The sequence below is a fragment of the Coregonus lavaretus genome (genome assembly GCF_964263955.1).
Source record: "Coregonus lavaretus genome assembly, chromosome: 15".
NCBI classification, from domain to species: domain Eukaryota; kingdom Metazoa; phylum Chordata; class Actinopteri; order Salmoniformes; family Salmonidae; genus Coregonus; species Coregonus lavaretus.
Window position 1 is genome coordinate 41,174,225 of NC_140002.1, and position 137,652 is coordinate 41,311,876.

The 137,652-nt window shown below is 42.7% G+C and overlaps 10 protein-coding genes across 12 annotated transcripts in view; 6 read left to right on the forward strand and 4 right to left on the reverse strand.

The window, feature by feature from the left end:
• Positions 1 to 1,349, forward strand: part of LOC311142271 (peroxiredoxin-4-like) — a 9,404-nt gene extending 8,055 nt beyond the window's left edge. Inside the window, exons 5-7 of the mRNA XM_084177893.1 lie at positions 249 to 379; positions 531 to 565; positions 1,243 to 1,349. Of these exons, the coding sequence (XP_084034019.1) occupies positions 249 to 379; positions 531 to 565; positions 1,243 to 1,293 (217 nt within the window). The 3' untranslated portion in view covers positions 1,294 to 1,349. The remainder of the gene's footprint in view (positions 1 to 248; positions 380 to 530; positions 566 to 1,242) is intronic.
• Positions 1,350 to 12,397: 11,048 nt separating this feature from the next.
• LOC311142388 (diamine acetyltransferase 1-like) lies at positions 12,398 to 14,594 on the forward strand. Its single transcript, XM_084178037.1, has 6 exons — positions 12,398 to 12,670; positions 12,832 to 12,883; positions 12,981 to 13,064; positions 13,450 to 13,551; positions 14,119 to 14,159; positions 14,312 to 14,594. The coding sequence occupies exons 1-6, from the start codon at positions 12,605 to 12,607 to the stop codon at positions 14,483 to 14,485; spliced, it is 519 nt and encodes a 172-aa protein (XP_084034163.1). The 5' UTR covers positions 12,398 to 12,604; the 3' UTR covers positions 14,486 to 14,594.
• A 4,730-nt stretch (positions 14,595 to 19,324) lies between these two features.
• On the forward strand, positions 19,325 to 21,661 carry LOC311142758 (diamine acetyltransferase 1-like). Its single transcript, XM_084178429.1, has 6 exons — positions 19,325 to 19,726; positions 19,863 to 19,914; positions 20,012 to 20,095; positions 20,518 to 20,619; positions 21,186 to 21,226; positions 21,380 to 21,661. Exons 1-6 carry the CDS (start codon positions 19,661 to 19,663, stop codon positions 21,551 to 21,553), a joined length of 519 nt encoding a protein of 172 aa, XP_084034555.1. The 5' UTR covers positions 19,325 to 19,660; the 3' UTR covers positions 21,554 to 21,661.
• A 386-nt stretch (positions 21,662 to 22,047) lies between these two features.
• apooa (apolipoprotein O, a) lies at positions 22,048 to 44,332 on the reverse strand. Of its 2 annotated transcripts, XM_084178427.1 has the most exons (10): positions 44,181 to 44,332; positions 42,423 to 42,524; positions 42,195 to 42,314; positions 41,463 to 41,495; positions 23,673 to 23,727; positions 23,449 to 23,544; positions 23,073 to 23,164; positions 22,803 to 22,883; positions 22,576 to 22,661; positions 22,048 to 22,299 (listed from the first exon to the last, which is right to left on the reverse strand). In XM_084178427.1, exons 1-9 carry the CDS (start codon positions 44,187 to 44,189, stop codon positions 22,611 to 22,613), a joined length of 639 nt encoding a protein of 212 aa, XP_084034553.1. In that variant the 5' UTR covers positions 44,190 to 44,332; the 3' UTR covers positions 22,048 to 22,299; positions 22,576 to 22,610. The 2 variants fall into 2 exon arrangements, with proteins under 2 accessions (XP_084034553.1, XP_084034554.1); XM_084178428.1 differs by lacking the exon at positions 41,463 to 41,495 and having other exon boundaries at positions 44,181 to 44,258.
• A 76-nt stretch (positions 44,333 to 44,408) lies between these two features.
• On the forward strand, positions 44,409 to 61,401 carry cUnhxorf58 (chromosome Un CXorf58 homolog). Its single transcript, XM_084177804.1, has 8 exons — positions 44,409 to 44,653; positions 44,780 to 44,888; positions 45,119 to 45,213; positions 45,405 to 45,510; positions 58,988 to 59,119; positions 59,277 to 59,500; positions 59,944 to 60,103; positions 61,042 to 61,401. The coding sequence occupies exons 1-8, from the start codon at positions 44,643 to 44,645 to the stop codon at positions 61,279 to 61,281; spliced, it is 1,077 nt and encodes a 358-aa protein (XP_084033930.1). The 5' UTR covers positions 44,409 to 44,642; the 3' UTR covers positions 61,282 to 61,401.
• Positions 61,402 to 63,367: 1,966 nt separating this feature from the next.
• On the forward strand, positions 63,368 to 76,554 carry LOC311143062 (zinc finger Y-chromosomal protein 1-like). Of its 2 annotated transcripts, XM_084178873.1 has the most exons (8): positions 63,368 to 63,456; positions 64,889 to 64,985; positions 68,394 to 68,729; positions 68,875 to 69,024; positions 69,133 to 69,210; positions 69,292 to 69,426; positions 71,258 to 71,404; positions 73,568 to 76,554. In XM_084178873.1, the coding sequence occupies exons 2-8, from the start codon at positions 64,919 to 64,921 to the stop codon at positions 74,833 to 74,835; spliced, it is 2,181 nt and encodes a 726-aa protein (XP_084034999.1). In that variant the 5' UTR covers positions 63,368 to 63,456; positions 64,889 to 64,918; the 3' UTR covers positions 74,836 to 76,554. The 2 variants fall into 2 exon arrangements, with proteins under 2 accessions (XP_084034999.1, XP_084035000.1); XM_084178874.1 differs by lacking the exons at positions 63,368 to 63,456; positions 64,889 to 64,985 and adding an exon at positions 66,249 to 66,389.
• On the reverse strand, positions 76,299 to 80,253 carry LOC311143063 (lipocalin-like). Its single transcript, XM_084178875.1, has 6 exons — positions 80,048 to 80,253; positions 78,953 to 79,092; positions 78,809 to 78,888; positions 78,610 to 78,717; positions 78,349 to 78,450; positions 76,299 to 78,233 (listed from the first exon to the last, which is right to left on the reverse strand). The coding sequence occupies exons 1-6, from the start codon at positions 80,141 to 80,143 to the stop codon at positions 78,214 to 78,216; spliced, it is 546 nt and encodes a 181-aa protein (XP_084035001.1). The 5' UTR covers positions 80,144 to 80,253; the 3' UTR covers positions 76,299 to 78,213.
• Positions 80,254 to 94,569: 14,316 nt separating this feature from the next.
• LOC311142687 (lipocalin-like) lies at positions 94,570 to 96,376 on the reverse strand. The gene is made up of 6 exons (XM_084178339.1): positions 96,223 to 96,376; positions 95,753 to 95,892; positions 95,614 to 95,693; positions 95,415 to 95,522; positions 95,158 to 95,259; positions 94,570 to 95,070 (listed from the first exon to the last, which is right to left on the reverse strand). Exons 1-6 carry the CDS (start codon positions 96,316 to 96,318, stop codon positions 95,051 to 95,053), a joined length of 546 nt encoding a protein of 181 aa, XP_084034465.1. The 5' UTR covers positions 96,319 to 96,376; the 3' UTR covers positions 94,570 to 95,050.
• Positions 96,377 to 105,984: 9,608 nt separating this feature from the next.
• Positions 105,985 to 117,263, forward strand: LOC311143002 (thiosulfate:glutathione sulfurtransferase-like). The gene is made up of 5 exons (XM_084178794.1): positions 105,985 to 106,066; positions 106,440 to 106,618; positions 116,359 to 116,481; positions 116,707 to 116,869; positions 116,990 to 117,263. The coding sequence occupies exons 2-5, from the start codon at positions 106,459 to 106,461 to the stop codon at positions 117,042 to 117,044; spliced, it is 501 nt and encodes a 166-aa protein (XP_084034920.1). The 5' UTR covers positions 105,985 to 106,066; positions 106,440 to 106,458; the 3' UTR covers positions 117,045 to 117,263.
• A 2,277-nt stretch (positions 117,264 to 119,540) lies between these two features.
• LOC311143003 (palmitoyltransferase ZDHHC23-A-like) lies at positions 119,541 to 125,602 on the reverse strand. Its single transcript, XM_084178795.1, has 5 exons — positions 124,954 to 125,602; positions 122,469 to 122,630; positions 121,678 to 122,349; positions 121,004 to 121,171; positions 119,541 to 120,503 (listed from the first exon to the last, which is right to left on the reverse strand). Exons 2-5 carry the CDS (start codon positions 122,585 to 122,587, stop codon positions 120,230 to 120,232), a joined length of 1,233 nt encoding a protein of 410 aa, XP_084034921.1. The 5' UTR covers positions 122,588 to 122,630; positions 124,954 to 125,602; the 3' UTR covers positions 119,541 to 120,229.
• Between the last annotated feature and the right edge of the window lie 12,050 nt (positions 125,603 to 137,652).

Consider the following 137,652-nt stretch of genomic DNA (forward strand, 5'->3'; position numbering starts at 1 on the left):
GTATACACTTGCTCACGGGGGTAGAAGCTACTTCAAAAGAAGAGTACTACTATGTTAAATTGGTTTGATACAGCTGCTACAGCCAGCGCATTCATCTTCTTAACCTTCAACATTATCCTCTTTTGTTAATTGTTTCATTTTTTTAAATGGTTCAACAAAATACCTGTAAACTGTTAAGTTCATGAAGTTTAAAGTCATGCTGTTTGAAACTGAAGCAAACTTCTCATTGTTGTCACCTTCTCCCTCAGGGGCCTGTTCATCATCGATGACAAGGGCGTCCTGAGGCAGATCACCATGAATGACCTCCCCGTGGGGCGCTCTGTAGACGAGACCCTGAGGCTGGTCCAAGCCTTCCAGTATACCGACAAACACGGCGAAGGTACAGTTCACTCCTCAGCCTCCAAATTCAGTCTCACCACATAACATTCTCAGATAATATAGCTAGACACTTAATTATCTGTGGTTGCTATGGATGGTATTTTTTATTTTTTTTACAGTTTGTGTGAATTAAATCATTTTTCTTTTTGCAGTATGCCCAGCAGGATGGAAGCCAGGCAGTGACACAGTGAGTTTCATACTGTGTGTGGTTAAAGGGGGCAATCAGCAGTGGTGCAATATTTGGACTCATAAATTGATGATGTATCCATTGATTCTTGAAGAATAACTTATACATGCCTCATGAGCTTAGTTCAACTGTCGTACCCCATCAGAACCCAAAATATAAGCTTGTTTTATTCCAATGTTTGTAAACAAACACTATACAGCCTCAACATGGTTAAAACTATAATTTTGATATCATGGACGGTCAGTCCTTGCATCCATAGCTCTGTCCATGAATTTGAGTGGTTACATTTCTCCAGGCGCATCCCTCAGCTTTTTACCGAAACAGGGTCGGGGAGTACGCTTTGTTATTGTTTCAACTGCTGACTGCCGCTTTAAGTGAGTGCATGCATGAGATTATATTTATAATCTCCACCGGGCACAGCCAGAAGAGGACTGTCCTCCCCTCAGAGCCTGGTTCCTCTCTAGGTTTCTTCCTAGGTTCCTGCCTTTCTAGGGAGTTTTTCCTAGCCACCGTGCTTCTACATCTGCATTGCTTGCTGTTTGGGGTTTTAGGCTGGGTTTCTGTATAGCACTTTGTGACAACTGCTGATGTAAAAAGGGCTTTATAAATACATTTGATTTGATATTATTTTCTTATACAATTGCTTGTGCACTAATTCAATGTATTACTCTTCACAGATAATCCCAGACCCAGCGGGCAAACTCAAGTACTTTGACAAGCTGAACTGACCCGCCCCTGTAATAAACACTTTGGTTAAAGCTCAGAATAAAAACAGTTTTGATAATCTGCTGTCTGTTTGTTTTAGCAATGTAGAGGCATATTTGACAAATCTAATTCAATCTTATCTAGCGATCTGAGTAAACTGGTGACCTTTTGAGATGAGAAACAGGCCAGGAATTATGACAACCATATAATTAATACCTCTTGGAAATTGCAGTCACACTCTCCTAAATGGGAGACACTACATGGTGCTTTAAATAAAATGCCTTTAATTGCTTTGAACGTCCCAAATTTGCTCCACTCCAGTGGACTGGACACACCAGAACAGAGAAGTCTATAAACATGTCGCTTGGGTCATTGATACATTACGGCCATTCCTGTGGAGGGGTCCTGCAACAAATAGTCTGGAATATGATGGACATGCACTGAAGGAAAGGACTAGGGTGGACCGTAAGATAGGTTCAGGACTGTTGCTGCCACCATGGCGCATCAGTCAGAATGCAATGGGAGGAGACAGAGAATCCAGGTTTAGGGGTATTTATTATACACAGTTGAACAACAGAGGCATATGGGGGGAGGGTTTGGATGGAGGTGAATATGGAGGATAGGAGTTGGGCTTGTAAGGTTTCTAGGTTGAATAGGAAGGATGTGGCCATGGAGATAGGATTGGCTGTGGATAACAAGGATGAGGTGGTCTGGAAGGGAGATGCAAAAGGAAAACATTAGGAACACAACATAAAAGGTGCAGACATGACAAAGTACAGTGCCTTCAAAAAGTGTTCACACCCCTTGACCTTTTCCACATTTTTGTTACAGCTTGAATTTAAAATAGATTAAATAGAGATTTTTTTTGTTATCATTGGCCTACACACAATACCCCATAATGTCAAAGTGGAACTACAGTGGGGAAAAAAAGTATTTAGTCAGCCACCAATTGTGCAAGTTCTCCCACTTAAAAAGATGAGAGAGGCCTGTAATTTTCATCATAGGTACACGTCAACTATGACAGACAAAATGAGAAAAAAATATCCAGAAAATCACATTGTAGGATTTTTAATAAATGTATTTGCAAATTATGGTGGAAAATAAGTATTTGGTCACCTACAAACAAGCAAGATTTCTGGCTCTCACAGACCTGTAACTGCTTCTTTAAGAGGCTCCTCTGTCCTCCACTCGTTACCTGTATTAATGGCACCTGTTTGAACTTGTTATCAGTATAAAAGACACCTGTCCACAACCTCAAACAGTCACACTCCAAACTCCACTATGGCCAAGACCAAAGAGCTGTCAAAGGACACCAGAAACAAAATTGTAGACCTGCACCAGGCTGGGAAGACTGAATCTGCAATAGGTAAGCAGCTTGGTTTGAAGAAATCAACTGTGGGAGCAATTATTAGGAAATGGAAGACATACAAGACCACTGATAATCTCCCTCGATCTGGGGCTCCACGCAAGATCTCACCCCGTGGGGTCAAAATGATCACAAGAACGGTGAGCAAAAATCCCAGAACCACACGGGGGGACCTAGTGAATGACCTGCAGAGAGCTGGGACCAAAGTAACAAAGCCTACCATCAGTAACACACTACGCCGCCAGGGACTCAAATCCTGCAGTGCCAGACGTGTCGCCCTGCTTAAGCCAGTACATGTCCAGGCCCGTCTGAAGTTTGCTAGAGTGCATTTGGATGATCCAGAAGAGGATTGGGAGAATGTCATATGGCCAGATGAAACCAAAATAGAACTTTTTGGTAAAAACTCAACTCGTCGTGTTTGGAGGACAAAGAATGCTGAGTTGCATCCAAAGAACACCATACCTACTGTGAAGCATGGGGGTGGAAACATCATGCTTTGGGGCTGTTTTTCTGCAAAGGGACCAGGACGACTGATCCGTGTAAAGGAAAGAATGAATGGGGCCATGTATCGTGAGATTTTGAGTGAAAACCTCCTTCCATCAGCAAGGGCATTGAAGATGAAACGTGGCTGGGTCTTTCAGCATGACAATGATCCCAAACACACCGCCCGGGCAACGAAAGAGTGGCTTCGTAAGAAGCATTTCAAGGTCCTGGAGTGGCCTAGCCAGTCTCCAGATCTCAACCCCATAGAAAATCTTTGGAGGGAGTTGAAAGTCCGTGTTGCCCAGCGACAGCCCCAAAACATCACTGCTCTAGAGGATATCTGCATGGAGGAATGGGCCAAAATACCAGCAACAGTGTGTGATAACCTTGTGAAGACTTACAGAAAACGTTTGACCTGTGTCATTGCCAACAAAGGGTATATAACAAAGTATTGAGAAACTTTTGTTATTGACCAAATACTTATTTTCCACCATAATTTGCAAATAAATTCATAAAAAATCCTACAATGTGATTTTCTGGATTTTTTTTCCTCATTTTGTCTGTCATAGTTGACGTGTACCTATGATGAAAATTACAGGCCTCTCTCATCTTTTTAAGGGGGAGAACTTGCACAATTGGTGGCTGACTAAATACTTTTTTTCCCCACTGTATGTTTTTCTAAATTTGCTTAACAAGTCACATAAGTTATGGACTTACTGTGCAATAAGTGTTTAACATGACTTAATGATTTCCTTATCCCTGTACCCCGCACATACAATTATCTGTAAGGTCCCTCAGTGAATTTCAAACACAGATTCAACCACAAAGACCAGGAAGGTTTTCCAATCCCTCACAAAGGGCACCTATTGGTAGATGGGTAAAAATAAAAACAGACATTGAATATCCCTTTGAGCATGGTGAAGTTATTAATTATACTTTGGATGGTGTATCAATACACCCAGTCACTACAAAGATACAGGCGTCCTTCCTAACTCCGTTGCCGGAGAGGAAGGAAACCGCTCAGGGATTTCACCATGAGGCCAATGGTGACTTTAAAACAGTTAGAGTTGAATGGCTGTGATAGAAAACTGAGGATGGATCAACAACATTGTAGTTACAATACTAACCTAATTGACAGAGTGAAAAGAAGAAAGCCTGTACAGAATAAAAAATATTCCAAAACATGCATGCTGTTTGCAGCAAAATAATACTGCAAAAAATGTGGCAAAGCAATTAACTTTTAGTCCTGAATGCAAAGTGTTATGTTTGGGGCAAATCCAATACAACACTTTACAATTACTGAGTACCACTCTTCATATTGTCAACCATAGTGGTGGCTGCACCATGTTATGGGTATGCTTGTGATCATTAAGGACTGGGGAGTTTTCAGCATAAAAAAAGAAACGGAATGGAGCTAAGCTCAGGCAAAATCAGGCAAAATCCTGGAGGAAAACCTGGTTCAGTCTGCTTTCCACCAGACACTGGGGGATGAATTCACCTTTCAGCAGGACAATAACCTAAAACACAAGGCCAACTCTACACTGGAGTTGCTTACCAAGAAGACAGTGAATGTTCCTGAGAGGCCGAATTACAGTTTTGACTTAAATCTACTTGAAAATCTATGCCAAGATCTGAAAATAGTTCTAGCAATGATCAACAACCAATTTGACAGAGCTTGAACAATTATGAAAATAATAATGGGCAAATGTTGCACAATCCAGGTGTCAAATCAAAATGTATTTGTCACATACACGTGTTTAGAAGATGGTATTGCGGGTGTAGCGAAATGCTTGTGCTTCTAGCTCCGACAGTGCAATAATATCTAACAAGTAATATCTAACAATTTCACAACATATACCCAATACATACAAATCTAGTAAGGAATGGAATTTAAGAATATATACATATATGGACAAGCAATGACAGAGCGGCATGGACTAAGATACAGTAGAATATTATAGAATAGAATACAGTATATACATATGAGATGAGTAGTGCAAGATATGTAAACATTATTAAAGTTCCATTTCTTAAAGTGGCCAGTGATTTCAATAGGCAGCAGCAGCCTCTAATGTGCTAGTGATGGCTATTTAACGGTCTGATGGCCTTGAGATAGAAGCTGTTTTTCATTCTCTCGGTCCCAGCTTTGATGCACCTGTACTGACCTCGCCTTCTGGATGATAGTGGGGTGAACAGGCAGTGGCTCGTGTGGTTGATGTCCTTGATGATCTTTTTGGCCTTCCTGTGACATCGGGTGCTGTAGGTGTCTTGGAGGGCGGGTAGCTTGCACCCGGTAATGCGTTCGGCAGACCGCACCACCCTCTGGAGAGCCCTGCGGTTGCAGGCGATGCAGTTGCCGTACCAGGCAGTGATACAGCCCGACAGGATGCTCTCAATTGTGCATCTGTAAAAGTTTGTGAGGGTTTTAGGTAAATAAAATAATAATAATATGCCATTTAGCAGACGCTTTTATCCAAAGCGACTTACAGTCATGTGTGCATACATTTTTACGTATGATAGATCATTCAGAGTGGTAGACAGGCCTTTCTCTCTCTGAAAACATTCAATTTAATTTCAACAACAATGTAAAACATTTCCATTTCAATAAAGTTAATTGAATTATACTGAACACAAATAAAATGCAACATGCAACAATTTCAAAGATTTTACTGAGTTACAGTTCATATAAGGAAATCAGTCAATGAATTCATTAGGCCCGAATCTATGGATATCACATAGATTACATACACGTCGATCCAGAGCATCCCAAACATGCTCAATGTCTGGTGAGTATGCAAGCCATGTAAGAACTGGGCCATTTTCAGCTTCCGGGAAGTGTGTTCTGATCCTTGCGACATGGGGCCGTGCATTATCATGCTGAAACATGAGGTGATGGCGGCGGATGAATGGCACGACAATTGGCCTCAGGATCTCGTCACGGTATCTCTGTGCATTGAAATTGCCATTGATAAAATGCAATTGTGTTCGTTGTCCGTAGCTTATGCCTGCCCATACCATAACCCCACCACCACCATGGGGCACTCTGTTCACAACGTTGACATCAGAAAACTGCTCGCCCACACATTTACATTTACATTTTAGTCATTTAGCAGACGCTCTTATCCAGAGCGACTTACAGGAGCAATTAGGGTTAAGTGCCTTGCTTAAGGGCACATCGACAGATTTTTCACCTAGTCAGCTTGGGGATTAGAACCAGCGACCTTTCGGTTACTGGCACAACGCTCTTACCCACTAAGCTACCTGCCCACACAACGCCATACACGTGGTCTTAGGTTGTGAGGCCGGTTGGACGTACTGCCAAATTCTCTAAAACGATGGAGGCGGCTTATGGTAGACAAATTAATATTAAATTATCTGGCAACAGCTCTGGTGGACATTCCTGCAGTCGTCAGTAGGTGCCAAGCTCTTAGAGACTTACCCAGAAAGACTCACAGCTATAGTCAGGGTGTGACTCAGGTGTGAATACTAATGTACACTGAACAAAAATATACACGCAACATGTAAAGTGCTGGTCGAAATAAAAGATCCCAGAAATATTCCATACACACAAAAAGCTAATTTCTCTCAAATGTGCACAAATTTGTTAACATCCCTGTTAGTGAGCATTTTATCATTTGTCAGGATAATCCATCCACCTGACAGGTGTGGCATATCAAGAAGCTGATTAAACAGCATGATCATTACACAGGTGCACCTTGTGCTGGGGGCAATAAAAGGCCACTCTAAAATGTGCAGTTTTGTCACACAACACAATGCCACAGATGTCTCAAGTTTTGAGGGAGCGTGCAATTGGCATGCTGACTGCAGGAATGTCCACCAGAGCTGTTGTCAGAGAATTGAATGTTCATTTCCCTATCATAAACTGCCTCCAACATCATTTTAGAGAATTTGGCAGTACATGCAACCGGCCTCACAACCGAAGACCACGTGTAACCACGTCAGACCAGGCGTTTTTCCTATTTTGTTGCATTACAACCTGTAATTTAAATGGATTTTTATTTGGATTTCATGTAATGGACATACACAAAATAGTCCAAATTGGTGAAGTGAAATGAAGAAAATTCAAAAAATGAAATAACAGAAAAGTGGTGCGTGCATATATATTCACCCCCTTTGCTCTGAAGCCCCTAAATAAGATCTGGTGCAACCAATTACCTTCAGAAGTCACATAATTAGTGAAATAAAATCCACCTTTGTGCAATCTAAGTGTCACATGATCTGTCACATGATCTCAGTATATATACACCTGTTTTGAAAGCCCAGAGTCTGCAACACCACTAAGCAAGGGGTACCACCAAGCAAGCGGCACCATGAAGACCAAGGAGCTCTCCAAACAGGTCAGGAACAAAGTTGTGGAGAAGTACAGATCAGGGTTAGATTATAAAAAAATATCTGAAACTTTGAACATCCCACGGAGCACCATTAAATCCATTATTTAAAAATGGAAAGAATATGGCACCACGACAAACCTGCCAAGAGAGGGCCGCCCACCAAAACTCATGGACCAGGCAATGAGGGCATTAATCAGAGAGGCAACAAAGACACCAAAGATAACTCTGAAGGAGCTGCAAAGCTCCACAGCGGAGATTGGAGTATCTGTCCATGGGACCACTTTAAGCCGTACACTCCACAGAGCTGGGCTTTACGGAAGAGTGGTCAGAAAAAAGCCATTGCTTAAAGAAAAAAATAAGCAAACACGTTTGGTGTTCGCCAAAAGGCATGTAGGAGACTCCCCAAACATATGGAAGAAGGTACTCTGGTCAGATGAGACTAAAATTGAACTTTTTGGCCATCAAGGAAAAAGCTATGTCTGGCGCAAACCCAACACCTCTCATCAACCCGAGAACACCATCCCCAAAGTGAAGCATGGTGGTGGCAGCATCATGCTGTGGGGATGTTTTTCATCGGCAGGGACTGGGATACTGGTCAGAATTGAAGGAATGATGGATGGCGCTAAATACAGGTAAATTCTGGAGGGAAACCTGTTTCAGTCTTCCAGAGATTTGAGACTAGGACGGTGGTTCACCTTCCAGCAGGACAATGACCCTAAGCATATGGCTAAAGCAACACTTGAGTGGTTTAAGGGGAAACATTTAAATGTCTTGGAATGGCCTAGTCAAAGCCCAGACCTCAATCCAATTGAGAATCTGTGGTATATCTTAAAGATTGCTGTACACCAGCGGAACCCATCCAACTTGAAGGAGCTGGAGCAGTTTTGCCTTGAAGAATGGGCAAAAATCCCAGTGGCTAGATGTGCCAAGCTTATAGAGACATACCCCAAGAGACTTTCAGCTGTAATTGCTGCAAAAGGTGGCTCTACAAAGTATTGACTTTGGGGGAGGGGGGGTGAATAGTTATGCACGCTCAAGTTTTCTGTTGTTTTGTCTAATTTCTTGTTTGTTTCACAAAAAATATTTTGCATCTTCAAAGTGGTAGGCATGTTGTTTAAATCAAATTATACAAACTAAATCTATTTTAATTCCAGGTTGTAAGGCAACAAAATAGGAAGAATGCCAAGGGGGGTGAATACTTTCGCAAGCCACTGTATACCCTCGCAGGCCCACCCATTGGCTGCGCCCCTGCCCAGTCATGTGAAATCCATAGATTAGGGCCTAGTGAATTTATTTCAATTGACTGATTTCCTTATATGAACTGTAAATCTTTGAAATTGTTGCATGTTGCGTTTATATTTTTGTTCAGTATAAATTACACACACACACACACACACAGAGGTAGGAGGAACGCTAGGGCCACACGTGGAATCACCAAGCATAAACTGAACTGTTAGGTAGGAAGGACCATGCAGCTTCTATAGGGAAACTGGAGTGAGAAAGTCAGCGGAGAGGTGATTAAGGGAGTGGGAACAGGTGTGGAGGGAAGGGGCATGGCCTAGGTCCTAGGGTAATTGGAAGCAATTGGAGTCCTTTGGGGGTGCCATGACCCTTCACAACATCCACACTTAAAATAATTTTTGCAACTTTTTCAATGTAAATGTAACTACAGTACATCTATAATATGTACATCTTGGCGCACACAATAAAACCTTCCCATTTACAAAACATGTAGGTCTGCATGGTCACATGTATTCTGTTGATATTTAATTATAGCACTAGCACTGACCGAAAGAGAAACCAAACAGGAAGAGAGTTCAGTGGCAGTTTGTGGGGTCACAGGTTCATGGATCATCCCTGTTTAAGTGGAGTGAGTGTCTGCCTCCCTGAAGATTGGATAGTACATCTGGGTCACTACTGTGAAGCTTTGCAGAGCAATGCTACAGGCTGAGTCGTCAAAAGATAAATAAATAGTGTCTCTTTTATCAAGTTTAAATCACTTAAGGGCTTTTATAACTGACACTTCCAATAAATCCTGGGATTTAAAATAACTAATTGACCGGCAGTAGAATATTGCTGTCAAGGGCCAATGGGTTTGGACAAGAATGCAGGCCTAATCAACAATAATAGGTGATGTTTTTAGTGAATATGCATATTGGAGATGTTTTTGTTGACATGAAGGAAAAGAAAAGATGAAGGGCCCCCAACCCCAGTGATTTACATTTAAGTGGCCTAAAGCCTACGTATTTACAATGTAGTTACATAGGCAGCAGGTACTGTGTAATTACATTGTAGGTATAGTTATGGTACTTACAACTGTGATGTATTTGTGGTTTGTGCAATTTGGTGCAATTTACATTGCCATTTCATGCATAAGATTTTGTAACAAACCCAAATTATTGTGGCTAAACCTCTCCTCACCCTGTTTCAGATCACCTGGTTGTATCTTGAGTTTATTTGCATTACGTTTAAATTGTGCAAGCCAAAAACAGGTGTAGGCTAGTAGTTATACTATGTAATAATGTGTACACTGTAATTACTCTGTAGGCTACATATGTTATATACAGTGCATTCGGAAAGTATTCAGACCCCTTGACTTTTTCCACATTTTGTGACGTTACAGCCATATTCTAACATGGATTCAATAGTTTTTCCCCCTCATAAATCTACACAAAGCAAAAAACGTTTTTTCTCTCTCAATTTGAGAAAATAAAATTAAAATTAAAAACGGAAATATAACATTTACATAAGTATTCAGACCCTTTACTCAGTACTTTGTTGAAGCTCCTTTGGCAGCGATTACAGCCTAGAGTCTTGGGTATGATGGTACAAGCTTGGCACACCTGTATTACCCCATATGTAACTCTGTGTTGTTGTTTTTATCGCACTGATTTGCTTTATCTTGGCCAGGTCGCAGTTGTAAATGAGAACTTGTTCTCAACTGGCTTACCTGGTTAAATAAAGTTTAAATAAAATAAAAAAATTAATTGGTGGAGTTTCTCTCATTCTTCAGGCCAAAGAGTTCAATCTTGGTTTCATCAGAACAGAGAATCTTGTTTCTCATGGTCTGAGAGTCTTTAGGTGCCTTTTGGCAAACTCCAAGTGGGCTGTCATGTGCCTTTTACTGAGGAGTGGCTTCCGTCTGGCCACTCTACCACAAAGGCCTGATTGGTGGAGTGCTGCAGAGATGGTTGTCCTTCTGGAAGGTTCTCCCATCTCCACAAAGGAACTCTGGAGCTCTGTCAGAGTGACCATCGGGTTCTTGGTCACCTCCTTGACCTAGGCCCTTTTCCCCCGATTGCTCAGTTTGGCCGGGCGGCCAGCTCTAGGAAGAGTCTTGGTGGTTCCAAACTTCTTCCATTTAAGAATGATAGAGGCCACTGTGTTCTTGGGGATCTTCAATACTGCAGACATTTTTTGGTACCCTTCCCCAGATCTGTGCCTTGACACAATTCTGTCTCGGAGCTCTACTGACAATTCCTTCGACCTCATGGCTTGGTTTTTGCTCTGACAACTGTGGGACCTTATATAGATTGGTGTGTGCCTTTCCAAATAATGTCTAATCAATTGAATTTACCACAGGTGGACTTCAACCAAGTTGTAGAAACATCTCAAGGATGATCAATGGAAGCAGGATGCACCTTAGCTCAATTTCAAGTCTCATAGCAAAGGGTCTGAATACTTATGTAAATACGTATTTTATTTTATTTTTTACATTAGCAAACATTTCTAAAAACCTTTTTTTGCTTTGCCATTATGGGGTATTGTGTGTAGATTGATGAGAAAAAAAATCACATAGCCTACCTTTATAACAATACTAGTAAAAGTGTGTGTGTGTGTGTGAGAGAGAGGTAATTTTGTCATTCTGCACTGATTTAATAACTTTTTTTTAAAAAGGAACCATCATACAAATCAAGTAGGTTATCTAGGGCTAGGGCTAGGCAAACAGGACTTCATTAAAGTTACAGATAGTTCAGTGTTTCCCAAGCAGGGGTACTTGGCCTATCCACAGGGGGTACTGTCTCCCGAGTGGCGCAGTGGTCTAAGGCACTGCATCACAGTGCTAGCTGTGCCACTAGAGATCCTGGTTCGAATCCAGGCTCTGTCGTAGCCGGCCGTGACCGGGAGACCAATGGGGCGGCGCACAATTGGCCCAGCGTCGTCTAGGGTAGGGGAGGGAATGGCCGGCAGGGATGTAGCTCAGTTGGTAGAGCATGGCGTTTACAACGCCAGGGTTGTGGGTTCGATTCCCACGGGGGTATGAAAAAATTAAATAATGTAAGTCGCTCTGGATAAGAGCGTCTGCTAAATGATGTAAATGTAAATGTACTTGAGAAGACTCATGAGACCATAGGCTTACTGGTAAAATGTACATGAGGTGGTACTTCAGGGGTACTCCAGGCAGAGCAAAATACTCTTGGTGGTACAATAACCGAAAAAGAATGGGAACCACTGCCCTATTTAAACCTATTTTAGAGACTCTTTAGAATGCATGTACGGATGTAGGCCTACATTCATTGTCATCAAGAGCAGCCTTGTCAAAGTCCGACATAAAGGAAATGATGCTGCATTCAAAACAACTAGGAACAGGGAAATCTCCGACTTCCGAGCGTTCAAAACAACTGGGAACAAAAACAAAAAACTAGCTTCGATTGGGTAAAATCGTTTTGAACGGTCATCCAACTCGGAATCTCTGGCATATTTTTTTAGCTCTGACTTTCCGATCTTTCAGAGTTCCCAGTTGTCTTGAAAGCACTATAAACCCTAACCTTAACCATTTGAAACGTCAACGTCAATAGGGTAGGGACGTCCTAAGGATACCGGAGAGCACAGACCATGAGTCATAGGAAGTAGAGACCCGATGACGTCAACCTTTATTTGTTATGCTATTTTCTCATTTGGTCTTCCCGGATGTGATTGCGACATGTTTACAGAATGCGTATAAAAAGGGGTGAAGCACTTTATAAAGTTATTGCGCTGCCCGCTACCAACGCGAATGTAATTCCGCACGAGCTGGAATCCTAAACTTATTGCAGGGGGGTCAACTCCTAAGAAGCGGATGAAGAAACAGGTTTTGCTTCTATTTACATTCAGAGGACTTGTAAGAAAAGGAAAAAAGAGTAAAAGAAGAAAATGTCAAATTTCTTATTACGGAAAGCCGAGCCCAAGGACGTGTCAGACATATTGCGACTCATAAAGGTAAAAGGATGCATGCATTCAACGATTTATGTTTTTAAAAAATCTCCGTAGCCTAAGTGTTTTTTTAATAATCACAGACAGCCTAAGCATATTTTTCAATATTATTACATTTGACTAACAACAATAATGAATGTTTTTTTTTTTATTCCCTATTATTTCAGGAACTTGCGAAATTTGAAAAAATGGAAGAGCAGGTCATCTTGACCGAGAAAGGTAAGCCTACTTGTATGTGTGTGTTGACTGATTTATTGTAAACATAAAATGTTTCCCCAACAAATCATAAGTTCCTGACCTTACAATTCACTTTCAGAACTACTGGAGGATGGCTTTGGGGATCATCCATTCTACCATTGCGTCGTTGCGGAAGTTCCTGAGGATAAGCAGAGCTCAGACGGTAAACCATGTTGTAATTCTGTTTACAGAATGTCCGTTTGTAAGGAAATTGTGCAAATGTTTGACAATCAAGATTCCAAACATTTATGGGTAGTAAAAAATAAGGGACGCGCTGCGGGTACACAATAGTACGTTTTGGTAGATACAATGTATGGGGTAGTGTTGGTGTGCATAACTCAAAGTGAATCATGATCTGGAGTTTGGAATTTCATCTTCTCAATTCTCGAAGACACTCCTTTTAAATCCTCATAGTGATATCATAACTAGGGCCCGAGTTTTTCCTGACCATGAAAATCTCCTTTATCATCGTTTTGTGTTAGATCCTAGTAGATTTACACAAACACTTACCTGCCGGTTTTGATGTGGCTGTTTTCACTGTGTTTTAGGATACACAGTCATTGGGTTTGCCATGTACTACTTCACCTATGACCCCTGGATAGGGAAGCTGCTCTACTTAGAGGACTTCTATGTGATGAAGGAGTTCAGGGGTAAGTCTAGTCTATTGTGTGGTGTGTTACATAAAAAAATAAATAGGGGTGCTTATATTTGTCTTGTTTCACACATGTACAAGTGTGTGTGTAGTGTGAAATGGAATTGTGTTTTTTGCATATCCCACACCACCTGAGACACACTCGGAAAGGGGGGGGGGGGGGTGTCACAGCCAGGGACCAGCCATTATTGACAGCGATCCTGGAGCAATTAGGGCAGGGTTTCCCAAACTCTGTCCTCGGGACCCCAAGGGGTGCACATTTTGTTTTTTGCCCTAGCACTACACAGCTGATTCAACTAATCATCAACTTTGATCATTTGAATCAGCTGTGTAGTGTTAGGTCAAAATCCAAAACATGCACCCCTTGGGGTCCCGAGGACCAAGTTTGGGAAACGCTGGGTTAGGATTAAGTGCCTTGCTCAAGGGCAGTGTCAGATTTTTCGCCTAGTCGGCTTGGGGATTCGAACTAGACACCTTTCGGTTACTGGCCCAACGCTAGCAACTGAATCACGGTCCATGGATCAGGGCTTAACTACCAATCTAATCTTTGATCCTGTTTTCTCAGGTTCTGGTATTGGGTCAGATATCCTGAAGGTTCTGAGTGAGGTAAGTCTCCTGTACTTTTTTGCAATCAATTTACTGAAAGCACATTTGCTTTTCCAAATCATGGAAAAATCCAGCCTATGGAAAACTCCATCATATAGTCAAGGCTATATGATGACCCTGTCTAACTTTGTCTATTGTCCTCCCTTCCTCAGACGGCAGTTAAGACTCGCTGTAGTAGCATGCACTTCATTGTAGCAGAGTGGAACAAGCCATCCATAGAGTTCTACAAGCGCCGTGGAGCCTCAGACCTGTCCGATGAGGAGGGCTGGCGACTCTATGCGATTGAGAAGAATGACCTGCTGAAGATTTCTGCAAAGAAGCGATAAATTCAGCAAATGACCACTGATTACTAACGGCAATGCCTTCCCCTTTTGTTTGTTGATGTAAATGTTCTTTAAAAATTTTTTATTTCAATAAATAAATACGTAAACAGTTTGTTCAACTTCTTCCTGCAAGACCTGTTATATCTGGGTGGTTTTGAAACTCGGAAGTCAGCAAGTTTCAGTTACTCTTGTCTGATAATGGTTAATGAGTGACCTTCCATAAACAAAAAGGAGAACTATCCTAGTCATGTGACCTTGTACTGGAACATAGAAGAATTTAACATGAATCAGCATGTATAGATAGTTTATGAGAACTAACTTTTTCTTCCGACCATAACGTCTGGCTCAGAAGGAGGCTTTATGGAAGAGTGGTCAGAAAAAAGCCATTGCTTAAAGAAAAAAATAAGCAAACACGTTTGGTGTTCGCCAAAAGGCATGTAGGAGACTCCCCAAACATATGGAAGAAGGTACTCTGGTCAGATGAGACTAAAATTGAACTTTTTGGCCATCAAGGAAAAAGCTATGTCTGGCGCAAACCCAACACCTCTCATCAACCCGAGAACACCATCCCCAAAGTGAAGCATGGTGGTGGCAGCATCATGCTGTGGGGATGTTTTTCATCGGCAGGGACTGGGATACTGGTCAGAATTGAAGGAATGATGGATGGCGCTAAATACAGGTAAATTCTGGAGGGAAACCTGTTTCAGTCTTCCAGAGATTTGAGACTAGGACGGTGGTTCACCTTCCAGCAGGACAATGACCCTAAGCATATGGCTAAAGCAACACTTGAGTGGTTTAAGGGGAAACATTTAAATGTCTTGGAATGGCCTAGTCAAAGCCCAGACCTCAATCCAATTGAGAATCTGTGGTATATCTTAAAGATTGCTGTACACCAGCGGAACCCATCCAACTTGAAGGAGCTGGAGCAGTTTTGCCTTGAAGAATGGGCAAAAATCCCAGTGGCTAGATGTGCCAAGCTTATAGAGACATACCCCAAGAGACTTTCAGCTGTAATTGCTGCAAAAGGTGGCTCTACAAAGTATTGACTTTGGGGGAGGGGGGGTGAATAGTTATGCACGCTCAAGTTTTCTGTTGTTTTGTCTAATTTCTTGTTTGTTTCACAAAAAATATTTTGCATCTTCAAAGTGGTAGGCATGTTGTTTAAATCAAATTATACAAACTAAATCTATTTTAATTCCAGGTTGTAAGGCAACAAAATAGGAAGAATGCCAAGGGGGGTGAATACTTTCGCAAGCCACTGTATGCCCTCGCAGGCCCACCCATTGGCTGCGCCCCTGCCCAGTCATGTGAAATCCATAGATTAGGGCCTAGTGAATTTATTTCAATTGACTGATTTCCTTATATGAACTGTAAATCTTTGAAATTGTTGCATGTTGCGTTTATATTTTTGTTCAGTATAAATTACACACACACACACACACACAGAGGTAGGAGGAACGCTAGGGCCACACGTGGAATCACCAAGCATAAACTGAACTGTTAGGTAGGAAGGACCATGCAGCTTCTATAGGGAAACTGGAGTGAGAAAGTCAGCGGAGAGGTGATTAAGGGAGTGGGAACAGGTGTGGAGGGAAGGGGCATGGCCTAGGTCCTAGGGTAATTGGAAGCAATTGGAGTCCTTTGGGGGTGCCATGACCCTTCACAACATCCACACTTAAAATAATTTTTGCAACTTTTTCAATGTAAATGTAACTACAGTACATCTATAATATGTACATCTTGGCGCACACAATAAAACCTTCCCATTTACAAAACATGTAGGTCTGCATGGTCACATGTATTCTGTTGATATTTAATTATAGCACTAGCACTGACCGAAAGAGAAACCAAACAGGAAGAGAGTTCAGTGGCAGTTTGTGGGGTCACAGGTTCATGGATCATCCCTGTTTAAGTGGAGTGAGTGTCTGCCTCCCTGAAGATTGGATAGTACATCTGGGTCACTACTGTGAAGCTTTGCAGAGCAATGCTACAGGCTGAGTCGTCAAAAGATAAATAAATAGTGTCTCTTTTATCAAGTTTAAATCACTTAAGGGCTTTTATAACTGACACTTCCAATAAATCCTGGGATTTAAAATAACTAATTGACCGGCAGTAGAATATTGCTGTCAAGGGCCAATGGGTTTGGACAAGAATGCAGGCCTAATCAACAATAATAGGTGATGTTTTTAGTGAATATGCATATTGGAGATGTTTTTGTTGACATGAAGGAAAAGAAAAGATGAAGGGCCCCCAACCCCAGTGATTTACATTTAAGTGGCCTAAAGCCTACGTATTTACAATGTAGTTACATAGGCAGCAGGTACTGTGTAATTACATTGTAGGTATAGTTATGGTACTTACAACTGTGATGTATTTGTGGTTTGTGCAATTTGGTGCAATTTACATTGCCATTTCATGCATAAGATTTTGTAACAAACCCAAATTATTGTGGCTAAACCTCTCCTCACCCTGTTTCAGATCACCTGGTTGTATCTTGAGTTTATTTGCATTACGTTTAAATTGTGCAAGCCAAAAACAGGTGTAGGCTAGTAGTTATACTATGTAATAATGTGTACACTGTAATTACTCTGTAGGCTACATATGTTATATACAGTGCATTCGGAAAGTATTCAGACCCCTTGACTTTTTCCACATTTTGTGACGTTACAGCCATATTCTAACATGGATTCAATAGTTTTTCCCCCTCATAAATCTACACAAAGCAAAAAACGTTTTTTCTCTCTCAATTTGAGAAAATAAAATTAAAATTAAAAACGGAAATATAACATTTACATAAGTATTCAGACCCTTTACTCAGTACTTTGTTGAAGCTCCTTTGGCAGCGATTACAGCCTAGAGTCTTGGGCATGATGGTACAAGCTTGGCACACCTGTATTACCCCATATGTAACTCTGTGTTGTTGTTTTTATCGCACTGATTTGCTTTATCTTGGCCAGGTCGCAGTTGTAAATGAGAACTTGTTCTCAACTGGCTTACCTGGTTAAATAAAGTTTAAATAAAATAAAAAAATTAATTGGTGGAGTTTCTCTCATTCTTCAGGCCAAAGAGTTCAATCTTGGTTTCATCAGAACAGAGAATCTTGTTTCTCATGGTCTGAGAGTCTTTAGGTGCCTTTTGGCAAACTCCAAGTGGGCTGTCATGTGCCTTTTACTGAGGAGTGGCTTCCGTCTGGCCACTCTACCACAAAGGCCTGATTGGTGGAGTGCTGCAGAGATGGTTGTCCTTCTGGAAGGTTCTCCCATCTCCACAAAGGAACTCTGGAGCTCTGTCAGAGTGACCATCGGGTTCTTGGTCACCTCCTTGACCTAGGCCCTTTTCCCCCGATTGCTCAGTTTGGCCGGGCGGCCAGCTCTAGGAAGAGTCTTGGTGGTTCCAAACTTCTTCCATTTAAGAATGATAGAGGCCACTGTGTTCTTGGGGATCTTCAATACTGCAGACATTTTTTGGTACCCTTCCCCAGATCTGTGCCTTGACACAATTCTGTCTCGGAGCTCTACTGACAATTCCTTCGACCTCATGGCTTGGTTTTTGCTCTGACAACTGTGGGACCTTATATAGATTGGTGTGTGCCTTTCCAAATAATGTCTAATCAATTGAATTTACCACAGGTGGACTTCAACCAAGTTGTAGAAACATCTCAAGGATGATCAATGGAAGCAGGATGCACCTTAGCTCAATTTCAAGTCTCATAGCAAAGGGTCTGAATACTTATGTAAATACGTATTTTATTTTATTTTTTACATTAGCAAACATTTCTAAAAACCTTTTTTTGCTTTGCCATTATGGGGTATTGTGTGTAGATTGATGAGAAAAAAAATCACATAGCCTACCTTTATAACAATACTAGTAAAAGTGTGTGTGTGTGTGAGAGAGAGGTAATTTTGTCATTCTGCACTGATTTAATAACTTTTTTTTAAAAAGGAACCATCATACAAATCAAGTAGGTTATCTAGGGCTAGGGCTAGGCAAACAGGACTTCATTAAAGTTACAGATAGTTCAGTGTTTCCCAAGCAGGGGTACTTGGCCTATCCACAGGGGGTACTGTCTCCCGAGTGGCGCAGTGGTCTAAGGCACTGCATCACAGTGCTAGCTGTGCCACTAGAGATCCTGGTTCGAATCCAGGCTCTGTCGTAGCCGGCCGTGACCGGGAGACCAATGGGGCGGCGCACAATTGGCCCAGCGTCGTCTAGGGTAGGGGAGGGAATGGCCGGCAGGGATGTAGCTCAGTTGGTAGAGCATGGCGTTTGCAACGCCAGGGTTGTGGGTTCGATTCCCACGGGGGTATGAAAAAATTAAATAATGTAAGTCGCTCTGGATAAGAGCGTCTGCTAAATGATGTAAATGTAAATGTACTTGAGAAGACTCATGAGACCATAGGCTTACTGGTAAAATGTACATGAGGTGGTACTTCAGGGGTACTCCAGGCAGAGCAAAATACTCTTGGTGGTACAATAACCGAAAAAGAATGGGAACCACTGCCCTATTTAAACCTATTTTAGAGACTCTTTAGAATGCATGTACGGATGTAGGCCTACATTCATTGTCATCAAGAGCAGCCTTGTCAAAGTCCGACATAAAGGAAATGATGCTGCATTCAAAACAACTAGGAACAGGGAAATCTCCGACTTCCGAGCGTTCAAAACAACTGGGAACAAAAACAAAAAACTAGCTTCGATTGGGTAAAATCGTTTTGAACGGTCATCCAACTCGGAATCTCTGGCATATTTTTTTAGCTCTGACTTTCCGATCTTTCAGAGTTCCCAGTTGTCTTGAAAGCACTATAAACCCTAACCTTAACCATTTGAAACGTCAACGTCAATAGGGTAGGGACGTCCTAAGGATACCGGAGAGCACAGACCATGAGTCATAGGAAGTAGAGACCCGATGACGTCAACCTTTATTTGTTATGCTATTTTCTCATTTGGTCTTCCCGGATGTGATTGCGACATGTTTACAGAATGCGTATAAAAAGGGGTGAAGCACTTTATAAAGTTATTGCGCTGCCCGCTACCAACGCGAATGTAATTCCGCACGAGCTGGAATCCTAAACTTATTGCAGGGGGGTCAACTCCTAAGAAGCGAATGAAGAAACAGGTTTTGCTTCTATTTACATTCAGAGGACTTGTAAGAAAAGGAAAAAAGAGTAAAAGAAGAAAATGTCAAATTTCTTATTACGGAAAGCCGAGCCCAAGGACGTGTCAGACATATTGCGACTCATAAAGGTAAAAGGATGCATGCATTCAACGATTTAGCCTAAGTGTTTTTTTATGAATCACAGACAGCCTAAGCATATTTTTCAATATTATTACATTTGACTAACAACAATAATGAATTTTTTTTAATTCCCTATTATTTCAGGAACTTGCGAAATTTGAAAAAATGGAAGAGCAGGTCATCTTGACCGAGAAAGGTAAGCCTACTTGTATGTGTGTGTTGACTGATTTATTGTAAACATAAAATGTTTCCCCAACAAATCATAAGTTCCTGACCTTACAATTCACTTTCAGAACTACTGGAGGATGGCTTTGGGGATCATCCATTCTACCATTGCGTCGTTGCGGAAGTTCCTGAGGATAAGCAGAGCTCAGACGGTAAACCATGTTGTAATTCTGTTTACATAATGTCAGTTTGTAAGGAAATTGTGCAAATGTTTGACAATCAAGATTCCAAACATTTATGGGTAGTAAAAAATAAGGGACGCGCTGCGGGTACACAATAGTACGTTTTGGTAGACACAATGTATGGGGTAGTGTTGGTGTGCATAACTCAAAGTGAATCATGATCTGGAGTTTGGAATTTCATCTTCTCAATTCTCGAAGACACTCCTTTTAAATCCTCATAGTGATATCATAACTAGGGCCCGAGTTTTTCCTGACCATGAAAATCTCCTTTATCATCATAACACAAAAAGATCATACTCAATAATCCAAGTGGGGTTTTGTGTCAGATCCTAGTAGATTTACACAAACACTTACCTGCCGGTTTTGATGTGGCTGTTTTCACTGTGTTTTAGGATACACAGTCATTGGGTTTGCCAAGTACTACTTCACCTATGACCCCTGGATAGGGAAGCTGCTCTACTTAGAGGACTTCTATGTGATGAAGGAGTTCAGGGGTAAGTCTAGTCTAATGTGTGGTGTGTTACATAAAAAAATAAATAGGGGTGCTTATATTTGTCTTGTTTCACACATGTACAAGTGTGTGTGTAGTGTGAAATGGAATTGTGTTTTTTGCATATCCCACACCCCCTGAGACACACTCGGAAAGGGGGGGGGGGGGTCACAGCCAGGGACCAGCCATTATTGACAGCGATCCTGGAGCAATTAGGGCAGGGTTTCCCAAACTCGGTCCTCGGGACCCCAAGGGGTGCACATTTTGTTTTTTGCCCAAGCACTACACAGCTGATTCAACTAATCATCAACTTTGATCATTTGAATCAGCTGTGTAGTGTTAGGTCAAAATCCAAAACATGCACCCCTTGGGGTCCCGAGGACCGAGTTTGGGAAACGCTGGGTTAGGATTAAGTGCCTTGCTCAAGGGCAGAGTGTCAGATTTTTCGCCTAGTCGGCTTGGGGATTCGAACTAGACACCTTTCGGTTACTGGCCCAACGCTGGCAACTGAATCACGGTCCATGGATCAGGGCTTAACTACCAATCTAATCTTTGATCCTGTTTTCTCAGGTTCTGGTATTGGGTCAGATATCCTGAAGGTTCTGAGTGAGGTAAGTCTCCTGTACTTTTTTTGCAATCAATTTACTGAAAGCACATTTGCTTTTCCAAATCATGGAAAAATCCAGCCTATGGAAAACTCCATCATATAGTGAAGGCTAGATGATGACCCTGTCTAACTTTGTCTATTGTCCTCCCTTCCTCAGACGGCAGTTAAGACTCGCTGTAGTAGCATGCACTTCATCGTAGCAGAGTGGAACAAGCCATCCATAGAGTTCTACAAGCGCCGTGGAGCCTCAGACCTGTCCGATGAGGAGGGCTGGCGACTCTATGCGATTGAGAAGAATGACCTGCTGAAGATTTCTGCAAAGAAGCGATAAATTCAGCAAATGACCACTGATTACTAACGGCAATGCCTTCCCCTTTTGTTTGTTGATGTCAATGTTCTTAAAAAAAATGTATTTCAATAAATAAATACGTAAACAGTTTGTTCAACTTCTTCCTGCAAGAGCTGTTATATCTGGGTGGTTTTGAAACTCGGAAGTCAGCAAGTTTCAGTTACTCTTGTCTGATAATGGTTAATGAGTGACCTTCCATAAACAAAAAGGAGAACTATCCTAGTCATGTGACCTTGTACTGGAACATAGAATAATTTAACATGAATCAGCATGTATAGATAGTTTATGAGAACTAACTTTTTCTTCCGACCATAACGTCTGGCTCAGAAGGAGAAGTGGGTGCTTGTTTATGGAAGGACCGACTTAACTGTCTTGTCAAACAAGTTTTGCTTCACGTATTTGTCCTCACACGCTTAGGGTGCCTATGTACAATACCTCTACAGTTTTCTGTGGACTTTTATTTTAAAAAGCCATGCTGTCAATTTAGATTTTATTCAAGTCTGCATAAATACATTCAAATCACAAAGCCGACCCTTCAATACAAGTTTAAACCTTAGTGATAGGTTCTGCCCCCTCCTGGGTAAATGCCAGAGAGAAAGGCTAGTGCAAAAGCTGGTCATTGGTCACAAATCGGAGCAAGCCTAACCATGACTTATAGTAGCATACATTGGGAGGAGTTGGGAAGACTGCTAATCTTGTGTTGTCCTGATCCTAGTATCACAACGTATCTGAAAAGAGAGAACTCATCGTTAGCCTTTTATCTGCAAGACTTTGCTAGCATTAGCACCTGATATGTAAAGTACACTGGTTTGTTCTCTGCTCTCACAAAATAACATCTTAAAGTTGGTATAAATGTTAGTATAAAGGATTTACAATGAATTGACAACATTTGTGGCAAGTTATTGGAGTGTTACATAAGCCTGCAGGTTGACCACTAGGGCAATGATTAAAGTGTTGGGTGCTGGCAGACTGTTATTGTGCAGAAAAGTTCCGGTTTGTTGTACCTGCTGCGATCAGGGTTTGGCCTCTGCAGCTCTTCTTATCTGGTTTCTTCTAGTTTATTTTCCTCTGGTTTCTCTTTTTTTACTGGCTGTGGAAGGATCCATGGTAGGATGTGAAAATTCAGACTTGACAACCCAATCCAAATAATCTGTACTGATCTGCACAGTAATTCTGTACCATCTCCATCCTCAGGATCAAACTAGTTTTTGACCTGACAGGATGAGCTCACCTTCCCCTCCACTGACTTGAAAACGTTCTCTACGTTAACGTAGCCCTGCAGGGCGAAATCGTACAACGAGTCTCCTGTGTTCTGTGGGAAGGAGGGGGACCGAAAAATAGGTTTAAGCAAAATAGTATACATTAAGAATCCAACATCACAGGATTAAGAATGACCCTACAACACTGTCTTATGTCTTGGTATGGAACAATATGCATTGTCTCCCACACGTAGGTAAATAAAAAAAAACACAACATATGACATATTGACACGCTCACTCACCTTGGCGATTGATGCGGCTTGCTGGGGGTAGTACATAGAGTAGCCCACAGCCATCAGTCCTGTAGGATAGATCAGCTTTTTCACCCTGGAGCCTAGAAGACAGAAGAGAGTGGACCACATAAACTATTTCTATTCAAGGAGATTAGAAACAAGAAAGGGAAGCCGGAGAGGGCAACAGGAAGCACCAGTAGGTTTGAGATTTGTACCCCGGCCTTGTATGGTCTGGACACTACAGCTCTACCACTCGACCAGCCTCTGGCACAGAGACTTACAGAGTGCTTGCTTACCACAAGAACAAGTGGATAAACCCCAAAACAATAGAGATCAAAAACAGGGTACACTTCATCCAAACCCAAAACTTACACCCACTATTTACCTCTTGCAAGAAAGAGTCCAAGGATACCAGCAAATCCAATGACCCCAGCCCGGGGGTAGAATTCAGCAGGAGGGTTTTGTAGGAATGTGAAAGTTTCTGAAACAACAGAAAGTAACTCTGTTACCAAACTGAAACTGACATTCTATTTGTACAAATGGGTATACATTACAGTGTATGAGTAATGTGTGCACTTTATGTGTATCATGGGGTGTGTGTTCTCTTACCATTTCCTAATTGGATGGCACTTTCAACCTTGGGCTTCACTTTTCCAATGGCACCCTGAATCCCACAGGAGAAGAGGACAGTACAGTGAACACATAACATACATCAGTTCATTATCTGCACATTGAGAGCCATTCAGTAATGGATAAATGCTAATTTTTCATTGTTACAGAACAAGTTGACATTTAATAATATGATAATATGATATTTCACAGTAAATATGCTCTTGCTCAGTAGTCTTCAATTCAAGTTTACTGTGCACTTGTGATGCTTTATATTGTTTGTATTGTGATTGTTATAGTGGTAGTATAACTAGTGGTAGGACTGCTATGCCCTTAGAACCCTCATCCAGTTCTGTTTGCCTACAAAGAGAACTGTCTTTATTTATCCTGCAATAGAGTTAGAATGACCTACAATACAAAGTTTTACTTTGCTGTTTACAATCCATATTTGTAAATTGGGTTTTATTGCCTAAAGCACAAGTCAATCTGTCACCCAGTAGGGAGCTCTAGTTGAAACATCAACCAACAGCACATTGTGTACCATTGACACGTTGTAAAGACATTCTGCACTGCAAAAGAGCAACTACCAATAAAGTTCCAACCACTGCACTGTACTGACAAACATGCGCTGTATGTTAATGAGCTGCTTATCTCCGGACTGAAGGAGCCAATGGGGCAGAGGTCAGGTGGGTGACTTAGAAGCAGTGATCACAGCCACAAACAGAAGCTTCTAGAGCAGAAATGGAACAGCCTGGCCGAGCACAAATGGAGAGGCTGAATGGGTTTTAAAAATGATTTACAGAGTACTTTACCAGTCTCTTAGACATAACAACTAATCAGATTAATCTCAATCCCCCTCTGTGAGTTTACGATGATGTGTGTGTGTGTGTGTGTCATCACGCAACAGACGTCATCAAAGCGCGCAACAGAACAGTGTACTGTCTACACTCGTTTTTTTTGTTTTTATGAAATCGTTTTAATTAAATCGTTTTTAATCATAGGTAAAGTTTGTATTGCTACAGATTCTGCGACGCGGTCACCCTTTACGGCTGGAACCGCAAGTTGTGTCCCAGATTCCTGTTACGCTAGCAGTGCTAGCCCACCGGTGTTTTTATCCATCCCTGGGCACAAATGCGTCAGGTGTGAGATGTTCTCTTTCAAGTATTAGTTTCGGTATTTCACTTATGGGATACGCCCCCAGTGTATTCGTCAGAAGCCTTTATTACACTACGCCTGCCATGATTGGCTGGATGTCGAGATGTGTGCGTCGGGGAAGGATGTCCCTCCTACCCTATAAAAGGTCCGACACAGCGTCTCTGAGTCATTCAAACACCTCTTCTCGCTTTTCATCAGAAAGCTTACCTCGACACGACTGCATTTTCCTGAAATAGCTAAATTGTCCACAGACGTGAGCTTACAATTAGCTCGCCAGGCACTATTCTCGGGATTGTGCGGTGGTGACAATTTTCCTTTCCCTTCACCATAGCTAGAGGAAAATTATTCACTGGGTACAGCTGTGACACGGCTAACTTGTTCACTTTTTTTTTTTTTACTTCGGCAACAAAAGTCTTTACTAGCTACACCAAGCTATCTTTTCTAACCTGACCATTCGGAAACAGTATCTGGGCATCACACCGAGTGCCACCGTCGGAGATAACCCATTAATCGCTAGTTATTGGACTAGCCTACCACGCTAGTTTTTTTTGACAGCTAAAAACATAGCATCCAAGCTATGGCGATGAAAGCATCTGCCACCCCAAACGAGGAGAAGCTCTCGGCACGAATCTGCTCTTGTGGAAACACGATATCGGCCAAGGACACCCACTCGGTGTGCTCCACTTGCCTTGGGCTGCAAAATGCCCAGGAAGCATTAGCCTCCCCCGGCTCCTGTCCACACTGTGCCTTCTTCACTGTGAAGAGCATCCGTCGCAGGCTAGCACGACAAGCAAGCCTGAGTCAACAGGACCCTAACATGGGGGCCGGCGTCCCCTGAGGTGATGGATATCCCCACGGGAGATCGTGGAGCGACGGCTAGCATTAGCTGGGGCAACCAGCTCGACGCCATTGCCCCGCTGTTGGAAGACTCCAGTAACGACCTCGCAACCCCCCTGTCGGGCTTCCTGATTGGAGATGACAACGACTCCACAGGTTTTTCCGACAGTCTCCTTTCGGAATCACCAGATGGAGACGAAGAATCCTTCATCCCCTCAGGCCAGGCCACCAAGCCTCCTGCCGGGGAATCCGAAACCGGACATGCAGGCGGGGCGCAATCCCCACCAGCTCTCGGTGTGGACCTGCAGGACGTGTGCAAACGCGCTGCGAGTAAACTTTTGATTCCCTGGCCCAATTCAGTAGCAGAGACCACCATGTCCCGCTACGAGGGTAAGAGGCTACCCAAAGCCAAATGGGCAGCCAGGCAATTACTGCCAGTCTTCCCAGAATGACTGGAGGAGGTTACCCGTACTTGGAGTACACCTTTCTCCTCCAAGAACCCTGTCCAAGGTGGGTCGGAGTTGGACTGTGTTGACATGATGGGGATTGGGCTTGCCCACATGCCCCCCATCGAACTCCTGGTGGTTTCCCATCTACACCCCAGCCAGAAGTCCTCCATGACCTCGACTGGCCCCACCTTACCAACCAAGTACGAGCGCTTCCAGTCCTCTGCGACAGAGAAGGTCTACAGGTCGGTTGCCACAGCGGTGAGGGCTCTCAGCACTGCCTCCATGCTCTCGGCATACCAAGCTAAGCTACAGGAGGAGCTAGCGGTCACACCAGAGCCGGGTCTATGGGATGAGATCTGTATTGCTCATGATATCCCAGGAAAGGGCTCGATGGCTCAACCTATCCACGGTGTCTGATAGTGAGAAGCTGAAGATCCTGGATGCTCCAGTAGACCCTAAAGGCCTTTCCCGTCACACCGTTAAGATGATGCAGAAACGGTGCGAGGAGAAAAAGAGGGAAGACACAGCCCAGTGCCTCCCCTGTGCCTCGCCGCACCTTCGCCCAGGCTGGAGCGGGTCGACCCCCCCTCAAACTTTAACATCCCCAGGCGCCCAGGTCCCCAGGCTGCGATCCCAGGGCAGCAGAGAACCTCGGACCCTTAGGGCCCCTGGTCTAAGAAGCCCCCCTTCCCATCCATGGCACCAAGAGGCCAGCCTGCCCCTAACCCCACCCAGGGGGTAGGGAGGAAGAAGCGAATGGCCTAGTGATGTCCCCATCGCCAGAGAGGCGAGAACAGTCTCCCCCAAGCACTGTTCTATCCCCTCCTCCAATCCTGAGCCTGTTCCAGGGTGCAAGTTCCCAGGCACTTCAGTGTTCTTTCCGGCGTACCGGGCCCAAGTTCGTGGTCACAGAGTACAGCCCAAAGAGGAGAAGAGACAATGTTCAGATGGATGCCCCTATAAGGCCCCCCTCTTGTCTCACAAACACTAGCCAATGTCAGTTCACATAAAAAATGTTAACACTAGCGCAACCAGGCTACAGGCCAAGCGCGCAGTCAGACATGTTGTTTCTCTAAAAATCTAAACAAACAGGGTGCCTCCCTATAATGCCACCAGAGGGAGCTACCGCTCCTTCTATGGTGACAGGCCACATAAGCGCTCTCCCGCTACATTTTTACATTTACATTTTAGTCATTTAGCAGACACTCTTATCCAGAGCGACTTACAGTTAGTGAGTGCATACATTTTTCATACATACGCTACGAAGCCGGACATGCGCAGTGCGTCACGAACTGTCATATACCAAACTGGGTACAGGGTATGATAGACAGGGGATACAGACTACAATTCACTGTCACCATGCCTCGATTCATGGGAACCATATACACTCAGGCTCAGGGGGAATCAGCGTGTGTACTCCAGGAGGAAATCACATCGCTAATAGGGAAAAGGGCAATAAGAATTGTTCCTCCCGAGCAAAGCCACTGTGGTTTTAACTCGAGATATTTCCTGGTTCCAAAAAAGGGGGGCGGCACACGCCCGATCTTAGATCTACGTGCTCTAAACAGGCACATGAGAAAGTACACGTTCAGAATGTTGACACACACTGCTCTGCTACGTTCTGTGCACCCAGGCGATTGGTTCGTATCCGTCGACCTGAAGGACGCTTACTTTCAAATCTCAATATACCCCCCTCAGAGGAAATTTCTCAGATTCGCTTTTCAAGGCGTTATCTACGAATTTCTGATGCTCCCTTTCGGCCTCTCTGTCACCTCGTGTTTTTACGAAGTGTACCGAGGCAGCCATAGCCCACAAGAGAGGGGCATTCGGCTCATGACGTACATAGACGATTGGCTGCTGTGCAGGCAATCAAGACAAGAGGTCTTATAAAACATTCAGCTATTATTGGAACACCTGACATTTCTAGGTTTCAGAATAAACACAGTAAAGAGCGTTCTGATTCCCACGCAGACAATCTCGTTCCTAGGTTTAATCCTGGATTCGGTATCTTTCAAAGCTTGCCTTTCTGAGTACTGAATCTGGGGGCAGATTTACTTTCCAGGTGGAACCCTCCATACGGAGAGTGGAAGCTTCTCCCGGAAGTATCCAATCAGGTTTGGATGCACTTCGGCATTCCAGTAGATGGAAAATACTCAGTGTCCATTGTTCTTTTCCCTGAGGGATCAGGAGGCACCGATGGGAGTGGACGCGTTGGCGCACGAGTGGCCACGCGTCCTCCTGTATGCATTTCCCCCACTGGCCCTGATTTCCCCCACCTTAGCCAGGGTGCGGGATAAGGCTCTATCTCTCATACTAATAGCACCACATTGGCCAGGGAAACACTGGCTAGCGGAGATCACTCAACTGCTATGCGGCCATTATTGGGTATTTTTCTGTAGACTATATATTAAACATAGTAAATCTTTTGTATTTTTCAGGAGAACTATATATTAAACATAGTACATCTTTTTAGACTATAAAGTTAAAACCTAGTTAATCATAAAGACAAGCAGTACAACTAAGTGAATACAGAGGGTGGTACAGAGTGATACAAAGTGTGGTACCGATTGGTACACAAGGAGGGAGCCTGAGCCAGAGTCAGGACATGGCTCCTGGGAATGGGCCTGCTCATTCTTACTATGTGTGGGAAATATACACTATGCATGAAAATGGTACATGTCTGAGAATTGATTAAACTGTTATGCATGAGGCAATGCATAAGGAATTTCTTAAATGTATATGGTTGAGAATGGGTTATGAACCTGACATGTTTAAACCATATTTAAGTATTGATTGATATGTTTTAGAATAAACAGAGTAGAGCCAGGAGATGGCTCTGTTATTTTTTACATGAGAAAGCTTGGTTTTGCCACTATTTTTTCCAAACTAGATACATAGGAGGAGGAGAAGTCAGATTTCGCCACTATCATCAATTAAGAGAGTGGGCGGAGCGGTCAAAAGATGAAAGCTTGGAAACAATGGTGAAGGATCTAAACTGGGAGGGTTTAAGCTAAAGAAATATGTAAAGTAAGCAGGAATAGAATTGTATATAAACTGAGGGCTGAGTGTTGGGAAGGCAGTTGCTCTGCAGACCAGCTCGGCTCTGTTGCTTTGTGTAATAAAGTCTATCTTGATTCTACAAAAACTCTGGAAGAACTTTGATTTTTAATAAGTATAGTGATACATTTCTACGACATAATTGGCGACCACGAAGGGACTGGGAAAAGAGACCACAGTGGTGCTGCGTCATCTGGAGGAGGCTGGACGAATCACACACAAAAATACAGTGGCCACTGTTAATAGAGGTAAGCGACGTTCTTACTTTTAACATAGAAATTGTGTGATTTGCTCAAGCTGATTCTGAAGGTCAGGTACTGGGGGTCTCTCCAGTATTAAGGGCTAAATTTAGGAAAAGTACAGAGTTTTTGTTGGAATGAGAAATAAGCATGCATGCAATGTTATTGATTGTTGATAATTGTAAGTTCAAAAATCCTGTGAATACCACTCTAGGTATATTAAGAAAATATAACACTAGAGGACTGCATAGACAGGTGCCTATGAATACAGTTTTGGAGAGCTAAAGTTAGAATTCCAGAAGTACTGTGTGAGTGAATAGCTTGCCTATGGCTACCGCTCTAACGTGAAGTGCATTGTTAGAGGCTGCTCGGGTAGGTGGTGCATAAGTCTGAAAGAGTTCTGCTCATCCTATGGTAGTGATGCAATAATTAGACAGGGCCAATCAGGTAAAGAAGTAGGTAATCCTGAGTAGGTAATATAATAATTGTAAGTAGCGCTGGTCATCCAGAGTAGGTGAACAGTTGTGAAATAGCCACCAGGGCTTCAAAATATAGAGAAAGCGTTAAATAGAGTAGGTCTGCTCATCTCGTGCGGGTGAATAGTTTGCTTGAGCGACTGTGATTCATTCAGTTTTGATTAGATTGGATGTTTCATTCAGGTTGCTCATTTGATCAGCTTGATCTATTTGTTTGATTCGATTGTTTAGTCTGACTCGTTTTGTACAAGACTGGTTTATTGGACCTGCTTGAGTTTGCGAAAGCAACTCTTTCATCTTGGTCAACTGGTCTGACTCAATTTGTGCATTCAACTCGTCGAAGTCACTTGATTGTTCATCTGATGTATTTGTTCAATTCGTCTGATTAATTTGTTCGTCCTGCTGGTCATTCTGTCTGATTAATTTAAGCACGGGCGACTGCTCATCTGTGTGGGTGATCAGAAAATAACAAGAAATCCTACAAATAATAGCCTTTTCTGTGTTGAGGAAGTGTCAGGAAAGGGACTATATTTGAGGTCGCTTATAGCTTCTGTCTCTGGTGGGGAGAGGGGGCCCAATCTCGCATTAGGAAGAGAAGAATAAATGGTGCGTGGATATTCATTGACAAACTAAGTGTGAAAAACTCACGTTACCAGGAGAGGTATGATAAATCCTGTTGGAGAAACAGGTCACGTGTATCGGTGTGGTTGTATGACGTCTACACATTGTATTTCGGCCAATCTTTTAGGGTGTGTTTCGGCCATTATATTTGGAAAACTTAGAGGTGATTTAGGATTATGGTAAAATTGACCATAGTAAAATGATAAATGTGATAGGGTTAACATTCCAAATTTTGGCCCTTTTATAGAAGAAAATATTCCTGCAGGTTATACAAATAGTGATTAAGCATGTTTGAGAACAACATTGTGTGAATGTGATATGAGAGTGGTATGAATGTGGAAAATGAGTCGCACTCTGAAGTTTGAATAATAAGATATAGAAAGAAGTGTGTATGATAATTTGATATAAGTTTGGACAATAAGCTTTGATATAATGTTATCTTGGGGTTCCGTACAACACTGCCCATCATAGAATATTGCGGGATGGTATTAAGAGCGTGATGCTAGTTTAGGGAGTAGTGACCAGTCTATAAGATTCGAGGAGGATCATATGACTGAGGGGCAGGGTCCGGGTAGCTAAAGTTGTTGTTCCACTGGGAGTAGATTATGATAAACTGATTTGTAGTAAAGTAATTTCATTATGTCGCAAGGGAAAACATAATCCATTTGATTAAACTCGTTAGATCTGTTTCCAAATCAATGAATGTAGATTTGACTCGTTGACTGCTAATTTATTCCCCTTGAGCATGTGAGATCTTTGCAAAGAAACACTTGGACGACCTGTAAGGCTATTTTCTGGTAATTGTGTTATGTGCCAGATGTTAAGACTACAAACCATTGTAATTGGGATATTTGCGGGATTCACTTGTCATTTCAATAGACATACAGTAGGTTCTGCATTACTGACTAAAATCTGGGTTTCCGATTATAATTCGATTATGGCCACAGTATTTATTTTGTGATGTAAGACTGGACGATTTGGCAGCTTGCTTGGTTCAAATTGAAAGACTCACTTATTCAACATGAATAGCGGAACATATTCGAGGTAGTCATTTTTTGCGTTGCCTAATGGTTTGCTAGCTTAAACTACTGTGAATAGGGTTGTAATTTTAAATATTGAATTAAATATGGATATTAATTAAATATATGCTTGTCCACTATAGCAAGTGTTTGTTTTGTTACCTGTAGCCTAATCAGAAAAGACAGTTACCTAAATCTACTGACTTCTAATAATAGCAGACTGGCTATTGCAATAGAGCTGTGGCCATGATCTTAATTGATAACAAAGGAAAGTAAGTTAATAGGGAAGTTGAATTGGAAACATTCTTTGACAATTTCTAATTATTATTACTCAATTCTATAGTTTGCGTAACACCAGTGATTTATCCAAACATTTAATGAATTCTAAAACGATAATCTATTTCCGTTACGTGGAACAGTGGATTGCAGGTAGCTTTGACTATTACGCTGATGGGACAGCACCAACTCTTTTTAGGTTCTAGATTTGTTAAACCACAAATTTATATTTTGACTAAATTAATGCAATAGGCTACAATGATAACATTATCGGATCGGGGCACAATCTAATACGAAACACCTATTACCTATGTCATTGATCCAGTAACGATACCAGGATAATAGAACCACAAATAGAAGTGTCTATAGTATTGAGAGAAGTTCAGTGGGTTATTCCAAAACGAGCAACAATAATAAGGGAACAATTAGGTACAAGAAAAACAGTAAGGAAAATATTGTTGACTTTACACCCTAATATAGACACTGAACCAAACATAAGGCTAACATCAGGGAGACCAAGAATAGAGGGAATAGAGATGGCAGGAACACCAGTAGAAATCATGAAGAAAAGGTTCCCAGAGAATATCTGATAAATGGGAACTAAGAACCAGAAAAATAGCAACAAAATGGCCAAAGGAATGCATTTTGATGTGACAGTGTGTGAGGACATGGATGCCATAATAAAGAACTATAAAACAGGAGAGAGAAAGGGAATAATGGAAAAAAAGAGAGAACCAAAAAAGGCTTGCTTAACTGCAACACCACCATACACACAAGGGGGGCAGTATCCTCAGGTCACAGGACTAGTCTCAATAACAGGAAATGTAGAGATAGAAGGAGAAAAAAAGGGAAGCAGCAGGCTTCCACCCCAAAAGGAGAAAGAGGATCACACTTAGACATACATTTACATTTTACATTTTAGTCATTTAGCAGACGCTCTTATCCAGGGTGACTTACAGTTAGTGAGTGCATACATTTTCATAGACTGTTATGAGGGACTGAGGGGCATGTTGACCAAACTGGAAAATTATGGGATAGATGAACAAGACGGTGATGGACAGAGCGAGTGGGATGATGCAAGTAATGAGGAAGATGAGGAACTAAAACAGTGTACTGACTCTGAGCAAGAACAGAGTGAGACAGAGGGACAATTATCACAGCAAGGGGCTATGGGAGGCAAATCTATAGTAACAGAATTAGGTGAGGCATTACAAGCCCACCAGGAAAAATCTAAAAGAGAATTAAGAAACAGAAGAACAGTAAAAAAGCCAGACAAGTACGGAGCCCAGTATCCCAGTATTGGTAAAGGGGACACAGGTTCACTATGTGCCTTGGGGATCACAGGACCTGGAAGGCCTGGTGACTAGACTGCCAAACATACATGAAGGAGCAGGAAAATGGATTAGAACATTTGAAGAACAAACAATGGGGAAGCTACTGGCAGTGGGAGATTTGAAGGCATTGCTGACAAGGGTGGTGGGAGTGGCCAAGATGGAGGACCTGTTGCATGCGGGTGGGCTCATACAGGCGGTGCGGAGGACATTACTGGATGGCCTTTGACAATTATAGGCCAGGACTATGGCACACTCTGAGAAGAGAGTATCCGGCCAAAATAGACCCTAAAGCACTGAGAGGGGAACCATTTGGGGATAACGAAAACCCTGCAAGTTACCTAGACGACCAGCTCAAGAGGTGGCGACAAGAAACAGAAAAAGACCCAGAGAGGGATCCACTGATGACAACACTGTTCAGGACATCACTGATGGAAGCAATGCCAAAGCCTGTCAGAAGCAGACCGGAAGATGTGGTGGGACCAACGTCAAGGTCACGCAAGGAGTTCTGCGACCATATTATCCACACAATGGAGAAATACAGGAGGGATGAATGGAAACTGGCGAAGCAGTGGAGAGACATTCTGAGAAAACTGGGACAAATGCAGCTGGAAGAGCTGACAAGAAAGGACAAAAAGAAAACACAATCCCCAGTGATTACTCCAGTACTGCCAGAAGAGGGTGACATGGCACCTGTTCTCCAGGGAGGTTCACAACCAATGTCTCAACCACAAGGCCAAAGAGCTCCTGCCATACCAGTAGTGAATGTGTATACACAACAATCCCCTGGGCAGTGGCAAAACAAGGAATCAAGGGCACCAATCACAGCAGCAGACATACCAAAATGGTGGACCAGGAAGACCACCTGGTGTCTGCTGGGGGTGTCATCAATCAGGACATATAAGAAGGAATTGTCCTACCAACCCATGGCTTCCCAAGCAACCACAACAGGGTAATTGGCAAATAAATGACACCAGCTCAGGCCCTGTGAACCCATGGGGAGGACCAAATCAGGGATACTAGGGATGCCCAGAGAATCCTAGAGGGGAGGGTCAGCTAGTGGCAGTAACTATGCAGGCTGAAGAAGAACCTATGCTGCAGGTTCAGGTGAACAATAGAGGCACACCCATGATGATAGATACTGGAGCAACTTACTCATGTGTAAGTGGGCCTCCTGTAGCTCAGTTGGTAGAGCATGGCGCTTGCAATGCCAGGGTTGTGGGTTCGATTCCCACGGGGGGCCAGTATGAAAAATGTATGCACTCACTAAAACTGTAAGTTGCTTTGGATAAGAGCGTCTGCTAAATGACAAAAATGTAAGTCCAAATTATACCTCTCACCTCCCCATGTCAGGCAAAGACAGTAGGATTTTCTGGACAAATGCAGCTAATACCTATGACAGTTCCAGTAAAACTAGATGCAGGAGGAAAAGCTACCTGTATTAGTATCAGAACAAACTCCAGTTAATCTATTAGGGAGAGATGCACTGTGTAGAATGGGCATTCAAATTAAATGCACATCAGAGGGACTAATAATAGATCAGGAAGGTGTACGTCCACAGATGATGATGGCTACAGAAAAAACAACAAATGTATACTGGATAGGGAATATAGAATCACCAATACAAGAGGTCCTAAAGAAATTGGGAAAATGTATCAGGGCTCAAGTTCCAGAAATGAGATTACCAAAATTAGGCTCTCATTGTACACTGCAATATGACCCAGATCAAAATAATTTGCTAGAACAACTATGGTTGAGGAAGGCATGGGGTAAACCGGCTTCCATGAGATCACAATATTTTATAATAGGGAAACAAGGGGCAGCAATGGAAGCACAAGATGCTCCAGGATCTGATATCATACAGACCTGGTTTGAAATACCAGGAACAGAACCTCACATAACACTTTTAGTGGCTGAGGGATATCAGGCAAAAGATCTAGGACCAATGATGAAAAAGGCTAAAAATACACAGTGGGTATAAACAGAGAATCCATTAATCTTCCAGTCTGTTGACAAAAACCTAATTAAAGTCCTATGCTTTTCAGAACTGATGGGGAAACCACAGGAAGTGGAAATAAATGGGGAAAGACAGATGCCAGTAGTTAAGGAAGAAACAAAACAAGAAAAGCTAAGGAAACAAATGAAAAGTATGATTACAGAAGACTTATGGGCAAAACGTGATACAGATGTGGGTTGGGTAAAATCAGCTAATCCAATTTGCATTAAAGTAAAGGCAGACACAAGACCCCCATGGAAACAGCAATACCCAATGACACCGAAAGCAGAGGCAGGAATTCAAGCTACAATAGAGGGACTGATAAAAGCAGGAGTACTGGTTAAAACTCAGAGTGACTGTAACATGCCACTGCTACCAGTACTAAAGGCAGACAAACAGAAGTGGAGACTGGTTCATGACCTGAGAGCAGTGAATGAGGTAGTTCAAGACTATAAAGCAGAGGTACCCAATCCACACACACTGTTAACAAACATTCCACCAGATGCAAAATGGTTCTCAGTATTAGACTTATGTGGAGCACTTTTTAGTGTACCTTTAGCATAAGAAAGTAGACACTTGTTTGTGTTTACTTACAAAGGACAGCAATTTATATACACAAGGAATTAGATTGAAACAAACAATTCATAATTTGATGGAGTACAGTGGAATTATCTTCATGTTTTGTTAGTAGTTAAAACGTTTGGGTGGCTGATTAAGATGTACTATAGTGAATGTTAACGAAATGCATACTTTCTTTTCCAGAAGAATGGGGATTTCATAATCTCTCATTGGAATGTTTCCTGAGTCTGTGAGCTGAGGAGAGCAGTTAGTAAAATGTGGCAGTCTTTTAAGTAGGCCGTAAGAGGGAGCTACCGAATTAAATAAGGCCTGGCCATTTGTTTGTTTTTGCCCTACGTTTTACCACACACACCAGCACACACAACCCACCTATTATGAATATTTGTTAGTTGTGTAGGGTTTTTATTTTTGGTTTAATGGATTTTTCACAGGTTAGAAATAATACACCTTAAAGGGCACATACATTAAATTTTCGGACGTTTCTATTGCCAGAGGTCTGATTGCACACATGTAAATTCTCCTGATAAGAAATGTACTGAAAAACCCAATGTAAACCTGGTACAATTTTTTTTTGGAAATGTTTGAAATATCGTTAAATACTATCTGAGGTAAAGATGGACGAAAAGGGAAAGAGTCACTCACTTAAATGGGGTTGAATGACCTCTGACCTCTGTTCTGACTTTCTGGTGAGGCCTGATCACCCTCACTAGAAAGCCTAGAGACATTGTGTGAGATTTAAGTGTAGAATGTAAACACTAATGATTAGAAGTTTATAATTTAGCAATAGGCCTATGTGTGATTTGGACCATGACAAGGACAGAGAGAGAGCTAGCCCTGAATGAGGGACACCTGTCGCTAGTCAGTTTTACTATTTCTTGAATTACCTTATGGGATACAATTAAGTGAAGATGTTATCAAGGGTTATCATTCTAATTTAATTTGTTATTTGGATTTAACAGGCAGTGTTGTTTTGTTTTTTGGCCTTCACCTCTGGCACTAATGAGCTATCGCATGCAAGCTAACATAATAACGCATCTAACACCGCATGAAATGCTTACAGTCGACCCATGCCAGTGCCGGTGCTTAGGGGACCATATGAGTGTCCGCCTCTAGAGTAATTGGAAAGGGAATTAGAAGGGTAAATCAGACAACTAACTGTTATACAAGTTTTGGGTCACTTAAAAATGTCCTTGTTTTGGAAAGAAAAGCAATTTTTTTGTCCATTAAAATAACATCAAATTGATCAGAAATACAGTGTAGACATTGTTAATGTTGTAAATGGCTATTGTAGCTGGAAACGGCTGATTTTTTATGGAATATCTACATAGGCGTACAGAGGCCCATTATCAGCAACCATCAGTCCTGTGTTCCAATGGCACGTTGTGTTTGCTAATCCAAGTTTATAATTTTAAAAGGCTAATTGATCATTAGAAAACCCTTTTGCAATTATGTTAGCACAGCTGAAAACTGTTGTGCTGAATAAAGAAGCAATAAAACTGGCCTTCTTGAGACTAGTTGAGTATCTGGAGCATCAGCAATTGTGGGTTCGATTACAGAATCAAAATGGCCAGAAACAAATAACTTTCTTCTGAAACTCGTCAGTCTATTCTTGTTCTGAGAAATGAAGGCTATTCCATGTGAGAAATTGCCAAGAAACTGAAGATCTCGTACAATGCTTTGTACTACTCCGTACACAGAACACCGCAAATTGGCTCTAACCAGAATAGATACATTAGAGTGAGCAAGAGGACAAATACATTAGAGTGTCTAGTTTGAGAAACAGACGCCTCACAGGTCCTCAACTGGCAGCTTCATTAAATAGTACCCGCAAAACACCAGTCTCAACGTCAACAGTGAAGAGGCGACTTCGGGATTCTGACCTTCTAGGCAGAGTTGCAAAGAAAAAGCCATATCTCAGACTGTCCAATAAAAATAAAAGATTAAGATGGGCAAAAGAACACAGACACTGGACAGAGGTGTTCGGATCACAAAGAAGAACATTTGTGAGACGCAGACCAAATGAAAAGATGCTGGAGGAGCGCTTGATGCCATCTGTCAAGCATGGTGGAGGCAATGTGATGGTCTGGGGGTGCTTTGGTGGTGGTAAAGTGGGAGATTTGTACAGGGTAAAAGGGATCTTGAAGAAGGAAGGCTATCCTCTGTAGCTCAGCTGGTAGAGCACGGTGCTTGTAACGCCAAGGTAGTGGGTTCGATCCCCGGGACCACCCATACACAAAAAAATAAAAATAATGTATGCACGCATGACTGTAAGTCGCTTTGGATAAAAGCGTCTGCTAAATGGCATATTATTATTATTATTACTCCATTTTGTAATGCCATGCCATACCCTGTGGACGCCGCTTGATTGGAGCCAATTTCCTCTTACAACAGGACAATGACCCAAAGCACAGCTCCAAACTATGCAATAACTATTTAGGGAAGAAGCAGTCAGCTGGTATTCTGTCTATAATGGTGTGGCCAGCACAGTCACCAGATCTCAACCCTATTGAGCTGTTGTGGGAGCAGCTTGACCGTAAGAAATGCCCATCAAGCCAATCCAACTTGTGGGAGGTGCTTCAGGAAGCATGAGGTGAAATCTCTTCAGATTACCAAAGGTAACTAGAATGCCAAAGGTCTGCAAGGCTGTAATTGCTGCAAATGGAGGATTCTTTGACAAAAGCAAAGTTTGAAGGACACAATTATTATTTCTATTAAAAGTAATTATTTCTAACCATGTCAGTGACTACATTTCCTATGCATTTTGATATATTTCCTATTCAAACTCATTTCATGTATGTTTTCATGGAAAACAAGGACATTTCTAAATGACCCCAAACTTTTGAACAGTAGTGTAGGTTTTAATGACCTTCATTTTAGGCGATCTGAGGAACTGAGGGAGGACTACAAAACATTTTTAAACACCCTCGCTAGCACAGGAAAGATAATAATTATCTCTGGCCACCTCCCTGCTACCGAAGGGGTTTGGAACGTTTAAGCCGACTCTTTGCCCTGAACGAGTACATGAAGACTATTTTTGTGACAACTTTGATTTGCTGTGGGAGGAACCAGCACGTTTTAAAAGAGACAGGATTCACGCTAACAACAGGGGTTCGAGGATTATTTCCAGCAACATCGCAAACTGTTCTAGAGAGTGACGGACAGGGTCTGGTAGTGCTCCAGTTCTCCCTGTCAGAATACGCAACAGAGGACATGGAAAGCATATCAACTCCTGTAGAAATGGCACTATGGTTATTGTAAGTAACCTAATTTATGTTCCATTAACACCGCCTTCTAGTGAGTTTATACAAACTATTATCTCCTACCATTCTGATAGATTGGAGACTGTCAGAAAACGTGGTTGTAACGTTAATAATTTGGTTACCTCGAGGCAGATGCCCCAGGGGCAGAGTTGCCAACACTCATTGAATATGGCGCTTTTAAATGTTAGAGCAATTACAAGTAAAACCTTTCTCGTGAATGACCTCAATACTGAGCGCAAAGTTGAATGCATGTTTCCCACTGAAACATGGCTGTCATCAGACTGTAGTGCCGCTCTTATTGAAGCCTCCCCTCTGGACTACAGCTTTTTACTCTATCAGAAAAGGGAAAACGGGTGGGGGGGACAGCCTCTATTTTTACTAATGCTCTCAGCTGTAAGGACATTTCGTTTGGCGACTTTGGGTATTTTGAGCATCGTGCTATACTATTTAAAAGTCAGCCACCAGTGCTGACCATAACCCTGTATAGGCCACCAAAGCACTGCCCCACTTTCTTTACTGATTTATCTGAACTATTGTCTATTGTCCTTGCGAACTATGATAAAATCATTGTGTTTGGTGATTTTAATATTCATGTTGACAAAGAGACTATCACGACTTCCTCCGAGGCTGCCTCCTCTCCTTGTTCGGGCAGGCTTCGATGTTCGTCGTCACCGGCCTTCTAGCCACTGCCGCTCCTCATCTCATCATTCCATTTGTTTTGTCTTGTTTATTACACACACCTGGTTCATATCCCCTCTTCAGTACCTGTTTAAGTGTTCCCTCTGCCCCCTTGTCTTTGTGTGTGATTGTATATTGTGAGATTAGTGAAGCTTGGTGGAGCTCCTTGTATTTTGTATCACCAGGTTATTTTCCCTGTGTGCCTTATTGGTTTCAGTGCGCCTGTTTTGAGCACTGGACTGTTTTGACGCTTTATTGCGTAACTCTGTATTCCGGAATAAATCCTGTTATTCTGTGATTTACCCTCCTGTGCCTGACTCCTTCAAATCACCACATCACAGAGACTGACCAAGGCCATTGAATTTATGAATATTTTGAGCTCTATGGACTTTATCCAACATGTTACTGGGTCCACCGATAACTGCGGCCATACTTATTACCAAGGGGCTTTCTATTGATATATCCTCTATTGTTGCGTTATCTGATCATCACTGTGTATTTTTTACTACAATGTTGCCCATAGGACAGGGTAATATTGAACGCATTATTAAGAAACGCTATCTTACCTCTGAAGTTGCTACAGATTTTGTTGAGTGTATGAACAATACTCCACCACCTATTCTGCCTTCCTCTTGTGATGATTTAGTTGATAACTTTAATAGCAAATTAAGGGCAACCATTGATGCCATAGCTCCAGTAAAGTTGAAAAAGGCCACATCCAAACGGAGAGCCCCTTGGATGAGTGAGGAAACGAATCAATTAAAGAGAAATTGCAGAGCGGAAGTGGAGAAAGTCAAAGTTGTAGGTCCAATATGATATTCTGAGAGAGCAACTTGGCATATATAACAAGGCAATTAGAAATGCCAGATGGGCTCATTTTTCTAACTTGATCACTATTAATCAGAATAATTTGAGTGCTCTTCTCGACCATTGATGGCCTGATAAATCCTACCCCTGCAAACCTATGTGAACTTTCCTCATCTAAACCTAGGTGTTATTTTAGATTCTGAACAAAATGTAGAATCACACATTAGGAATGAGACCATAATAGCTTTTTACCAGATGAGGAACATTGCCAAGGTGCGGCCGTTTCTCTCTCAGGCTGATACAGAGAGACTCATCCAGGCTTTTATTACAAGCAGGCTTGACTACTGTAATGCTCTCCTGTCTGGTCTACCCAAGAAAGCCATTGGTCAACTGCAAAACATACAGAATGCTGCAGCATAGGTACTGACCAAGACCAGACGGAGAGCACACATTACACCGGTTTTAATGTCTCTGCACTGGCTGCCTGTGAGTTTTCGAATACGTTTTAAGATTCTTCAATTGGTTTTTAAATCAATCCACGATTGTGCACCCCAATACATATCAGGCATGCCTTTGAGTTATGTGCCTTTGAGTTATGTACCCTCAGGTCCTCTGGCACTGGCCTTTTAACGATCCCAAAGCCTAAGACCAAGAGGCATGGAGAGGCACCCTTTAGTTATTATGCCCCCAGCCTCTGGAACGGCCTGCCAGAGAACCTGATGGGGGCCGAAACTGTGGACATATTTAAAAGAGATCTTAAAACACATATTGTTAGCATTGCTAAAAAGGGTATTTTTTAGTTGTTCAGTTTGTCATTATTTTGTTTTTATCTTATATTTGTTGTGTAGTAAATATTTCAGCTTTTATTTTCATTGTTTTTTATTAGTGTTTTTCCTGTAAAGCACATTGCGTTGCATTCCATGTCTGAAATGTGCTGTAAAAATAAAGCTTGATTTGATTTGATTTGATTTGAAGTGTATGTGTGCGTGTGCGTGGCTATGGGGGAGTACCTGAACATTTTCCACTGCCAAATGGCTTGTTTGCTGAAAGGGGAGCAGATCATTGGTGTGACCACAGGGGCAGAAGCAGAGCAGCACAATCACGACTAAAACTTCATAGGAGAAAGACAAAATCATTTCAACACGTGCAATGATTATTGATTGCAGCATGGAATCACAGTAAAGGATTACTGGTCCATGTGAATCACAGTACAGATTTACTGGCCATGGCGAATCACAGTAAAGGTTTACTGGTCCATGTGAAACACGGTACAGATTTACTGGCCATGGTGAAACACGGTACAGATTTACTGGCCATGGTGAAACACGGTACAGATTTACTGGCCATGGTGAAACAGGATGTACTATAGCTCTAGACACATAGGAATACCAGTAAATACTAACTGATCTCTGGGAAAACAAGTACTGTTGATATTCAAAGAGAAATCGAGATTAATTGACATTAGTGAGACCTACTGTAGTTAATATTTACCAGTCACAAATAATCACAGTAAATCTTTGCAGGGGTGCATAGTAAAATATGTAAAAGAAGCTGGGATGATCATGTAAAGCAGGGCAAAAACGTTTCACATTTCAGTGCCCATGTGAAGTTCTAATCTAAGTTACATATCTAAACAAACACCCAACAACTGTCCTTATTTTCTGATAGGAAAGACTGTTCCTAACAGAGGAAAGAATGACTGTCACCCAGTAGCTCACTGGTGAGTAGGGTTATCAATGTACCTGACAAAAAGTAGCGTAGGGCCCTGCCAGTTTCCTTAGAGTGGTAACACCTTGCTCCAAGTGCCCTATCTCTGGCTCCACATAGCGGAACTTCTGCTGTGGTGTAGTGTAGAGGGAGAGCTGCAACAAACAACATGGGTCAGTTACCTCATCTCAATGTTGGCTTACCTCAGATTGGACGTATGCTGAAAGACTCCAGAAAGTGTGATTCTGTGCACAATGCAGTACCTCATCTGTATTTAAGGTGACATTTGGATTGTCCTCGGTGGCAGCAAACACAGTCCCTGACATCAGGCAGAGAGTTCCAGGCACAGCAGCCACCCCTGCTACCTGGGAAGACACAGAATGACTGGGACATCAATGGCGCATTTCCACCTGAGACTTACCCCACACCAGTGTGTTGCTAGTGTTTATGTTAATGTGAGCTCTAGTGTTATTTTTCGGGAACTATATTTCAATCAGGAGTGTGACACAAGACTTGGGGCGAGCGGAATCGACAACGTCTGCATCATCAAGACAGTTGCTTTGTGAGAAGGTGTTAACCGTGGAACGTGTTAACCCATGTTCAGTTAGCCATTGTTATTTAAATGCAAGCTGAAAAGTACCAGTGGCCTGGCCTTGGCCCCAAGTCAGAGCAGGTCCACTGAGGCCATGGCCCAGTGAGACACTGGAGCTGGGTCGTGGAGCTGGAAACAAAAATCTGATCCTTTTTGGTAAAACACCAGGGTAAGTCTCAGGTGGAAATTCGCCACAACAGTTTGGTCTACACCCTCTCACACAAAGATGGTAGGTCTCGCTGTGAGTAATGTGAATCGCGTCAGCCAGGCTATTACCTAGTGAGGCCATCACAATGTTGCAAGTTTCACCTGTCCAGCAGTATGTTCAGACAAGGAAACACCCAATGAGTAGAAGCTAGAAGTTGTAATGGAATTGAGAATTGTGGCCCTCAAGTCTTACAGAAGATCAATGTCGCCATCTAGTGTAAAAAAAAAAAGTATATTGTTCATCCCATTAAGTAGGCATGTGACAGTACCAGTCTATCGAGTGTCTGTCCAGTTCATTTACATTTTTAGTAATTTAGCAGACGCTCTTATCCAGAGCGACTTACAGTTAGTGAATGCATACATTTTCATACTGGCCCCCCGTGGGAAACAAACCCACAACTCTGGCATTGCAAGCGCCATGCTCTACCAACTGAGCTACAGGGGTCATGAACTTCTAGCCTAAGCAGTGGTTCCCAAACTCCCCCCCACACACACACACACCACCACACACACACACACACACACACACACACTTCCTACCCTATTAACTACTATTTCACTGTACTCTGTGACCCTGTGCATGTGACTAAATAGAAATAAAACGTCTAATCTAATCCTAGTACCCCTGGTTGGGAACCACTGGCAAAAAGCATGTTTTCGAATTTCCACACTGTAGCAACATGACAAGATGGTAGGGGATGTAGCTCAGTTGGTAGAGCATGGCGTTTGCAACGCCAGGGTTGTGGGTTCGATAAAATAATGTACGTGCTAACTGTAAGTCGCTCTGGATAAGAGCGTCTGCTGAATGACTAAAATGTAAAATGTAATGTAAATGTAAACTCACTGGATAAATAAGTTTGAAAAACTAGCTGAGTAGTCTCACTTTTCACTTTAGTTGGCTATGCATGAGTGACAAGAGATAGCTACCTCAAAGCGCTAGAAACTCTTAAGTATGAGTATGAATGACTCCGACATAATGAAGAAAAATGTATACTGTGTGTTATGCATTTCATGCAATGCCCTTCATAATCATGGTGTCTGGCTCGCTGTCCTTATGCCCTCTGTGCTTCACCGGGGATCGAGTCCCCTTAATTTTATTGAAACAGATCGCTATTCAACTCAAACAGTAAATTAACAAACACATGATAATAACTCAATGAGGACTGAATAGGACATCAATTAATTTAAGTTGTTACGCAGTACATAAAGTTTATATTCTCACCTTGTACATGATCCTTTCTTACTGTGCCAAGCTTCGAGTACTTACGGTGTCCGAGAGGGGACATGCTGCTTCTCAGGCCGCATTCCAATCCGAAACTCGCTATCTTCCCTCAACTCTGTCTATTAACACATATCATAATGCAAAAGTCGACTATCAGTTCGTAAAGTTTTTGCGGGCTTTTTCCAAAGCACACGCTATCTGGGATCCTTGGGACGTCCATATCCCCATTGAAGTTGACATTGAAAATGGTTAGGGTTAGGTAAGAATGAAGGTTAAGGTTAGGCTAAGGGTATGAGTTAGGGTATGGGCGTCGCAAGGATTCCGTATAGAGCCAACGCTCTGATGAGTTCAGGAAATGTGTCTTTACTTTGGCTCGTGAGGTTAGTGTCTAATCGTCCCTTAGCAACTCGTCTCTAACAAGATACAACACAGTCAGAGGCAACAGCATTGCAGGAGTGGAAAATGGAATATGGGTAAGGGTCCGGTCCATAGATTAATTGTACAAGACGAGGCCTCGCACATGATAAAGTCTGCCTTTGTTGTTAAATGTTTGACCTTGATTTATTCTGAGTCTCTGATTCTGAGTTTACATAATGCAGATTAAATCAAGAGGAGCGTGTATTTGCCGCGAAGAAGATCCAGATATGCTGGAGGTCTCACCAAGACAGGATACTTTTCCAACTGATGTCGCGCACTGTTCGTGCTGCTGTGAGTGCTGGAGATGCAGCCAGGCAGCCTTGTCAACATTGATCAACACAACATTGCAATTCAGATTTAAATTGATCATAGGCTAGATAGCCTTAATATGAACTAAATTATATAGGCCTATTGGTGGGGAGCTGTGTGAAAATCTGATATAATCATTATATCAGATGTTCACTTATGTAAGTGGGCCAAAAAGTGAGTCATTTGTTTATTTTTGTCATGCCACTGTTCAGGAACACTGTCTTGCACCTGCTATTCTCCGCCAACTCAGCCCCAGAGAAGCTGATCTGGTCAGAGATCCAAGCATGCACTGCAAGGTCAGATTCAGGTACCCCATCTGTGAACCTAATACCCATTTTGCTGCTATGGTCTCAACAAGTGTAAAGATTGTCTGGTAAATCCAAATTAAAATGCTGACAGCAAAAACGCATGTGGATGTAATTATATTCAAAGAGACCAAATTGCATGCTAAACCTCACTTACACAGTAATGGGCCTGTTTTTGTTCTTTGTCTGATAGATTTTCAGGTTCCCAGTTCCCACCAGTGATTGTCTTCAAGATCTTCCACCTTGGAGGAGGAAGACAATATATCTCTGGAAAAAGAGTGTTCCGACCATCTAATCAGGTAAGCCTGAGAGAGACATCTCACCTTTCATAATATACAGTATGGGTCATTCTACAGAAGTGATGTAAATTGGGGGTTGGGAAAAAAAGCACATTTGTAACGTCTTCCAACATATGTCATATAATGTTAACACACTTTGTTTGTATTGCATATTTGAGATATTTACCTGAATTCCTGACCACCCCACTAAATTTGTCACTACTGAAACATAGTGACAAAGTTGCAAAAAGGGAGAATCATGCACAGTAGTGATTATTATGATGAACCTTTTATTACAGATTAATTTCTGAAATGTATTTGCATACCAAATTAACAAAATAGTAAAAACATGGCTTTTAACCTGATTTTCAAAACCTTGAAATAAGCCATTGAGGGCTTATACTATTTAAAAGTAGTCAACTGGGTGGGGATTCCTATGGGTTGGGAGTGATCAGCCAATGATCAGAGAGCATTGTCTTCTTCAAATTGGGTTGCCTATGGTTTGGAGCCAAGACCAAGATTTATACCAGGACATTGGTCCCAAGATCCAGACCCAGTGACTTGAGACCATGACAAGTTAAAGGCCGCATTTATGTGGTCTTGAGTGGTCTCAAGACCAAGACCACTAGATCAAGAGTCCATGGGTCCTTTCTTCAATTGTAAGAAACTCAAGTACAGTAAACTTGAGTATAGTAGAGTAGAGCACAGTACAGTACAGTACAGTAGGGTAAAGTACAGTATAGTACAGTACAGAACAGTAGATTAGGGTACAGTAGAGCACAGTACATTAGAACACAATACAGTACAGTACAGTAGAATACACTACAGTACAGTATAGCACATTATAGACGTCTATGATGTCAATGTTTGTGCTCTTGGGGGGTAGAAGCCCCCCTGCTGGCTCAATACTTTACACTTTTTCCTGAAGTGTGCACTTGTCCACTACCCACATGGTGGTCCTCTGTAGCTCAGTTGTAAAAGCATGGCGTATGCAACTTTAAGTTGAAGTAGGCCTCAATGGCGCTGCCCGTGCTGTCAAAAACCTCTATATATCTCTATGGTGTCATTTTTTTCGGTTGTGACCATTTCGGTTTGGACAATTTTGACTTATTTTTTACTTTAAAGAATCCCCATAGCTAACACATGGCTGGCTATGTTTCATTTGGACAGATCTACATCCCAGCAAACAAATATTTTAGTCCCAAAACATATTTCTTAACATATACAGTACCAGTCAAAAGTTTGGACACCTACTTATTGAAGGGTTTTTCTTTATTTGTACTATTTTCTACATTGTAGAATAATAGTGAAGACATCAAAACTATGAAATAACACATATGGAATCATGTAGTAACAAAAAATGTGTTAAACAAATCAAAATATATGTTATATTTGAGATTCTTCAAAGTAGCCACCCTTTGACTTGATGACAGCTTTGCACACTCTTGGCATTCTCTCAACCAGCCTTCACTCTGCGGTCCAACTCATCACAAACCATCTCAATTGGGTTGAGGTCAGGTGATTGTGGAGGCCAGGTCATCTGATGCAGCACTCCATCACTCTCCTTCTTGGTCAAATAGCCCTTTCACAGCCTGGAGGTGTGTTGGGTCATTGTCCTGTTGAAAAACAAATCATAGTCCCACTAAGCGCAAACCAGATGGGATGGCGTATCGCTGCAGAATGCTGTGGTAGCCATGCTGGTTAAGTGTGCCTTGAATTCTAAATAAATCACTGACAGTGTCACCAGCAAAGCACCCCCACACCATCACACCTCCTCCTCCATGCTTCACGGTGGGAACCACACATGCGGAGATCATCCGTTCACCTACTCGGCGTCTCACAAAGACATGGCGGTTGAAACCAAAAATCTCAAATTTGGACTCATCAGACCAAAGGACAGATTTCCACCGTTCTAATGTCCATTGCTCGTGTTTCTTGGCCCAAGCAAGTTTCTTCTTATTGGTGTCCTTTAGTAATGGTTTCTTTGCAGCAATTCGACCATGAAGGCCTGATTCATGCAGTCTCCTCTGAACAGTTGATGTTGAGATGTGTTACTTGAACTCTGTGAAGTATTTATTTGGATTGCAATTTCTGAGGCTGGTAACTCTAATGAACTTATCCTCTGCAGCAGAGGTAACTCTGGGTCTTCCTTTCCTGTGGCAGTCCTCATGAGAGCCAGTTTCATCATAGCGCTTGATGGTTTTTGTGACTGCACTTGAAGAAACTTTAAAAGTTCTTGAAATTGTTCATATTGACTGACCTTCATGTCTTAAAGTAATGATGGACTGTCATTTCTCTTTGCTTATTAGAGCTGTTCTTGCCATAATATGGACTTGGTCTTTTACCAAATAGGGCTATCTTCTGTATACCATCCCTACCTTGTCACAACACAACTGATTGGCTCAAACGCATTAAGAAGGAAGAAATTCCACAAATTAACTTTTAACAAGCAAGCAAGCAAGTTTATTTATAAAGCACAAGTCATACATCGAAGCAATTCAATGTGCTTTACAAAGATGTTTATCAAAAGTAATGAAAACATCATAATAATAAAAATTATTATTATTTATTTTTTAAACATATAAAGATTACAAATTACAAATTAAAAATGGGATAAAAACATAGGAAGCTATAAGGCTAAACAGTGTGGTTAAGTTTAAGTGCTCAGTCGTATGCACGTGAAAAGAGAAGTGTTTTTAACCTGGATTTAAAAATGTATATGTTTGGGGCACATCTAAGATCTTCTGGTAGTTTATTCCAGTTGTGTACAGCATAAGTGCTAAACGCAGCTTCTCCATGTTTAGTTTGGGCTCTGTGCTCTACTAGCTGACCTGTGTTCATGGATCTAAGAGCCCTGCTCGGTTTATATTCTTCAAACATATCAGACATGTACTCGGGTCCTAAACCATTCAAAGATTTATAAACTAAAAGCACCACTTTGAAATCAATTCTGTAACTGACTGGAAGGCACACCTGTTAATTGAAATGCATTCCAGGTGACTACCTCATGAAGCTGGTTGAGAAAATGCCAAGAGTGTGCAAAGCTGTCATCAAGGGAAAGGGTGGCTACTTTGAAGAATCTCAAATATAAAATATTTGTAATCACTTTTTTGGTTACTACATGATTCCATGTGTGTTATTTCATAGTTTTGATGTCTTCACTATTATTCTACAATGTAGAAAATAGAAAAAATAAAGAAAAACCCTTAAATGAGTAGATGTGTCCAAACTTTTGACTGGTACTGTATATTAGATGTTAGGTTGTGACACTTCTTAAAAATACATTAAAGGCACAGTGCAGTCAAAAGCGTGATATCCCTGTGTTTTACATATATTTCCACACTATGAGTTTGGAATATTACTGTGAAATTGTGAAAATTATGATAATGCTCTTTTAGTGTAAGAGCTGTTTGAAAAGGGTGGCAGGTAGCCTAGCATTTAGCGCGTTGGGCCAGTAACCGAAAGGTCGCCGGTTCGAATACCCGAGCCGACAAGGTGAAAAATCTGTTGATGTGTCTTTGAGCAAGGCACTTAACCCTAATTTGCTCCAGGGGTGCCGTACTACTATGGCTGCCTTTGTAAAACAACACATTTTACTGCACCTATCTGGTGTATGTGACAATATTTATTGACACTACTTAATTACCTCCCAAGTGGCGCAGTGGTCTAAGGCACTGCATCACAGCGCTAGCTGTGCCACTAGAGATCCTGGTTCGAATCCAGGCTCTGTTGTAGCAGGCTGTGACCGGGAGTCCCATGGGGCGGCGCACAATTGGCTCAGGGTAGGGCAGGGATGTAGCTCAGTTGGTAGAGCATGGTGTTTGCAATGCCAGGGTTGTGGGTTTGATTCCCACGGGGGGCCAGTATCATAATAATGTATGCACTAACTTTAAGTCGCTCTGGATAAGAGCGTCTGCTAAATGACTCAAATGTAAATGTAAGACCACCTAAAATATCTGCCTGTTTTGATGGGATGGAGTTTTGGCTTGCCTGGTGACATCACCAGGCGATAAATTACTTAATAGGCCATAAATAAATTACTTAATAGGCGATAAATTACTTAATAGACCAAAAAGAAAGACAGTTCCAAACATCTCAGCCAATAACAGCTAGTTTTTAGTTTTCCCCTCCCCACTCAGACCACTCCCAGACAGTCCTAGTAAAAGTCTTGCTTGAGAAATTGTCCTTTGCTAAGAAGCTATTTTTGTTTCTTTTTGACCATTTTAATTCAACAATCATAGTAAGGTACTTAATTGTTACCCAGAAAGGATTTGATATTGAGATAAATAAAACCTCTGCATTGGACCTTTAAAGGAACTTTCCGGCCATTTTTTATCTCCAAAACATTGTCCAGATCACGCTACGAACATGTAGGACTGTGAAAACAGCTTCCAAATGAGTTCTGTAGTTCAAAAGCTATGTATGGTTATTTTTTGGATTTTACCCTCAATTACGTATTTGGGGGTAATCACGTGTTCTTAAAAAAACTACAATGAGTATGTCGTAATAGGCGGGGTTTAGCCATTTGTGGCTAACTAGTGACAACCCTGTAGGGAGGAGTGAGGTTCATTTTCTGATCTATGCTTGTCCCACCCCCGAACACAGGGAATTTGAAATAGTGGGTGTTCCTAGTTAAGCAGCCATGAGACTGTAGTTCTGTGTCAGTCAGAGAGCCTCTGTCGTTACTACTGTCAGAGAACCTATAAAGTGTAGAACGGCTGCTGCAAGCGATGACGACCCCTTTGCAGAGTTGGACGCAGTGTTGCCACCAAATTTTCAGTGAGAATTGCTATTGGCTCCTTGATTTGTCAGCAAGTACATTTACACATTGTGGCATGTGATTTGGACGGAGTCAGGCGCAGGAGGGTAAATCACAGAATAAAGGTTTATTCCATATATATGTCAATACAAAGTACAAGGAGCTCCACCGAGCTCATATAACCGCCACAATAAACAATCACACACAAAGACAAGGGGGCAGAGGGAACACTTACAGTGAGGGAAAAAAGTATTTGATCCCCTGCTGATTTTGTATGTTTGCCCACTGACAAAGAAATTATCAGTCTATAATTTTAATGGTAGGTTTATTTGAACAGTGAGAGTCAGAATAACAACAAAAAAATCCAGAAAAACGCATGTCAAAAATGTTATAAATTGATTTGCATTTTAATTAGGGAAATAAGTATTTGACCCCCTCTCAATCAGAAAGATTTCTGGCTCCCAGATGTCTCTTATACAGGTAACGAGCTGAGATTAGGAGCACACTCTTAAAGGGAGTGCTCCTAATCTCAGTTTGTTACCTGTATAAAAGACACCTGTCCACAGAAGCAATCAATCAATCAGATTCCAAACTCTCCACCATGGCCAAGACCAAATAGCTCTCCAAGGATGTCAGGGACAAGATTGCAGACCTACACAAGGCTGGAATGGGCTACAAGACCATCGCCAAGCAGCTTGGTGAGAAGGTGACAACAGTTGGTGCGATTATTCGCAAATGGAAGAAACACAAAATAACTGTAAATCTCCCTCGACCTGGGGCTCCATGCAAGATCTCACCTCATGGAGTTGCAATGATCATGAGAACTTTGAGGAATCAGCCCAGAACTACACGGGAGGATCTTGTCAATGATCTCAAGGCAGCTGGGACCATAGTCACCAAGAAAACCATTGGTGACACACTACGCTGTGAAGGACTGAAATCCTGCAGCGCCCGCAAGGTCCACCTGCTCAAGAAAGCACATATACAGGGCCGTCTGAAGTTTGCCAATGAACATCTGAATGATTCAGAGGAGAACTGGGTGAAAGTGTTGTGGTCAGATGAGACCAAAATGGAGCTCTTTGGCATCAACTCAACTCGCCGTGTTTGGAGGAGGAGGAATGCTGCCTATGACCCCAAGAACACCATCCCCACCGTCAAACATGGAGGTGGAAACATTATGCTTTGGGGGTGTTTTTCTGCTAAGGGGACAGGACAACTTCACCGCATCAAAGGGACTATGGACAGGGCCATGTACTGTCAAATCTTGGGTGAGAACCTCCTTCCCGCAGCCAGGGCATTGAAAATGGGTCGTGGATGGGTATTCCAGCATGACAATGACCCAAAACACACGGCCAAGGCAACAAAGGAGTGGCTCAAGAAGAAGCACATTAAGGTCCTGGAGTGGCCTAGCCAGTCTCCAGACCTTAATCCCATAGAAAATCTGTGGAGGGAGCTGAAGGTTCGAGTTGCCAAACGTCAGCCTCGAAACCTTAATGACTTGGAGAAGATTTGCAAAGAGGACTGGAACAAAATCCCTCCTGAGATGTGTGCAAACCTGGTGGCCAACTACAAGAAAGGTCTGACCTCTGTGATTGCCAACAAGGGTTTTGCCACCAAGTACTAAGTCATGTTTTGCAGAGGGGTCAAATACATATTTCCCTCATTAAAATGCAAATCAATTTATAACATTTTTGACAATGTTACTTTTGATTTTGACCCCCCCTTTGTTCAGGGACACATTATTCAATTTATGTTAGTCACATGTCTGTGGAACTTGTTCAGTTTATGTCTCAGTTGTTGAATCTTGTTATGTTCATACAAATATTTACACATGTTAAGTTTGCTGAAAATAAACGCAGTTGACAGTGAGAGGACATTTCTTTTTTTGCTGAGTTTATGTTGAATATGGCGATTCTCCTTAAGCCCAGGAAGCAGCCATTCAACTAACCATTCACCAGCTAGCTAGGTTAGCTAGCCTCTAGCTTTGCCAGTAAAACTCCAGTATTACCGCTAAACTCTGTATTCATCCTTGATCAATCAATCAATCAATCAATTTTATTTTATATAGCCCTTCTTACATCAGCTAATATCTCGAAGTGCTGTACAGAAACCCAGCCTAAAACCCCAAACAGCTAGTAATGCAGGTGTAGAAGCACGGTGGCTAGGAAAAACTCCCTAGAAAGGCGAAAACCTAGGAAGAAACCTAGAGAGGAACCAGGCTATGAGGGGTGGCCAGTCCTCTTCTGGCTGTGCCGGGTTGATCATTCTATTATGTTGCAGAAGAAGGAGGAGGAGAGTGGATGGTCCTCTGCCTTGTCGTAGCTAGCTGTGTTGTGCTCCGTAAAATAGCGATTAGCAAAGCTACCCCGACCCTGGCTTTTTGGTGTGTTTACAATTCGTGGAGTGTGGGCCGTGCACATAGAGGAAGGTGGAGATGTGCACACCCGATTAATCAATATTGGTGGAACTAAATCAGTATTTCCGCAAAATATGACAGGAAGTAAGTCGAAATAGTGACGCAACTTCCTCTGGAGTGGTCCTTTAAAAACCCCTAGACTCTATTGACGCACCGATATCTGTTAAACTAGAGATCTCTCAATTCACTGCATCCACCTAACGCAGCCTTCAACATCTGCAGTGGAAGGTGGCCAAGCTACAGCTGTGTTTGTCAGACCATGAGACATCTTGAATATCTCTCTTCTCACGAAAACGTACACTACCATTCAAAAGTTTGGGGTCACTTAGAAATGTCCTTGTTTTCGAAAGAAAAGCAATTTTTCTGTCCATTAAAATAACATCAAATTGATCAGAAATACAGTGTAGACATTGTTAATGTTGTAAATGGCTATTGTAGTAAATGTAAAATGTAAATGTAGCTGGAAACGGCTAATTTTTTATGGAATATCTACATAGGCGTACAGAGGCCCATTATCAGCAACCATCAGTCCTGTGTTCCAATGGCACGTTGTGTTTGCTAATCCAAGTTTATAATTTTAAAAGGCTAATTGATCATTAGAAACCCCTTTTGCAATTATGTTAGCACAGCTGAAAACTGTTGTACTGATTAAAGAAGCAATAAAACTGCCCTTCATGAGACTAGTTGAGTATCTGGAGCATCAGCAATTGTGGGTTTGATTACAGGCTCAAAATGGCCAGAAACAAATAACTCGTCAGTCTATTCTTGTTCTGAGAAATGAAGGCTATTCCATGTGAGAAATTGCCAAGAAACTGAAGATCTCGTACAACGCTGTGTACTACTCCCTTCACAGAACAGCGCAAACTGGCTCCAACCAGAATAGAAAGAGGAGTGGAAGGCCCCGGTGCACAACTGAGCAAGAGGACAAATACATTAGAGTGTCTAGTTTGAGAAACAGATGCCTCACAGGTCCTCAACTGGCAGCTTCATTAAATAGTACCCGCAAAACACCAGTCTCAACGTCAACAGTGAAGAGGCGACTCCGGGAAAGTCAAGGGGTCTGAATACTTTCCGAATGCACTGTATGTAAGTGATACGTGGTTGGGATACGACTGTGATATGTGATTGTCTCGCCTGGCTATCTTAAGTTCAATGCCCTGTAATACAATACATAATACAATGCAAAATACAGTACAAAATGCATTAAAATGTCTGTGTCTCTTCACAGGCCCCGTCGTGCCGTAAGATGTTCTTTTATCTGTTTTTTAAATCTGTTTTTATTGCTAGCTTGAGTTACCTGGGGTGGCAGAGAGTTCCATTTAGTCATGGCTCTATTTAATACTGTTTGTTTTCCAGCCTCTGTTCTGGACCTGGGGACTGTGAAGAGACCTCTGGTTGCATGTCTTGTGTGATACCGATGAGTGTCCGAACTGTGTGCCAACTGCTTGAACAGACAGTTCGGTACCTTCAACCCTTCAACACATCAACACCTCGCACAAAGACCAAAAGTGATGCAGTCAATCTCTCCTCAACTTTGAGCCAGGAGAGATTGACATCCATGTCATTGACATTCTCCCTCCGTGTACATCTAAGTGCAATACGTGCTGCTCTGTTTTGGACCAACTGCAATTTGCCTATGTCCTTCTTTGCCGCACCTGACCACACAACTGGACAGTAGTCCAGGTGTGACAAAACTAGGGCCTGTAAGACCTGTCTGGTTGACTGAGATATCAAGAAAGTAGAGCAATGCCTTATCATTGACAGACCTCTTCCCATTTTAGTAACCATTGAGTCTATATGTTTTGACCATGATAGCTTCCTATCTAGGGTGACACACAGCAGTTAGGTCTTTTCAACTTGCTCAATAGCCACATTATTCAATAATAGATTCAGATGAGGGTTAGGCTTGAGCGAGTGATTTGTCCCAAAAATTATGCTTTTAGTTTTTTTTATATTTAGCACCAGCCTATTGCTAGTTACCCATTCTAAAACTGACTGGAGCTCTATGTTAACAGTGTTAGTTATTTATTTTACTGTTGCAGCCGACGTGTATACTGTTGAGTTGTCAGCGTACATGGACACACAGGCTTTATTCAAGGTCAGTGGAAGGTAATTAGTAAACACAGAAAACAATAATAATAATAAGTAATATGCCATTTAGCAGACGCTTTTATCCAAAGCGACTTACAGTCATGCGTGCATACATTTTTTGTGTATGGGTGGTCCCGGGGATCGAACCCACTACCTTGGCGTTACAAGCGCCGCGCTCTACCAGCTGAGCTACAATGGTCCGAGCCGGCTGTCCTGCGGTACACCAAACCCAACCAAATTTGCATTAGATAGGCTTCCATTAAATAAAACCCTCTGTGTTCTATTGGAAAGGTACAGTGGGGGAAAAAAGTATTTAGTCAGCCACCAATTGTGCAAGTTCTCCCACTTAAAAAGATGAGAGAGGCCTGTAATTTTCATCATAGGTACATGTCAACTATGACAGACAAATTATGGTGGAAAATAAGTATTTGGTCACCTACAAACAAGCAAGATTTCTGGCTCTCACAGACCTGTAACTTCTTCTTTAAGAGGCTCCTCTGTCCTCCATTCGTTACCTGTATTAATGGCACCTGTTTGAACTTGTTATCAGTATAAAAGACACCTGTCCACAACCTCAAACAGTCACACTTCAAACTCCACTATGGCCAAGACCAAAGAGCTGTCAAAGGACACCAGAAACAAAATTGTAGAACTGCACCAGGCTGGGAAGACTGAATCTGCAATAGGTAAGCAGCTTGGTTTGAAGAAATCAACTGTGGGAGCAATTATTAGGAAATGGAAGACATACAAGACCACTGATAATCTCCCTCGATCTGGGGCTCCACGCAAGATCTCACCCCATGGGGTCAAAATGATCACAAGAACGGTGAGCAAAAATCCCAGAACCACACGGGGGGACCTAGTGAATGACCTGCAGAGAGCTGGGACCAAAGTAACAAAGCCTACCATCAGTAACACACTACAACGCCAGGGACTCAAATCCTGCAGTGCCAGACATTTACGTGATTTAGCAGACGCTCTTATCCAGAGCGACTTACATTTAATTTTTTATATTGGCCCCCCGTGGGAAACGAACCCACAACCCTGGCGTTGCAAACGCCATGCTCTACCAACTGAGCTACATCCCTGCCGGCCATTCCCTCCCCTACCCTGGACGACGCTGGGCAAATTGTGCGCCACCCCATGGGTCTCCCGGTCGTGGCCGGCTACGACAGAGCCTGGATTCGAACCAGGATCTCTAGTGGCACAGCTAGCACTGCGATGCAGTGCCTTAGACCACTGCGCCACTCAGGAGATGTTGTGTCCCCTTGCTTAATCCAGTACATGCCCAGGCCCGTCTGAAGTTTGCTAGAGTGCATTTGGATGATCCAGAAGAGGATTGGGAGAATGTCATATGGTCAGATGAAACCAAAATATAACTTTTTGGTAAAAACTCAACTCGTCGTGTTTGGAGGACAAAGAATGCTGAGTTGCATCCAAAGAACACCATACCTACTGTGAAGCATGGGGGTGGAAACATCATGCTTTGGGGCTGTTTTTCTGGAAAGGGACCAAGACGACTGATCTGTGTAAAGGAAAGAATGAATGGGGCCATGTATCGTGAGATTTTGAGTGAAAACCTCCTTCCATCAGCAAGGGCATTGAAGATTAAACGTGGCTGGGTCTTTCAGCATGACAATGATCCCAAACACACCGCCCGGGCAACGAAGCAGTGGCTTCGTAAGAAGCATTTCAAGGTCCTGGAGTGGCCTAGCCAGTCTCCAGATCTCAACCCCATAGAAAATCTTTGGAGGGAGTTGAAAGTCTGTGTTGCCCAGCGACAGCCCCAAAACATCACTGCTCTAGAGGAGATCTGCATGGAGGAATGGGCCAAAATACCAGCAACAGTGTGTGAAAACCTTGTGAAGACTTACAGAAAACGTTTGACCTGTGTCATTGCCAACAAAGGGTATATAACAAAGTATTGAGAAACTTTTGTTACTGACCAAATACTTATTTTCCACCATAATTTGCAAATAAATTCATTAAAAATCCTACAATGTGATTTTCTGGATTTTTTGTCTGTCATTTTTTGTCTGTTTGCTTGTTTGTAGGTGACCAAATACTTATTTCCCACCATAATTTGTCTGTCATAGTTGACGTGTACCTATGATGAAAATTACAGGCCTCTCTCATCTTTTTAAGTGGGAGAACTTGCACAATTGGTGGCTGACTAAATACTTTTTTCCCCCACTGTAACTGTCCATCCATGATAAGGCAGAGGATGTTAATCCATAACACCTACGTTTTTTCAGCAATATGTTATGATCAATGATATCAAAGCCTGCACTGAAGTCTAACAAAACAGCTCCCACAATCTTATTATCAATTATTATCAATTATTATCAATTTCTTTGTTGAGTGCCCTTCCCTATAAGCATGCTGAAAGTCTGTTGTTAATTTGTTTTCTGTAAAATAACATTGTATTTTTTCCAAAAGTTTGCTAAGCATCGGTAACAGGCTGATTAGTCTGCTGTTTGAACCATTAAAGGGTGCTTTGCTATTTTTGGGCAGGAGAATTACCTTTGCCTCCCTCCAGGCCTGAGGGCACACTCCGCCTTCTAGGCTTAGATTGAAGATGTGGCAAATAGGAGACGTAATGTATTCCGCTACAAACCTCAGTAATTTACCATCCAGGTTGTCGGTTCCAGGTGGTTTGTCCTTATTTATAGAAAGCAATACTTTTTTCACCTCTTCCACATTAACTTTGCAGAATTCAAAGCTACAGTGCTTGTCTTTCATTATTTGGTCCATTATGAATGAATATGAAGGCTCAGCATGTGTTGTTTGCATGTCATGCCTAAGTTTACTAATCTTGTCAACAAAAAAGTTATTAACATGGTTGGCAATATCAAAGGGTTTTGTTATGAATTATCCATCAGCCTCAATGAAGGATGGAGCAGAGTTAGCTTTTCTGCCTAGAATTTAATGTAATGTACTCCAGAGCTTTTTAGAATTTAATTTAATGTATTTAAGAGCTTTTTACTATCATTCTTTATATAATTTATCGTTCTTCCATAGTATGCCGTAAAACTTCAATTAAACGCTGAGTCTCAAATAGCCGTCTGTCCCTTTTAATAGCTGGGCAATTGCACACAATTCAGCAAATAAACGCCTGTTTCAAATAAGCGCTGGATCTAAATGAATTGTTTACGAGGTTACCATGAATTACCATGAATTGTTTGCGAGGTTTAATGTTTGATTTGTTATATGAAATAAATCATTAATGACTCAAAAAAATTATGGCAATCATCTGTTTTCATCGCCAATAAGAAACTGCTAGCCATTGGCTGCTAACAGCTGAGAACTGCTAGCTAACTGTGAAGGACAAGAACGGTCAACAACTTTCGGAGTAGACCCCCAGAAATCGGCTGATCGCCATCTAGTGACGAAAGTAAGAACTGCCGAAAATGCACTGTCAAAGAGGAGAATAATTATTCTTATATTAATAAAAATGTTATAGAGGCATAGTAAGACAAAAGAAACAAGACAGTGTGTAAATGATAACACGTTAGTGCAAGAAATTAAGAAATGTATTAAAATGCTGGAAGTGAATGCTGAAATTAAACAATTAACTATCCAAATGAGCAAAAGCTGTGTGCATTAAAGGAAATAGACGCCTGGCTCAAATAGAAGCCTGCCTCTAGTAAGTGCCTGTTGTGTTCTGTGATTTAAGAAAATAAACGTCTGGGCTATTAATTTAAGTTTTACAATAGTTTCTTCTACTTTTTGTTTAGTTTAGTTACGTGATTACTCAATTAACTGTATGTTTGCCAATCTGCTGTATTGCCAGACTTATTTGCCAATCCCTTTGCCTCATCCGTCTCAGCCATACAGTTTTTCAATTCATCATCTATCCATGGGGATTTGGCAGTTTTATCAGTCAGTTTCTTTATGGGCGCATGCCTGTCAGTAACCAGAAGAAGCAATTTCATAAATGCTTCAAGTGCAGCGTCAGGATGTTCCTCATTACACATCAGACCAACAAATATTTTTCATATCTTCATTGCAAGACCTCTTGTATGATCGCTTATACACTATTTTAGGTCCAGTCTTTGGAACTTTGGTCTTCCTAGATATGGCTATTATATTATGATCACTACATCTGATGGGTATGGAGACTGCTTTAGAGCAGATTTCTGCAGCATTAGTAGAGATGTGGTCAATACAAGTGGATGATTTAGTTGGTTCCACGTCTCATATAATCTAAACCTATTTCTACTTCCATGCAGGCCACAACAGACACCTGCAGGATGATGGGAAACAGGATATTCATCAATCACATTATTGCTGATGAGATCCAGAGGCAAGGGAGTACGATTTCTGACACATCTTATATTACCTGTATGAGGGACTTTATGCAGGTGAGATTGAGAAAATTTTTGATAAGAGTAGTCTTCACATTCAGAGCATTTTGGAGCAATTATTTTACATCATACAGTACATGAAACAACTGTACCATATGCAATGGACATGATTCCCAGACAAATCTGACAGGACTAGTATTTACCATAATTTTAGTACTCAAGTCACCTTGACGAGCTGCCTGCATACCTTGGAGGGCGAGAGAACACCTGGAGGTCTCTCTCTCTTCGGGGACTGTCACGAAACATTCTACAGTGGGATAGCTTGGAGGTGGGCGGGAAGGGCACTGTGGCAGACAGGCTAAAGCAAGAGCTGCTGCTGTTAGCGCCTCAAGTTCCTTGCCCTCTGATTGGAGGAGCAATCCCACCTCGGATGCTCAGGTAGGCAGAAAGACGAGCTCAGGAGAGCACTCTGAGTGAGATTCCCTGCTGTATGTGTTTTCTTGCATTTACAATAGGCCGATATACTATATACACTGAGTGTAAAAAACATGAAGAACACCTTCATAATATTGAGTTGCACCCCCTTATGACTTGCCCATTCACCCTCTGAATGGCACACATACACAATCCATGTCTCAATTGTCTCAATACTTTTTACCTGTCTCATGCCCGTCATCTACACTGATTGAAGTGGATTTAACAAGTGACATCAATATGGGTTCATAGCTTTCACCTGGATTCACCTGGTCAGTCTATGTCATGGAAAGAGCAAGTGTTCATAATGTTTTCTACACTCAGTGTATATACACATTTGAGTAACTGTGGGTTTACTACTCATGACAGATGGTATCATGATGGCAATAGTCTTCACTTGAATCTAGGTCTCCTGCTGCGCCCCCGTCTTCTGTGGTTTCTACAGCACGCCATGCCTCACAACCTGCCACTAGCTACACCCCCCTCCCCTCAACTCGCCGCTCTGGCCGTGCACGCACCACAGCTGCCCGCATGAGACATCTGTATATTCTTGGGGGTACACTAAAGGTGAGTTTACATCCAACATATACTGAACAAAAATATAAACGCAACATGCAACAATTTCAAAGATTTTACTGAGTTACAGTTCATATGAGAAAACCTGTCAATTGAAATAAATGCATTAGCCCCTAATCTATGGATTTCACATGACTGGGAATACAGATATGCATCTGTTGGTCATAGATACCTTTTTTTTTAAATGGGCCTCACATGGGCCTCAGGATCTAGTTATGGTATTTCTGTGCATTCAAATTGTCATCGATAAAATGCAATTGTGTTCGTTGTCCGTAGCTTATGCCTGCCCATACCATAACCTTACCGCCACCATGGGGCACTCTGTTCACAACATTGACATCAGCAAACCACTCGCCCACACGACTCTATAAACGTGGTCTGTGGTTGTGGGACCTGTTGGACGTACTGCCAAATTCTCTAAAACGATGTTGAAGGTGGCTTATGGTAGAGAAATGAACATTACATTCTCTGGCAACAGCTCTGGAGGACATTCCTGCAGTCAGCATGCCAATTGCACACCTCCTCAAAACTTGAGACATCTGTGGCATTGTGTAGTGTGACAAAACTGCAAATTTTAGAGTAGCCTTTTATTGTCCCCAGCACAAGGGGCACCTGTGTATTGATCATGCTGTTTAATCAGCTTCTTGATACACCACACCTGTCAGGTGGATGTATTTTCTTGGCAAAGGAGAAGTGCTCACTAACAGGGATGTAAACAAATTTGTGCACAAAATTTGAGAGAAATAAAAATTGTATGGAACATTTCTGGGATCTTTTATTTCAGCTCATGAAACATGGGACCATCACTTTACATGTTGCATTTATATTTTTGTTCAGTGTATATGCACACCAGCGCTGTGCAGCAGAAAACAGGACAGAGCAGAGGTAGCCTCGATTCCTGATCAGTTTATTTCTACGTCTTTCTACAGGATCAGAATAATGAAGTAACAGAGAAAAAACACAACCCTAAGGGAATAGAGCAAGAGAAAGACATGGAAGGAAGTGTTGTAAAGCCTGAAGCACCCCAGATAGTTTTGCCATTGAGATTGGAGGAAGACTCCAGTGAGGATTCCCTCTCAGGTTCTGAGTGGGAAGAGGAAGCAGAGAAACTCTGCTCGTGGACAAGGCAGCTTGCTCTGGATGATATGGACAATGTGCCACCCACCTGAACTAGAACTTCAACTTGAGAAAGACTAGTGGATAGCCAAAACCCATTTCCACTCATATGGCTGTTAATTTTCTCTTCTCTTGCTTTGCACACAAATCTAATAAAAATGCTTGTGTAAATTACACAGTGTAATAGCCTACAGCGTGTGACTGAGTATTCTACTGCCTCTACCTAAGGCCTGGGCTTTCGTGTAACAGATGGTAGAGCAGTAGCCTCTATAAGACTGCGCCATAAGACCGAGCCTGTCAGCTGTTCTCCCTCCTGCTACATTTGTGGCAGTGGTGGGATTATTATGGTGGTGTCACAGGTGCTGGAGAAGTACGTGTCCCCTGCTAGAAGGTGGGGCTTTGTGCATGTGTAACCGGTTCTGTACCGGTACCTTTCTGCGTTGTGTTCAGGTGAGGTGTAGGTGGAAGGGAAGGGAAATCTCTGCACACAATTCTGCCGGTTGTCTCTCTTTTAATGACTGCATGGAATGGATACATATGCAAGGCAAACGTTAATGCCGCCGTCAAGACTCTCTTACACAAGTATATTTGCCTGATAAAAGACAAAAGACAGTGCAGAATGCCCGTGAGAAAATCGTCAAGAAAACTCACGCTGTTGGTACCTGAAAGAGACCCTCTCCCGCACCCAAAACTAACTGTCGCTGGGCTAGCCTTGCAAAGTTACAATCAAAGTTCCACTCAAATTATACCCATACACGCTAATATATATTCCTACCAACAGTAGTGCAACAACACTAAATTAATGAAGATATCATTTTTGCTTGTCTTTTTTGTGTATTTCTGAACATTTGCATTCAAAAGACCGGAGCATACATAAACACATACTCCTCCTCATCACGCTTTGAGCAAACTGAGGAGTAAAAGCATGGCTCCCGTTGATGACATCACAACATCAACACAATTTAGAAAGTTAGATAGTTCACTCTTTAAAGTTGTGTAATACATCTCAAAATAACCTTAAAATAATAAATGAAAATAAATATGAGGGATTTTCGGTGAAATACATAACGTATATTTTACACCTGTTACACATGGGGACACTTATTGGGGAATAGGCTACAGTTCGTGTAAGTGTTCTACTGCTTCTACCTGAGGCCTGGGCAATACAGGTGGTAGAGCATTTCCTTCTGCAGCAGAAGACACTAAGATTGAGCACCCTGACAGCTGGTCTCTCTGTCCAGCTACATTTTAGTCATTTAGCAGACGCTCTTATCCAGAGCGACTTACAGTTAGTGAATACATTTTTTTTTATATACTGGCCCCCCATGGGAATCAAACCCACAACCCTGGCGTTGCAAACGCCATGCTCTATCAACTGAGCTACATCCCTGCCGGCCATTCCCTCCCCTACCCTGGACGACGCTGGGCCAATTGTGCGCCGCCCATGAGTCTCCCTGTCGCGGCCGGCTGCGACAGAGCCTGGATTCGAACCAGGATCTAGTGGCACAGTTAGCACTGCGATGCAGTGCCTTAGACCACTGCGCGCAGTGGTCTAACAATGTGCTGATATTGATAATCTTAGAAGGTATAATCAAATTGCAGGCATGAGAGAAGATCATCAAGGTATATCAACTTTAAGAGTAAAGAAAATTCCATGTGTCAAATGATTTTGACCAAGAAGTAGAAGTGGTCAATCACTGGCAAATCTGTAGCTGTCAAATTAACCTGTAAAGCTGGTAGTTACAAGAGTAACCAATAGGGCTAGATGTAATTGCATCTTGCTAATGGTAGTAGGAGTAAATGTCGAACATTCTCGCAGTTTGTTCATGATATTTAGCGACATACATGAACAAACTAAGCTCAGGCTTTCAAATGGTATTGCAAAGCAAACAGCCGCGATGTAAAGTCCCCGTAGTGGAGCACAGTTTGCTGTTGAGTGTGTCCCTGATCGTGGCCTGTCTATAACTACCAGCAGTTGGGTTTCCAGACTTCTTCCGCATTTTCCTACGACTTTCGGGCTGTGACGTGAGTGCTGACGGCGGCCTTGGTGCTGGCGGAGCTGGGGGCTGTAGCGATTATCAGTGGAGCTTCGAAAGTCTCGGCCCCTCCCTCACTGCGTCTCAGCGGCCCGCCCAGCTAGCACAAACTCCCGATTGAAACCTGCCCGAGTCTGGGGAAACCGGACGGCCTGGAAATCGAAAGAGAGGCCAACCGTACTACATAATCTGGTAAACAGGTTATCTTGCGCTTTTTTTTATGTGCATGGAACATAGAAATTGCCTTACATGTGTGATTGCATGTACATTATTCTATTTTCAATCTGAAAAGCGGAGAAGCGTACAAGGCCGAGGGTTGGGCCTTTCTTATTTATTTGGGGCCCGGCCTCAATAGGCCACAATTACGGCCAGAAAATCCGGCAGGGGATTTTTCAAAACATCGATAACGTTAGTCTGCTACTAGCCAGATACCACCCACAAAGTTTAACAGTATAGCCACCATGTTCAAATAACATATTGTACATAGATTATTATTTTTGCTCTGCATTAACAACACCAGTGGGTAGAATGTTTGTCCAGGGATCTCCAACAACATGGCGCACGTCTGTTTCTGCAAACACTGATGGAAATAGGCTTTAGCTAGTCAGGCTAGCAGCCATAGTTAGCAATACACGGCTAGCGAACTGGCTAACCTAGCTATGCACTTATGTTTACTATCGCACGGATGTGTGGGGGTGGGATCAGTTGTCATGTTTCCACTGACTTTAGGTAGCTCAAAGCTGTCTTTCAATTTGTTTTAAAGAACTTAAATGACCACATTTAGCCAGATAGTCTACTCTTTGATATTATGTAACCATTTTACTACGACCGCCAGATACTTTTTTGAAATTCGCATTTTGTTTGCTTGCAGACCTTTAGTCTTAAATGTATTTTTGCGTAAATAGCTAGATAAATTATAGCAGCGCCGTTTTTGTACTGAATTTGTTCCCATTTTAATATTAGGCTATAGTTAAAGGTTTGAGTCTGATGAGCTAATTGTGCATGATCTCCGGTGAGTATCATGAAGCATCACTACTTGTCTCGCGCTACCACACTGTTGCGCGCCAGACCACTGCTGTCAGATTTGACCGTCCGGGAATTGGATGAAAAATGTGCTGCGTCGCTCAAACCTTTTGTTTATGTCGCGGTGCATTTCGGCGAGTAACCGCATATATTTATTCACTTTGCATGACTATGGGGATTAAGATAGATAGTATTTGCATGGCTGAAAACATCTCTAGTGACGTCAAAGCACATTACAACAAAATAATGATTTTGTCATTACTATCATAACGTAAATAAACCTAATCACATAGCTGACTATACCCTTCCTCTTTGGTTTAGGCAGTGGGCCAAGTAATATAGCTAAAATAGTTTAGAAGATTGCCGCCAAATAAAATGCAGACCAATATAATTGATGTCCAGAATGATTAGGACATGACTACATTTCACATATGTGAAACACATGGCATAATGATAACTGTTACATTGTAACAATATTTGTTTCTTGTTAGAGAGAAAAATAAGTTTGAGTGAGATGTAGGATTTCAATATGGTAGACTAATATTTAGGGTTGGTCGTTAGGCCTATATGACTGATTTGACTGGTCAATTCTTGCCTCCAGTGCTGCAGTGACAAATGAGGTGTAAGGACAATGGATGAGGATGAGACAAGGCTTGCACTCCATTCCCAAGATCCTAAAATCATTCTGCATGGATCAGGTAATAGCTACGTTTCACTGAGCATTCAAGTATTTCCCTGTACTGTTCATTGTTCTGCACAAAAATATAACATTTCTTAAAGCTTTTTTAGTTATTTTCTTTGTAAGAGTGCATACATACAGTGCCTTATGAATGTATTCATACCTCTTGACTTATTCCACACTTTGTTGTGTTAAAGCCTGAATTCAAAATGGATTAAATACGTTTTTTTGCTCACCCATCTACACACAATACCCCATAATGATAAAGTGAAAACATGTTTTTAGAAATTTCTGCAAATGTATTGAAAATGAAATAGAGAAATATCTCATTTACATAAGTATTCACACCCCTGAGTCAATACATGATAGAACCACCATTGGCGGCGATTACAGCAGTGAGTCTTTCTGGGTAAGTCTCTAAGAGCTTTGCACACCTGGATTGTACAATATTTGCCCATCATTCTTTTCAAAATTCTTCAAGCTCTGTCAAATTGGAGGATGATCATTGCTAGACAACCATCTTCAAGTCTTGCCATTGATTTTCAAGCAGATTTAATTAAAACTGTAACTCGGCCACTCCGGGAACATTCCCTGTCTTCTTGGTAAACAACTCCAGAGTAGATTTGGCCTTGTGTTTTAGGTTATTGTCCTGCTGAAAGGTGAATTAGTCTCCCAGTGTCTGGTGGAAAGCAGACTGTTTTTCCTCTAGGATTTTGCCTGTGCTTAGCACCATTCCTTTTATTTTTTATGCTGAAAAACTCCTCAGTCCTTAACGACTACAAGCATACCCATAACGTCATGCAGCCACCACTATGCTTGAAAATATGAAGAGTGGTATTCAGTAATGTGTTGTATTAGATTTGCCCCAAACATAACACTTTGTATTCAGGACATGAAGTAAATTGCTTTGCCACATTTTTTTTGCAGTATTACTTTAGTGCCTTGTTGGAAACAGGATGCATATTTAGGATGTTTTTTTAAATTCCTTAATTTCACTCTGTCAATTAGGTTAGTGTTGCGGAGTAACTACAGTGTTGTTGATCCGTCCTCAGTTTTCTCTTATCACAGCCATTAAACTCTGTAACTGTTTTAAAGTCACCATTGGCCTCATGGTGAAATTGCTGAGCTGTTTCCTTCCTCTCCTGCAACTGAGTTAGGAAGGATGCCTGTGTCTTTGTAGTGACTGGGTGTATTGATACACCATCCAAAGTGTAATTAATAACTTCACCATGCTCAAAGGGATATTCAATGTCTGCTTTTATTTTTACCCGTCTACCAATAGGTGCCCTTTGTGAGGCATTGGAAAACCTCCCTGGTCTTTGTGGTTGAATCTGTGTTTGAAATTCACTGCTCGACCAAAGACTGTAAAAATGGGACCTGATGCATCTCCGCTTGGCACTCAGCATTAAGGAGATAGATTGGGGTAAGGCCCTGCAATAGACTAGCGTCCTGTCCAGGGGGTGTACTTGTACATCAAGTTAAATCAACCTGCCTTATGAGCCGTTCCGGCTCGCACAAGCCAAGGCTCGTGCAAGGCTACTTACAGTGCCTTGCAAAAGTATTCATCCCCCTTGGCGTTTTTCCTATTTTGTTGCATTACAACCTGTCATTTAAATTGATTTTTATTTGGATTTCATGTAATGGACATACACAAAATAGTCCAAATTGATGAAGTGAAATGAAAAAAATAACTTGTTTCTAAAAAATAAATAACGGAAAAGTGGTGCGTGCATATGTATTCACCCCCTTTGCTACGAAGCCTCTAAATAAGATCTGGTGCAACCAATTACCTTCAGAAGTCACATAAGTAGTTAAATAAAGACCACCTGTGTGCAATCTAAGTGTCACATGATCTGTCACATGATCTCAGTATATATACACCTGTTCTGAAAGGCCCCAGAGTCTGCAACGCCGCTAAGCAAGGGGCACCACCAAGCAAGCGGCACCATGAAGACCAAGGCGCTCTCCAAACAGGTCAGGGACAAAGTTGTGGAGAAGTACAGATCAGGGTTGGGGTTATAAAAAAATATCTGAAATGTTGAACATCCCACGGAGCACCATTTAAATCCATTATTAAAAAATGGAAAGAATATGGCACCACAACAAACCTGCCAAGAGGGGGCCGCCCACCAAAACTCACAGACCAGGCAAGGATGGCATTAATCAGAGAGGCAACAAAGAGACCAAAGATAACCCTGAAGGAGCTACAAAACTCCACAGCGGAGATTGGAGTATCTGTTCATATGACCACTTTAAGCCGTACACTCCACAGAGCTGGGCTTTACGGAAGAGTGGCCAGAAAAAAGCCATTGCTTAAAGAAAAAAAATAAGCAAACACATTTGGTGTTCGCCAAAAGGTATGTGGGAGACTCCCCAAACATATGGAAGAAGGTAGTCAGATTTTGGCCATCAAGGAATACGCTATGTCTGGCGCAAACCCAACACCTCTCATCACCCTGGGGATGTTTTTCATCGGCAGGGACTGGGAAACTGGTCAGAATTGAAGAAATGATGGATGGCGCTAAATACAGGGAAAGTCTTGAGGGAAACCTGTTTCAGTCTTCCAGAGATTTGAGACTGGGACGGAGGTTCACCTTCCAGCAGGACAATGATCCCCTAAGCATACTGCTAAAGCAACACTCGAGTGGTTTAAGGGGAAACATTTAAATGTCTTGGAATGGCCTAGTCAAAGCCCAGACCTCAATCTAATTGAGAATATGTGGTATGACTTAAAGATTGCTGAACACCAGCAGAACCCATCCAACTTGAAGGAGCTGGAGCAGTTTTGCCTTGAAGAATGGGCAAAAATCCCAGTGGCTAGATGTGCCAAGCTTATAGACATACCCCAAGAGACTTGCAGCTGTAATTGCTGCAAAAGGTGGCTCTACAAAGTATTGACTTTAGGGGGGGTGAATAGTTATGCACGCTCAAGTTCTGTTTTTTTGTCTTATTTCTTGTTTGTTTCACAGACAAAAATATTTAGCATCTTCAAAGTGGTAGGCATGTTGCGTAAATTAAATGATACAAACCTCCCAAAAATCCATTTTAATTCCAGGTTGTAAGCAACAAAATAGGAAAAATTCCAAGGGGGGTGAATACTTTCGCAAGCCACTGTATGTGACTTGTTAAGCAAATGTGTACTCTAGCCTTGCCATAACAAAGGGGTTGAATACTTATTCACTCAAGACATTTCAGCTTTACATTTTTTATTAATTAGTAAAAAAATTGAAAAACACAATTCCACTTTGACATTATTGGGTGCCAGTGACAAAAAAAACCAATTTAAAATTCAGGCTGTAACACAACAAAATGTGGAACAAGTCAAGGGGTGTGAATACTTTCTGAAGGCACTGCATGTCTGCTGCAGCATGTTTATGTAGGCCAATACTGAAGATATCCATCCAACTGTTCTTGTGTTGTGTTCCAGATGAGGGTGGTGCTGGAGGGGAGGAGTTTGTGGTGGAGTTGCAGGAGACGGTTCTGGTGTTGGAGGGAGAAGGGGAGGGAATGGAGGTGCATGGATTAGCTCCAGAGGAGCTGGTGATCCAGGATGCTGTTGAGGACGTGGTGTCTGAGTATGTGCACTGCGATGAGGACGAGGAGGTTGCTGTGGAGACGTGTGTGATGTCGCTGGATGGGGAGGACGAAGGCGTTGCCATGGGGGACATGCCTGAAGATGTGATGGTGGCAGACGGGCATGCCCAGGATGAACTGGACCCAGAGCAAGACACAGACGGCTGTGGGGACTACCTGATGATCTCCTGTAAATACCAGGCTACTTCTCTTCTCCAGTTCTACATCAATACCACTCACTCAGTCACTTGACCTCTTATAAAGAAAACATTGCTGTTAAACTAATGATCAGTAGTGAATGGACTAACTCTGTCTCTCTTTTCATCTCCTTCCAGTGGATGAGGCAGGCAAGATGGTGTCAGACGATGGTACAGAGGTGACTGTGGAGGGAGCCGTGGAGGACCAGGAGTTGGAGAAGGATGAGGATGGCCAGGAGGTGATCAAGGTGTATATCTTCAAGGCAGACTCTGGGGAGGATGACCTGGGTAAGGAGATATTTGAATAATGTTTAATGCACTTAGAAAGAGGGATTGTATAACCCATAGTAGTTGATCACTAAGGAGTATTAAGTCAGTGTGTGGTTGTCTGTGTAGGAGACACAGAGGACTTGGAAGACTCTACAGGCCGAACGCTCCGAGAGAAGATGGTGTACATGTCCCAGGGGGACCATTGTAAGAACTAAATTGTGTGTGTGTGTGTGTGTGTGTGTGTGTGTTTTACGATTGTGTTGTAACTAGTGTGTTTTCCTGCAGGTGCATCAAAGATATCTGATGAGGTTTACATGGAGGTGGTGGTGGGGGGTGAGGAGCCAGTGACCCATGAGCGGTCTTACGACAGCACGGCTCTCAGTAAGGACTTCATGCCTGTGGCTTGGGCAGCCGCTTATGGTCAGTAACACACACTATTATATACAAACGTACCGTTTAACAGGGCAGAGAATGTCTTCTTGCTCTTCTGTACTCTGTAGTGATAAGTACAGTGCATTCGGAAAGTATTCAGATCCTTTCCCTTTTTCCACATTTTGTTACGTTACAGCCTTATTCTAAAATGGATTAAATATTTTTAAAATCCTCATCAAAATCCAGACAATACCCCATATTGACAAAGTGAAAAGACATTTTTGCAAATGTATAAAAATAAAAAAAAACATACCTTATTTACCTAAGTATTAAGACCCTTTGCTATGAGACTCGAAATTGAACTCAGGTGCATCCTGTTTCCATTTATCATCTTTGAGATGTTTCTACAACTTGATTGGAGTCAACCTGTGGTACATCCAATTGATTGGGCATGATTTTGAAAGGCACACACCTGTCTAGATGAGGTCCCACAGTTGACAGTGCATGTCAGAGCAAAAACCAAGCCATGAGGTCGAAGGAATTGTCCGTAGATCTCTGAGACAGGATTGTGTCGAGGCACAGATCTGGGGAAGGGTACCAACATTTTTTTGCAGCATTGAAGGTCCCCAAGAACACAGTGGCCTCCATCATTCTTAAATGGAAGAAGTTTGGAACCACCCAGACTCTTTCTAGAGCTGGCCGCCCGGCCAAACTGAGCAATCGGGGGAGAAGGGCCTTGGTCAGGGAGGTGACCAAGAACCCAATGGTCACTCTGACAGAGCTTCAGAGTTCCTCTGTGGAGATGGGAGAACCTTCCAGAAGGACAACCATCTCTGCAGCAGTCCACCAATCAGGCCTTTATGGTAGTGGCCAGATGGAAGCCACTCCTCAGTAAAACCCACATGACAGCCCACTTGGAATTTGCCAAAAAGGCACCTAAAGGACTATGCTCATGAGACACTATATTCTCTGGTCTGATGAAACCAAGATTGAACTCTTTAACCTGAATGCCAAGCGTCACATCTGAAGGAAACCTGGCACCATCCCTACGGTGAAGCATGGCGGTGGCAGCATCATGCTGTGGGGATGTTTTTCAGAGGCAGGGACTGGGAGACTAGTCAGGATCGAGGGAAAGATGAACGGAGGCAAGTACAGAGAGATCCTTGATGAAAACCTGCTCCAGAGCGCTCAGGACCTCAGACTGGGGCGAAGGTTCACCTTCCAACAGGACAACGACCCTAAGCACACAGCCAAGACAACGCAGTGGCTTCGGGACAAGTCTCAATGTCCTTGAGTGGCCCAGCCAGAGCCTGGACTTAAACCCAATCAAACACATAGCTGTGCAGGAACGCTCCCCATCCAACGTGACAGAGCTTGAGAGGATCTGCAGAGAAGAATGGGAGAAACTCCCCAAATACATTTACATTTTAGTCATTTACATTTTAGTCATTTAGCAGACGCTCTTATGCAGAGCGACTTACAGTTAGTGAGTGCATACATTTTTTTTCTTCTTCATACAACAGGCAAATACAGGTGTGGCAAGCTTGTAGCGTCATATCCAGGAAGACTCGGGCTGTAATTGCTGCCAAAGGTCCTTCAACAAAGTACTGAGTAAAGGGTCTGACTACTTATGTAAATGTGATATTTCAGTGTTTTCAAATTTTCTACAAACTGGTTTTTGCTTTGTTAATATGGGGTATTGTGTGTAGATTGATGAGGGGAAAAAACAATTTTAATCAATTTTAGAATAAGGCTGTAACGTAACAAAATGTGGAAAAAGGGAAGGGTTCTGAATACTTTCCGAATGCACTATATCTCTGCTCTAGCAGTGTTGAGAGAAGGTGTGCATTTGCATTCAAAGTTTGCTATGTGATTCCAGGTTCTGAGGACAGTGAAAGCTGTGAGAACAGGAACGGTGCTGCCAGTGCTCTGCTGCACATTGACGAGTCAGACGGAGTGGACAAGGTCAACAGGCAACGGAACAAGAACAAGAGAACAAGGGCTGAGCCTCGGCAGGTCCAGACAGGTACGCAACTGTCAGATGGGACTGAATTACAGTCAGGTAATTATTGGCATCCTTGATAAAATGAGCAAAAAAGACTGTATAAAATAAAAGTATGTGGACACCCCTTCAAATTAGTGGATTTGGCTATTTCAGCCACACCCTTTGCTGACAGGTGTATAAAATTGAGCACACAGCCATGCAATCTCCAGACAAACATTAGTAGTAGAATGGCCTTACTGAAGACCTCGGTGACTTTCAACATGGCACCGTCATAGGATGCCATCTTTCAAACAAGTCAGTGAAAATTCTGCCCTGCTAGAACTGCCCCGGTCAACTGTAAGTGCTGTTATTATTTAGTGGGAACGTCTAGGGGCAACAACGTCTCAGCCGCGAAGTGGTAGGCCACACAAGCTCTCAGAGTGGGACCGCCGAGTGCTGAAGCGCGTAGCGCGTAAACATCTTCTGTCCTCGGTTGCAACACTCGCTACCGAGTTCCAAACTGCCTCTGGAAGGAACGTCAGCACAATACCTGTTCGTTGGAAGCTTCATGGAATGGGTTTCCATGGCCGAGCAGCCGCACACAAGCCTAAGATCACCATGCGCAATGCCAAGCGTTGGCTGGAGTGGTGTAAAGCCTGCCGCCATTGGACTTTGGAGCAGTGGAAACGCGTTCTCTGGAGTAATGAATCACACTTCACCGTCTGGCAGTCGGACGGACAAATCTGGGTTTGGCGAATGCCAGGAGAACGCTACCTGCCCAATTGCATAGTGCCAACTGTAAAGGTTGGTGGAGGAGGAATAATGGTCTGAGGCTGTTTTTCATGGTTCGTGCTATGCCCCTTAGTTCCAGTGAAGGGAAATCTTAACGCTACAGCATACAATGACATTCTAGACCAGGGTTCTTCAATTCCGGTCCTGGAGGGCCGAGACACCTCTGTTTTTCATCCTCTCCTTCTAATCAGGGGCTAATTCAGACCTGGGACACCAGGTGAGTGCAATTAACTACCAGGTAGAAATAAAAAACAGAAGTGTTTCGGCCCTCCAGGACTGGAATTGAAGAACCCTGTTCTAGACTATTCTGTGCTTCCAACTTTGTAGCAACAGTTTGGGGAAGGCCCTTTCCTGTTTCAGCATTACAATGCCCCCGTGCACAAAGCGAGGTCAATACAGAAATGGTTTGTCTAGATCGGGGTGGAAGAACTTGACTGGCCTGCACAGAGCCCTGACCTCAACCCCATCGAACACCTTTGGGATGAATTGGAACGCCGACTGCGAGCCAGGCCTAATTGCCCAACATCAGTGCCCGACCTCACTAATGCTCTTGTGGCTGAACGGAAGCAAGTCCCCGCAGCAATGTTCCAACATCTAGTGGAAAGCCTTCCCAGAAAAGTGGAGGCTGTTATAGCAGCAAAGGGGGACCAACTCCATATTAATTCCTATGATTTTGGAATGAGATGTTCGACGAGCAGGTGTCCCCATACTTTTGGTCATGTAGTGTATGTGCAGATACAAAATGTATGTGGAGACCATGTAGTGTATATTGTGTGCTAATTATGTTTGTTGAAATTATATTATTTTATACCAATACAATTACTCAGAGAAATAGATTTTGTTTAACAAAATGTATCTAAAAGATAGGGGTCAAAAATATTGACATCCCTGTATTCAATACTCCAGGACCCTTCCCTTGCCACTGAGCCGTTTTCAAAAATGCTTTATGAGATTGGAGTGTTAACACATTGCGATGGATCTTAGACAATTCCTCCATACAGAATCTTTCCAGATTCTCCAAGGGGAGGGTGCCAGAGTATTTGGTTGTAGTTTTGAAATTTATTTTTAATTATTTGTTAAACAAATTCTTTCTATAAGCAATTGTATTAGTATAAAATAATATAATATTCCCCATTTTAGAGCATACAATATAACTCAGTATTTGTATTATTATTTGATAGTCTTCCTTGCTCGTCTTTATCAAGGGTGACAATCATTTTGCACCTGACTATATGTTACTGATTGTATGGGCTGGGCAACTGCAGGTCATTTATAAAGTCAGCTGATTGCCAAACTCACTCTCTGCACAGGTTTTCAGGTGTTTAATTTCTGAATACAGATCATGTGATATCTGGGAGTTATGAGCTTTGTATCTGTCCTAATTTTCTTCTCTTTTGCTGTTTCCCATTCCAGCCATCATTATTGGTCCATATGGCCAGCCTCTGACAGTATACCCCTGCATGCTCTGTGGCAAGAAGTTCAAGTCGCGAGGCTTCCTGAAGCGCCACACCAAAAACCACCACCAGGATGTCCTGACCAGGAAAAAGTACCAGTGCACGGACTGTGACTTCACCACCAATAAGAAGGCCAGCCTTCATAACCATATGGAGGTGCACACACTGAGCAACAAGGCTCTGTTTGAGTGTGAGGTGTGTGGCAAGGAGTTCCACCAGCAGGCAGCGCTGTTCTCCCATCGACTGCAGCACCACCACCGTGAGCCCAAGAGTCCAGTGCCTTCACAGGCCAACAAGATGCACAAGTGCAAGTTCTGTGACTACGAGACAGCTGAACAAGGTCTGCTCAACCGCCACTTGCTGGCTGTCCATAGTAAGAGCTTCCCCCACATCTGTGTGGAATGTGGCAAGGGCTTCCGGCACCCCTCCGAACTGAAGAAACACATGCGCACACACACAGGCGAGAAGCCTTACTCTTGCCTCTACTGCGACTACAAGTCGGCTGATTCCTCCAACCTAAAGACTCATGTCAAGACCAAGCACAGCAAAGAGATGCCCTTCAAGTGTGAGCGCTGCTTCCAGACGTTTGCTGAGGAGGAGGAGTTGCTGCAGCACGGGCTGACTCATGAGGAGGCCAAAACCCACCAGTGTGCCCACTGTGAACACAAGAGCTCCAACTCCAGTGACCTGAAGCGCCACATAATATCGGTGCACACTAAGGACTACCCCCACAAATGTGGCGTCTGCGATAAAGGCTTCCACCGGCCGTCAGAACTGAAGAAGCACTCTGCGTCGCACCGTGCCAAGAAACTGCACCAGTGCCGGCACTGCAACTTCAAGATCGCGGACCCCTTTGTGCTCAGTCGCCATATCCTGTCAGTCCACACCAAGGAGCAACAGGCCTCTCCTGAAAAGAACGGGCCCAAAAGGACCTTACTAGGGCCTTCCCCTGCCAGTGCACCGGTGGCAAGGAAGCAGGTTTTGGTACCTGGTGCTAGTTCTAGTGCTGCGGGCATGGCCAAGGGACCCAGGGAGAGGAGGGTTTATCAGTGTCAGTACTGTGACTACAGCTCTGGGGATGCCTCAGGCTTCAAGCGCCATGTGATCTCCATCCACACAAAAGACTACCCCCACCGCTGTGAGATCTGCTCTAAAGGCTTCCGCAGGCCCTCGGAGAAGAGCCAGCATATTGCACGCCACCACAAGGACTTAGTGCAGGCAGACTGACCCTGGCACGTCCTACCCCTCATACCACGACAAAAACACAAATGCAACCACTACCACACCGTAATCAATTGTATGAATGTATGTATGTATACTGAACAAAAATATAAATGCAACATGCAACAATTTCAAGGTTTTATACTGAGTTACAGTTAATATAAGGAAATCAGTCAATTTAAATACATTCATAAGGTCCTAATCTATGGATTTCACATGACTGGGAATACAAATATGCATCTGTTGGTCACAGATACCTTAGGGGCGTGGTCAGAAAACCAGTCAGTATTTGGTGTGACCACCATTTGCCTCATGCAGCGCGACATCTCCGTCGCATAGAGTTTATCAGGCTGTTGATTGTGTCCTGAGGAATGTTGCCCCACTTCTTTTCAATGGCTGTGCGAAGTTGATGGATATTGGCAGGAACTGGAACACACTGTTGTACATGTAGAGCCAGAGCATCCAAAACATGCTCAATGGGTGACATGTCTGGTGAGTATGCAGGCCATGGAAAAACTGGGGCATTCAGCTTCCAGGAATAGTGTACAGATCTTTGTGACATGGGGCTAAGGTGAAACATGAGGTGATGGCGGTGGAAGAATGGTACGACAATGGGCCTCAGGATCTCGTCACGCTATCTCTGTGCATTCAAATTGCAATCGATAAAATGCAATTGTGTTCGATGTCCGTAGCTTATGCCTGTCCATACCATAACCCCACAACAGGGCACTCTGTTCACAACGTTGACATCACCAAACCGCTCCACCACACGACACCATACACGTGGTCTACGATTGTGAGGCCGGTTGGACATACTGCCAAATTCTCTAAAATGACGTTTGAGACAGCTTATGATAGAGAAGTGAACATTACATTTTCTGGCAACAGCTCTGGTGGATATTCCTGCAGTCAGCATGCCAATTGCACACTCCCTCAAAACTTGAGACATCTGTGGCATTGTGTTGTGTAACAAAACTGCACATTTTAGAAGTGGCCTTTTGTTGTGCCCAGAACAAGGTGTGCCTGTGTAAGATAATGCTGTTTAATCAGCTTCTTGATATGCCACACTTGGCAGGTGGATGGATTATCTTTGTAAAGGAGAAATGCTCACTAACAAGGATGTAAACAAATTTGTGCACAAAATTTAAGAGAAATAATTGTTTTGTGCATATGAAAAATGTCGGGGATCTTTTATTTCAGCTCATGAAACATGGGACCAACACTTTACATGTTGCGTTTATATTTTTGTTCAGGGTGTGTGTGTGTCTGTCTCTCAAGCTAACTTTTCTGCAACTGAAAATGAATTTAAGTGTATGTATACCTGGGTAAGGCCTGTGGAATCAGGTGACAAAGCCCTGTACAGACTTGCACTTTATCTGCATGTCCACCTACTGGTGAAAGTGTGCATTGTAGAATGTGCAGGAGTCTGAGGTCTTTGTAGATTCAGACATTAGTTTTTACTCCACAGCCAACAATCAGTTCTTTATTAATGTAGCAATTTTGATCCTACTTTTACTTGTTGACACACAACTATGACAAAATGTAATCTACAAGCTGTTTGTATTCATGCAATGAAATGGACATTCACCTGCTGAGAAAAAGCTGGTCCACTGAGCAGAGTGGCCGAGATGAACTCTAATTCTATTAGCACTTGCCAATGTATTTCATGAATTATGAATGCAGTAATCATGAACTCATGAATTATACCTGATGCTTTGAATGCTGAGACACAGAGAATGTGTGTTGTATGTGGTTGAGTGCCTGTTGTGAGGGATGTGTCAGTTAAGACGTTACAGCAATGTATCTATACCCTATGAAAGTCCTGCCTACTTCCTGGTTCAAGTCCCATATTGTTTTTGAATGGGCTTCAAGCTTATATCATCAAATTCATGAAAATAGGGTCATTTTTAAATATGTCAAATTATATTTGTATCCGTGGATTAATTCACCTTTATCCAATGCATTTTATGAAAGTTTTCGATTACAGAATATTAAAATGCAATCGGACACCCTATGAAAGGCATCAGGTAGAAGTAAATTAATCCACGAATACAAATATAATTTTACATATATCTCAAATGACCACGTTGAATTTGATTATGTAAGCTTGACGCCCATTCAAAAACAGTACTTGAACTAGGAAGTAGGCAGGACTTTCATAGCGTATTGCGCTTCCTGGTGCTCTGACCCCACATCTCCATGTCATATCTTAGTTATTTTGAGGGGAACTGTCTGTCTGGTCATGTACAATGCCTGGAGAAGGAGTTGACTGCATCATAGCAAATAGCCATGTCCATTGTAAAAGCTGCGGCTTCAGAGGTTTCTTAGTTGATTCACTTCTTAACACACAGTGAGATACTAGATGTGGCTGTTCATCCTATGGGGGTGGGGGGATCTAACAGGTAAGCAGCATCATTTTGAACTCTAACCCATAAACCCATCTTCATACATATTATTTAACCCCTGATAAGCTTGATTATCAGACACCTGACTGAAGTATGATGCAGCGCCAGCAAGGCCTTCAGAGTTAGGTTGCACTATATCTGGTACCACAGACTCATGACCACAACATACTTCCTTTACCCAAACAGCCATTAGTCACCTGAGCAGAAATGCAACTTGTAAAGACTGGTGGTATATTTGTACCCTGGCTTCGACAGTTCCTTCCCCTGTGATCATTTTTGTTTTTATATTTATTTCATCGTGAACTTTGCTGTATAGTTCAGTGTAACTAGAATTCTATAGGAGGTAAATTATTGTTTTGTACACATGTAAATAAAGTGTGTGGATGTAAAGACTTAACAAACAAAAGGAGGAATCAGAACTGTTATGGATGTACTTGAAGTATTTCTTTAAAAAATATATGAAAAAAATATAAAAGCATAATATTTTACCTGCATGTTTGTCTTTTTAATAATTGACAAATGTATGTAATTGTCAGCTAGCTAATACTGCAAGGAGTAGGATAACATTTTCAATAGAATGATGGTACACCAAGGTTGCTTTTAGTGCTGGGTTTACATTACATTTGATCAATTCAGACTTCTGAAGCAGCTAACATTACTCATTTTGGGATCAGGTGTTAAATACCTGTAATATTCTAGTAATCTGAAGAGTAGAATGACTGACAAATGGCAAAGCACAGGACAGTATTTTATTGGAACCAATCAGCGAAGTGAAAACTAAGAGGTTAAAAGATTGCCTAACCAGCTACACTGGGCTTCAGTAGGTAATGCAGATGCAAGTTAAGGCGGAGCCTGATGGATCACTGCAGCTAAAGGTGGTTCATGGTTGCCACAGTGGCCATGGGCCTACCCATCAAGTATCAAAGCCATGCAGAAGGATCAAGGGAGCATGCCTTGGAAGTAAAGAAGATGGATGAAATTACGCAGCGGGACATTCATCTGCAGAAAGAAAGAAAAAAATAAGGTTGATAATTATAAGTCTGAGACGTTCCACACTTCTATCCAGAAATATTATCCAACTTAAACACACTTCACAAACAGAGATGGCATGTACCGTTTTTTGGGAAGATAGCGATGTTTTCAGGCCGAACGCCAGTGTCCAGGGAGAACTGCCTAAACTTCTGCAGTAGGTCAGGGCTCAGGTCTGTCCCACGGGCTGTAGACACAACACATGTAGTACATGGCAGACTAAATATACTATGAAGGATACAATATCATTTTGTAATATAAGATTTCGAACAAATGATGGGGAAAGGAATAGTGAAATAATGAGACTGAGTTATAGGATTTAACAGAGGAGTGGAAAGGATCTTACCATACAGGTTGGTGAGCACAGCTGAAACACCCTTGGTCTTGGTGTGAATAAGAGCATACTCGTCATACTTAACATCAACGACACGCATGTCATTTTCATTATTCCAGCCTAGAGAGTGACGAGAGGGAGATGAATTGACAATATCATACATAGGCCCATTAGTGCACTGTGTGTATGTGTTTAAAGGTTCTAGACTTACGCTCGCTCTTGTAGATGAATTTCCCCGGAAGGTTTGTCTTCTTGGCCAGGTGGTTCATTCTCCAGCAGGAGCCATCAGAGCTACAGAGACAATACAGTTCATACAGTATCAGCACAATGTCTAGGCGCTCTCTCTCTTACTTACTTCCGTCTAGCATATGCCATGTCCATGTCTCCATCAGCAGTTGGTGTCAGCATGGCGGTGCCCATCTTCATCTCGGCCCTGTGTTTGACGAACCACTGGGCATTAGTGGCAAATCCAATCACGTACCACTTTCCTGCCACCTGCAAAAACCAGCCCCGATTAGATTACATCACCTCATTCCTGTCTGCAGGGGTCACAGAAAGTTTAAACCTTAAAGAAGGGCTGCCTTTGAAAAGCAACAAATTCCTATGAAAATGGCCTATGTGGCATCAATATCAGTCAGAAACAGTTATTCTAGTGTCAAAATTGACTACAAAGCGTAAATAGGATAATTTTGGTAATAAAGTCAGTCTTGTCTAAAACAGAGTTTGGAACATCCATGCGTCACAACGGGTAAAGGAAGGTTGGGTTTTGATTTGAGGATGTCAATTTGCCCATTAACATGGGGTGAACAGCTGCGGTGATTGTTCTCTATCTAATAGCATAGACAGTGCGACAGACCTGCTCAACAGCTCCGACTATTTACAAAAGACAACAATAACATCATTTTTTAACTTGAGAAATACTGCACTAAACACCTTAATGTAAAATTGCACAACTTAAACATCCTTGGCAAAAACTTCTAAATTAATTACAGATTCCTTGAGTTATATAAAAATTTGAAGAAGTGAAATAGGCTACAGTGTCTCATGGGGGACAAACATCATTAACCAAACGTGGAATCGGCCAGGAAACACACCTCCAAGACTAAAACTTTGTTTTTCTAATGAGCAACAGAAAAACCCACGTGCCAATCGGCATGTTCAGTGGCTCTTTAAATCTGTGAGAGCTGATACTGAAATATTCCTGAATCATTCATGAATTAAAATCTCAATAACTATTGTCTCAATATGAACACCCAACAATGTGTCACTAGAATTCCCACATTTCTCTTCATCCCTTCCATTTGTATCTTGTTTTCATCACAGTTTTCTTTCTGTATTTTTTCTCCTACTTTCTTTTTTCTCCATAACAATTGCTAGTTTGGTCCACGTCATTAGATTTTTAATGTAACCCTGATTTCTTGTTCATCCCTCTCTTCAGTCTCTCTCTTACCCCTTGTAGATTGAAGTCTCCTTGGGGCATAACCTCAGCGGTGACAACCAAGGAGCAGAGCAGTGCTCCTAGTGCTCTCAGCATTATGGTCGTCATGGCTACAGCAGAGCAGGGTCAGTATCATTAATTATAAAGGACAGAATATAATATCTGTTTTTCTTTGCTGCCTCTCACTCCTATATATACTGTAGAGCATGGGCTTACACAAACACCCCCCTCCCTCCCTCCCTCCCTCCCTCCCTCCCTCCCTCCCTCCCTCCCTCCCTCCCTCCCTCCCATACACACACAGACACACAAGCTGCTACCATCTCTATTTCCCGCCCCTTAGAAACACACACACACACAATACCCATGGGTGGAGATGGGGCTTGTCGTGGCTGTGACCTCCCACGAACCCTGGAGGTGGTGGGATGGGTTCAAACAGGAGCAACGTCAAGCAATAAGTGTATGCGTGTGTGCATGTGAAATGTGCTGAAAGAACTTGTAAGCATCAGCCCATCAATTTAGAAAATAAAATACCAGCAGCAAAAATAGACAGACAGTGATAAACAAAGCAGTATCTGCCCCTCCAGTGCTTTCTGTGGGCAGGAACTAGAGAATCAAATCTAAAAGTCAGCATTTTAGATGGTAAACAGAGCTCCCTCTATCTCTCTTCGTGTGTGTGTGGTTTAATGTGAAATGTATCTATCAGTGTAAAACCTTGCTTTAGGGTGAAGAGCAAGCCTTCATGTAATGTTAGTTGCATATAATCTCAGCTCAACACAATTGTAAAGGTATAGTCAACTCAAAATACAATTGAACATGATTTTCCACATATATTTTGAGTGGTCTATGCCTTTAAATAATATACTGCTTCGGTCAAATAATCCTTACATAAGTTCTAAAAAACGATTTGCCAGTTGTTAATTTTCCACTCTTGGTAGTTGGAGGCGGTAGACTAACTGTGATGGAACAGACACACCTACAGCTCACATACTGTACCTTGTCAGTTGAAACAGTGGTCTTGAAACATATCATTTATTCAATCCAATACTGAAAATTCTAACCAGATGCTCTCAGCATCTAATTACAATATTTTTGTGCTTATTTCAGGTGCACGTATAAAATCAAAACATGATTGAGGAGCTAAAATAGTTTATCAAAACATTATTTTATTAACAAAAAAGTTTAACATAAAGCTGCAACTTGAAATTGAATTGACATGTATTACATGCCAAAAAATAAAAGCACAAACGATTGTAGTCTACTGATTGAACAACCATGCATGCAAGTTTAGGTATTACTGTGTTATGTTCTATGGTATAGATCAGGGGTCTGCAACGTTTTCTAGCATGAGAGCTACTTAAATAAAATGAAACGAGCTACTCATTTTTTTCTAGCTTTCAAATAGGTACATTCTCCTCTCCCCTGCAACTTCCCCGGGTCCTTAGTGTACAAGAGAAAGTAGTGCACAATGTTTTCTGTCAATATACCTAGTAAAATAATGGTTAATTAAACAACTCTAAGGGGGCCCTATAGAATCTGTGATTTTTTCCCCCAAATTATGTTTTCTATTTTCCCAAATTATGTTTTCTCCATTTTATTTTTCCTGGTTTTAGATTTTTGGGGGTTTTCACTCTCAAAATTACAATTGTGTCACGACTTCCGCCGAGGCTGCCTCCCCTCCTTGTTCGGGCAGGTTTCGGCGTTCGTCGTCACCGGCTTACTAGCTACTGCCGCTCCCATTCTCATCAATCCACTTGTCTTGTCTTGTCAATCACACACACCTGGTGCTCATCCCCTAATCAGTCTGTGTATAAGTGTTCCCTCTGCCCCCTTGTCTTTGTGAGTGATTGCGCTATGTGGGAGGAGAGTAGCTTGGTTGAGATACTCTCTCATTTATTTAGCCAGGGTTGATTTTCCCCTGTGTCATTACATTTATTGTGTTTTCTGAGACTGTGTTTGGTCAGGGAGGATTGTTTCCCCTGTACCTGTTTCAATTGCCGTTGTAGGCGCATTGTATGTCTGGAAGGAATAAATCTGCATCCGGTTATTTTACTATGACTCTGTCCATCATTCACCACAAATTGTTCATAGAGAAACAACAAAATCAGATATTCTGAGTCGATGTCACATCAGAAGACAATTTTTTTAGGTCTGGAGGAAAACTAACACATTTTGATTGAATTGCGCATCTGGCCCTTTAATTGCGCAATGTTCTGTCTAATGTGCTGGTCTAGGGATGGTTCTGTACTGCTGCTGCTCACATCATGGCAAAGTTTGCAAATAACAAATAATCCATACAAATGTACTTCCTCATGATATACTTCTGCCAGGTAGGCTAAGCCTACTTTGCAGTTAACATTTAATTGAGAAGGTTTGGAGGAAAGTAGATCTGTCAACCAACAAGATGGCTATCACATCAACCGGCTACTATCAAATCAAATCAAATTTTATTGGTCACATACACATATTTAGTGTATTCCTACACTTGTGTTCCTAGCTCCAACAGTGCAGTAGTATCTAACAATTCACAACAATACACAAATCTAAAAGTAAAATAATAGAATTAAGAAATATATAAATATTAGGACGAGCAATGTTGGAGTGGTATTGACTAAAATACAGTAGAATAGAATACAGTACAGTTGAAGTCGGAAGTTTACATACACTTAGGTTGGAGTCATTAAAACTCGTTTTTCAACCACTCCACAAATGTCTTGTTAACAAACTATAGTTTTGGCAAGTCGGTTAGGACATCTACTTTGTGCATGACACAAGTAATTTTTACAACAATTGTTTACAGACAGATTATTTCACTTATAATTCACTGTATCACACCAGAAAAGGATGTCATGGCGTTAGAAGCTTCTGATAGGCTAATTGACATCATTTGAGTCAATTGGAGGTGTACCTGTGGATGTATTTCAAGGCCTACCTTCAAACTCAGTGCCGCTTTGCTTGACATCATGGGAAAATCAAAAGAAATCAGCCATGACCTCAGAAAAAAAATGGTCGACCTCCACAAGTCTGGTTCATCCTTGGGAGCAGTTTCCAATCGCCTGAAGGTACCACGTTCATCTGTACAAACAATAGTACGCAAGTATAAACATCATGGGACCACGCAGCCATCATACTGCTCAGGAAGGAGATGTGTTCTGTCTCCTAGAGATGAACGTACTTTGGTGCGAAAAGTGAAAATCAATCACAGAACAACAGCAAAAGACCTTGTGAAGATGCTGGAGGAAACAGGTACAAAAGTATCTATATCCACAGTAAAACAAGTCTTATATCGACATAACCTAAAAGGCCGCTCAGCAAAGAAGAAGCCACTGCTCCAAAACCGCCATAAAAAAGCCAGACTACGGTTTGCAACTGCACATGGGGACAAAGATCGTACTTTTTGGAGAAATGTCCTCTGGTCTGATGAAACAAAAATAGAACTGTTTGGCTATAATGACCATCGTTATGTTTGGAGGAAAAAGGGGGCTGCTTGCAAGCCGAAGAACACTATCCCAACCGTGAAGCACGGGGGTGGCAGCATCATGCTGTGGGGGTGCTTTGCTGCAGGAGGGACTGGTGCACTTCACGAAATGAGGAAGGATTATGTGGATATATTGAAGTAACATCTCAAGACATCAGTCAGGAAGTTAAAGCTTGGTCGCAAATGGCTCTTCCAAATGGACAATGACCCCAAGCATACTTCCAAAGTTGTGGCACAATGGCTTAAGGACAACAAAGTCAAGGTATTGGAGTGGCCATCACAAAGCCCTGACCTCAATCCTATAGAAAATTTGTGGGCAGAACTGAAAAAGTGTGTGCGAGCAAGGAGGCCAACAAACCTGACAGTTACACCAGCTGTGTCAGGAGGAATGGGCCAAAATTCACCCAATTTATTGTCGGAAGCTTGTGGAAGGCTACCCCGAAACGTTTGACCTAAGTTAAACAATTTAAAGGCAATGCTACCAAATACTAATTGAGTGTATGTAAACTTCTGACCCACTGGGAATGTGATGAAAGAAATAAAAGCTTAAATAAATCATAATCTCTACTATTATTCTGACATTTCACATTCTTAAAATAAAGTGGTGATCCTAACTGACCTAAAACAAGGAATTTTTACTAGGATTAAATGTCAGGAATTGTGAAAAACTGAGTTTTAAATGTATTTGGCTAAGGTGTATGTAAACTTCAGACTTCAACTGTATATACATATGAGATGAGTAAAGCAGTATGTAAACATTATTAAAGTGACTAGTGTTCCATTATTAAAGTGGCCAGTGATTCCATGTCTATGTATATAGGGCAGCAGCCTCTAAGGTGCAGGGTTGAGTATACGGGTGGTAGCTGGCTAGTGATGGCTATTTAACAGTCTGATGGCCTTGAGATAGAAGCTGTTTTTCAGTCTCTCAGTCCCAGCTTTGATGCTGTACTGTACTGACTTCGCCTTCTGTATGATAGTGGGGTGAACAGGCCGTGGCTTGGGTGGTTGATGTCCTTGATGATCTTTTTGGCCTTCCTGTGACATTAGCATATTTACTGAGAAAGGCAACCTCTGCTGTACATCTACAGTATTGGCACTGTGTTTTTGAAGTAGAGAGAGGACAGAGATTACAAGTCTTTGTATCATTAGATTAGATGATAGAAGGTAGAATATAAAGTGCATTCAGAAAGTATTCAGACCCCTTGACTTTTTCCACATTTTGTTACGTTACAGCCTTATTCTAAAATGGATTAATGTTTTCTTCTTCTCATCAATCTACACAAAATACTTGATCATGACAAAGCAAAAATAGGTTTTTATAATTTTTTGTTAACTTATTACAAATACAAATCTGAAATATCACATTTACATAAGTATACAGACCCTTTACTGAGTACTTTGTTGAAGCACCTTTGGTAGCGATTACAGCTTCGAGCCTTCTTGGGTATGACGCTACAAGCTACAAGGCACATCTGTATTTGGGGAGTTTCTCCTATTCATCTCTGCAGATCCTCTAAAGCTCTGTCCGGTTGGATGGGGAGCGTCGCTGCACAGTTATTTTCAGGTCTCTCCAGAGATGTTCGATCGGATTCAAGTCCGGGCTCTGGCTGGGCCACTCAAGGTCATTCAGAGACTTGTCCCGAAGCCACTCCTGCATTGTCTTGGCTGTATGCTTAGGGTCGTTGAAGGTGAACCTTTGCCCCAGTCTGAGGTCCTGAGCGCTCTGGAGCAGGTTTTCATCAAGGATCTCTCTGTACTTTGCTCCATTAATCTTCCCTTCGATCCTGCTAGTCTCCCAGTCCCTGTCGCTGAAAAACATCCCCAAAGCATGATGCTGCCACCACCATACTTCACCGTAGGGATGGTGCCAGATTTCCTCCAGACGTGACTCTTGGCATTCAGGCCAAAGAGTTCAATCTTGGTTTCATCAGACCAGAGAATCTTGTTTCTCATAGTCTGTGTCCTTTAGGTGCCTTTTGGCAAACTCCAAGCGGGCTGTCATGTGCGTTTTACTGAGGAGTCTCTTCCGTCTGGCCACTCTACCATAAAGACCTGATTGGTGGAGTGCTGCAGAGATGGTTGTCCTTCTGGAAGTTTCTCCTATCTCCACAGAGGAACTCTGAAGCTCTGTTAGAGTGACCATCGGGTTCTTGGTCACCTCCCTGACCAGGGACCTTCTCCCCCGATTGCTCAGTTTGGCCAGGCGGCCAGCTGAGTCTTGGTGGTTCCAAACTTCTTCCATTTAAGAATGATGGAGGCCACTGTGTTCTTGGGGACCTTCAATGCTGCAGAAATGTTTTGGTACCCTTTCCCAGATCTGTGCCTCGACACAATCCTGTCTCGGAGCTCTACGGACAATTCCTTCGATCTCATGGCTTGGTTTTTGCTCTGACATGAACTGAACCTGTCTTGCAGACACTGTTAGCAATACATTTTTCTAAATTGGGAAATCAAATCAGAAATGATTGTGTTAATCACTGATAGATGCTAGACAGAGAGACAGGCAGACAGACAGACAGACAGAAAGGACAGACAGACAATGTCAACCACTTTATGAAGCCAGTTCATCACTGAGGGGAAAAAATAACAACACAGTAATAACTACACAGTCAAACATGTGGACACTTGAGCAATGGCATCATCACTTTCATGATCACAACTCACCTTGGGTCGTCACTAGAACAAAGATAAAATGAATACCATCAGTTTTGTCCAACATATCTGAATAAATATTGTATTACTAATGCAGAGTAATCCTTATATGCTTGCAATAATATTTTTTACTTACATCTCAAATGTTCATTTACAATGGCGTCCTCTGTTACTTTAGCTAAATAATTTTTTTTAAACAATGTTTGTTTAATCATAGAATTTAAGTGCACTAGAAGTTGGAATACTACAGACTAAATATGTAATTTGTATTTGTATTTGTATTTATCATGGATCTCCATTAGCTGCTGCCAGGCAGACCAGCAAAATTAAGGCAGTTCATACAATTTTAAAAACATTACAATACATTCACAGATTTCACAACACACTGTGTGCCCTCAGGCCCCTACTCCACCACTACCACATCTCTACAGTACAGAAATCCATGTGTACGTGTGTGTATAGTGCGTATGTTATCGTGTGTGTGTATGCATATGTCTGCGCCTATGTTTTTGTTAATTCACAGTCCCCGCTGTTCCATAAGGTGTTTTTTTTATCTGTTTTTTAAATCTAATTTGACTACTTGCATCAGTTACTTGATGTGGAATAGAGTTCCATGTAGTCATGGCTCTATGTAGTTCTGTGCGCCTCCCATAGTTTATTCTGGACTTGGGGACTGTGAAGAGACCTCTGATGGCATGTCTTGTGGGGTATGCATGGGTGACCTAGCTGTGCGCCAGTAGCTCAAACAGACAGCTCGGTGCACCCAACATGTCTACACCTCTCATAAACCAAGTAGTGATGTAGTCAATCTCTCCTCCACTTTGAGCCAGGAGAGATCGACATGCATATTATTAATATTAGCTCTCTGTGTACATCCAAGGGCCAGCCATGCTGCCCTGTTCGGAGCCAATTGCAATTTTTTTGTGGCACCTGACCACACGACTGAACAGTAGTCCAGGTGTGACAAAACTAGGGCTTGTAGGACCTGCCTTGTTGATAGTGCTGTTAAGAAGGTAGAGCAGCACTTTATTATGGACATACTTCTCCCCATCTTAGCTACTAATGTATCAATATGTTTTGATCATGACAGTTTACAATCCAGGGTTACTCCAAGCAGTTTAGTCACCTCAACTTGCTCAATTTCCACATGATTTATTACAAGATTTAGTTGAGGTTTAGGGTTTAGTGAATGATTTGTCCCAAATACAATGCTTCTAGTTTTAGAAATATTTAGGACTAACTTAGTCCTTGCCACCCACTCTGAAACTAACTGCAACTCTTTGTTAAGTGTTGCAATCATTTCAGTCGCTGTAGTAGCTGACATGTATAGTGTTGCGTCATCCGCATACATAGACACTCTGGCTTTACTCAAAGCCAGTGGCATGTCATTAGTTTGAAAAAGGTAATGGGCCTAGACAGCTGCCCTGGGAAATTCCTGATTCTACCTGGACTATGTTGGAGAGGTTTCCATTAATGAACACCCTCTGTGTTCTGTTAGACAGGTAACTCTGTATCCACAATATAGCAGGTGGAGTAAAGCCATAACACATACGTTTTTCCAGCAGCAGACTATGATCGAAAATGTCAAAAGCCGCACTGAAGTCTAACAAAACATCCCCCACAATCTTTTTATTATCGATATCTCTCAGCCAATCACCAGTCATTTGTGTAAGTGCTGTGCTTGTTGAATGTCCTTCTCTATAAGCATGCTGAAAGTTTGTTGTCAATTTGTTTACTGTAAAATAGCATTGTATCTGGTCAAACACCATTTTTTCCAATAGTTTACTTAAGGTTGGTAACAGGCTAATTGGTCAGCTATTTGAGCCAGTAAAGGGGGCTTTACTATTTTTAGGTAGCGGAATTACTTTTGCTTCCCTCCAAGCCTGAGGGCACACACATTCTAGTAGGCTTAAATTGAAAATATGGCAAATAGGAGTGGCAATATCGTACGCTATTATCCTCAGTAATTTTCCATCCAAGTTGTCAGATGTAATAGATGTGTGGAGTCTTTAATGTGTCTTTAATTATTGGGTAGGGCAATGAGAACCCCTCCTGTTGATCACTGTTTTGGGTACAGAAATAAATATTATGATCTTTGGATCTAGCTTTCTGTTTCAAGAATTTACAATCACCACACAGTGTCACATGCAATTAAATCACCCAGAAAAGACAGTGGTGGAGGGGAGAGAAACAGAGAGGAAGAGGACAAAGGCAAACAAGTAAAGTTATAACACGACTCACCCAGGGCCTCTTGAATCTTCTTCACTCCTCTGGGTAATGACATCCTATTTTTCTTGGTTTTACGTTTTCCATCTAAAGATATAAAACAGGGAGGTCGTGTCAACTGAGTCAGTCACTCAAGGATCTCCTGTAGCCTACCCTGTAACACTGTTATCATAATCACATGACTATATCCTGTGTGTCATGCTGCATGTAGTGAGCTATGTCATACTCACCAGATTCAGTTAGCAGCAGACATGCCACCACCAGCATCACGATTAGCATTGATTTCATCCTAGTACTGTGATACTTTGCATACCTCCTGCTTATTCTGGTGACTTATATTCTAGTTCTGTCCCTTTTCTCCTCCCCTCACCCTCTACTTTTTATTGCCCTCATCAAACCCCCAAAGACAAAGGGATAACTACCAGTTTTCAGCTTTGTGTGTGTTTTGGTGAAATATGGTAATCACAGTTAAAACCTGCCATCAGTTAATCATATGCTGTCATTACAGGTTGTAATCACCTCTTACAATGGGTGTGGCCCTCTTTTGGGTTGCATTCAGCAGACACCCAATTGAGGGAAAATGTTTTCAGCAAAAAGAAAATACTTTACACCGCAATTGATGCTCGCCTTTCCTGTTGACAGAATTATATTTTAATGTCCATGTCACGCCCTGGCTCTGGGGACTATGTTATGTTGAGCCAGGGTGTGTAGTCTATGTTTGTATATCTATGTTGGCCTGAGTGACTCCCAATCAGAGGCAACGAGTGTCAGCTGGTTGTCTCTGATTGGGAGCCATATTTAACTATCGGTCTTTTCACTTTGTGTTGTGGTTTCTTGTTCTCATTTTGGTTTGTTTATGTAACCAGAGACATCACGTTTTCGTCAGTTATTTTGATCGTGTGATCAGTCTAATAAATACTATGTTCACTTTCAACGCTGCGCCTTGGTCCTCCTCATTAGACGATCGTGACAGTCCAGAACCAACTCAAAGTCTGTTTCGATCTTAAATGCAGAAAATGTTTCAAACAATAGGCCTATAGGAGGTACAACCTGAGGTTTCTTCGATGAAGGAAAACTGCACCACGAGTGTCAGAATTCAAGCCTCTTCCTCCAGCTGTGCCGATTTTAAAAGGAGACCACCCAGATTTGAGGCCTTGATTGGAAGACTGCACTGAATTTAACTGACATAATCTCTACCTGATATGTGGTACCATGCAATCATGAGAAACATGTCAGTCACTACTAGGGATTATGCAATAGGTGTACAGTAATTGTTGTGATAGAGATGGGGGAAATGTCATCACATTTTTTACATTTTAGTCATTTAGCAGACGCTCTTATCCAGAGCAAAACATTTTTTCATACTGGCCCCCCGTGGGAATCGAACCCACGACCCTTGGGTTGCAAACGCCATGCTCTACCAACTGAGCTACACGGGACTAATCAACTCCAAATATGCAAACTGAAATTGTATAAGAAGCACCCACACACACACACTTCACCTAATATTTTTAGGTTTTAGAAAAATAAAAGTCAGCTGTCAAATGTTTATTTACATTGTATTGTACCAAAATACATTTAGTTAAAGGTGTAGACGGCTTTTAGTACAGACAGACATTTACCAATGGAAGTATACAATACAGTATAGTACAATACAGTACAGGTGACCATAAGAAACAAGGGTACAGATGATCCAGAGCAGGCATGGCGGCTGGAGTATGGGGGTGGCATCCTCTGCAGGGAGTTACAGGTAATCAGAAGAAACCAATAGGGTCATTGTGAGCTTTGGGATTCTGGACACCATTCAGCTCCAGTTTCCCGCCAGCGTGGGGTAGTGTTTTATGGACGCACAGGTGCATAAATTCATCTCCACCAACATGGACCTATGAGAAAGGGAAGGATTAGGGTCCAATGAGTGATCCATAGGTGATGGAGAGACGGGACTCTCAAGGCTCATATGTACTGAGTAATGACCAGTTTGTTTAGTGTCTACAAAGCTCTTCCAGTACATGTTCACTCCCTATACATTTTTACATTTACATTACATTTACATTTACGTCATTTAGCAGACGCTCTTATCCAGAGCGATCTTTAACACAGCCTAATGCTTTGAAACCCATACAGGGGTTGTGAGGGTGTGGCAGGGAGTCACAGCTCTCACAGAGCTTGAAGACAAAATCAAGACTCAATGTAGTGCAGGGGTCTCCAAAAGGTTGTTTACTAGCTACCAATAGCTCGCAGACCACCTATGAGTAGCTGGCCAAACAATTCTGAAAGGTACATGCAACCTTTTTGCCCGCACTGGCGACTGCAGACGGCTATATCAGTCCGCTAATACAGGACTAGTAAAGCCCCAGTGCACTACTTTTGTGAAAAATGATTTTTTTTCAAAAATGTATTTACATTATTTTCTTTAATATGGGATCATCAGATCATGATATTTTGCTCTTTCACACCGAGGCTTGGTGATGATCAAGGTGGGGAGTGTTGGAAAGATTTTTCAAATACTGAGGAACTATTATTCGCAATGGATGGCGCCGGAGGAGATGGCTGCTGTTTTACGGCCCCCTGACCAATTGTGCTATTGTGTGTGTTTTTTCGCATTATTTGTAAATTATTCTGTACACAATGTTTCTGCCACTGTCTCTTATGACCAAAAAGAGCTTCTGGATATCAAGACAACGATTACTCACCTCGTATTTGACGAAGATTTGTTCTTCAACGAGTCGGACACTAAGGAGTTTCTACAGACACCCTACAAGGCCCAAATCCCTGTCATTCGCATGAGAAAGAGACAGAGATATCGTGGACGTGGGTCGGGGTGCCTTGTAAGGATCCGACGGCGAATAAGTAATCAGCCTCGTCCATTAGTCCTATTAGCCAACGTACAATCATTGGAAAACAAAATGGACAACCTAAGACCAACGGGACATTAAAAACTGTAATATCTTATGTTTCACCGAGTCGTGGCTGAACGATGACACGGATAACATACAGCTGGCGGGATATACGCTACATCGGTAGCAAAGAACGGCTGACTCTGGTAAGACAAGGGGTGGTCTGTGTATATTTGTTAACAACAGCTGGTACACGAAATCTAATACTAAGGAAGTCTTGAGGAGGTTTTGCTCACCTGAGGTAGAGTATATCATGATAAGCTGTAGACCACACTATTTACCAAGAGACTTTTCTTCTATATTTTTCGTAGCTGTCTATTTACCACCACAAACCGATGCTGGCACTAAGATTGCACTCAATGAGCTATATAAGGCCATAAGCAAACAGGAAAACGCTCATCCAGAGGCAGCGCTCCTAGTGGCCGGGGACTTTAATGCAGGGAAACTTAAATCCATTCTACCTAATTTCTACCAGCATGTTAAAAGTGCAACCAGAGACCACCTTTACTCCACACACAGAGACGCGTACAAAGCTCTCCCTCGCCCTCCATTTGGCAAATCTGACCATAATTATATCCTCCTGATTCCTGCTTATAAGCAAAAACTAAAGCAGGAAGCACCAGTGACTCGGTTAATAAGGAAGTGGTCAGATGATGCAGATGCTAAGCTACAGGACTGTTTTGCTAGCACAGACTAGAATATGTTCCGGGATTCTTCCAATAGCATTGAGGAGTACACCACATCAGTCACTGGCTTCATCAATAAGTGCATCGATGACGTCGTCCCCACAGCGACCGTACGTACATACCCCAACCAGAAGCCATGGATTACAGGCAACATCCACACTGAGCTAAAGGGTAGAGCTGCCGCTTTCAAGGAGCGGGACTCTAACCCGGACGCTTATAAGAAATCCTGCTATGCCTTCCGACAAACTATCAAACAGGCAAAGAGTCAATACAGGACTAAGATTTAATCGTACTACACCGGCTCCGACACTCGTTGGATGTGGCAGGGCTTGCAAACTATTACAGACTACAAAGGGAAGCACAGCCGTGAGCTGCCCAGTGACACGAGCCTACCAGACGAGCTAAATCACTTTTATGCTCGCTTCGAGGCAAGCAACACTGAAGCATGCATGAGAGCATCAGCTGTTCTGGATGACTATGTGATCACGTTCTCCGTAGCCGATGTGAGTAAGACTTTTAAGCAGGTCAACATTCACAAGGCCGCAAGGCCAGACGGATCACCAGGACGTGTACTCCGAGCACGCGCTGACCAACTGGCTAGTGTCTTCACTGACATTTTCAACATGTCCCTGACTGAGTTTGTAATACCAACATGTTTCAAGCAGACCACCATAGTCCCTGTGCCCAAGAACACTAAGATAACCTGCCTAAATGACTACCGACCCGTAACACTCATGTCTGTAGCCATGAAGTGCTTTGAAAGGCTGGTCATGGCTCACATCAACACCATTATCCCAGAAACCTACACCCACTCCAATTTGCATACCGCCCCAACAGATCCACAGATGATGCAATCTCTATTGCATTCCACACTACCCTTTCCCACCTGGACAAGAGGAACACCAATGTGAGAATGCTATTCATTGACTATAGCTCAGCGTTCAACACCATAGTGCCCTCAAAGCTCCTCACTAAGCTAAGGACCCTGGGACTAAACACCTCCCTCTGCAACTGGATCCTGGACTTCCTGACGGGCCGCCCCCAGGTGGTAAGGGTAGATAACAACACATCTGCCACGCTGATCCTCAACACGGCGGCCCCTCAGGGGTGCGTGCTCAGTCCCCTCCTGTACTCCCTGTTCACCCATGACTGCATGGCCAGGCACGACTCCAACACCATCATTAAGTTTGCCGACGACACAACAGTAGTAGGCCTGATCACCGACAACGATGAGACAGCCTATAGGGAGGAGGTCAGAGACCTGGCCATGTGGTGCCAGGATAACAACCTCTCCCTCAACATGATCAAGACAAAGGAGATGATTGTGCACTACAGGAAAAAAAAGAGGACTGAGCACGCCCCCATTCTCATCGACGGGGCTGTAGTGGAACAGGTTGAGAGCTTCAAGTTCCTTGGTGTCCACATCACCAACAAACTATCATGGTCCAAACACACCAAGACAGTCATGAAGAGGGCACGACAAAGCCTATTCCCCCTCAGGAGACTGAAAAGATTTGGCATGGGTCCTCAGATCCTCAAAAAATTCTACAGCTGCACCACCGAGAGCATCCTGACTGATTGCATCACCGCCTGGTATGGCAACTGCTCACCCTCCAACCGCAAGGCACTACAGAGGGTAGTGCGTAAGGCCCAGTACATCACTGGGGCCAAGTTTCCTGCCATCCAGGACCTCTATACCAGACAGTGTCAGAGGAAGGCCCTCAAAATTGTCAAATACTCCAGCCACCCTAGTCATAGCCTGTACTCTCTGCTACCGCACGGCAAGCGGTACCGGAGCGCCAAGTCTAGGTCCAAAAGACTTCTTAACAGCTTCTACCCCCAAGCCATAAGACTCCTGAACAGCTAATCATGGCTACCCGGACTATTTGCACTGCCCCCCTACCCCCACCCCCCACCCCATCTTTTTACGCTGCTGCTACTATGTTAATTATTTATGCATAGTCACTTTAACTCTACCCACATGTACATATTACTTCAACTACCTCAACTAGCCGGTGCCCCCGCACATTGACTCTGCACCGGTACCCCCCTGTATATATAGCCTCCCTACTGTTATTTTATTTTACTTCTGCTCTTTTTTTCTCAACACTTATTTGTTGTTTTATTTTACTTTTTTATTAAAAAATAAATGCACTGTTGGTTAAGGGCTATAAGTAAGCATTTCACTGTAATGTCTGCACCTGTTGTATTCGGCGCATGTGGCCAATAAAATGTGATTTGATTTGATTTGATCTGGTACCACAGACTCATGACCACAACATACTTCCTTTACCCAAACAACATACTTCCTTTACCCAAACAGCCATTAGTCACCTGAGCAGAAATGCAACTTGTAAAGACTGGTGGTATATTTGTACTCTGGCTTCGACAGTTCCTTCCCCTGTGATGATTTTTGTTTTTATATTTATTTCATCATGAACTTTGCTGTATAGTTCAGTGTAACTAGAATTCTATAGGAAGTAAATTATTGTTTTGTACACATGTAAATAAAGTGTGTAGATGTAAAGACTTAAACTAAAGGAGGAATCAGAACTGTTATGGATGTACAAAAAATATATAATAAAAGCAAAGTATTTTACATGAATGTTTGTGTTTTTAATAATTGACCAACATGTATGTAATTGTCAGCTAATAACTGCAAGGAGTAGGATAACATTTTCAATAGAATGATGGTACACCAAGGTTGCTTTTAGAGCTGGGTTTATATTACATTTGATTAATTTACACTTCTGAAGCAGCTTACATTACATCTTAGGATCAGAGGTATTAAATACCCAACATATTCTAGTCATCTGAAGAGTAAAATGACTGACAAACTGAAAAAGCACTAGACAGTATTTCATTGGAGCAAGTCAGGGAAGTGAGAAACTAACAGAGGTTACAGCTACACTGGGTGTCAGTAGGCAATTCAGCTACAGGTTAAGGCGGAGCCTGATGGGTCCCTGGAGCTAAAGGAGGTTCCTGGTTGCCACAGTTGCCATGGGTCTACCCATCGAGTAGCAATGCCATGCAGACGGATCAAGGGAGCATGTTTTGAAAGTAAAAAACATGGATGAAATTACGCAGCAGGACACTCATCTGCAGAAAGAGAGAAATAAGGTTGACACTTCTATCCAGAAATATTGTCCAACTTAAACACACTTCACAAACAGAGATGGGATGTACCGTTTTTGGGGAGGATAGCGATGTTTTCAGGCATTGTGCCAGTGTCCAGGGAGAACTGCCTAAACTTCTGCAGCAGGTCAGGGCTCAGGTCTGTCCCACGGGCTGTAGACACAACACATGTAGTACATGGCAGACTAAATATACTATGAAGGATACAATATCATTTCTAATAAAAGATTGCTAAATGATGGGGAAAGGAATAGTGAAATAATGAGACTGAGTTATAGGATTTAACAGAGGAGTGGAAAGGATCTTACTATACAGGTTGGTGAGCACAGCTGAAACACCCTTGGTCTTGGTGTGAATAAGAGCATACTCGTCATACTTAACATCAACGACACGCATGTCATTTTCATTATTCCAGCCTAGAGAGTGACGAGAGGGAGATGAATTGACAATATCATACATAGGCCCATTAGTGCACTGTGTGTATGTGTTTATAGGTTCTAGACTTACGCTCGCTCTTGTAGATGAATTTCCCCGGAAGGTTTGTCTTCTCGGCCAGGTGGTTCATTCTCCAGCAGGAGCCATCAGCGCTACAGAGACAATACAGTTCATACAGTATCAGCACAACATCTCTCTCTTTCTCTCTTACTTCCGGCTAGCATATGCCATTTCCAGGTCTCCGTCAGCAGTTGGTGTCAGTATGGCGGTGCCCATCTTCATGCTGGCCTTGTGGTTGATGAACCACTGGGCATTAGTGGCAAATCCAACCAGGTACCATTTTCCTGCCACCTGCAAAAACCAGCCCTGATTAGATTACATAATCTCCTCATTCCTGTCGGCAGGGGTCACAGAAAGTTTAAACCTTAAATCTGTGAGAGCTGATACTGAAATTTTTCCTGAATCATTCATGAATGAAACACCCAACAATGTGTCACTAGAATTCCCACATTTCTCTTCATCCCTTCCATTTGTATCTTGTTTTCATCACAGTTTTCTTTCTGTATTTCTTCTCCTCCTGTTTCTTTTTTCTCCATAACAATCCCTAGTTTGGTCCTCGTCATTAGATTTTTAATGTAACCCTGATTTCTAGTTCATCCCTCTCTCCAGTCTCTCTCTTACCCCTTGTAGATTGAAGTCTCCTTGGGGCATAACCTCAGCGGTGACAACCAAGGAGCAGAGCAGTGCTCCTAGTGCTCTCAGCAGTATGGTCGTCATGGCTACAGCAGAGCAGGGTCAGTATCATTAATTATAAAGGACAGAATATAATATCTGTTTTTCTTTGCTGCCTCTCACTCCTATATATACTGTAGAGCATGGGCTTACATAAACACCCCCCTCCCATACACACACAAGCTGCTACCTGCTACCATCTCTATCCCCTGCCCCTTAGAGACACACACACACCAGTTACACAATACCCTTGGGTGGAGATGGGGCTTATGGGGTTACTCCTCCTTCTGTAGAACACTGGAGGTTCCACATAAAGGAACGTCATGAACTGCATTTTGAGATGATGAGAGAGAGCGTTCATCAAAGTGCAAGTACATAATACACATTTCATCTCAAATAAGTTCAAATAACTTTAGAAAATATACAATGAGTTGCCTTGGTGATTGTCAGCAGGTTATGAGTGTGTATGTAATATGTGTGTGCATGTGAAGTGGGCTGAAAGCTCTTGTAAGCATCAGCCCATCAATTTAGAAAATAAAATACAGCAGCAAAAATAGGTAGACAGTGATAAACAAAGCAGTATCTGCCCCTCCAGTGCTTTCTGTGGGCAGGAACTAGAGAATCAAATCTAACTGTCAGCATTTTAGATGGTAAACAGAGCTCCACCTAACACACAATCCCTGTATCTGATTTCGTGTGTGTGAGTGTGTGTGTGTGTGTGGTTTAATGTGAAATGTAACTATCAGTGTTAAACCTTGCTTGAAAAGGAAGTGCAAGCCTTCATGTAATCATATCTCAGGTCAACACAATGTTTAAGGTATAGTCAACAAAAAATACAACCTACCATGATTTTCCACATACCTTTTGAGTGGTATATCCCTTTAAATATTATACTGGTTCGGGCAAGTAATCCTTATATAAGTTCTAAGAAATGATTTTCCAGTTGGTAATTTTCCACTCTTTTGGCAGTCGGAGGCGGCAGACATACTGTGATGAAACACCTGAAACAGGTGTAGGCAAGTCTATGTATAACAGACACACCTACAGCTTATATACTGTATCTTGCCAGTTGAAACAGTGGTCTCGAAACATATAAATATTCAATCCAATACTAAGAAATCTAACCAATAAATGTTCTAAGCATCTAATGACAATATTTGTGTGCTTATTTCAGGTGTGTAAATACAATCAAACCATGATTGAGGGGATAAGATAGTTTATCGGAACATTATTTTATTAACAAAAAATGTAATTCACTTTGTTAAGTTTAACATTAGGCTACCACTTGAAAATGTAATGACATGTATTACATTCCAAAAAATTAAACCACAAACGATTGTAGTCTACTGATTGAACAACCATGCATGCAAGTTTAGGTATTACTGTGTTATGTTCTATGGTATAGATTAACTAGTATGTGCTATGAGCAAGAAAACGGACAGTCATCAATTGTACTGGATGCCACTATGTTCATTCTGACAGATGGCAGACTCAGCTTGTGGATTGCACTGGGGAAGTTTCAAGATGTGTTACTGCAAGTCTTTTCACACCAGCTTTGCTCCCAGCTGTCCCATAGCAAATTTTATGAGAAAGGTGACCTCTGCTGTCCATCTACAGTATTGACACTGTGTTCTTGAAATAGAGAGAGGACAGAGGAGAGTACAAGTCTTTGTATGATTGGACTAGATGATAGAAGGTAAAACATATCTTACACAAGTTGTACTAAATAGGAGGGTACTCACTCATATAGTCTTTGGTACTCACCATCCTGTCAAGTCTAGCTTCAAATCCTTCATAAATGGCTGACTGTGTGGATAAAGGACAGGAGGGAAGCAAAATGAGGGAAACAATGCAGACAATCCTCCACTCTAAGATGTTCATATAGAATGAACAAGATGTGTAGTTGACAGTATGTTTATGTTGTCTTCATACAGTTATTCTTAATTGTACCATGCTCACCTGTCTTGCAGACACCGTTAGCAATACCTTTTCCTAAATTGGGAAATCAAATCAGAAATTATTGTGTTAATCACTGATAGATGCTAGACAGAGAGACAGGCAGGCAGACAGACAGACAGACAGAAAGGACAGACAGAAAGGACAGACAGACAAAAAGACAGACAGATATTGCTCACCAACGTCAACCACTTTATGAAGCCAGTTCATCACTGAGGGGAAAAAATAACACAGTAATAACTACACAGTCAAACATGTGGACACTTGAGCAATGGCATCATCACTTTCATGATCACAACTCACCTTGGGTCGTCACTAGAACAAAGACAAAATAAATACCATCAGTTTTGTCCAAAATATCAGAATAAATATTGCATTACTAATGCAGAGTAATCCTTATATGCTTGCAATAATATGTTTTACTTACATCTCAAATGTTCATTTACAATGGCGTCCTCTGTTACTTTAGCTAAATAAAAAATAGTAAACAATGTTTGTTTAATCATAGAATTTAAGTACACTACAAGTTGGAAAACTACATACTAAATATGAATCAGTATGTTATAGATGTGTGGAGTCTTTAATGTGTCTTTAATAATTGGTTAGGGCAATAAGAACTCCTCCTGTTGATCACTGTTTTGGGTACAGAAATAAATGTGTTGCACTCACCCAGATCTTCGGATCTAGTTTTCTGTTTCAAAGTATTTACAATTCGATTAGGGTCTGCAACAGACACAGCCAACCACCTCATGAACGAATGAATGGCCAAAACACTTATTAAACATGTGGACATGATGTAACGTTTTAACATCAAAGCTCTCAATTCTTAATAAAGTTACAATCATCATACAGTGTCACATGCAATTAATCATGCAAGGAATCACCCAGAAAAGACAGTGGTGGAGGGGAGAGAAACAGAGAGGAAGAGGACAAAGGCAAGCAAGTAAAGTTATAACACGACTCACCCAGGGCCTCTTGAATCTTCTTCACTCCTCTGGGTAATGACATCCTATTTTTCTTGGTTTTACGTTTTCCATCTAAAGATATAAAACAGGGAGGTCGTGTCAACTGAGTCAGTCACTCAATGATCTCCTGTAGCCTACCCTGTAACACTGTTATCATAATCACATGACTATATCCTGTGTGTCATGCTGCATGTAGTGATCTATGTCATACTCACCAGATTCAGTCAGCAACAGACATGCCACCACCAGCATCACGATTAGCATTGATTTCATCCTAGTACTGTGATACTTTGCATACCTCCTGCTTATTCTGGTGACTTATATTCTAGTTCTGTTCCTTTTCTCCTCCCCTCACCCTCTACTTTTTATTGCCCTCATCAAACCCCCAAAGACAGAGGGATAACTACCAGTTTTCAGCTTTGTGTGTGTTTTGGTGAAATATGGTAATCACAGGTAAAACCTGCCATCAGTTAATCCTATGCTGTCATTACAGGTTGTAATCACCTCTTACAATGGGTGTGGCCCTCTTTTGGGTTGCATTCAGCAGACACCCAATTGAGGGAAAATGTTTTCAGCAAAAAGAAAAGACTTCACACCGCAATTGATGCTCGCCTTTCCTGTTGACAGAATGATATTTGAACGTCCAGAACCAACTCAAAGTCATTGCATGTGTGTTTGTTTTGATCTATTTAACTGACAGAATCCCTACCTGATGTGGTACCATACAATCATGGGAAACATGTCAGTCACTACTTGGGATTATTTAATAGGTGTACAGTAATTGCTGTGATAGATTAATTTAAATACCTCCAAAACACAAACACTGAAATATGCTAAGTGAAATTATACAACAAGCACTTCACTGAGTGTTTGTTTGTTTTGCAAAAATGGTCTGTCAAATGTTTATTTACATTGCATTGTAACAAAATACATTTAGTCAAAGGTGTAGACGGCTTTTACCAATGGAAGTATACAATACAGTATATTACACTACAATACAGTACAGGTGACCATAAGCAACAAGGGTACAGATGATCCAGAGCAGGCATGGCGGCTGGAGTATGGGGGTGGCATCCTCTGCAGGGAGTTACAGGTAATCAGAAGAAACCAATAGGGTCATGGTGAGCTTTGGGATTCTGGACACAATTCAGCTCCAGTTTCCCGCCAGCGTGGGGTAGTGTTTTATGGACGCACAGGTGCATAAATTCATCTCCACCAACATGGACCTATGAGAAAGGGAAGGATTAGGGTCCGATGAGTGATCCATAGGTGATGGAGAGACGGGACTCTCAAGGCTCATATGTACTGAGTAATGACCAGTTTGTTTAGTGTCTACAAAGCTCTTCCAGTACATGTTCACTCCCTATACATTTTTAACACAGCCTAATGCTTTGAAACCCATACAGGGGTGGTGAGGGTGTGGCTGGGAGTCACAGCTCTCACAGTGCTTGAAAACAAAATTATGACTCACTGTAGTACAGGGTTTCCCAAACTCGGTACACGTTTTGGTTTGTGCCCTAACACTACACAGCTATTTCAAATTATGAAAACTTTATGATTAGTTAGGGCAAAAAACAAAACCTGCACCGAGTTTGGGAAACACTGCTGTAGTGGAACCAATACATTTATTTTTGCTAAACATTGGCTAGAAAGCAGAGACAAAACGATTTTAAAATACACATTCTCACTTTAATGAAGAAGTTGGTCCCAGCCACAACTTGTGTTGTGAATGTTTTTGCGGTGAAAACATCAAATTTCTTTCCAGCTTTCTTCTCTACATGTGTCTTTATCTGGAAACATTTAAACGACAAATCAGGCAATGACTCGGTTGTTCCCACAGCATTCTACATTAACTCCATATAGCCTATGCACACCTAGAGTCCTATAGGTTTGACTTAGTGTTATTCCATTTGTGAGTAAATACTATCTAAGTCATTATTCAATAGCCGTCAAGATTGATGATTATGCCTTCACCAAGCTTGCATGAGTGTTATCTCTGTTGAAAGATTAGTATATTCAGTTGGACAGCTAAAAAAAGAGTGTTAAGTAAAGAAAATAGATAGACCTAGACTTGGCGCTCCGGTACCGCTTGCCGTGCGGTAGCAGAGAGAACAGTCTATAACTAGGGTGGCTGGAGTCTTTGATAATTTTTAGGGCCTTCCTCTGACACCACCTGGTATAGAGGTCCTGGATGGCAGGAACCTTGGCCCCGGTGGTGTACTGGGCCGTACGCACTATCCTCTGTAGTGCCTTGCGGTCGGAGGCTGAGCAGTTGCCATACCAGGCGGTGATGCAACCAGTCAGGATGCTCTCGATGGTGCATCTGTAGAACTTTTTGAGGATCTGAGGACCCATGCCAAATCTTTTCAGTCTCCTGAGGGGGAATAGGCTTTGTCGTGCCCTCTTCATGACTGTCTTGGTGTGTTTGGACCATGATAGTCTGTTAGTGATGTGGACACCAAGGGACTTGAAGCTCTCAACCTGTTCCACTACAGCCCCGGCGATGAGAATTGGGGCGTGCTCAGTCCTCTTTTTTTTCCTGTAGTCCACAATCATCTCATTTGTCTTGAGCACGTTGAGGGAGAGGTTGTTATCCTGACACCACATGGCCAAGTCTCTGACCTCCTCCCTATAGGTTGTCTCATCATTGTCGGTGATCAGGCCTACCACTGTTGTGTCGTCGGCAACCTTAATGATGGTGTTGGAGTCGTGCCTGGCCATGCAGTCATGGGTGAACAGGGAGTACAGGAGGGGACTGAGCACGCACCCCTGAGGGGCCCCCGTGTTGAGGATCAGCGTGGCAGATGTGTTGTTACCTACCCTTACCACCTGGGGGAGGCCCGTCAGGAAGTTGAGGATCCAGTTGCAGAGGGAGGTGTTTAGTCCCAGGGTCCTTAGCTTAGTGATGAGCTTTGAGGGCACTATGGTGTTGAATACTGAGCTATAGTCAATAAATAGCATTCTCACGTAGGTGTTCCTCTTGTCCAGGTGGGAAAGGGCAGTGTGGAGTGCAATAGAGATTGCATCATCTGTGGATCTGTTGGGGCGGTATGCAAATTGGAGTGGGTGTAGGTTTCTGGGATAATGGTGTTGATGTGAGCCATGACCAGCCTTTCAAAGCACTTCATGGCTACAGACATGAGTGTTACGGGTCGGTAGTAATTTAGGCAGGTTATCTTAGTGTTCTTGGGCACAGGGACTATGGTGGTCTGCATGAAACATGTTGGTATTACAGACTCAGTCAGGGACATGTTGAAAATGTCAGTGAAGACACTTGCCAGTTGGTCAGTGCATGCTCGGAGTACACGTCCTGGTAATCCGCCTTGTGAATGTTGACCTGTTTAAAGGTCTTACTCACATCGGCTACAGAGAGCTTGATCACATAGTCATCCGGAACAGCTGATGCTCTCATGCATGCTTCAGTGTTGCTTGCCTCGAAGCGAGCATAGAAGTGATTTAGCTCATCTGGTAGGCTTGTGTCACTGGGCAGCTCACGGCTGTGCTTCCCTTTGTAGTCTGTAATAGTTTGCAAGCCCTGCCACATCCGACGAGTGTCAGAGCCGGTGTAGTACGATTCAATCTTAGTCCTGTATTAACTCTTTGCCTGTTTGATGGTTCGTCGGAGGGCATAGCGGGATTTCTTATAAGCGTCCGGGTTAGAGTCCTGCTCCTTGAAGGCAGCAGCTCTACCCTTTAGCTCAGTGCGGATGTTGCCTGTAATCCATGGCTTCTGGTTGGGGTATGTACGTACGGTCACTGTGGGGACGACGTCATCGATGAACTTATTGATGAAGCCAGTGACTGATGTGGCGTACTCCTCAATGCTATCGGAAGAATCCCGGAACATATTCCAGTCTGTGCTAGCAAAACAATCCTGTAGCTTAGCATCTGCATCATCTGACCACTTCCTTATTAACCGAGTCACTGGTGCTTCCTGCTTTAGTTTTTGCTTATAAGCAGGAATCAGGAGGATAGAGTTATGGTCAGATTTGCCAAATGGAGGGCGAGGGACAGCTTTGTACACGTCTCTGTGTGTGGAGTAAAGGTGGTCTAGAGTTTTTTTCCCTCTGGTTGCACATTTAACATGCTGGTAGAAATTAGGTAGAACGGATTTAAGTTACCCTGCATTAAAGTCCCCGGCCACCAGGAGCGCTGCCTCTGGATGAGCGTTTTCCTGTTTGCTTATGGCCTTATACAGCTCATTGAGTGCAATCTTAGTGCCTGCATTGGTTTGTGGTGGTAAATAGACAGCTACAAAAAATATAGATGAAAACTCTCTTGGTACATAGTGTGGTCTACAGCTTATAATTAGATACTCTACCTCAGGCGAGTAAAACCGCAAGACTTCCTTAGTATTAGATTTTATGCACCAACTGTTGTTTACAAATATACACAGACCACCACCCTTTGTCTTACCGGAGTCAGCCGTTCTATCCTGCCGATGTAGCGTATATCCCGCCAGCTGTATGTTATCCATGTCGTCGTTCAGCCACGACTCGGTGAAACATAAGATATTACAGTTTTTAATGTCCTATTGGTAGGATAACCTTAGGTCGTCTAATTTATTTTCAAATGATTGAACATTGGCTAATAGGATTGATGGAAGAGGCAGTTTACTCGCCCGCCGTCGGATCCTTACAAGACACCCCGACCTACGTCCACGATATCTTTCTCATGCGAATGACGGGGATTTGGGCCTTGTCGGGTGTCTGTTGGATATCCTTTGCGTCCGACTCGTTGAAGAAAAAAATCTTTGTCCAATACGAGGTGAGTAATCGCTGTCCTGATATCCAGAAGCTCTTTTTGGTCATAAGAGACGGTGGCAGAAACATTATGTACAGAATAAATTACAAAAAATGAAAAAAACACACATAATAGTACAATTGGTTAGAGGGCTGTAAAACAGCTGCCATCTTTTTCGGCGCCATTCTGTATCCATGTCCATATTATGGCAAGAACAGCTCAAATAAGCAAAGAGAAACAACAGTCCATCATTACTTTAAGACATGAAGGTCAGTCAATCTGGAACATTTCAAGAACTTTGAAAGTTTCTTCAAGTGCAGTCACAAAAATCATCAAGCGCTATGATGAAACTGGCTCTCATGAGGACCACCACAGGAAAGGAATATGTGGGAACTCTTTCAAGACTGTTGGAAAAGCATTCCTCATGAAGCTGGTTGAGAGAATGCCAAGAGTGTGCAAAGCTGTCATCAAGGCAAAGGGTGGCTACTTTGAAGAATCTAAAATCTAAAATATCTTGATTTGTTTAACACTTTTTTGTTTACTACATGATTCCATATGTGTTATTTCATAGTTTTGATGTCTTCACTATTATTCTACAATGTAGAAAATAGTAAAAATAAAGAAAAACCCTTGAATGATTAGGTGTTCTAAAACTTTTGACTATTACTGTATATCAAACAAGTGCTTTTGTATTCCACAAGTATTATCAGATTAACTGTTTTGTACAGATAATTATCAGACTCAAGTTACAAATGCTGGTCAACATTCAAATACATCTAGTTAAAAAATATATTTAAAAAAGTAGTGCACTGGGCCTTTACTAGTCCTGTACTAGTCATGTACTAGCCAATGCCCCTGTGCACAAAGTGAGGTCCATACAGAAATGGTTTGTCGAGATCCTACAGAGGGTAGTGCGTACGGCCCAGTACATCACTGGGGCAAAGCTCCCTGCCATCCAGGACCTCTATACCAGGCGGTGTCAGAGGAAGGCCCTCAAAATTGTCAAAGACTCCAGTCACCCTAGTCATAGACTGTTCTCTCTGCTACCGCACGGCAAGCGGTACCGGAGTGCCAAGTCTAGGTCCAAAAGACTTCTCAACAGCTTCTACCCCCAAGCCATAAGACTCCTGAACAGCTAATCATGGCTACCCGGACTATTTGCACTGCCCCCCCACCCCATCCCTTTTACGCTGCTGCTACTCTGTTAAGTATTTATGCATAGTCACTTTAACTCTACCCACATGCACATATTACCTCAACTAGCCGGTGCCCCCGCACATTGACTATGCAACGGTACCCCCCTGTATATATAGCCTCCCTACTGTCACTTTATTCTATTGTATATATAGCCTCCCTACTGTCACTTTATTTTTTACTTCTGCTCTTTTTTTCTCAACACTTTTTTGTTGTTGTTTTATTCTTACTTTTTTGTTTAAAATAAATGCACTGTTGGTTAAGGGCTGTAAGTAAGCATTTCACTGTAATGTCTGCACCTGTTGTATTCGGCGCATGTGACCAATAAAATTTGATTTGATTTGATTTGATTTGATTTGATCGTTGTGGAAGAACTTGACTGGCCTGCACAGAGCCCTGACCCCAACCCCATCGAACACCTTTGGGATGAATTTGAACGCTGACTGTGAGCCAGACCTAATCGCCCTACATCGGTGCCTGACCTCACTAATGCTCTTGTGGCTGAATGGAAGCAAGTCCCCGCAGCAATGTTCCAACATCTAGTGGAAAGCCTTCCCAGAAGAGTGGAGGCTGTTATAGCAGCAAAGGGGGGACCAACTCCATATTAATGCCCATGATTTTGGGATGAGATGTTCGAAGAGCAGGTGTCCACATACTTTTGGTCATGTATGTGCAGATATGTGCACCACCTCATTACTCTCTCTCATTCTCTCTCTCCCTCTCTCTGTTGTGTCCACTGAGCTGTTGGGCATGCCCTGCAAACTCATTGGATAACGCTGCGCAGGCCTCTTACTAGCTGTCACTCAAAAGTGAAGGTTGAAGCTAATTGGCTAGAACTCTAATTGCTAGGGGTCTGGCCCATGTGGGGGAAAATGTCATAGCACAGCTTCAATAAAACAGTTGCTTTCAAACTAGGGATTTCGTGGCTAATTGAGGTAAAACAATAATTCTGCTTATATATTATGCTTGTATGAACTACACATAGACACATACAGCCCAAAGCTTGAGGTTTAAAAATACTTTCTTAGTCGCCAAAGTACTGGAGCATGTCTTTAACTTTTGGTTTAATGTGACTTGAAACTTCCGTTTTATTTAATAGGCTATCTCACTTGCATAGACTTGACTTTTTTTAAATATACAGTCATTGGGCTTGACAAGGGCAAGACACAGCCAGTGATAAAATGATGTCAAATGATGTGGCTTATTAACATCTTTATATGTGAAACTGTTTGAGTCACCAATGACCAACTTCAGGGCGGGGAGGGAAAACATGCACTTAGACACGTAGACCAATAGCTCTGGACATAGTTTCAGGCGACATTCAAAGATGCAAAAGATGCAGAAGATGCTTCTCGTAGTGTGCGCGCTGTCGCTACTACCGCTGCCACTGGTGGTCGTGGCAGAGGAGACGCACTGTGGTGGCACGCCCGACCGATTGTGTGATGTGAAACCTGGGGCATTCTACTACGAGGAGCCACCGACCACAGGTAGGCTATTTCTTGACTCGTGACAGTACGCTGCCCCGGTATTCCAACTAGTACTGTGCGCATTGTCTATTTTAAAATATGCCATGCACATTTCTAGCCAGGGTATCTGGGACACTATATCGAGACCAATATGCCTACAATTCACTAAATTGATGAAATTGAAAAGTGTGCTAAGTTGTAGAAAAGTCTGTTTGTATGAGTTCCAAAGAATCAGTAACTTGTGTAATGGAGGTCAATGACTGCTCAGTCATTTTTGACAAAGTGAAGGCCTTCAGTAGAGTGATGTGAACTCAAGATTTCACCACTGCCTAAATATTATTTTAGGCACAATTTCGCATGTACACTATATACTGTATACAAAAGTATGACACCCCTTCAAATTAGTGGATTTGGCTATTTCAGGCACACCCGTTGCTGACAGGCGTATAAAATCTAGCACACGGCCATGCAATCTCCATAAACAAACATTGGCAGTAGAATGGCCTTACTGAAGACCTCAGTGACTTTCAACGTGGCACCGTTATAGGATGCCACCTTTCCAACAAGTCAGTTAGTCAAATTTCTGCCTTGCTAGAGCTGCCCCGGTCAACTGTAAGTGCTGTTATTGTGAAGTGGAAACGTCTAGGAGCAATAACGGCTCAGCCACCACACAAGCTCACAGAACGGGACCACCGAGTGTTGAAGCGCAAAGCGTAAAAATTGTCTGTCCTCGGTTGCTACACTAACTACTGAGTTCCGAACTGCCTCTGCAAGCAACATCAGCACAATAACTGTTCGTCGGGAGTTTCATGAAATGGGTTTCCATGGCCGAGCAGCCGCACACAAGCCTAAAATCACCATGCGCAATGCCAAGCGTCGGCTGGAGTGGTGTAAAGCTTGCCACCATTGGACTCTGGAGCAGTGGAAACGCGTTCTCTGGAGTGATGAATCACGCTTTACCATCTCGCAGTCCGACTGACAAATCTGGGTTTGGTGGATGCCAGGAGAACGCTACCTGCCCCAATGCATAGTGCCAGTTGTACAGTTTGGTGGAGGAGGAATAATGGTCTGGGGCTGTTTTTCATGGTTCGGGCTAGGCCCCTTAGTTCCAGTGAAGGGAAATCTTAACGCTATAGCATACAATGACATTCTAGATGATTCTGTGTTTCCAACTTTGTGGCAACAGTTTGGGAAGGCCCTTTCCGGTTTCAGTAGGACAATGCCCCAGTGCAAAAGGTTATACAGCTGCACCATCGAGAGCATCCTGACTGGTTGCATCACCACCTGGTATGGCAACTGCTCGGCCTCCGACCGCAAGGCACTACAGAGGGTAGTGCGTATGGCCCAGTACATCACTGGGGCCAAGCTTCCTGCCATCCAGGACCTCTATACCAGGCAGTGTCAGAGGAAGGCCCTAAAAATTGTCAGACTCCAGCCACCCTAGTCATAGACTGTTCTCTCTGCTAACGCACGGCAAGCGGTACTGGAGCGCCAAGTCTAGGTCCAAAAGGCTTCTTAACAGCTTCTCCCTCCAAGCCATAAGACTCCTGAACAGCTAATCATGGCTACCCGGACTATTTGCATTGCCCCCTCACCCCACCCCCCTCTTTTACGCTGTTGCTACTCTGTTTATTATTTATGCATAGTCACTTTAACTCTACCCACATGTACATATTACCTCGACTAACCGGTACCCCCTGTATATAGCCTCCCTACTGTTATTTTATTTTACTGCTATTTTTAATGTTTTACTTATCTATTTTCTCTACTTAACACTCTTTTTTTATTTTCTTAAAAAACTGCATTGTTGGTTAAGGGCTTGTAAGTAAGCATTTCACTGTACCTGTTGTATTTGGCGCATGTGGCAAATACAATTTGATTTGATTTGCACAAAGCGAGGTCCATAAAGAAATGGTTTGTTGAGATCGTTGTGGAATAACTTGGCTGGCCTGCACAGAGCCCTGACCTCAGCCCAATTGAACAACTTTGGGATTAATTGGAACGCCGACTGCGAGCCAGGCCTAATCACCCAACATCAGTGCCCGACCTCACTAATGCTCTTGTGGCTGAATGGAAGCAAGTCCCCGCAGCAATGTTCCAACATCTAGTGGAAAGCCTTCCCAGAAGAGTGGAGGCTGTTATAGCAGCAAAGGGGGGACCAACTCCATATTAATGCCTATGATTTTGGAATGAGATGTTCGACGAGCAGGTGTCCACATACACACACTATCCCTTTTGTTAGTTGATATGGTTGATATATGTACTGTCTGTCTTTTATGTCAGTCAGTAGCTATGTTTCCATTAACTTGTCCATAGATTTTTTGTGTGTTTATTTAAGTTTTTTTTATTTAGAAGCATAGAAAATGGATACAATTGCCTGCTATCGTGCGTTTCCCTTTAACTATTTTGCGTCTATTAAAAACAGCTGGACGTAATGACGTCACATAAAAAATTAAACAATACAGTGTATAATAGAAATTAAGTAGTTGAAGGGTTTCCATTACCCATTTAGGCAAATTGCGCATCAATACATTTGGTGACAGCCTGAATGCTCTCAAACCTCTGTTTCATGTCTCAGGTAGCCCGTGAAAGCCAACATGGATAGAATGCAATAATTGACTAATATTTGACATACTAATAATTCTCATGTGCCAACGTATCACACCGATGATTAACAAATCGCAATTGTGAAACTTGCAGTCCTGTAAATCTGAAATAATTGGATGGTGAAACTTGCATCCAGCCAACCAGAAAAGCATGGTGATGCAATTCTGGCATTTTTGAAAGTCAGGATAATCCATGTCCTGCAAATAAACATTATTTTTAGAGTTGAAAAAATATATTTTGTAAGCAGTAGGCATTTAGAATTAAATGTGGAGTGGAGCGTCAAAATCAAGTGCCACACAACTTAAAAATTATTCGGAAATCATTTATTCGAAAAACACTGTTTCTATCATGATTTGTCGCAAAAAAAGTTTGACAAATGAAAAATCCACCCTTATTGAACGGATAAAAATATTGTTGATCTTTGGAAAATGTCTCGAATATCTGCCGTTTCCATTACACATTTTATATATTATATATTTTTTTGCGACACTACTTTTGTCAAATAAACCTGGGTCAATGGAAACCTGTCTACTGACAGTCACTCAATTATCCATGTCAGCTAACAATTTTTAGATTGTTAGTCTAGCCATCTATCTAAACTTGTAGTAATCATGGCAAAATACTGACCGGGCGTGCAGGGCAGTTGAGATTTATTTTATAGAAATAGATCATGCCTCTCCATAAACAAGAGGTTGTACAGGCAACATTCCTGCCAGCTTTTGATTATGCTGACACCAGCCTCTACTCTAAAACCATTGGATGCTGTGTACCATAGCGCGCATCGCTTTATCACGGGTGACAGGTTTAATACTCATCACTACATCCGTTGTCAGAAGGTCGGCTGGACTTCTCTAAATTCCCGTAGATCACTTAAATTCTCCCATTTTGTTTACAAAGCTAAGCTGCACAAGCTTCCAACATATCTCACTTCTCTGTTAAAGTATAAAAATATAAGAGCACCAAACCCGCTCACAGGGTTGGTTAAATCTTGAGGTCCCGTGTCTCTGCCCACCTAGGTAAATCATCCTTTAGTTTTAACGCCCCCCATGTTTGGAATAATTTACAAACCTCATTACATCTTGAATCTCTGGTGCCAATAGGGCAGTTTAGAACACTGATGAGGAATGAATTCACCGACGTTTGCGAGTGGTTGATTGTAATAATGTATTTGTGTTGTTGAAATGTGTATCTGTAACTGCTGTATCTTGTAGGTTCTGTTTTATTGAAATATCATGTTGATTTATGAATTGTTTGTTCTCAGGGCACTATTGAGAATGAGACCAGGGTCTCAATTGGGCTCCGACGGAATGAATGAATGAATAAATAGAAGTTAAATAAAAAAGTGAAACAATCTACTTCCTCAGATGAACTTGTGGATACCATTTTTATGTCTCTGTGTGCAGTTTGAAGAAAGTTGCTAACTAGCACTCGCGCAATTGCTAACTAGCGCTACCACAATGACTGGAAGTTATTTTTTTTGTTGGGGGGGTGGTTACAGGTACATTATCCATTTCAAATGATACATTTATGAAACATGTACCCTTAGGCTGCCACTAAAAATAACAAAAACAGTAAGAAATGCATATAGAAGGAAAATAAAAGTATGTTACATTTACATTTTAGTCATTTAGCAGACGCTCTTATCCAGAGCGACTTACAGTTAGTGAGTGCATACATTATTTAAAAAATGTTCATACTGGCCCCCCGTGGGAAATGGGTCCCAAAGAGTCCAGTAGCTTGTGTAATGGAGGTCAATGACTGCTCGGTTCTCTCTGTCTCTCTGTGTGTGTGTGTGTGTGTGTGTGTGTGTACAAATACACCCCCTTAGCCAGGACACATGGGTCTCTACTTATGACTCCCTCTGATAAAGTAATGGGTGGACAGGCTAGGCTAAGTTCAGGACTGTTTCTACCGCTACGGTACATCAGTCAGGGTGTAGGAATGAGGAGATGGAGCAGAAATCCAAATGCTGGGGTTTTATTGCAGACACAGGATTACATGGGGAAAGCTTGCAGGATAATGTTGTTTTTTTCTAGGGAAATACAAGAGTGAGATGTTAACATACAAGCATGACTGACAATTGCAAAAGGGATAAATAACTGAAATGCATCAAACAACTGAGAATATATCTTACATGCTGGACTGACAGGAAATTGTACTACGGAACATGGCAGCAGCATATAAACTTGAACAAACTAAAAGGATCTTACATATTCTTCAATAATGAAAGTTACTCACTTTGTCAGAGTCGTCACTAGCTAACACAGCCACATAAACCCATCTTATTTCTACAATTTCTCTTAAAATCTGATTTTAAACCTAACTTTAACCACAATGCTAACCTTACGCCTAACCATAAATTAAAACCAAAAAGCACATTTTTGTTTTCATGAATTTTTAGGATAGAGCCATTTTTGACTTTGTGGCTGTGTTATCTAGTGGAAACCCCTTGTCAGTCACGCACAACATGGAAAGGAAAACAATTGATGACTGCCCCATGCGCACAACATGGAAAGGAAAACAATTGATGACTGCCCCATGCATTCACCAACAGGAAAAAGGAAAACTGGAGGGGAAAAACGGCTGCTTGAATAGTCAAGAGGTGCTAATGAGCAGTGTGGGAACAGGTGGGGTAAGTGGCAAGGGAGGGGCGTGGCCAGAGATTAGGGGTGATGACATGAGCCTTCACAACAGTTTATACAGTATATGGCTCTTGATATGGTTTATACACTGAGTATATAAAACATTAAGAACACCTGCTCTTTCCATGACAGACTGACCAGGTGAAAGCTATGATTCCTTATTGATGTCACTAGTTAAATCCACTTCAATCAGTGTAGATCATGGTTTCCCAAACTTCGTCCAAGGGGGTGCACATTTAGATTTTTGCCCTAGCACTACACAGCTGATTCAACTAATCAAGCTTTGATAATTTGAATTAGTTGTGTAGTGTTAGGGCAAAAACCAAAACGTGCACCCCTTGTAGTCCCGAGGACCGAGTTTGGGTGTTGTAGATGAAGGGGAGGAGACAGGTTAAAAACCCCTAGAGTCGATGTCCACGCCCCCACGGAAATCTAATTAGCATAATAATAAAAAAAACCATAAATCTGTCAGTTTAAGCTAGATATATCTGTTTATTTGCATTGGGTGCGTTTCAATCCACTACATTGAGACGCACCCCTGATTATATAGCCTCATTATTGATATTTTATTGTAACTTTTTATTTTAGTAAATATTTTCTTAACTCTATTTCTTGAACTGCATTGTTAAGGGCTTGTAAGTAAGCATTTCACGGTAAGGTTGTTTGGCGCATGTGACAAATACAATTTGATTTAATCCAACGATGTCTCACTTCCGCATCTGGGGTGAAAGGTGACAGAGCTAGAGTGGTGTTTGTCAGACCATGAGACATCCCGAAAATCGGTCTTCTCACAAACTCGTCTGTAGCGTCCGAACGGTTTGGCCTACAAACTATTATGACCCATCTATGGAAAGATGAGACTCTCACGAACACAATGTTGTTCTCCGTCACGGGACTCGTCTGAAGTCAGTACAGCTGATCTGCCAACTTCTGTCTGTAGCGTCCGGACAGTTTGGTCTACACACTAATATGATATACACGTTTTGCTCTAGGACACCCGCAGGCCTCACAAGACTCGTCTGAAAGTCCCCCGGTACCAGTTGAAAAAATTTATGGAAGTATATATGGAGACTGTTTAGTGCCAGAGGTAAAGGGTTAAATACATCAAACAAACAAACAATAAATATATACACTGCTCAAAAAAATTAAGGGAACACTAAAATAACACATCCTAGATCTGAATGAATGAAATAATCTTATTAAATACTTTTTTCTTTACCTAGTTGAATGTGCTGACAACAAAATCACACAAATTATCAATGGAAATCAAATTTATCAACCCATGGAGGTCTGGATTTGGAGTCACCCTCAAAATTAAAGTGGAAAACCACACTACAGGCTGATCCAACTTTGATGTAATGTCCTTAAAACAAGTCAAAATGAGGCTCAGTAGTGTGTGTGGCCTCCACGTGCCTGTATGACCTCCCTACAACGCCTGGGCATGCTCCTGATGAGGTGGCGGATGGTCTCCTGAGGGATCTCCTCCCAGACCTGGACTAAAGCATCCACCAACTCCTGGATAGTCTGTGGTGCAACGTGGCGTTGGTGGATGGAGCGAGACATGATGTCCCAGATGTGCTCAATTGGATTCAGGTCTGGGGAACGGGCGGGCCAGTCCATAGCATCAATGCCTTCCTCTTGCAGGAACTGCTGACACACTCCAGCCACATGAGGTCTAGCATTGTCTTGCATTAGGAGGAACCCAGGGCCAACCGCACCAGCATATGGTCTCACAAGGGGTCTGAGGATCTCATCTCGGTACCTAATGGCAGTCAGGCTACCTCTGGCGAGCACATGGAGGGCTGTGCGGCCCCCCAAAGAAATGCCACCCCACACCATGACTGACCCACCGCCAAACCGGTCATGCTGGAGGATGTTGCAGGCAGCAGAACGTTCTCCACGGCGTCTCCAGACTCTGTCACGTCTGTCACATGTGCTCAGTGTGAACCTGCTTTCATCTGTGAAGAGCACAGGGCGCCAGTGGCGAATTTGCCAATCTTGGTGTTCTCTGGCAAATGCCAAACGTCCTGCACGGTGTTGGGCTGTAAGCACAACCCCCACCTGTGGACGTCGGGCCCTCATACCACCCTCATGGAGTCTGTTTCTGACCGTTTGAGCAGACACATGCACATTTGTGGCCTGCTGGAGGTCATTTTGCAGGGCTCTGGCAGTGCTCCCCCTGCTCCTCCTTGCACAAAGGCGGAGGTAGCAGTCCTGCTGCTGGGTTGTTGCCCTCCTACGGCCTCCTCCACGTCTCCTGATGTACTGGTCTGTCTCCTGGTAGAGCCTCCATGCTCTGGACACTACGCTGACAGACACAGCAAACCTTCTTGCCACAGCTCGCATTGATGTGCCATCCTGGATGAGCTGCACTACCTGAGCCACTTGTGTGGGTTGTAGACTCCATCTCATGCTACCACTAGAGTGAAAGCACTGCCAGCATTCAAAAGTGACCAAAACATCAGCCAGGAAGCATAGGAACTGAGAAGTGGTCTGTGGTCACCACCTACAAAACCAGTCCTTTATTGGGGGTGTCTTGCTAATTGCCTATAATTTCCACCTGTTGTCTATTCCATTTGCACAACAGCATGTTACATTTATTGTCAATTAGTGTTGCTTCCTAAGTGGACAGTTTGATTTCACAGAAGTGTGATTGACTTGGAGTTACATTGTGTTGTTTAAGTGTTCCCTTAATTTTTTTGAGCAGTGTATATATATATATATATACATACATAAATTCGGAAAGTATTCAGACTTGACTTTTTCCACATTTTGTTATGTTACAGCCTTATTCTAAAATTGATTAAATATTTTTTTTCTCATCAATCTACACACAATACCCCATAATGACAAAGCAAAAACAGGTTTTTAGAATTTTGTGCAAATTTATTAAATATAAAAAAACAACACTTTGCTATTAGACTCAAAATTGAACATCCTGTTTCCATTGATCATCCTTGATGTTTCTACAACTTGACTGGAGTCCACCTGTGGTAAATTAAATTGATTGGACATTATTTGGAAAGGCTCACACCTGTCTGTATAAGGTCCCACAGTTGACAGTGCATCTCAGAGCAAAAACCAAGCCATGAGGTTGAAGGAATTGTCCGTAGAGCTCCGAGACAGGATTGTGTTGAGGCACAGATCTGGGGAAGGGTACCAAAACATTTCTGCAGCATTGAAGGTTAAATGGAAGAAGTTAAATGGAAGAGCTGGCCACCAGGCCAAACTGAGCAATCGGGGGAGAAGGGCCTTGGTCAGGGAGGTGACCAAGAACCCGATGGTCACTCTGACAGAGCTCCAGAGTTCCTCTGTGGAGTTGGGGGAACCTTCCAGAAGGACAACCATCTCTGCAGCACTCCACCATTCAGGCCTTTATGGTAGAGTGGCCAGATGGAAGCCACTCCTTAGTAAAAGGCACATGACAGCCCGCTTGGAGTTTGCCAGAAGGCACCTAAAGACTCTCAGAACATGAGAAACAACATTCTCTGGTCTGATGAAACCAAGATTGCACTCTTTGGCCTGAATGCCAAGCATCGCGTCTGGAGGAAACATGGCACCATCCCTACAGTGAAGCATGGTGGTGGCAGCATCATGCTGTGTGGATGTTTTTCAGCGGCAGGGACTGGGAGACTAGTCAGGATCGAGGGAAAGATGAGCGAAGCGAAGTACAGAGAGATCCTTGATGAAAACCTGCTCCAGAGCGCTCAGGACCTCAGACTGGGGCGAAGGTTCACCTTCCAACAGGACAACGACCCTAAGCACACAGCCAAGACAATGCAAGAGTGGCTTTGGGACAAGTCTCTCAATGTCCTTGAGTGGCCCAGCCAGAGTCCGGACTTGAACCCGATCTAACATCTCTGGAGAGACCTGAAAGTAGCTGTGCAGCGATGCTCCCCATCCAACCTTATGTAAATGTAATATTTCAGTTTTTTTTGTTTTGTAAATTAGCTAACATTTCTAAAAAACTGTTTTTGCTTTGTCATTATGGGGTATTGTGTGTAGATTGAGGGGGAAAAAACAATTTCATTAATTTTAGAAAAAGGCTGTAAAATGTCAAGGGGTCTGAATACTTTCCGAATGCACTGTATTATGGATTAAATAATTATTTAAAATTCAGACATGGATTGTGTACGTGTGCCATTGAAGGTGAATGGGCAAGACAAAATATTTAAGTGCCTTTGAACGGGGTATGGTAGTAGGTGCCAGGCGCAACAGTTTATGTCAAGAACTGCAGCGCTGCTGGGTTTTTCACACTCGTGTTTATCAAGAATGGTCCACCACCCAAAGGACATCCAGCCAACTTGACACAACTGTGGGAAGCATTGTAGTCAACATGGGCCCGTATCCCTGTGGAACGCTTTCGACACCTTGTAGAGTCCATGCCCCGACAAATTGAGGCTGTTCTGAGGGCAAAAGCGGGATTCATCTCAATATTAGGAAGGTGTTCTTAATGTTTTGTACACTCTGTGTATATGGCTGACTGTCTGATTTTTAATGTGTTTTGTGTAGATTCAGCGGTGTCATACAAGCAATTGAAGACCATGTTTCCCAGCAGCAGTATTCAACTGTTTGATGTCCGCAATCCGGATGAGTTTGAGGCTGGACATATTCCTGGCTCCACCAATGTCCCACGTGAGTAACACACACAGACACACAGCGCACACACTTATTTTGATATGTTGTTTGAAACATTCCCAGAGCAGCACCGTGCACACATTTTCTCTGTCATGTTTTGTGTTTGTTTGATATGTATTTTCTTTTGTTATGATTCATGTTGTCATGTCCTTTTTAAACTGCTGTAAACCAATCTTCCCATTGTGGGGCAATAAAGTGAAATACAAATACCACTACTAACAGTTGGGGAACTCCAGGAGGCGCTGAGGCTGAGCCCGGACCAGTTCAAACAGAGGTTTGGAGTACAAGCCCCTCATAAGGAGGATAGCAGCATTGTGGTCTACTGCCAGAGGGGTAGACGGAGTGCTACTGCCCTTGACATAATGTGGGCTCTGGGTTTCAGCAGGTGAAGACCATTTACAATCACCCTTTTAAGCTGCTAGCATCCTAACCTGAGCGACGTACCCACACAGATCAGTTGATACTACACATCTGTGCTCCTCTCCTTCTCTTCCTTCTCTCCTAGAGCTCGTCACTATGCTGGAGGATACAGTGACTGGGTCCAGAATGAAGAGCAGTGAGGTGTTTCAAGTGCTGCAGGGCCATTCTGTGTGTTTGAATTCTGCTTATTGGAACAAAATATATTTAGGAAGCATAGCCATTAAATCCTTACTTCAGAGTAGGGGAAATGCTACACTGGAAATGACAACTCAATGATGGTCTTATTTCATAGTAATTGATTGACGAAATGGTTGCGTAAATTGTCCCAAACCAAATAAAGGTCAGGTGTGTGAATGTTACTGCTTTTGTGTCAGTGAGTGTGTGTATATACTGTATATTTTGTCTTTTATGAATGCATGTCTGTTTGTTTGTCTTTTATTCAGTGTGTATGAGAGTGCAGTATTCTCTATCTCTTCCCCTAGGCAGAGGAGGCACTAGGCAGAATTCGGGGGAGGTGAAGCACTGTGACCGAGAAGTAATCCATGTCCCCGTCCTCCTCTCAGTTACTCCTCGGTGGTGGGGGAGCTTGGGCCTGGCTGTTCTGGAGGGTGGAGGGGTTGTTTTGTTGAAGCCCCCGTTGATGAACTGCCACGTGCACAGGGTCCTGCACTGGTCTTCTACACCACTGTGAATATAGGAATGTGCCATTAAACACTTGGAGGGAAATGGGGTTGCATAGCAGCTTGGCATCACAAGATGCATCAATTGCAGCCACCATGCTACACTGCAGTCCCGATTATAGCCACCTGAGGGCATTAGAGAATTTCATCTCTAGACCTCAGAACCAGGCCCAAATATAGCTATGAAGTGAGTGAGCTGTTATGGTAAGATTTGTGGGTCTCACCTTACAGAGCACCAGTGCCGTTATGGTCCCTCCCAGCACCAGCACCAGCACTCCCAGAATCACACTCGCAATGGACACAATCATTATGAGAGGAGGTTCACTGGCTGACAAAACAGAGGGAGCTCATTAGAAATGTGTATTACAATAGCTGAGGTGTACACTCTTAGAAAAAAAGGTTATTCGGCTGTCCCCATAGGAGAACCCTTTTTGGTTCCAGGTAGAACAATTTTGGGTTCCATGTAGAACTCTATGTGGAAAGGGTTTTACATTGAACCCTAAAGGGTTCTACCTAGAACCAAAAAGGGTTCTTCAAAGGGTTCTCCTATGGGGACAGACAAAGAACCCTTTTAGGTTCTAGATAGCACCTTTTTTTGTGTAGGTTAGGTTAGCGTGAGAGTTCCTATGCTTCTATGTCAGAACAACTTGGCGTAGCAGAAAAGGGTGTGTAGTGCATGCTAGCCTGGTTTGGAGCTTGGTGAAAGTGGGCAGTACCTGTTTGTGTGTCCAAATAAAGGTGCCCCTCCAGAGTCCCATGCGGGAAAGTTGTGAGAGAACAGCAGTACGGCCCAGCATCATCCTTCTGAATCTCTATTAACGTGTATCCATGCATCGTCACAGCAGAGACACGGTCGATATAATCCTTCTCCACGACAACTGGGTAGTTTGTGTTAGAAACCAGAATCCTACGGCCATTGCACCCGCCAATCCTCCACTCAATCTGGGACACCCCCCCCCCCCCCTTCTCCAGACAGCTCACAGGACAGTGTCACAGCATAACCAATCTTTGCTGTGATGTTATCAGAAGTTCTCACCCGGTCTGCAAAATAACCTTGAGGGGATGGATGTGTGGAGTTTAAATGACCGCTGTAGGTTATGACAATCTTTTTGGATGATCTTACACCAACATTTAGACATCGACACGTTTCTAACTCTATCCTCATGAAAGATTTTATATCATTTTTTTGTTCAAGTGGAATATTGAAAATGTTCCTGTTATTTCAGCTCTGTTTGACAATAGTTTGTTCCTAATTGCTGTACATACTGCTGTTTGTACTACACAGTGACCCTGTTGATAATCAGTACTGGATTTCCTCAGTCTTTAGTTTGTTATTCATTATTAATTTCTATGTCCTCTCCCATTCTTTATAGAATTATAGCCAATATACTAATTAGCTCACAAACTTAAGCATATTCATACAATATAGAAACAGAATATACAGTGTACCTTCTTATAACATAACGTCTAATAACACATTTATCAACACAGTCTCTCCAGTTGGAATGTGGGTCTCTTACCAGGGCAGAGGAGTAGGACGACCAGTTGTGCTGTGGACCAGCAGTGGACAAGCAGAAACTTGTTAGTAATGACACTCATGATCTGAAATACATCAATGTTGGGGTGGATTGAGAACATCTCTGATTCTGAACAATATGCACTGATAGGAAATTACAGATTAAACGCCGAAGATTAAGAAGGGGAGGATTTAAAACCAACAAGAACCACAGAAGGTACCCCAGGAAATAAGATTTTGAGTGAGTTTATGAGAGGGACAGAGCATGTGCATATCTTCAACAGTAACCAAGTTTGCCCTCATTCTGTAAGTTTGTTGCGGTTATGATACAGATGAGGCCCCCTGAGCTCTCTAGACACTTCCTGTAAACACAGAAACCCTGGTCTACTTGCATAAAGGTTTTTATGGCCCCCCTAACCAGCATTGTCTCTCACTCTTATCAGTTGGATTTGATTTATTGGCATGATAAACAAACAAGATACAAAGGAAAATGTGTCTTATACAGTGAAAAGGATAGTTGAAATATAAGTAATGTACTGTACATTCAAACGTAATAATAGCAATTTAACTACAAAGAGTATGTGGGTGTGGGTGAGAGTATGTGTGTCATGTCTGTCAAAACATGCACAGCTTTCTTCCCTTTGAAGTATTCTTCGCCTGTGTCACCTTATGGTCAGGCGCACTCTAAATGTCAATACGTAGTTTACAGTTTCATAAACATGTTCTCTAAGTCATGCATGTCCATTCATCTATTGCTATTTAGTCTGCCATAGTTAAGAATCTTCACATCATTTTGGAAAATGATAGCCAGCAAAATCAAACAGATATTTGTCAGAGGTTAAAACCTCAATAAATACCAAGAGCAGCCCTTTATATTTACACCATGTCATAACTAATACTAAGAGTGTCGTATCCATGACAACCTAGAGGAACATGGTTATTTTCTCTACCTGTGTTTGGAATATAGAGGTCTATTTAACAATTTAAAACGAACATCTCTGAGTTGCAATACGTTTGCGTGCCCAAAGGGCAGTTGAGAGTTCACCAGCATGGTTGAGGAAAGGCGTTTCCAGTTGAAACCCAGCAGTGTTGAACTGGTTGGGCATAGTGGCATGGTGTTAAGCCAAGGCTAAACCAAGTCAGTGAGGGCGGAGGCATGTCTATCTGCAGGCTCTCCCATGGTCAGGAATTCAGCCCAGTTCTGCCAGAAGCCACGTGAGTAGACCCCTGTATCTACAACGAGGCCACGCAGATGACTCTGGTCATTTTTCTTCCGCAGAGCAAGTTGTGCCTCCCGCTCTGTCACATTGTAGCTGATATTGATCATTTGCAGCACCAGCAGGTGCAGCAGGCCTGCTGTGACAATACTGCTGTACCAGGCACAGGTGAAGCACAGGGCTGAGCTGTAAAGACATCTGCATAGTTACACTTTGAAAACAACATAACACTTTATTTTTCAGTTGATTTTAGTTCAACTAAATATTTATTTCAAGTAACTCAAAACAGTTGGTAACTAGCCACAAAAGTCAGTTCAACGTCTAGTTTTGATTTCTATTTGGTTGAGTTGTCAACTGACGTGAATTCAATGTGAAATCAACAAATAATGTCACCATGTCATTTAGGTTAAAAGTTGGGTAAAAGAAAAGAAGAAATGCCCTTACATTGATGACTTTTTGAAAATCCAATCAGTTTTCACATAGATCTTTTTGGTTGAAATGCCGTGAAAACAACATTGATTCAACCAGTTTTTGCCCAATGGGTACCTGGTGCCTAATAGTAGGCAATAAAGTGGTGCTTGTTTCAATGAATCCCAAATAAAACCAAATAAATCATGAATTGTCATTTTGTAACTCATTTGTTTGTGTGTGCAATTTTTAAGCAAATCCCAGGTACCATAGTGTACCTGTACTGATTGTAGACGCCAGGGCAGTAGAGTAGCGCAGTGAGCAGGTTCTGTCGGGGACACACGCTCCGCAGCACCAGACTGATCCCATACAGAGAGGTCAACAGGAAGAGGAGCAGGGTCAGCAGGAAGTTGCGATGATTGGCCTTGCCGACACAGCTGTTTATCCTGCCTCCGCAGTGACAGACACGACACACACACACAGACAATACACCCTCAGTTCAAATAACCAACTTCTGCTGTGGTTGCATGTGAGAGCACAATTAGTTTGAATGTGAGATAATGAGTACATACTCTGTGTCTGGTTGTGTAAATACCATAAGTGACAGATTGTCCTGGTTTGAGGTCGCCTCACCCTGCTGAAGGGTGAACCCCTGTGGGCCCTGCACATGTCTCTACAGCCTGGTCTTCTTGGCCTGACAATGTGACACTTAATGAGATCATGATCGTGTGGAAGAGTATTGTTGAGTGGATATACTGTAAGTGTGAGGGTCTTAGAGATTAAGATATTGTGTGTTTGTATAGTAGGGGAATGTAGGCAGATATGATAAGGAGTCATCATCTTTGTGTTGCAGAAAGGTATTTTTTGTATAAGTCGTCCTGTCGTTGCACAAATAATGGCATAATAATACTCAATTCCTCCACAACTGACAAAGACGTTTAATGAAACCCACCAGATACAGTGGTGGTCCAGGCGCTGGACACAGCCTCCACAGATCCGGCAATGTCCCGCCCGCGGGGGACGCACCACTCTGCACAGAGGACAATTGCCCCCCTTTGCTGTCAGGGACTGTGTCTGCTGTTCCACTGGTTTGGCTGGGGGTGCTGGCACTATCGACTGGTCCACTCCATTCTGAGAGGCAGAGTGTTTGTCAGGCAGTTGGTTTTGATTGGTGCTGTGTGTGTCAGCCAGGGAAGGCTGCACGAAGCCTGGCCCCCTCTTGGTGCGCACAAGGGAGATAAGTGTGAGAACCACACCCGTTGTCACGGTCACAAGCTGCAGGTGACTTACATCCCCACGAGGTAGGATCTCTGTGACAAAGAGGAAGTACATGTAGGCTAGGGAGAAGAGCGCCAGGCTGAGGAAGAAGAGGGTGCGGCCCTTATTCCGGTGTGTGGCGTAGTAGTACCACAGCACCAGGCCAGGCAGGGCTGTCATAATGACTAAGCCCAACAGGAAGTGCAGGGCTGCCAGCCGCAGCAGCAGAGGAAGCAGCACTAGAGCTGGGATCATGGAGAGCTCCACCCGCCTGTCCCCTGATAACAGTCTCACCCTCAGCCGGTCCATCACTGCGCCAAACACAGGCAACACACAGTCAGGTTTCTGAGGCTCTCCCTTTAGCCACCTGGAAAAGACATGAGGTTAGGGATGACAGAGAGGGAAACACAGAGAGGGTAGGGGGTTAGACCTGAACTTGGACTGTTGATTCCTGCCATGATCCTCCTCCTCATTCCACCCCCTCACCTGTTGCAAGCTTCATCCAGATCCTCACAGTCACAGCAGCATCCATGTTGGTCTACATCACACTCACAACAGCACATGGGATCATCTGGCTCTGGAGGCTTTAACTTCTCCCATTTCATTCTGACTGTTCACGGATCCACTTGAAGGTCCTGTACAAAATAACTGCAACAGTAAAGAGACATAGTCAAACCACATGATAACTATTAATAGCTGTTCTTTGGGTGTGGTAAGGGTGTGTGGAGAGTAGTCTTCATTCAGTGAAGTGGTTCAGTAATACGGACTGTGTTGGAAATCTTATTCCACCACTGAGGTTAAGGTTATACAACATCTTAGGCTTGCAACAGTTGCCTGCTTTATGTAAAGCTAGCTTGTTGCTCGAGTAGTTTGTGCGGTTGGGGGATCCCTTTCTCAAATCCGGCCCTCAAGGTGTGCAGGACTGACTGGCACACCAGATGAAGGGTATGTCTGGTGCCAATAATCAATCAGTTAACCAGCAGGGAGAGAAAAACCTTGAAAATCACATTTGACTTGAGTACTCTCTTAGACAGTCTTCTTAATGGAGTTGTATTGGCGTCCCACAGACAGTTCTTCATCATAATGAAGACATTAAGGTTAAGCTATCTGAAAGGTCTTCATTACTTGCATTAACACACTCACATTGACAGTACGGGTGTACACACACACACACACACACACACACACAAACATTTTACTAGCCTTACCAACTAGGGATAGGCCTAGTAGACCAACATCTGCCTCATGAAAGTGACAAGAGGTTTGGGCCTCCCGAGAGGCGCAGTGGTCTAAGGCACTGCATCGCAGTGCTAGCTGTGCCACTAGAGAGTCGAGGCTCTGTCGCGACCGGGAGACCCATGGGCCGCGCACAATTGGCCCAGCGTCGTCCAGGATAGGGGAGGGTTTGGGCGGCAGGGATGTTCTTGTCCCATCGCGCACTAGCGACTCCTGTGGCGGGCCGGGCGCAATGTACGCTGACTTGGTCGCCAGGTGTACTGTGTTTCCTCCGACACATTGGTGCGGCTGGCTTCCAGGTTAAGCAGGCACTGTGTCAAGAGGCAGTGCGGCTTGGTTGGGTTGTGTTTCGGAGGACGCATGACTCTCGACCTTCGCCTCTCCTGTGTCCGTACGGGAGTTGCAGCGGTGGGACAAGACTGTAACTACCAATTGGATACCACGAAAAAGGGGGTAAAATACCAACAAATAAAAAAAGAAAGTGACAAGAGGTTTAATAAATGTATATTTTAGGTCGTAAATGGAATCAATTAAAATTGCTTTTGATTTTAACAAGTTTTACAATGCAATTACTTTCCTCTAATATAAATGTGGCTTTTAGAAATAAGGCCACCATGTACCTAGGGAAGACATATCTGGGCCAACTAAACCTGGGTCCCCAAGCACGCCTATCATATGGTGAGATGGAATTTGCATTGTTGGAGTGACTGCCAATGTTGGCTTTGTCATCTGACATACTACTTCAAATATAGCCCAGCTCTTCAACAGTCTAAATATTGACTACCTACAATATCTCATTTTTTTACTTAAAATAACTGTAGACTATAGTCACATTCTAAAGGGAAAGCTGAACAAAAATGAATATATTTTTTATCAACAAAATATGACAAATCAATGTTTCAATGCAATATTCTAAAGGAATGTGATACTGCCTACAAATAAACAGATAACCTTAACCCTTTAACCTGACTCCTAAACATAACCCTAACCTTAACCCTAATCCCTAACCCCTAGCCTAGTTAACTTTAGCCAGCAAGCTAATGTTAGCCACCTAACCACCTAGCTAGAATTCGTAACATATCATACGTTTTGCAACTACTTACTACTTTTTAGCTACTTTGCAACTACTTAGCATGGTAGCTAACCCTAACCCATTAAGATAACTCCTAACCCTAACCTTAACCCTAACCTTAACCCCTAACCTAATGTAGCATATCATACTAAAGCAGTCAAACGTAATATATCATACTAAAGCAGTCGAATGTAATATATCATACTAAAGCAGTGAAATGTAATATATCATACTAAATCAGTTGAACATAGCATATCATACTAAAGCAGTGGAACATAATATATCATACTAAATGATCAAGATGTAGGATAATATACGTCCTACAATTCGTATTATATTGTATGACCACTATTACATTGGTAGGCCAATGTAATGTAACCTAACGTAAAGTAACATATTGTAATGAAACAGGCAGGGAGTGCCGCTTGAACACTCAACCTTCTGGCCCGAAACCCAGCGTGCCATCGACTGTGCCACAAAAGCATGCTCATGTGGCACAGTCGATATCTGCGCTTATAATCCAGGGTCGCTACAATATCATACTAAATTGAGTGACACGGATTTTAGTAAAACATAATATGTTTTGCTCTGAGACCAGGTTGAAAATGGTGTGCATCTAATTTACCTTTTGAGAAGAAAAAAATTAGCATAGTCTACATTTACCTGTACTGTAGGTTTTTCGGCAGAAAGCACCTTTCCCTCGAAGACTAGGCTAAAGACCCTTGTTATACGATTTCTTATGTCATGTATGTTTTTCATGTAATATATTTCATACTTTCCCTGTCAAACAGGAGATCCGTATCATCACACTAGAATAAACTTCGGTCCGAACTAATTACGTGGCAGCAAATTCCAGGTACCAGGGTACCCGGCAAGCGTTGGCATGTGTGATATCCCTTTCAGTCAAAAACGTTTTATCCTTTAATAGCCTGTAATCCAGCAGTTTTGGGTGAAGAGCTTGATTATCTTCTATTCCTCTTCATTTCGTTGGGAAAGCAACGTCGGTCATTGAAGAGGAAATTGGCATGCCTTGCAGTGGCAGCCAGCGACAGCGTGTGGCAGCGTTTGGAGGTTGTATGCATTTCGCGGATTCTCAGGAGGACAGTGTCACCACTGAAGGGGCAACATAATTTGAATCGATCTTTTAAATGTTCTGATGTAACAGAAGGCTAAACGCTATGTTGGTCATTAACTAAATGTACTTGTTTCTCACCACATACCCCTAGCTTCACTTAGTGCTGCACATGGCTGAGGCTGATCGTCCTGTCAAAGTCAATGTTCTGCACCTGAGACGTTGAATAGCTTGCTTATCGATCAATTATCACAACCTGGTCTCAGAGAATTTCGTATTATTCTGTATGTAAATCCGAGACGCTTCATTTAGTATGAAACTTATGTTTTATATGGTATGTATTAATTTGTGGATGTCCATCACTCATTTCGTATGATATGTTACGAATTACAATTCGTATTATATGTTTTTTTTTAAATGCTAAACGTACAATATGTTACGAGTTTTCTAAATGTATAATGTTACGAATTTGCAAAACATATAATATGTTACGAATTCTAGCTAGGCGGTTAGGTGGCTAACGTTAGCTAGCTGGCTAAAGTTAGGGTTAAGTTAAAGGGTTAAGGTTAGGGTTAGGGGAAGGGTTATCTTAAAGGGTTAAGGTTAGGGTTAGGTGAAGGGTTAGCTAACATGCTAAGTAGTTGAAATGTTGCTAATTAGCTAAAATGCTAAAGTTGTCCTTGATGAGATTCAAATCATAACCTTTGGGTTGCTAAACATTCGCGTTATACACCCACCCATCCACCCCGATCAACCACCATCTGCATGGCCAGGCACGACTCCAACACCATCATTACGTTTGCCGACGACACAACAGTGGTAGGCCTGATCACCGACAACGATGAGACAGCCTATAGGGAGGAGGTCAGAGATCTGGCCGTGTGGTGCCAGGACAACAACCTCTCCCTCAACGTGACCAAGACAAAGGAGATGATTGTGGACTACAGGAAAAAAAAGAGGACTGAGCACGCCCCCATTCTCATCGACGGGGCTGTAGTGGAACAGGTTGAGAGCTTCAAGTTCCTTGGTGTCCACATCACCAACGAACTATCATGGTCCAAACACACCAAGACAGTCGTGAAGAGGGCACGACAAAGCCTATTCCCCCTCAGGAGACTAAAAAGATTTGGCATGGGTCCTCAGATCCTCAAAAAATTCTACAGCTGCACCATCGAGAGCATCCTGACTGGTTGCATCACCGCCTGGTATGGCAACTGCTTGGCCTCTGACCGCAAGGCACTACAGAGGGTAGTGCGTACGGCCCAGTACATCACTGGGGCAAAGCTCCCTGCCATTCAGGACCTCTATACCAGGCGGTGTCAGAGGAAGGCCCTCAAAATTGTCAAAGACTCCAGCCACCCTAGTCATAGACTGTTCTCTCTGCTACCGCACGGCAAGCGGTACCGGAGTGCCAAGTCTAGGTCCAAAAGACTTCTCAACAGCTTCTACCCCCAAGCCATAAGACTCCTGAACAGCTAATCGTGGCTACCCTGACTATTTGCACTGCCCCCCCACCCCATCCTTTTTACGCTGCTGCTACTCTGTTAAGTATTTATGCATAGTCACTTTAACTCTACCCACATGTACATATTACCTCAACTACCTCAACTAGCCGGTGCCCCCGCACATTGACTCTGCAACGGTACCCCCCTGTATATATAGCCTCCCTACTGTCACTTTATTTTACTGTATATATAGCCTCCCTACTGTCACTTTATTTTACTTCTGCTCTTTTTTTCTCAACACTTTTTTTGTTGTTGTTTTATTCTTACTTTTTTTGTTTAAAATAAATGCACTGTTGGTTAAGGGCTGTAAGTAAGCATTTCACTGTAATGTCTGCACCTGTTGTATTCGGCGCATGTGACCAATAAAATTTGATTTGATTTGATTTGATCTGTCTTATGTAACCATACCAAACGTGACATATAATACTAATTTGAGACCAGGCTGTTTATCAAAGTCTCTATAGAAAGACATGGTATTAGACTATACTGAAATTGCCTTAATTGAGCATAGACCTCACTTAATTGAGAATAGACCTCACCCCTGATATTACGCTACCATCACCCTGTGTTGCCATGTGTTATAGGTCAACCACCCTTCTCTAACCCTTGCTTTAATGACCTTTAAAGTTACTCTGATACCATTTTGGTTTTACTGCTGCCAAATTGTTGGCTTGGTAAGCTTGTGTGCTGTTTTGTTTTGCTGCCACCTTTGCCTGATGCAGCTGTAGCTGCATGGAGAGTGTGGGTATTGTTGACCATTTCCATGGATGATAATACTGAGGTGTTAAAAAGACCAACAACAGCCCTGATAATCTACACTGTTGAGTGGGGGTTAGTGGGGGAGAAAGACAGATGATATGCAGTCATGCAAAAGGAGGGAGTGGGAAGATCCGTGGTACAGCCCCACCCTTTGGCATCATATTTCCTTCAGCCAGCAACATGACCCGTCCACCCCCCTCCCCCGTCCCCTCCACTCACAGAGAACGCTCTAGAAGAGTCAAGCGTGTGTCTGATGGGAAGCAGGAGTCCAACTCTATGTTTATCTATGCCCTGTTCATGTTTGTATAGGTACAGTAATAAAGCAGTGCTTTCTAATGTAAATGGTCTGACACATACAGAGATGGTGGGTGAGCTGAACGTTATACTCAAATGAAATAAAATGATAATTGACTTTTGACAAATAAAAATGTGCATATTCAGAGCTGACTAATTATAACTCAGACCTAAATGAGGTATCTGAGTGAACCAAGCCCTAGTTTCGTAACAATGAGCAGCCAACAACCAAAACAGACATTGTATACCGACAGACAATTGTGAGTGCAACTCACAATGTACACAAACAATTGAAAAAACAAAACAATTATGTCATTTGTACCAGTTTACATGGATTTTCATTATAGGGTTATGCAAAAACATTATAGTCATTGACGTGAAATAGAATGTCAAAAGTGTGCTTATTTAGATTTCACTATAGGCACTATAGGCTACTATAGATTTCACTATAGGCTACTATAGATTTCACTTGTGAAAGAAAGACCCAATTATCACACAATAGACATGGATGTATGCACGTGCACACACACACACACACACACACACACACACACACATTACAGGTTAATCAAATCACATACATTGAGGGAAAAAAGTATTTGATCCCCTGCTGATTTTGTACGTTTGCCCACTGACAAAGAAATGATCAGTCTATAATTTTAATGGTAGGTTTATTTGAACAGTGAGATACAGAATAACAACAAAAAAGTCCAGAAAAACGCATGTCAAAAATGTTATAAATTGATTTGCATTTTAATGAGGGAAATAAGTATTTGACCCCTCTGCAAAACATGACTTAGTACTTGGTGGAAAAACCCTTGTTGGCAATCACAGAGGTCAGACGTTTCTTGTAGTTGGCCACCAGGTTTGCACACATCTCAGGAGGGATTTTGTCCCACTCCTCTTTGCAGATCTTCTCCAAGTCATTAAGGTTTCGAGGCTGACTTTTGGCAACTCGAACCTTCAGCTCCCTCCACAGATTTTCTATAGGATTAAGGTCTGGAGACTGGCTAGGCCACTCGAGGACCTTAATGTGCTTCTTCTTGAGCCACTCCTTTGTTGCCTTGGCCGTGTGTTTTGGGTCATTTTCATGCTGGAATACCCATCCATGACCCATTTTCAATGCCCTGGCTGAGGGAAGGAGGTTCTCACCCAAGATTTGACGGTACATGGCCCCGTCCATCGTCCCTTTGATGCGGTGAGGTTGTCCTGTCCCCTTAGCAGAAAAACACCCCCAAAGCATAATGTTTCAACCTCCATGTTTGACGGTGGGGATGGTGTTCTTGGGGTCATAGGCAGCATTCCTCCTCCTCCAAACACGGCGAGTTGAGTTGATGCCAAAGAGCTCGATTTTGGTCTCATCTGACCACAACACTTTCACCCAGTTCTTCTCTGAATCATTCAGACGTTCATTGGCAAACTTCAGATGGGCATGTATATGTGCTTTCTTGAGCAGGGGGACCTTGCGGGCGCTGCAGGATTTCAGTCCTTCACGGCGTAGTGTGTTACCAATTGTTTTCTTGGTGATTATGGTCCCAGCTGCCTTGAGATCATTGACAAGATCCTCCCGTGTAGTTCTGGGCTGATTCCTCACCATTCTCATGATCATTGCAACTCCACGAGGTGAGATCTTGCATGGAGCCCCAGGCCGAGGGAGATTGACAGTCCTTTTGTGTTTCTTCCATTTGCGAATAATCGCACCAACTGTTGTCACCTTCTCACCAAGCTGCTTGGCAATGGTCTTGTAGCCCATTCCAGCCTTGTGTAGGTCTACAATCTTGTCCCTGACATCCTTGGAGAGCTCTTTGGTGTTGGCCATGGTGGAGAGTTTGGAATCTGATTGATTGATTGCTTCTGTGGACAGGGGTCTTTTATACAGGTAACAAGCTGAGATTAGGAGCACTCCCTTTAAGAGTGTGCTCCTAATCTCAGCTCGTTATCTGTATAAAAGACACCTGGGAGCCAGAACTCTTTCTGATTGAGAGGGGGTCAAATACTTATTTCCCTCATTAAAATGCAAATCAATTTATAACATTTTTGACATGCGTTTTTCAGGATTTTGTTGTTGTTATTCTGTCTCTCAGTGTTCAAATAAACCTACCATTAAAATTATAGACTGATCATTTCTTTCATCAGGGGATCAAATACTTTTCCCCCTCACTGTACACATATTTAGCAGATGTTATTGCGGGTGTAGCAAAATGCTTGTGTTCCTAGCTCTAACGGTGCAGTAGTATCTAACAATTCACAACAATACACACAAATCTAAAAGTAAAAGAATGGAATTAAGAAATATATAAATATTAGGACGAGCAATGTCTGAGTGGCATTGACTAATATACAGTAGAATAGAATACAGTATATACATATGAAATGAGTAAAGCAGTATGTAAATATTATTAAAGTGACTAGTGTTCCATTATTAAAGTGACCAGTGATTCCATGTCTATGTATATGGGGCAGCAGCCTCTAAGGTGCAGGGTTGAGTAACCGGGTGGTAGCCGGCTAGTGATGGGATATCGGGAGACAGCTGTATCTTCTCTTTACAGTAATGTCCACTCTGGTGATGCTGTGTAGACGGACTGAATCAATACACATGATGAAGTTCCCTCTGCCCCTATGGGGTATGCTCCCATTAACCAAGCAGCAGTTAAAAAGCCTGGACCATAAGCTCGATCAGATACAGACTCTCTAATCTATTCTGGTGGGGTTAATGCAGTCAGTCGCAGACAATAACAAGGGCAATGTCTGACTAGCATGTACAGCTGTTGTTAGCAAATGTGGAATGAATCAGTGTAGGCCTATGTGTAGAGTCATAACAGAGTTAAGGAGGGTGTTGTATGGCTTCTGCCTGTGTGTAATGACTTAAAGCCACCACTGGGGGCCCCCAGATCCACGTGACATTTTCAATTTCATCATAACATCGACTTCTTCATACAGACACAGGTTAATACAAATTAAAAAATCTGTGTATGTATTTCTTTCGGAGGGGATGGGTTAAACGCAGAAGTCAAATTTCGGTTGACCAATAAAGTAATCTTAATTGTCCATGAGTGGCGTTTCAGTAAAGCAGCTTGAGCTGTTTATATTGCTGTCAACCTTTCCTTTGATATCAACATGTGAATATAAAGAAAGTGTTGCTTATGCAAAGAATTCTGATATGAAGTACATACTGTAGATGTGTTGTAAGTCTTTAAATCCATGGTGTCCATGTTGTCTTTACTAGCAGGGTTGTGTGCCAAGTGAAAGTGAACTGTTGGAAAGGCAATATCTGTGTAGAGGGTGTATGTGTGAGGGTATGCTAGTGGGTGAGGGTGTTTGGTTGTGCATGTGTTGGGGTGTCAGAGGGGGGAGAGGGGGGCTCATTTAGAGGCTCTCCCCGTCAACATATCTGTCAGTGCTGCTGAGATCTGAGATGATTATGGGCCCCTTGTGTTTCTCCCGACCCCCACGCATCCTCGTTCTCCTACTCGTCGCCACACTTGCAGGTAAGAACTTCTGCTCACCCCTCTTCTCACTCATCACATCATCACATGTATGTCCACACACTCAGACACCAGTGGAGGCTGGTGAGGGGAGGACGGCTCATAATAATGGCTGGAACGGAGCAAATGGAATGGCATCAAACGCATGGAAACCATGTTTAATGTATTTGATACCATTCCACCTATTCCACTCCAGCCATTACCATGAGCCCGTCCTCCCCAATAAAGGTGCCACCAACCTCCTGTGGTACAAATACACATACACATGCACACAGGTGGACATACTAGTACCAACACCAACCACAATCTCAACACATACTGTAGCAATGCATGCTCACAGATGAGAGACATAGACACTACCATAAAACCCACACCACACAAACATTATTTTGTCTTACTCTGATGGCATTGTTAATAATCAGTTATATCACTGTATATTATAGGCTACTGTATTAAATGTTCACTGTATGTTTATTGTATAATATACTGCAGGCCTATCCAGCCTTATCAAACACTAGCAACCTTACATCAAATCAATAGAGTAGTTATGATGATGCGGGTGTGTTGTGTTTATCTAATGCCATACAAACGTCTCTGAGTTGATTCTGAATTTACTTGGTTTCTGCGTGAATCACTTGTGTTATGATGGAAAGTTCATGCTGGGCCCTGTACCTCATGGTGAGCAGCACAGTGATACTTTAATCCATGTGACTTTTGTATCTCTAATTTTAGAGGAGATTTAGTGTCACTACTCTACCCAGAATATTTTTAGCTGCCAGACTGGAGCTATGTGTGTGTGTGTGTGTGTCTAAACTGTGCCTCTGTTTGACAGGGGGGATTCTCTCTCTCTGTTTGGTCTGCGATGGTGCTACTCTGCCTAACCCCACTCAAGATGCTGCCCATACCGAAGGCCCTGTAGCAGACACCATGGCAGTGACGGAACTATCAGAGCCTGGCTCTGAGACAGAAAACACCTCACTGTCTACTGATGTCCCTAATTATGTCCCTGTGGAGGAAGAGGGCCTTGTGGTGGAGGAGGGAGTTGTGGAGGAATGGGGCCTCGTGGTGCAACAGCAGCCCGATAAAGAGAAGGCAATGGTAGGAGACGATGTGGTCTTCTCCTGCTTGCTGTCTGGAGGTGACCCAGAGGGGATAGTGCAGTGGGTGGTCCATGGACACAAGGAGAGGCACACCATACTGGAGGGCAACCAGATGTCTAAGGATGCGTTTGCAGGCCGGGCATTCCTCTCCGGAAACCCCACTGCTGGGGACTTTTCCATGATGCTGAGGAACGTATCGAGAGTGGACCACGGCATTTACCACTGTCTCCTCACTCCCCATAATGGCACCACTGTGGAGGGGAGTGGGACCAAGCGCAGCATCCATGAGGACCAGGGTCAGTACTGAATGCTAGTGTGCTGCTTGAGGATACAAACTCAGCAGTGTAAAAACACCTGTAGCCAGATGAAACAGAGTAACTGGGACCGATATGTAAAGTATCTGGATATGTATAAATAGAACTGTCTTGACACAAACCGGTTCAAAGCACATTCAAAGCCGTACACACTACCCTCTGTAGCGCCTTATGGTCAGATGACGAGCAGTTGCCATACCAGGCGGTGATGCAACCAGTCAGGATGCTCTCGATGGTGCAGCTGTAGAACCTTTTTAGGATCTGGGGACCCATGCCAAATCTTTTCAATCTCCTGAGGGGGAAAAGGTGTTGTCATGCCCTCTTCATGACTGTCTTGGTGTGTTTGGACCATGATAGTTTGTTGGTGATGTGGACACCAAGGAACTTGAAACTCTCGACCCGCTCCACTACAGCCCCGTCGATGTTAATGGGGGCCTGTTTGGCCCGCCTTTTCCTGTAGTCCACGATCATCTCCTTTGTCTTGCTCACATTGTGGGAGAGGTTGTTGTCCTGGAACCACATTGTCTCCTCCCTATAGGCTGTGTCGTCAGCAAACTTAATGATGGTGTTGGAGTCGTGTTTGGCCACGCAGTCTTGGGTGAACAGGAAGTACAGGAGGGGACTAAGCACGTACCCCTGAGGGGCCCCAGTGTTGAGGATCAGCGTGGCAGACGTGTTGTTGCCTACCCTTACCACCTGGGGGCGGCCCGTCAGGAAGTCCAGGTTCCAGTTGCAGAGGGAGGTGTTTAGTCCCAGGGTCCTTAGCTCAGCTTCGAGGGCACTATGGTGTTGAACGCTGAGCTATAGTCAGTTAACAGCATTCTCACATACAGTTGAAGTTGGAAGTTTACATACACTTAGGTTGGAGTCATTAAAACTTGTTTTTCAACCACTCCACAAATTTCTTGTTAACAAACTATAGTTTTGGCAAGTCGGTTAGGACATCTACTTTGTGCATGACACAAGTAATTTTTCCAACAATTGTTTACAGACAGATTATTTCACTTATAATTCACTGTATCACAATTCCAGTGGGTCAGAAGTTTACATACGCTAAATTGACTGTGCCTTTAAACAGCTTGGAAAATTCCAGAAAGTGATGTCATGGCTTTAGAAGCTTCTGGTAGGCTAATTGACATCATTTGAGTCAATTGCAGGTGTACCTGTGGCTTTATTTCAAGGCCTACCGTCAAACTCAGTGCCTCTTTGCTTGACATCATGGGAAAATCAACAGAAATCAGCCAAGACCTCAGAAAAAAAATTGTAGACCTCCTCAAGTCTGGTTCATCCTTGGGAGCAATTTCCAAAAATCTGAAGGTACCACGTTCATCTGTACAAACAATAGTACGCAAGTATAAACACAATGGGACCTCGCAGCCGTCACACCGCTCAGGAAGGTGACGCGTTCTGTCTCCTAGAGATGAACGTACTTTGGTGCAGAAAGTGCAAATCAATCCCAGGACAACAGCAAAGGACCTTGTGAAGATGCTGGAGGAAACAGGTACAAAATAATCTATGTCCACAGTAAAACGAGTCCTATATCGACATAACCTGAAAGGCCGCTCAGCAAGGAAGAAGCCACTGCTCCAAAACCGCCATAAGAAAGCCAGACTACGGTTTGCAACTGCACATGGGGACAAAGATCGTACTTTTTGGAGAAATGTCCTCTGGTCTGATGAAACAGAAATAGAATTGTTTGGCCATAATGACCATCGTTATGTTTGGAGGAAAAAGGGGGGAGTTGCATGTCGAAGAACACCATCCCAACCGTGCAGCACGGGGGTGGCAGCATCATGCTGTGGGGGTGCTTTGCTGCAGGAGGCACTGTGCACTTCACAAAATAGATGGCATCATGAGGAAGGAAAATTATGTGGATATATTGAAGCAACATCTCAAAACATCAGTCAGGAAGTTAAAGCTTGGTCGCAAATGGGTCTTCCAAATGGACAATGACCCCAAGCATACTTCCAAAGTTGTGGCAAAATGGTTTAAGGACAACAAAGTCAAGGTATTGGAGTGGCCATCACAAAGCCCTGACCTCAATCCTATAGAAAATGTGTGGGCAGAACTGAAAAAGCGTGTGCGAGCATGGAGGCCTACAAACCTGACTCCGTTACACCAGCTTTGTCAGGAGGAATGGGCCAAAATTCACCCTACTTATTGTGGGAAGCTTGTGGAAGGCTACCCAAAACGTTTGACCCAAGTTAAACAATTTAAAGGCAATGCTACCAAATACTAATTGAGTGTATGTAAACTTCTGACCCACTGGGATTGTGATGAAAGAAATAAAAGCTGAAATAAATAATTTTCTCTACTATTATTCTGACATTTCACATTCTTAAAATAAAGTGGTGATCCTAACTGACCTAAAACAGGGAATTTTTACAAGGATTAAATATCAGGAATTGTGAAAAACTGAGTTTAAATGTATTTGGCTAAGGTGTATGTAAACTTCCGACTTCAACTGCAGGTGTTCCTTTTGTCCAGGTGGGAAAGGGCAGTGTGGAGTGCGGTTGAGATTGCGTCATCTGTGGATCTGTTGGGGTGATATGCAAATTGGAGTGGGTCTAGGGTATCTGGGATGATGCTGTTGATGTGAGCCATGACCAGCCTTTCAAAGCACTTCATGGCTACCGACGTGAGTGCTACGGGGCACTAATCATTTAGGCAGGTTACCTTCGCTTCCTTGGGCACAGGGACTATGGTGGTCTGCTTGAAACAGTTTCGGTCAGGGAGAGGTTGAAAATGTCAGTGAAGACACTTGCCAGTTGGTCTGCGCATGCTTTGAGTACACGTCCTGGTAATCCGTCTGGCCCCGCGGCTTTGTGAATGCTGACCTGTTTAAAGGTCTTGCTCACATCGGCTACCGAGACCATTATCACACAGTCGTCCGGAACAGCTGGTGCTCTCATGCATGCTTCAGTGTTGCTTGCCTCGAAGCGAGCATAAAAGGCATTTAGCTCGTCTGGTAGGCTCGCGTCATTGGGCAGCTCGCGGCTGGGTTTCCCTTTGTAGTCCTGTTGGGATTTGTTTTCTCATAATTGGATTGAAGTGATGAATAGCTTAGAAGGAATGCATTAATGAGGAGCATAGGTTTGAACTATACTGATATAAATTGTTTCACATAACAGGCTGTGATTCATGTGAGGAACGTTAGGGGCTAGGATGAGATAAAACTTGTATTTCTTATAGATAAGACTTGTATTTCTCACAGATACGAACACTGCCTCTTTGTTGTCTGTGAACCGTCCTTGAACGTAGTACAGTGGAATGGTGTCGTTTGGGTGCTGACTCCACAGGTTGTTATGATAAACTTATGCCTGGCAACAGTGTGCAACAAGTGGAGCGCAGAGGGGTTGGGACCAACCCGTGCGCCAACGGATTGGCTGAGTAAGTCTAAACCACGCTCAGCGTCTACTCTGATTGGCCAGCAGAGAGGTGGGAACTCTCTCTGTCAGAGTATTTGAGGAAGAACCGGTAACAATGGATCAGTTCTCTGAGTGCCCTGCGTGGTATTTCAGCGGACCCGTATATACGAACCTTCATACTTATCATACATACATTTTGCATATAATAAATTAAGCTTGGATTGAAGATCTCTTGATTCTTATTCCAATACCAGATTTGAATTACGCAATTTCTAACAGTCCGTAATAGTTTTCAAGCCCTGCCACATCCGACGAGCATCAGAGCCGGTGAAATAGGATTCAATCTTAATCCTGTATTGACGCTTTGCCTATGATGGTTCGTCTGAGGGCATAGCGGGATTTCTTATAAACGTCCAGATTAGTGTCCCGCTCCTTGAAAGCGGCAGCTCTAGCCTTTAGCTCGATGCGGATGTTGCCTGTAATCCGTGGCTTCTAGTTGGGATATGTACGTACGGTCACTGTGGGGACGATGTCGTCGATGCACTTTTTGATGAAGCCAATGACTGAGGTGGTATACTCCTCAATGCCATTGGATGAATCCCGGAACATATTCCAGTCTGTGCTAGCAAAACAGTCCTGTAGCGTAGCATCCGCGTCATCTGACCACTTCCGTATTGAGTGAGTCACCTGGTACTCCCTGCTTTAGTTTTTGCTTGTAAACAGTAATCAGGAGGATAGAATTATGGTCAGATTTGCCAAATGGAGGGCGAGGGAGAGCTTTGTATGCATCTCTGTGTGTGGAGTAGACATCTGGACATTATCTCACATTTCTTTAAGACTAACATTTAGTTTTTAACAGCAGAGATTTGTATAAACATTGCTGTCTGTATCTCTGACATTTGCAACATTATTTCAATATTCAAATTCGATCTCCAGCTTTCGAAATCATGAATCAGCTGGCATCATTTTAATTGATATATAGAAATAAATGTCAATTGAAAAAAGGTCAAACGAAACGAAGTGCAGCTAGTTTGCAGTCTTTCCAGCTTCAGTTTGAAGTGATTGTGTTAGCTGTGTTGTTGGCCAGCTCCTCTGAACAACAGTGTCCTGACGAGTGAGCACACTTTCTAAGCATTTTCTATCCATAGCTCATTGTTATGGATGTATCAAAATAAATGTCACTAGAAAACAGCTTAAACAAATGCAAATGCAGCTACTTTGCTGTTATTCTGGCTGCACTTTTTGACGTGACTAAGTTAGCCATAGTTGGCTAGCTAGCAAGCAAGGGATAAGAACGTTGCCAGCCAGAATTGCAATGAAACATTTAGAACGAACGACTGAGTCGCGTCCATAGATCACGAACAAAAAGACTGAACGACTGGGACGCGTCTCTGGCAACCGAACCGATAGTACGAACGACCAGCCGACTTGGGTAGCAACCCTAGATTTGTGTTGGGACTATATC

Bases quoted from the DNA above. Each gene is read 5' to 3' on its own strand.
- LOC311142388 (XM_084178037.1), top strand. From the start codon at position 12,605: ATGTCAAATTTCTTATTACGGAAAGCCGAGCCCAAGGACGTGTCAGAC. The intron at 12,671-12,831 runs GTAAAAGGATGC...CTATTATTTCAG, and splicing joins ACATATTGCGACTCATAAAG to GAACTTGCGAAATTTGAAAA. The intron at 13,065-13,449 runs GTAAACCATGTT...ACTGTGTTTTAG, and splicing joins GGATAAGCAGAGCTCAGACG to GATACACAGTCATTGGGTTT.
- LOC311142758 (XM_084178429.1), top strand. From the start codon at position 19,661: ATGTCAAATTTCTTATTACGGAAAGCCGAGCCCAAGGACGTGTCAGAC. The intron at 19,727-19,862 runs GTAAAAGGATGC...CTATTATTTCAG, and splicing joins ACATATTGCGACTCATAAAG to GAACTTGCGAAATTTGAAAA. The intron at 19,915-20,011 runs GTAAGCCTACTT...ATTCACTTTCAG, and splicing joins GGTCATCTTGACCGAGAAAG to AACTACTGGAGGATGGCTTT.
- apooa (XM_084178427.1), bottom strand. The intron at 42,315-42,422 runs GTACTGCATTGT...TGTTTGTTGCAG, and splicing joins TCACCTTAAATACAGATGAG to CTCTCCCTCTACACTACACC. The intron at 23,545-23,672 runs GTAAGAGAACAC...CTGTTGTTTCAG, and splicing joins TGCCATCCAATTAGGAAATG to AAACTTTCACATTCCTACAA.
- cUnhxorf58 (XM_084177804.1), top strand. The intron at 45,511-58,987 runs GTAAGCCTGAGA...ACTTCCATGCAG, and splicing joins TGTTCCGACCATCTAATCAG to GCCACAACAGACACCTGCAG. The intron at 60,104-61,041 runs GTGAGTTTACAT...GTCTTTCTACAG, and splicing joins TTCTTGGGGGTACACTAAAG to GATCAGAATAATGAAGTAAC.
- LOC311143062 (XM_084178873.1), top strand. From the start codon at position 64,919: ATGGATGAGGATGAGACAAGGCTTGCACTCCATTCCCAAGATCCTAAA. The intron at 68,730-68,874 runs GTAAATACCAGG...ATCTCCTTCCAG, and splicing joins GGACTACCTGATGATCTCCT to TGGATGAGGCAGGCAAGATG. The intron at 69,211-69,291 runs GTAAGAACTAAA...GTTTTCCTGCAG, and splicing joins CATGTCCCAGGGGGACCATT to GTGCATCAAAGATATCTGAT.
- LOC311143063 (XM_084178875.1), bottom strand. From the start codon at position 80,143: ATGACGACCATAATGCTGAGAGCACTAGGAGCACTGCTCTGCTCCTTG. The intron at 78,889-78,952 runs GTAAGTAAGAGA...TTGTCTCTGTAG, and splicing joins ATGGCATATGCTAGACGGAA to CTCTGATGGCTCCTGCTGGA. The intron at 78,234-78,348 runs GTACATGCCATC...TTCTTTCTGCAG, and splicing joins CGCTATCTTCCCAAAAAACG to ATGAATGTCCCGCTGCGTAA.
- LOC311142687 (XM_084178339.1), bottom strand. From the start codon at position 96,318: ATGACGACCATACTGCTGAGAGCACTAGGAGCACTGCTCTGCTCCTTG. The intron at 95,694-95,752 runs GTAAGAGAGAAA...TTGTCTCTGTAG, and splicing joins ATGGCATATGCTAGCCGGAA to CGCTGATGGCTCCTGCTGGA. The intron at 95,523-95,613 runs GTAAGTCTAGAA...GTCACTCTCTAG, and splicing joins ATTCATCTACAAGAGCGAGC to GCTGGAATAATGAAAATGAC.
- LOC311143002 (XM_084178794.1), top strand. From the start codon at position 106,459: ATGCAAAAGATGCAGAAGATGCTTCTCGTAGTGTGCGCGCTGTCGCTA. The intron at 106,619-116,358 runs GTAGGCTATTTC...TGTTTTGTGTAG, and splicing joins CGAGGAGCCACCGACCACAG to ATTCAGCGGTGTCATACAAG. The intron at 116,870-116,989 runs GTGAAGACCATT...CTTCTCTCCTAG, and splicing joins TGGGCTCTGGGTTTCAGCAG to AGCTCGTCACTATGCTGGAG.
- LOC311143003 (XM_084178795.1), bottom strand. From the start codon at position 122,587: ATGAAATGGGAGAAGTTAAAGCCTCCAGAGCCAGATGATCCCATGTGC. The intron at 121,172-121,677 runs GTGGGTTTCATT...CTGCGGAGGCAG, and splicing joins CTGGACCACCACTGTATCTG to GATAAACAGCTGTGTCGGCA. The intron at 120,504-121,003 runs GTACACTATGGT...ATGTCTTTACAG, and splicing joins GGCGTCTACAATCAGTACAG to CTCAGCCCTGTGCTTCACCT.